Genomic DNA, 109807 nt, shown 5'->3' with positions numbered 1-109807 from the left:
AATATATCCCATTAATCATCTTAATAATTTTTACACTTATTTAGGGTCTCTAGAATTGCAAAAGTATTTTTTTCTTTCTAAAGACAAAATATTTCCAAATATTAAAAAGGTTATAGTTCACACACACACAGCCCATGGCTGGCTGGCCACATCTCCACATTCTCATCACTCAAGGCGAAGGGGCTCTCGGTTCCTATGTGGCAGCTCCAACACGTGAGGTCTTCAGGGACTCTCTCACCAGGACAAGGGGGATATGAGGAAAGTCTGGGCACCTAGTCAGACCCCAAAAAGTAAGTAAAGGGTTCTTATCCTGGTGATTACCCCAAGAACTCTGCCAAAATCACGTTTGCCCTGAATCAACTTGAGCCCTATCTTATAGAATTGCTATTGGAGAAAGCCAGATCTTGAGGTTCACGCAGATAAGAGCAGTTTTACAGCCTTGTGATGGCCGCCCAGAGGGAAGGGCGCCAACACGCAGGCCCGTCCACCAGGTGCCGCCACACAGAGGGCACACTGTGGCTCTAGCAAGGGCCTCTACCTAGGCAAGGACTAGACAGCTGTTTCATAGACCCCACCAGTGTCTTCCCAGCGACCCCCCCCTCCCGGGGCTCCCCACTGCTTGGTGGGACGCCTCTGGCTCTGACTTGCTCGGCTGTTCTTGGAGTTTATTATGGTGCTTTGCTCTTAGGCTTAAGTATCTTGCTGCTTTTAAAAGATGGCCCAGGGTGGTTAGAACACAGTTAAAAAGGCTCTGTCGGACTTCCTCGTGTCTGTCCAGTGCGCTCAGTGCTAATCCTGCGCCTCCCTTGCCTTGGACCACAGGCCATGCCACAGCCCCTTGTGGGAAACATTCTAGCCTTTACATTAGTACCTCTGGGCAGATAAAAGAAAACATCAAAATCTTTTTTTTTTAAAGAGAGAGAGAGAGAGAGAGAGAGAGAGAGAGAGAGATTTTTTTAAATATTTATTGTTCAGTTTTCGGCGGACACAACATCTTTATTTGTATGTGGTGCTGAGGATCGAACCCGGGCCACACGCATGCCAGGCGAGCGCGCTACCGCTTGAGCCACATCCCCAGCCCAACGTCAAAATCTTAAAGATCACATGACCATCTTAAAAACACTGGGGACTGCACCTGGGCAACGTTGTGGGCAGTACTTCACAGCTGGTTCAAACAACGAAGACTGCTGCGCAGCCCTCTGTGCTTGCTGCCTTAGCAATGCCTCTTATTTTTGGCCCATGTAACTTGTTTTTTAGGTACTGGGGGTGTTTTAGCACTGAGACAGATTTCCCAGCCCTTTTTATTTTGAGGCCTCTAATTTGCTTAGGGCCTCAATAAGTTGCTGAGGCTGGCCTCCACACTGTAATCCTCCTGCCACCACACTGGCTTGACTTATGTCTTCTACAACCAATTCAAGAAATGGTGATGGTTACCTAGGAACCCCAACGCATTTCCAGTCAGGCACCTATACCACTGTCCTCTTCACCTTTAGATCGGTGACAGATTTATAACTTCTCAGGGTAGGGCCAGTGTCTATACATCAGCTTGAAGAAATTACAGCAGAGACCTTTGGCACTCACCTCTTAAGAATAAGGGTGAGCCAGGCGCAGTGGCGCACGCCTGTGATCCCAGCAGCTCAGGATACTGAAGCAGGAGAATTGCGAATTTAAAGCCATCCTCAGCAAAAGCAAAGTGCTAAGCAACTCACTGAGACCCTGTCTCTAAAAAATAAAAATATAAAACAGGGCTAGGGATGTGGCTCAGTGGTTGAATGCCTCTAAGGTCAATCTCTAGTACCCCGCCCCCCCAAAAAAGAATAAGGGTGAAAGTTACTCAGGGGGAATGTAAGACAAGATTAAGGGGCAAAATCTCTCAGCAGGAAATGAGACAGCCAACCTAGCTCTGAGTCTGTTAAACAGTGGGCCAGTCTTCAAGGCCATGGGAGTCTTCAAGGAGACGGCAGGTTGGGACATTAGTGCAAGCTTCTGAGATGGTGTGGTCAGCAGATACAGACAAGACACAGTCAGTAAGACCAAACCCTCGTAACTTAGGGGACAGGACAATATTCTGCCCTGTTCTGCAAATATTAGGGACTCTCCCAGATTTGATAAGGAGCCAATTCTAGATGGGAAGGACACAAGTAGGCACAGAATCATCACTGAAGTAACTCGCAGTTACTTTTACGCTATCAGCATAGTAAAAAGCACACCCCAACATGAAGACTTAACCCATTTAGTTCCAAGTTTTAAAAAATATTCTTTATTGTTGATGAAATTTTAAATTTTATTTATTTGTATGCAGTGCTGAGAATCGAACCCAGTGCCTCACACATGCTAGGCAAGTGCTCTGCCACTAAGCCACAACCCCGGCCCAGTTCCAAGTTTTTAATTCTGCAAATATTTCAATGACATGGGTGCATTATAGTACATTGGAAATCATTACCATCACCTGCAGCATATTTGTCGTTTATTATCAGTGAGGAAAAAAAATACCTACAAACAGGACACCGGAACAATACACTATCTTAGAAATATATAAGCCACCCAACGAACAGGACATGGGGCGCACATCCCAGAGTTTACGGAGAAGCGGCTGTGACAACCTGCTCCACAACAGTGAGAAGGAGCCAACCCCCTCAGACACAGGATCACACTGAATTCCTGATGTCTGCTGTCTCCTAGGACTTGTTCTTACATCACTGTTCCCACAGTTTGAAGATAAGATGGCCTCTCATGTCCAGTCTGACACCATTGTGGACAGTAGTAGCCCCAGGAGCATGACCCTTTCTTCCTTCTGGTGATTTAGAGAGCTAGGCAGATGGCTCTTCTGAAATCTAACAGATTTGAGATTTTTGCCTTTGTTCACAAATCTGTAAATAATTCATACGCTTATGATACATGTATCAATTATTCAAGTGAAGAGTCCAATATCATTGTTTACCTCAAACAGAAGTGAAATACCTGGAAACCAACCAATCAGGTCTATTGCACCACACTGAAATTGTTATAAGTACCTACTACCTGTGGTTGGGTACATTGGCTCATAATCTTTTAAAATATCTATTTAATTGTAGATGGACACAATACCTTTATTTTACTTATTTTTATGTGGTGGTGAGGATCAAACCCAGTGCCTCACACGTGCTAGGCAAGTGCTCTACCGCTAAGCCCCAGCCCCAATCTTTTTTTTCCTTTTCTTTTGTACTGGGCATTAAACACAAGGGTGCCTTGCCTCTGGGCTGTATCCCCAGCCCTTTTCATTTTTGGGTCTGGAGCTCAACATGAGGGCACTGGGACTGCGGGATGTGCTATGGTGCCCGCCTTCACCTGCTCTTCACTGCAGTTCTCTACCGTGGACAGCTGCGGAGTACTCCATTGTACTGTAGTTCATTCCAACAAGGACATGTTTATTATCCCACCATTTTACAGCAAGGACTTCATCATGAGCACTGAATCTGTAATCAGGTGACCCTCTTGCTTATTTTATCATCAAGGTCGTTGGTTTCAGAAGATACTTGTTCAGTCTGTTTTTCCTCACAGTGCCTGGTGCTTAGAATCCAACATTTCAAAGGTGTATCAACAAATCATAAGCAGTGAACAGACTGTCGGAAAAAAAAGGTATGATTCAGAGTGTGATTGTGTATTCTTGACTATTTCAAGCATTTATAGAACCACTTTATTCTCAAGGAAGAAAAGAAAAATTGATTTTTTTGGGGGGGAACCAGGGATTGAACTTAGAGGCACTCATCCACTGAGCCACATCCCCAACCCTATTTTGTATTTTATTTAGAGATAGGGTCTCACTGAATTGCTTAGTCCCTTGCTTTTTGCTGAGGCTGGCTTTGAACTTGCGATCCTCCTTCCTCAGCTTCCTGAGCTGTTAGGGTTACAGGCATGTGCCATTGTGCCTGGCTGGAAAATGGATTTTGAGTAGATGACTAGAAATATTCAATTATACATCCAGTGTGCTTTTGGTTTATCTTTATTACAGCATCAGGCATAAAACATTTATTTATATATCTAGCTTGCTATGACTATTAAAGGCAGTACAGTAACCAGGGCCTTAACAGCAAAAGAATGGCACAGAAAAGGGGTGTTTGAAGAGAGTGTAAAAAAATGAACATTTACAAAGATACAGACAGGATTGTGGGAACTGACCAGACATGGTGAAACACCAGGGACTGCAAAAGAGGTGGCAATTATTACCCACCTTATTGTCCGCTGCTAGTAAAACCAGCCAGTGCTGAGGCAGCAGATGCTGTGCTCAGCCTCAGCCAGTCTTATAGGGTTAAAAGATGCACCTGAAAATTAAGACTTAAACAGTGGGCCATCACAACAGTCATGGAGATTGTGACACAACAATCATGGAGAATAACACTCTGACCCTCATCTCCTTTCTGGCTGTGCCTTTAATTGGGCAAGTCAACAGGAAGCCAGAGGGAAAACACAGGCCATATAAGTCAGCCTCTTTGAACTCCAGGCAGAGGCAAAGATGAATTCTGATGTACAAAGAGGATAATGAGGGCAAGTGGATATTGCTTCTGTGGCCCAGAACTTTCAGGCAATCCAATGCCTGTTACTGTGCAGTCCACAGTGTCCCAGTGTTCTATGTGTAGGACAGTTATTTTCCACCATTGAATTTGAAATACAGTGCATTCCTTACTACAACCCAGTTCTAAAAAATACTTCCATGATTTCTTATATTATGTATCAGTTCAGTACATAGTACATAATATTTTGTCATTAAAACTCTAAAAATAGTTACTTCAAAGTTACCATAGTAGCATATTTATTGCTTAGCTTTATAGGTGCTCCACCTCTGGGACAATGGGCAGATGGGTTAAGATGGTAAAGAGACATTGTAAGGATGGCCTTAAGTAACTCCATTTTGAAACAAAACTGCAGTCCCCACCAGGTACACTTAGGGAGACCTCCAATATGGTCATCAAACACAGCCTGATAAAAGCAAGTCACTTCTCAAAATTCTGACAAACTCAAAGAGTGAAGTCTCTGTCACATTGCCCTCGCCCTGATAAAGGCAAGAGGTGAGAAAATCAGGGTGGGAACCACCAGACCAGATGCCTTAAACTCAGGACAAATGATGTCACTGAGAAACCTGGTAACAGCTGATAGGGATTGAAAAAATTTAGTATAAACGATGGGACCAATGAATAGACATTCAGCCAGTGACACTGATACCCTCACTGAGAGCCTGGTGAGGACCTGGACTGACACCCCAACTCTTCTCATCATCTGCCTGATCTCTGCATCTTCCTCACCTCTTTCAAACTCTACAGCCACATCTTAACCCTGGTGAGAACAGCAACTTCCCCTTATGACCCCCTCCTCATGGAGAAACCTGCCTTGGTTCCTCATGTGATCACTGAGGTCTGAGAGAGTGTGCATCTGCTGGACCTAAAGCCCAAGGCTTGAGACTTTAGATCTGGCACTTGAGCTTAGCATGCAGAGGGAATGTCTGTCATGATTAAGTGTGATTGCAGTGCTTGGAATTAACTTAGAATTGTTTGCTGTGGATTGATTATGTCTCTTTCAGTGCCCAGCACTAAGGATCACATTTTCTTGATTAAGAACCTACAGAGTGGGGCTGGGGATGTGGCTCAAGCGGTAGCGCGCTTGCCTCGCATGCGTGTGGCCCGGGTTCGATCCTCAGCACCACATACCAACAAAGATGTTGTGTCCGCCGAGAACTAAAAATAAATATTAAAAATTCAAAAAAAAAAAAAAAAAAAAAAAAAAAAAAAAAGAACCTACAGAGTGGGCTGGGGCTGTAGCTCCGGGGCCGAGTGCCTGCCTCGCACCTGTGAGGCAATGGGTTTAATCCTCAGCACCACATAAAAATAAAACAAAGTTATTGTGTCCATTTACATCTAAAAAAAAATTAAAAAAAGAACCTACAGAGTGAAATTGTATTGCGTGATTTGAGTGAATAAAAATATTGAAAGGGGCAGAAGCGCACGGGCATTCTTTATTTCTCCCCCTCAACTGTATGAGTCGCATCTTTGCCCATTGAGACAGGTATGAATGGCACTCAAGAGACACGATGAAGACCAGGCCCAGCGAACACTGTGCCTCCGCCCTCATGACATGGAGCAGCAGTCCCGTGGATGTCATGAAAGCTGCACACCTCTTTGCCTTTGGGTCAGCCTGGGATGTCCGTCTCCCCCTCCTTTATGCTCAAGCCTAAGAATCAAGTCTTGTTTCTGCTTTGATCTGATTCTTCCGGCAGGGAGTAGTGGAACCCACACTTTTACTTAGCATAGTTTTCAGAGTTCGTCCACGTTACAGCACAGGTCAAACTTCATTCCTTTCCAAGGTGAATAACACCCCATCACATGCACGTGGACATTCTGTTCTGCACACACACTGGCGCTGCTTCCATTTGGCTGTGGTGACGAGGCTGCCGAGTCGCACCGACTGCCCAGTCGGGGCCTTCGGTTCTCCTGGGTGTCCACCGGGTGGGGGCTGGCCACAGTCCTACCTTTACCTTTCTGAGGAACCCCACGGCCGTTTCCGGCGGCTGCACCTTCACGTTCCCAACAGTGCACAAGGGTTTACACGTTTCAACACTTCTTTCCACCCACAAGCCAGGCTTTCATGTCTCCGTAAAAGGCCTCGGGGCGTTTCGATCGTTCTCTTCCGGCCGCAGCTTGGCGTCAGCAGAGCTTCCCGGCCCAAAGCAACTGTTAACCGGTTCATCTCCACCCGGAGCCCCTCGAGGAACTGCAGCTGCCCCGTGCGCAGACACGGCGAGTCGCCGCTGCCGGCGCTCCCTGATGACGTCACCCGCGGCTCTCTCTGCGCGTGCGCAGCCCCGCGTTGCTGAGGCGACGGCGCAAGTCTGCCGCCCGCGGTCTGGGTGCTCCGGCGTTCTGCCGTTCCGACCCCGCCCGCCGGGCGCAGTCGCTCAGCGATGACGTTGCGGGGGCCTGGCCGGGCGTCGCGGACTCGGGAGATGGAGGAAAAGGAGCAGCTGCGGCGGCAGATCCGCCTCCTACAGGGTGGGTCGGCCCCGGCCGGGCCGGGCGTGCGTTCCCTTTTTTCCCCCCTCACCGCTGGCGGGCCTCTCCGGAGTTGTAGACCTCGCCCGCGCTCTCTCGACGCTCGGGACCGCGGCGTCTGTGCGGGATCGGCCTGGGCCGGTTTCCGGCGGGTCCCGGGCCGGGCGTGGGCAGCGGGCCTTCCGGGCAGGGGCGGCCGGTCGCTCCGGGTAGCGCGCTGGCGCCCGGCTGGGCCCCGTCCTTCCCTCTGTACAGACGCAGCCCCTCGGATTCCAGGCCGACTCCCCAGCCCTCAGCTTCCTGCTTAGAACCCAAGTTGGTCTTTCTAGGCTTAAAACCCTTCCAGGTCATCCCCACAGAGGGAGGCCTCAGGAGTGAGAATCCGGCGGGCTGCCTCCGCTGCCGCCGCTGGGCTTCCCTCGCACTCGCCCTGGCGGGCGCCTGGTCTGAGATGGCTTTCTGTTTGTCTGGGCAGGACCGGCCTGGGGGTGTCCGTAACTGGAGGGCTGCCTGTTGGTTTGGCAGCTGAGTGTTGGTGCCTGTGTCCTGCTTCCCTGCGCCAGGCCAGCCACTGGGGACTTCCTTGGAAAGCCTGTGGTGTCAGGCCTCCTGTTTTGGAGGAGACAGTGACACGTCAGGAAGGTCGCCAGCCTGTGTATTGAGTGTTCTTTTATCTGCTGTCAAGTACCAGTGTTGGGGGCGTTGGTTCCATTACCCTCCATGGAGATTATTAAGCATCCTTCCCCTCTGTGGGCAGAGCAGAGGTCCACTCTGGCTGACTTGTATCCTTGTCCAGAGATTGCAGCTTGGGACCTGGCTAGTCTCTGGATATGGAGTGACACTTCCCTTAAAGAATCGTGGATCTAACAAAGCAGCAAATAGAAACTGACCTACCACAGGGCTGCATTTTCAGGATAAACCAGCAGAAGTAATATTGAAATAGAACAGATGGGGAAAAAGTCTTGTGCAAAAGACAGGCCTAGGGTTTTTTTTTTTTTTTTTTTTTTTGTAGTTGGACACAATACCTTTGTTTTATTTATTTATTTTTATGTGGTACTGAGGATCGAACCCAGGGCCTCACACATGCTAGGCAAGTGCTTTACCACTGAGCCACAACCCCAGCCCCAGGCCTAGGGTTTTGAGCTGAATTGTTCCCAGGCATTGGGGGCTGCTCCCTGAATCAGGCAGGGACTCCGGCGGCAGGGTTGGAGAGTATCTTGCCAGCTTATGCCCCTCCCTTATAGTGATTAATGCTGCTGTATTCACACCTCTGGTTGAGTCTGTAATTGTGTCTTCTCAGGTCTAATCGATGACTACAAAAACCTACATGGCAATGCCTCTGCCCCAGGCACCTCATCTGCTTCCCAGTGGCAGCCACCCTCTTACCACAGTGGCAGGGCCTTTGCTGCCCGCTACCCTCGTCCAAGCCGAAGGGGCTTCTCATCACACCATGGACCTGCATGGCGTAAGAAATACTCCCTTGTGAACCGGCCCCTGGGATCCTCAGAACCAGCTGGTGACCATGCTGTGCAAGCACCCCTCAAGGACGAAGGCAGCCAGGACCCTGACCCTCAGCCGTATGTTCTTGAGAGACAGGTCCAGCTCAGTCCAGATCAGAACATGGTCATCAAAATCAAACCACCATCAAAGTCTGGCTCCATAAGTACTTTAGGAGCCCAGCGGAGCTCTTTGGAAGACTATGAGGACATGTCCTGGAGTGACCAAAGACCCCAGGAAGGCGAGGGTGAGCCTCCTGTTGGGAAGCTGCAGCCCTTGAGGCCAGGAAGAGGCAGGGGGAGCTACAGTGCTAAGGATCCCCTTTTGGTTTGCCAGAAGGAGCCTGGCAAGCCACGGGTTGTGAAGTCTGTGGGCAGTGTGAATGATGGCCCTGCGGAGCCCCGGCGGACGGTCAGTGAGAGCGCAGTTGTCGTCCAGGCCTGCTTGCAGTCCTCTACCTTACCCCCACGCACTGGGATGGCCCTGGGTCGGAAGGTGGGCCCTCATTCTGCAGCCAGTTGTGCTGTGCAGCCCCTTAGGGATGAAAGAGTGAATGCTGGCCATCCGGATCAGCCAGCTCCCTTGGGCTCAGTGGTGGCCCCAGCCAGATCAGTCTCAGGGCCCAGGCAGGCCCGGGAAACCTCACTGCTAGTGTCTTGTCGAACCAACAAGTTTCGGAAAAGCAATTACAAATGGGTGGCCTCCTCTGCAAAGAGCCCCCGGGCCACTCGGAGGTCTCTCAGTCCCAGAGCAGCTACAGAGAATGTGAGCAGGGCCTCCTTTGGCACATCTGGAAAGACAGAGAAGCCACAGCCCAGAGCTGACCCAGAGGCCAGGCCCAGAAGGCTGGCCATGAACTCCAAGACCGGACCCTCTCCCAGCAAGTACAAGTGGAAGGCATCCAGCCCCTCTGCTTCCTCTTCTTCCTCCTTCCGTTGGCAGTCAGAGGCTGGCAGCAAGGATCATGCTTCTCAACTTTCCCCAGTTCCATCTAGGTCTCCACCAGGAGACAGGCCAGCAGTGGGACCTGGCAGCTTGAAGCCCCTCTTTGGGGAGACACCACTATCAGCTTACAAAGTAAAGAGCCGCACCAAGATTGTCCGGAGGCGGGGCAGTACCAGGTGTGCATCTCCATTGCCCAGTGTCCCATCTGGGTACGCGGAGGGGGCTGGGACCAGCAAGATCCTTCTGGCCCCTGAGTTGTGGAGTTTGGGGCAAGCCCTTAGCCTCTGCTCCCTCCAAGAGTGTTGGGAGGGAGGGCCTACCTCCAGGGAGGGGCAGCGAGGGTTGGGGCTCATGGTGGGCATGATCAGCACCACTGGCTTGTGGGCCTGACCTAGGGGCTTTGTGTGTGGGATCGTGTCCAGTAGGCTGTAGGTGTTACTGTCCTTTAGAGCCATGTCGCGCTTAAGACTCTTAAAGCTGCATAAGGGGAGGCTCAGGGTGACTAAGGACCTTGCTCTGGATCCAGCCAGGCAGTGGTGGGTTGGGAGCCTGGTCTCATGGCCAGAAGCTTGTGAGGCATGGTTTCCCTTCCACATTTGTAGGTACAGATGGCATGGTACCAGTCTGGCTTCTGGGGAGCAGCCACCATAGATAGTCTGCCCAGAGTGCAGCAGGAGGGGGAGGCTGTGTGGGAGCCTGTGGTTGCCCCCAGTCTGGAGCTGTGGACCATGCATCTGAGCTGGGTGGTGGCCTGGGGCTCTGGGCACTGGCCCTGAGGTGGGGGGGTGCTTGGGCCTTGGGCTCCACGAGGCCTGGCCCTGTTGGGTGTTCTGCCCAGGGCCAGGTAGTCTGCTGCTCCAGTTCAATGCAGTGGGCAGCAGCTGGGTGGGGCTGGTGCACTGCAGCCTCTTGGGATTTCTCAGATTTGAGCTCTGGCCACCCTCAGAAAGTGACTAGGTGGCAGGTGGTCATCCCCAGAGGGAACAAAATGATCTTACATCCCAGTCACTCTCTTGGTGGTGGCCAGGTGACTCGATGGTGCTACCACCTCACAAGCATACAGTCCTTTCTGAGCTCCCCATCCTCATGAGTTGTAGAGAGACTCAAAGATGATGTTGTAGCCCAGAGTCTTGTTCTGGGTTCTGAGACTTCATCAGATGAGCAGCTAACAAACAGAAGCGTGAGGCTGCACCGCTGGGCAGAGTGTCTGCTGTGAAGTGTGCCTTCCCAGCCCTGCAGGAGCTCTTTCTTCTGTCTGACCTTTGTCTTTGGCTCAGGGTAGGCTCCCTTCCTCTGACCCCAGTCCCTGTTCTTCAAATTCTTGGAGAGTGGCTTTGCTGTACCATGCCTGTGCCTCCTCTGTTCTGGGGTGTGTGGAGAGGGAGCCTTGGGGCACCCCTCTCACAGGTGGGCGGGGTTGGCCTGTGGGCCTGGTGGCAGCTCCTCCTCAAGGGCTGCATCTCTTTCTGTTGCTGCTTGGACTGGGCAAGTGGGGCGGAGTGGGCATTCCAGGAGGGGTTGGTCTGAGGCCTCTGCCCTGGTGGGGAGTGTGGCAGCCTGCCCTGGCCCGGGTCTTCTGATTATGGATCTGCCTGCTTGCTCATCCTGGCTGCAGAGGGAAGGGGAGGGGGAGAAGGGAAGTGGACTAGCAGCTGGGTGGGTGCTGCGTCAGACTGGGTAGGGAAGGCAGGGCTTTGGAAGAAGCCACGGAGCTCTGCCTGCTTGTGTCTGGGTCCATGCCCTCCCATGAAGACTTGGGTAAGGAAGGGTGGGTGGACAGAGCCACCAGTGATTCCGCTGGTATCTGCTTGATTTTGTCTCTACAGCCTTCCTGGGGACAAGAAGAATGGCCCCTCACCTGCCACTACCAAGAGCCACCTTAACCTGCGGCGGAGACAGGTCCTTCGGGGGAAGAACAACCCTGTTCTGAAGAGGACTCCCAATAAGGGCCTGGTGCAGGTCACTAGGCATCGGCTGTGCCATCTGCCACCAAGCCGGGCCCACCTCCCCTCCAAGGAAGGTACGCCAGGGGAAGGGGCTCATCATGGGATGGGAATGGCTGCAAGCTGCACCCCTACCTGGGATTGAACCCAGAGGTTCATCTCCAGCCCCTTTTATTTTTTATGTTGAGACAGTGTCTGGTCTTGAACTTGCACTCTTTCTGCCTCAGCCTCCTCGGTTGCTGGAATTACAGTGGTGCACACCACATCTGGCTCTTCCCTGGCCTTTTAGGAACCATGTTTGCTGTCTCCTAAACATGTTGTTGGAGGGCTGTGGACCCAGAGGGCTCTGCCTGGTGGGCAGCGGGAGGTCAGGTGATGAGTGCAGGAGAGGGACTGGGAGTGTTGTGCCTGGGTGGGGGCTAGTGCAGCTAGTCAGGAGTGTGGTAGCCTTTCTGCACAGTCCTCAGTATGTACCCACTGTATCCCTCCTGTGGGAGGTGATGGGTAAGGGCCCTTGTGCCCAGCCTCGCCTCCTCCAAGGGAGGCCCACAGGGCTCTGCTCCCCTGTCCTGGGCCAGCCTGGAAGTCTTCGTTGCATTCTCCCAGAGTCACCTTCTGCTGTGAGCAGCTGGAAGCCTGCGGGAGGTCCTGAGAGCTCCCTGCGGTTGCCTGAGTAGATCCTGGCCTACAGGTTGTAGGTATGACTCCTCTGAGGACAGCCCTGTCCCCCACTGGGAGGAGACATGTCAGGATACACTGACACTGGGGGGCCATCTCCAGGCCAGTGTGTGCTCCGGGATCTGTGGTGAGGGGTCTTGAGTCCTAGGGGTGGCACTCACCTGGTATGGCCCTGGGGAGCTGGGTTTGTCTGGGTACACCTAACCCTGTGGCATCTCCTATCATTCTCCTTGGAGCACCTGGGCAAATGTGGCCAAGTGTGTGTAGAGTCTGGAAAGGGTGGGGTGCTTGGAGACTAGCAAGCATGGACATGGGCAGTCTGAGTGGATACTGGCTCTCATTCAGGAAATATTCTTGGCTGACCGGGAAGGTTCCGGGGAAGGCTCTGGGAGGGTCATTGCTGGGCAGAGCTGAGAGCCTGTGTGGAGAGCTGGATACAGGAGTGTGGGGCCCACAGTCCAGCCAGAGGACTGAAGGGGCTTGTGCAGCTGGGATTGGGACTGCAGGCTCATGAGGCAGCAAAGTTGGAGGGTGCTGGCTGCTTGCTGTTTTGTGTGGCTGACTCCTGTCATGTGCTGGGGCCAGTGTGGATCTTCCCAGGTGACAGGGAGCCAGGGGAACCAAGAGGTACCTGGTGCTGCAGTGCAGTGGCTGGATGGGAGTGTGGAAAAAGACTTGACTGGACAGAGGGCAGGTGCTCATGGTCAAGTAGGGAGGATAGGTGGAGGAGGACTCCAGCTTGGGGTGGAGGGGCCTGCTGGTGTCATGGGAAGGCAGGGTGGGAGGATGGCTGAGTGAGGTCCTCACTGGTGTCCTCTGAGTCAGCTCCACACTCTGTGCCTGCAGCTGGCCTGTTCGCTCTGGCCTGGGGCAGGGTGGGGTAAGGACTGGGGATGGTTCTGCTGGCAGGGGCTGGCACTGCCGTGAGCCCCACAGGTAGGCAGGAAGGAATGTGGATCCCTAGGTTCCCACCTCTCCCTGCTGGACAGTATGTAGCCTTGGGTCAGGCCTTGTTGGGAACTGTGGGGGCTGCTATGGTTACTGCCCTGATAGGACCAGGGGAGTGAGCAACCTCATAATCAAGTGTGGTGACTGTAAGGGAGGGCCTGTGGTGATGGGCCTCTGGGAAGGTCTCCTACCCCCTCCCCTGCCTGTCTACTCGCCAACCACATGTTGGTCACTTCGGGGCCAGGCGGCATGCTGGCTCCTAGGGGATGCTGGAGCCGTGCTCTGGTGGTAAAGACAGGTGGCAATCTGCATCCTTATGGACGGGCTGGAAAGATGCTTTTGGGTGCTCAGTGTGTTCTGAAAATGAGGAAGCAGAAGAGTGTAGCAGTAAGTCTTGGGAAGGCTGGGCAGCATTGACCGGGTGTTTGGGAGGGATTCTCTGAGGAGGGGACCTGAACGAAGAGAGAGCAAGTAACTCTCAGTTCTGCAAGTGGAGGGCGGGGTGGGACTGAGTCTCCTGTGTTCCAGGAACAGAAGGGAGGCTGTGTAGCTGACATGTTGTCCCAGGTGAGGGGACCAGACAATGTGAAAGTTCTTGTAGGTCCCAGTAAGAAAAAGAGGGTTGCTTCTGGTTACATTGGGAAGCCAGTGTGGGACAGAAGAGGGTGAGGGTTAGCTGGGACTTGGGTCGTGTTTTCATGGATAGCAGGTGGTGGTGTTGACCCACAGTACCCTGGAGGCTGGAGCAGGTTATGAGTCATAGGCCTGCACGTGTGGCCTTGTGTACCAGGCTATGTGAGTGTCTTCACCTCCCCCGTGGGCAGGGGCCTATGGAAGATGGACATAAGAGGTGTGAGATGCTGAGGCGCACCAGGTGGTCCCTGAGACTGCCACCCGAAACTTGGACAGCAGAGGCCACGAGCTGGGATTGCTGCAGGAGGACAGGGGCCTGGTTAGGGCATCATGAGAGGGGGTGGGAGTGAGGACAAGCATCTCCCTGGGTTGGGACCTAGGCGGAGCCTGGGTAATCCTGAAGCCAACGTGAGGCTTCCCCAGGGTTCCTCCTGCAAGGCCTGCTGTCTCCCTCCCTCCTGGCTAGGGCTGTCTTGGGTCCCCAAGCTGGGGATCTTGCTCAGATGTAGTTCTGCCTCCAGGAGGGTGTGGAACCCAAGGCTGTGTGGCTCCTAGGTAGCAGTTCCTCCCAGTGGATGGGGTCACTGGTCAGGGGCTGCCCCTTCATCTGGCTGGAATATTCTCTTTTCCCATTTTCCTCCAGAAAATGCTTAGCCCCAGCTCCAGCTCTCCAGGGAAGCAGTGTCTTGATGTCCAGGCAGCGACCTGACCTCCTAATGGGCTTCTGTGCCTGGGAGGGAGGGAGAGGGGCCTTTGGCAGCTGCAGGGCAGCCCTGCCTTGTGGCCTTGATGCCAGCAGAGGGCGCACTTGCCTCTCTTATTCTTAAGTCCACCTTTTTCTAGTAATTGATTGCCTAATTTCCTCTTTATGTGAAAGAAAGCAGATATCAAGTAATTTGCAGCAATAACCTGCTAATGCTGGGCCAGTATCGAAACTCCCCTGTTCATTTCAAGTGGCAGATAAAACACTAATACATAATTATCCTTGCAAATTGGATTGTTTTAAATAACCAAAAGGCTACGGCCAGGAGAAAGCGATCCCATCTCCCTCGAGTTACTCTTGCAGCGTAATTGCCGCGTTCAATCAATTTCCCTGGCATTAGAAATTCCATCACAATCAACATTAAGCTTTATTCATTGTGATGGCTAAGAGCCGGGCCATTTCTCCTCTTTTTCTTAACTGGCAAAATTAATCAGGGAAAAGATTTTAAACATTTACCCGTGCGAAAGAGGTCAGCCCTGCCACTATATTGCTCAGCAGATAAGGGGGCTAATAAAAAGAAAATTGAATTACTAATGATCACCAGGAACAGAGTATATAAAACCTGGCAATCGCCAGTTCAGGAGAAGGGAGAATCAATTTTCTTGGGACAAGGTGCGCTCATTTTTTATTTTGGTGCATATTATCAGCAATTTAATTTGAGAGCACATAAACAGGAGGAAACAGTTAGGGAATAATGAGCCCCGAGGTGTAAAGTGCCGCAGGATATATGCTGTACACAATTTATTTGGCACAACAGATAATCACTTTAATTGAATTCAAAACTGCATTGTTCAGCAGCCGTGTGGCCGCTGAGCCCGAGGACTGAGAGTGTCAGGAAGGTTCCAGCCTGACTCAGGGAGTCCCTTCCTGACCCTGCCTCCTCTGCCTCCAAAGAGTTCTCTGGGCCCCAGAGATTTAGAATCAGAGTTTTACTGGAGTGGGGGGGGGGCTTGGGGTACCCTCTTGACCCTGTGCCCCTTGTCTCTGTCTCTTCCTTCCCTTTCTCCTGGGGTTGAAGGGTTAAGATTCTGCCAGCCCCTATGGGGCTGGAGCGTGTGGTGGGTCTGAGTGGAGATCTGCCTGATTGTCTGCCGTGGATATTGCAGGAGAGTCTGGGGCAAGCGGGGTGAGACCTTTAGGGGTTGCAAAATGGTGCCTGATTTACTGTCCCCGTAATTCTTGCCATCAGTTACCCAGTGTGATAACCATCCATCTAGGCTCTCACTCTGGTATAAGTATGTGGGGCCTGAGGGGCTCAGGGTCAGCTCTGAGGCTCCTTCTCCTCAGGCCCAGCCAGGCCCAGCCAGGCCCAGTGCTGTGTCTGGCTGCCTGAGGAGACTGTGCAGGCTGCTGAGCTGCCCTCAGCGGGGGTGCTGCCTGGGGTGCTGCGCCCCAGGCTAGGGTGCTGCTTGATGCCAACAAGTCAGTGTTTCCTTTTCTCTTGCTGTTCTGGGGCTTGAAGCCAGGGCCTTGGTGTGCTAGGCAAGCCTCTGCCATGGAGCTACGTCCCCAACCCATTTAATTTTGTTTAAAAATAGGGTCCTACTAGGTTGCTGAGGCTGGCCTGAAATTTGTACTCCCTCTGCCTCACCCTAGATACTCTAGATACTCAGCCCAATACCTAGACCCTTCACTACACACCAGTTTGCTGTTCTGCCCTCCCCAGCCCTAGGCTGGCATCACTGTTGTACAGTTGTGTGTCACCGGGCCTGACTTAGTTGGGGATTCCTAACAGCCACTTGGAAATGTCTGCTGCTGTGTGCCAAGGAAAAGAGTTTGTGGAGATCTGCTGGGGTGGGAGTCCCCTCTACTTTTCTGCTCAGGGTTGTGGGTATGTAGTCACAGCCCACCTCTTCTCCTGTTCTCCATGGTGAGCCTGGGGCCCCGCCCAGGAAGCAGCAACTTTGGCAGATGAGTTGCTAGAGTGGAGGGCTTGGATGAGGCCTTGCTGAAGGTGGATGGGGCTGGGGTTCCCACAGGCAGAAAGGGCTGGGTTTCATGGTGTTCTTACATGTGACAGTTTGTGACAGTAGGCTGGCCCAAGACCTGTAGGTTGCACAGGCTTTCACATAAGCCACCCAGGCAGAATCATCTGCCTCTGGCCTAGAGTTCACTGGCATATGACAGGTGATTCCCACCTTGTCCTTAGTCCACAGTGCTGGCTCTCTGGGTATGGAGGAACCACTTTCACCATTTATGGACAAGAAGCAGGATCACCCTCAGTCACTGGCAGAATGGGCAGGAGTGGATCTTGACCCCCCCCTTCTGGCTGGGTGTCACCAGTTCTGGGGCCCACTGCCCATTCTTAGAGTCAAGCGCTTCAAGGAAGTGCTCAGGGAGTCTTCCCTATGTGACCTCTGTTAACCTCCTCTTAGCTCCCTGCTGCCCTGCCCAGTTTCTAGGCCCTTCACCACTCACCAGTTTGCTGTCCTGCCCTCTCCAGCCCTAGGGCTGTCACCTATGGAGAGGCTGGGGACCCCTCGGGCATACAGTGCTTTCTGGGCACTGGTCTGCCCCCCAGCCTCTGTCCACCTGAAGGCAGCCTCCCCAGTCTTTTGGTGGGGGTGTGTCTACAGACTATTTGACACTCTTCTCTCATGCCCTCCTGGCTGTGTGCACAGTGTACTTAGGCTTGAAGGACCTGCCCATCAAGGCCCTTCCTCCCATCCTTAGAGGTCCCTGGGGCTTCAGGAGTGGAAGCCTGGTCAGGGCGGCTTGGGTCCTTGCCCAGTCCCAGCGTGGGCGTTGAGCCTTGGCAATGCTGGTGGCCACTTTTCTTCTATGTCAGGCAAAGGCATGGGTTCTCCCTGTGGGGGAGCAGAGAGCTGCGGTCATGGACCCAAGTCCGCCACCTCTCCCTGCCTGTGGGCAGAGGTGTGTGCTGTTCTGCAGCCCCAGCTGAGCAGACAGATGCCATAGAGGACGTGTGCCAGGGTCCAAGGTGCTGGCTTCGAGAGTGTTCACAGTGGCTTGCTGTGCCTGGCACGGTAGGGCTCAGGGCCAGTGTGCTCAGCAGGGAGGCTGAGCTGGGTGACCGCCTCTGTTGCTGGGTGCTGGGAGCAGGCTGTATTCAGGATGCCAGGTACATCCTGACTTTGAGTGTTCAGGCTTGGTGCTGGCATTCGCCTCGCTGGGGAACTTGGGCCCCTTGTGTTTGTAGTGCGGATATCTGATTCCCTATCTGTAAAGTGGCCAAGGGTTGATTCTCCTGGGATTGGGAGGTTAAGGGGTAGAACTCTGGGGTGCTTTGGACCAGCCCTGCATTCCTGCATGCTGCGTGGCTGCTGGAGATGCTGCCTGGGAGCTGTGCTGGCACCTTGGGGGTCTGCGATCCATCATTGCTCACTGGTGTGCAGCTGGGCTGTTCGATTTTACTATGGCAAACACCGTTAAAGGGCGTGAGAGCAGTTAAATCTGGAGTCCTGCTTTCATAAGGGAAAAAGAAAATGCTGAATTAGGCTCTGGGAAAGGCAGCCGCAGCGATCCTTGGATCTTGCATAAATTATCAGGCGCGCTGGAGGCCTCCAGTTTTACGTTTGTCGTGGCCGTTCTAATGAATTATTCCACAAGAATTGGCATGGGATTGCACATGTGTGCTGCTCATGGTGCCATCATAGCCTTGAAGTCAAGACCTGGGGCTGGCTTCCCTTGGTGTCTTGTGCATAGCACTGGTGGCCCTGCTGTCAGAGGGAAGAGCCCCAGCCCAGCATGCCTTGTCTTCCTGCCACTGTCCCTTATTGTGCCATCCCTGCTCAGGTTGGAGACCCAGTGGCACTGATGTGACTCTTGGTACGCGGTCCTCAAAGGCAGAGGGAGGCTGTGTGGCTGGGTCTCTAGCTGGAAGATGGAAGGACCTGGTGGCAGCAGGCTCAGTTCCTGGGATTGGGGTCAGGGGACATTGTGAGCAGAGTGTGTGGTGAGCGTGAGGAGGCTTGAGTTTGTGCACAAGCGAGGCATCATCCTCTGACCCTGGGAGGGCTGTTCTTGTAGGCCAGCTGCCCCTTTGGCTCTTCTCAGCTCCCACTGTTAAGAATATCTTCCTGCTATAGTGGGAAGATGCCAGATCCCTCCTGCCCCTTCCCCTGTTCAGGCCAAGTATGTCCTGCCCTCCCGAGGGGGGAGCTGCCATGCAGAGGTGGCACCTGGCCTGGTCCTGTCTAGTGTAGGACACTCAGTGGAAAGAGTTTTGGGGTCTCCTCAGAATTGCACTGCAGGCTCTGGGGCAGTACCCCATGGTTGGTCAGGGGACAACTGGGGCCATGGGATCTAAGAGATGCCTGCTAAGACTCTGAGGGACAGTCGCTAAGTGGGGAGTCCCTCTCCCTGCGCTGTGGGCTAAGCTGCCTGAGAGAGTGCCAGTGAGATCCTCTCTCCAAATAAAGATTAAAGGGGCTGGGGATGTAGCTCAGTGGTAAAGTGCCCCTGGTGCAGTCACCAGTGCCAAAAAAAAAAAAAGCATGGTCTTCAGCAGTTGTGTTCAGTGCCAGAAAGTCAGTGTTGGTTGTGCTGTTGAAGTCTTCTGTGTTCTTACGACTCTGGAGGGGAGGGCTGATTCTGGCTTTCCACAGTCTAACACAGGGTTGTGTTAGAATCTTACAGTGTGCTTGTGAATTTCTTCAGTTCCAGGTGTCAATCTGACATTAACTATCTTGAGGATACTTTGCTGGGTGCAGACCAATCTGGAATTTTATTTCCCTAGTGATTGAGGCTTTGAATATTGGGAGGTGCTCTGCTTCTTTTGTAGTGTTCCTCGCCTCAAAGCCTGCTCTACTGACACTGTGTACCTACTTTATTTCATGTTTGCAGCATGTGTGAGCCTACACACATACGTACATGTGTGTGTATGAGAAGTTTGTATATGTACACATTTATTTTCACCTTTTCTCTGTTATGTTTGGACTTTTTATATAGCAAAGTGTTGGGGTTTTTTTGTGTGTGTGTGTGTTTTTTTTTTGGTACTGGGGATTGAACTCGGGGCCACTCAACCACTGAGCCACATCCCCAGCCCTATTTTGTATTTTATTTAGAGAAAGGGTCTCACTGAGTTGCTTAGTGTCTCACCAAGCCTGAGGCTGGCTTTGAACTTGCAATCCTCCTGTTTCAGCCTCCCCTGCCGCTGGGATTATAGGTGTGTGCCACTGCACCTGGCTAAGAGTTGTTTTTTCAAAATTCTTTCAAAAATATTTAGTCTAAGCAGCTCGGGGGGCTGAGGCAGGAGGATTACGAGTTCAAAGTCAGCCTCAACAACTTAGTGAGGCTCTAAGCAACTCTGTGAGACCTTGTCTCTAAATAAAATATAAAAAGGGTTGGGGATGTGACTCAGTGGTTAAGTGTCCTTGGGTTCAATATCCCCAGTACCCCCATCCCCCACAAAATTTAGTATGTACTTTTGATGTGTTAATTAGCATAAATTAAAATCTGCCATTTTATTGTGTACTTTTTCTTTGTTTCACCAGCTCTGTATCTTTTCTTTATTTCTTTTTTTTGGGATATTTGAAAGTTTTCATTTTCTCTTTAATGGCTTGTTACTGTGTGTTCTTTCATTCTGCATCTAGCAGTCCCCTCAGGTGACAGTGTGCATTCATGTCATCACTGGTGCTTGTACACAGCATGGTCCCTAGTTGGATGGTGGCAGCTTAGAATGCGTCCCTTGGCTTCTCGCCTTCCCCGTCACGCACTGGCACTGTTGTGATGATAACTCTCCCTGTGTTCCAGAAGGCATGAGGCAGAACTTGCAGCCAGCGTCTGTGCGGACTTACTCATGTGTTTGTTCTTCCTTTTCTTTCTGTTCCTTTCTCTGCTTATGGTTGAAGAATATCCCTTAATAATGCAGGTCTACTTGGGACCAGTTCCTGCAATATGTGTTTGTTGAAAAATGTCTGTAGGGGTTGGGGCTCAGTGGTAGAGCACTTGCCTACCACGTGCGATGCATTCCATTCCCAGGAACATGCGCGCGCGCGCGCGCGCACACACACACACACACACACACACACCCCAGCCAGATGTGGTGACGCATGCCTGTAATCCCAGCATGCAGAGGCTGAGGCAGGAGGATCTTGAGTTCAAAGCCAGCCTCAGCAACTTAGTGAGGCCCTAAGCAACTTAGCAAGACCCTGTCTCACAAAAAAAAAAAAAAAAAAAAAAAGGCTGGGTAGGTAACTCAGTGGTTAAGTGTGAGTTCAAGCCCTGGTACCAAGAAAGTAAAATAAAAATAAAAATATTGTATCCCACAAATACATAGGATTATTTTATTTTATTTTAGGTACTGAGGATTGAACCCAGGGGGACTTAACCTCTTAGACACATCCAGTCCTTTTTATATTTTCTTTAGAGACAGAGTCTTGCTTAGGGCCTTGCTAAATTGCTGAGGCTGGCTTTGAACTTAGAATCCTCCTGCCTCAGCCTCCTGGGTGGCTGGAATTACAGGAGTGCGCCACTACGTCTGGCCATACACTTATTTAAAACAATTTTACATTTGTCTTAGTTTCTCAATCTTTTTTTCTTTGAGAAGAACTCTTGTGCTTGCTTCAGCAGCACATATACCCAAACTGGAAGGATGTACCAGTGAGCATGGCCCTGCCCAAGGATGGCATGTACGTTCATGACACAGGCCTCGCTCAGTTGCTCAGACTGGGTTTGGAATTGTGATCCTCCTGCCTCAGCCTCCTGGGGAGCTGAGATTACAGGTGTGCACAGCTGCAGCAGAGTGCTTTTGCTGGTTAAAGAATTTTAGGGATGGACTGAGGATATAGATCATTGACGGAGTGCTTGCCTAGCCCATGTGAGGCCTGTGTTTAAGTCCTAGCACTGCAAAAAAAAAAAAAAAAAAAAAACAAATAAAAAAGTAAAGAAGAGATTTTAGGATGGCCACTGTTTGTGTGTGTGTGTGTTCCTTGGTGCTCTGTCTCATGGCCCCTGACGCCGCTGCTGCTGTTGAGGCCAGCTGGCCTGCCTGGGAAAGCGTGACCTCTCTCTTCCCCTTGGTATGATTTTCCTCCACCTTTGGTTTTCAGCACTTTTGCTGAGATGTGCTTAGGTGTGCTAATTTACTTATTTGTAGTAGTTCTAATTTACTTATTTGCCATTTTGCATTGTATGATTTGCCATTAAATCCATTCCTTGAGTTCTCAATTTCAGTTAACTGTTTTTAAGTTCTAAAATTTCTATTTTTCTTTTAAAATAATTTCTAGGTCTCCACCAAAAATTTGCAGTCTTGTCTTTTTAATTCCTTGAACACATAAACTTGTCTGTAAAAGTCAGGGTCTGGCTAAGTTGCTGAGGCTGGCCTCAAACTTGTTCCTTCTGCCTTAGGATCTTGAGAAGTGGAGATTCCAAAGGACACACCCAAATTCATCTAATTATTTTTTAGAGAGAGAATTTTAATATTTATTTTTAGTTTTTGGCGGACACAACATCTTTGTTGGTATGTGGTGTTGAGGATTGAACCAGGGCCACACGCATGCCAGGCGAGCGCGCTACCGCTTGAGCCACACCCCCAGCCCTCTAATTATTTTTTAAAGTTCAAGTGTGTAAAAGAAAAAATTAATCCTACTTTATATGTGTGTGGTGCTGATTGACTCCAGGGTCTCACACATGCTAGGCAAGTGCTGTATCCTAAACATACCCTCAACTCCCTGTCCTTTTAAAGACCACAATTATTGGGATGTCTTTTCCACTGTCTGTTGTTATTTTTCTTTGTATATTTTGGTCATTTTGTGTATGCAAATTTTGGAGATAATTTGAAGCTGGATAATGTCTTCTTCCTCCAGATGGGCAACAGGACCTACAGAGTCAAGGGCAGTGTGGGGTCGTGACCCAGGAGTGAGAACGCCTAGCAGACTGTCTGGTAGTGTCCTGCTGAGAGGGTGAGCTGGCCTGTACACCTGGAGCCCTGGGCAGCCTGTGGGGCCCTTCATGGGCCTGTACCTCCCCCTCAGCAGCATGGCCCTCATTGCTCACTGTGCCTGATGGTGTAGTATGGTGGACAGGGTCCATGTCAGGACCAGGGGCCGTGGTGGGCAGTCAGAGCTCTTGCAGCCCAGCCCTGCAGCTGGTGGTCCACTTTCCCATCTATAGGCAGGTGCATTGGAGCCTCTACCAACTATGGATAGTGGGAGAGGAAGGGCTGCTCTGTGTGTTGGTGACCTGTATTGGAGACCAGGTGGCTCACTGATCTATGGCCTCTTCACTGAAGTGGTGGGAGGGCTGCTTGGTGGATGGGCAGCCTTCCTCCTGCAGCTCCTCACCCTGGAGAGGTTTGTGGAGCGTCCTCGAGTAGCTGGAGTGGGACTTGAGGCATGGAGGCTGGGCTGAGGAGGAGGTGCTGTGGCTGGTGCGCCTTGCCAAGGACATCTGGAGTGTGCATCTGAAAGTCCCTGGGGGCTGCTCAGTGAGGCTGGGTGCTCTCTGATGATGCCCATGCAGGAGGCCCCTCAGGGAACTCCAGGGAGATCCTAGGTTTCAGGGTGGCCCAGGACCCTAGTGCTCATGCTGTGAGGGAGTGGGGAGTGGTCTCCAGTTCTAACTGAGGTCCTTGACAGGAACTGGCGGCCTCAGGTGCCCTGTAGGATGGAGGGGGTTCTGCTGGTTTTAGGTACGGCTCTGGGTGGGGTCCACTTGTAGGGGTTAAGGGTGACCCACAGGGTGAGGCTAGACTGGGTGGGTCTTGTCCAACTCTTGCATCCCACTGTGGCTGGGGCAGCCCTCGGCCAGGTAGCCCGGGGAGAGCAGGGCCAGGGTTGATGGAGGACTTCTTCCTAGGAGACCTGGCCAGGCCCGTTTCTCTGCTCCTCGCAGGAGCCACTGTGCTGACTGTCAGTGTTTGCTGGCTGGCCGGCCATCCTCTTTTGGAGCCCCCAGGCCCCTCAGCCTCCCCACCTCCATGACTGCAGCTCCCTGGCCTGTGTACTCCTGGGAGCATGTCAATGTGGCATTCCCTCTAAGGATGGGTTCCAAGGATGGCCTTGCCTGCTGGACTCTGAGCTGAGAGCTTTCCCTTCTTTGGTTGCTGAACCACTTTGGTGGCTTTGCCTAAGGAGGAATACCAGCTATGTGGGTGCTGCTATTTCAGAAAGGGCCAGGCTGTGTGTGCCTTTTCAGCTGTCAGAGCTTCTAGATGTTAGGAAGATCCTGAGAGAGGAGTCTCTGTACACTGTGACCTTCTGCTCCACACACTCTGTGTGCTTGGAGAGGGTGGTGGCCAACAGTGCCCTCAGTGATTGCCAACCGTGACTCTGTTGCTGACAAGAAACTTACTCCCTGCAGGAGACTAGTGCCTTCGCCAGTCGTGAGCAGAGCCTCCTGGGTGGCAGAGTCGGTGATGCCAAGAGGGACTGAGAAAGAACAGTAGCCACATCTGGGCCCTGTAGAGCCACCTGGGTATCACCTGCAATGTGGCCCAGAGCTTCTGAGGGCCCATGATCTTCCAAATTTAACAGTCTAAGTGCATAGAATTGATGGAATGTGTAAAGGAAATCTATAACTGGGTACAATGACTATAAATCCAGCAGCTTCTGATCATTAAGTGTCCAGTTATTTGTGGATTTGCTTGAAAGTCTTTCTCTCAGACCTGGCAGGAAGGAGCCCTGGCTTTGTAGATAAGCCCTGTGCCTCAGGCTCCCTTTTGGAGCTTCTGACTTAGGGGGTCTGTACAGAGACAAGGGGATGGGCATGGCCCACATACTTGCTTCCACTGCTGGCTAGTCCTTGCAGCCTTGGGGTAAGATGTCCAGCTCAGGGAGGTGGTCAGGTCATCCTGCTATGGGGGGTTTCCTGGCTCGAGGCAGACTGCCACCCTCCCCATTCTCTCTTATCTCCTCCAGGTTGCTGAGTCCCAGAGCCACACAGCCATAGTGCAAGGGAGCATGGCTTGCCCACTTTGCCCCGAGGGCTGCGCAGGTGGAGGTATTGGTTCTGTGCCCGGACCTTGCGGGCCCAGTTTTCTCTCCTGGGGCCAGTGGACAGGCCGTCATGGACCCCTTGAGCCACCTTTGCTCTGTATCTTATCTCGGGCTTTACTTTCCCTTCTGTTGGTGTGAGGGGAGTGGGCTCTGGGGATGGGGCTGTGAGTTCTGAGCCCCTCAGCCAGGTGGATGTGGTAGTGCAGTGGAGCCCAGGCCATGCTGTGCTCCTGCCTGTGTCTAGGCCAGGCCCTTCCCAGGTGGTTCTCTCTGGGGCCATGAAGGTCCCAGCCTGGCTTTGGGGAGTGCATTTGGGTTTGGCAGCTGTTGTGTTCTGGGATCAGCTCTCACCTGTTGCTGCTGTGCTGAGGGGAAGGACTGCAGGAGTGGGGCTCAGGGCCACCTAGGCCTGCTCTGTCTTGGTCACCGTGCTCCAGGGCCCATCTGAAACGTGCTGAGGGGCATCCATGGGGTATGGCACTGTGCGTTGCTGTCTGTGTCCCTAGCACACTTGCTTCTCCCAGCCCATTAACATGTGGGCCTAGAAGGAATCTGGGAGATATGCTGCCCCGAGTGCCCTGCTTGCCTATGTGTGGACAGGAAGACTGCCCCAGGGTCAGGCTGCTGTGTACAAGTTGGGCTGGAATAGACCAGAGTTCTGGCTCCCATCCAGGGCTGTACCCTCCCTCCCTGCATCTATGCAGGTCCTCCAGGCTGCTGTGGGCTCTGTGGCCAGGACCCCCAGCTCCTAGCAGCCTGTCTGTGGGCTCTGCTCCTGTGGGTCAGTACTGGGCTGCTGTTTTCTTCTCATGCATGATGTGTTCTGAACTGCATGGGTCTGCAGCAGCCATGGGACCTGGCAGCTTTCTTCTAATTGCCCTCTCTGCCTCAGCTGCAGAGCAGTTAAGTGGTAGGTGTCCATGGGAGTGAGCAGTAGCCTTGGCTCCTGTGTCAGGGTGAGGCTGCCTGTAGAGAATGGGGCAAAGCATGACTGCAGCTACTTCCTGGAGCCCAGCAACTAGAAGAAAGCTTTGTAAAGACTTGGGGGACCCAGCAGCTGGCAGAGACACTGTGTGTGTGACTCACAGGATGCCCTGGAGTTCTGAATGGCCCTGTGAAGATACCAATGTGGGCCATGAGGTGGCTGCAGATTTACACTGCTGCCTTGCCTCCTACCCATCTGGGAGCCATGATGCTGACCTGGGAGGGCTCGAGGATCTCAGCTGGGCCTACAGAAAAGAAAGGAAGGACTGCACACCTTGTAGGGACTCTAAACTGCTCAGCCCTGCTCTGCCTGGGCTTCTGAGGACTTGGGCAGGAAGTGCTCCCCTGGCTGAGAGTGAGTTCTGGGGTGTCTGGTGAGCCCCTCTGAGCTGTGGCCGTATCACAGATTTCTGTCATTACATGCCTAGAAGGTTGCAATAGGATCAGGGCTCTGTGGGGCATATGAGGTGCAGGTGGTCATTGCGGGGCCCTTCCTTGGGCCCTGGAGGAGGCTACCTAGCCTCTGTGTCTTCCAGGTGAGTGGGGACAGCAGTATTGTCCCCATACCTGAGCTTAGGAGCCCAGTCAAGTTCCTTCTATCAGGTCTAGTGGGTGGGGTTAGGTGGGCCGCCAGATTGTTGGTGCCCATTTAGATGTTGCAGGCTGGCTGCTGTGCCACAACCCCTGTGGCACCTGAAATAATACCATTGCCCAGAGTGGGGAGGGGTTGGGGCCCCTGGTTCTTACGCCAGGCAGATGAGTTAGGGGGGCTGCAGCTGATGAGGCCTGTTTGAGGACCTGTCTCCAGCCTGACACTGCAGCTGTTTGCCCTAACCCTAACCTAATGTGGACTGCCCTGGTGTCCACAGCCTCCTCAGCCTAGCACACCCCTCGCCTCCCCTCTCCCTTACTCCTTCATGCCAAGGCCCTTGCAGGGAGGAAGACCCTTTGCTTCCGTAGGCTTGGGTTGGGCTGTGCTGTGCCAAGCCCCTTTCTCTCCGGGACATTCTGTGCCTGGCCTGGTGTGGCTCCCTTGCTCCCTGCTCTAGCAACCTCTCTGCTCCTAGATATCTCTTCCAAGATATCCCTGAGAGCCAGGAGCAGGCACTGCTGCTGCCGCGACTGGGGGACTCCAGAGAAGAGGATGGCCCTGCTTTCAAGGGCAGTGTTGCCTTGATGGGCTGGCATACCAGCAAAGCTCTATTTCCGGCTGGGGGAGCCCCAGTCTCCCCGTGGTCTTTGTTGGGCTAGGGTAAGAGAAGGTCTTGCCATCTTCTCAAGGGCCCTGGGCTGTGCTGTTAACTCAGTGCCGCAGCTCTGTAGGCAGTTTTTGTTTGTGCATGTGTGCATGCTAAAGCAAAATCAAGTGTATAAATGCCTTTTAGAAGCTGTGACATGAGCTGAGGCAGTCCTAAGGGTGTGGCTTTACCCTGCCATCTCCAGCCACCATGGTGGGTGTGTTCCTGGTGCTGTCCACAGGGCAGGCTGTGTGGCCCACAGATGAATGGGGCCTAGCACACCCATTGCCTGACTCCAGGGGCTCCCCTCGCTGCCCTGTAGCCCTGCTCCTCTGGCCACCAGAATGTCAAGGAGTGGCCCAGAGGGAAACTGAAGAGTGATCAAGAAAGTCTTGGTGGTCTGGGGTTCCGAAGGAACATACAGTTCCCCACTGACTGCAGCTGCTTTGTGTAGATAATGACTCCAGGCTCTCTCAGAAGCATCTTCCCTGGGCTGTGACTGGGAAGCAGAGGAGAGATGCAGGAGAAGGCCAGCTGAGGCACACAGGACGCCCTGTCCTGTGGGAGCTACAAGGTGGGACTGCACGTTGAAGCTGGGGCCACAGGACACCTGGCCATTCAGACTGTTGTCTGTCCTCAACCTCAGAGTCCAGCCTGGCACTGTCCATGTAAGGGTCAGGTGCAGCTCATGGCCAGGGTTGGGGGGAATAGTCTCAGTGCTCCCTGGGGCAAATTGAGGCTGGTTCCTAGCCTGGCTACCCAAGAACCACCTAGCGGCTTCAGTGGTCTGGATTCCTGAGCGGTCTCCTGCACACGGGTCCCAGGGTCCCCCCTCCCCTGTGGCACCTACATCACTGGTGCTCACTCTGAAAGGCCTGAAGCCTGTGGATGGGCCTCCCCTGCAGCAGTTCTGTGATCGAGGGGATGCAGGTCTATGCTGAGGGGCTGCTTCTAAGGTCTGAGGAGGCCCCAGGGGCTCTTCCTGAGTTTCACTTAGGCCTGAGCTGCTGTGCAAGCCCTGGCAGGCCTTGTCCTCTGGGGCTGCCCTGTTACCAACACTCGTCTGGGAGTCTGGTCAGCTCATGAGTACAGGGGGCCCAGGGTCCTGGGGACATAAGCATCCTGTGGAAAAGAGGGGGCGCCCAGCTGTGTGAATTGGGATCATGGTGTATATAGGGATAGAAATGCCAAGCTGAGGAGCAAGTTGCCCTTTCTTCCCACGTGTGCTGCCATAGCTGGGCCTAGACATTTAGAGAGGGAGCAGGAGTCAAGAGCAGACAGGGTGAAGAGGCCACAGTGGTCCAGCCTGGGCTCCCAGCCCCAGGGAAGAAGGGTCCTATCCCAGGTGCTCCTTGGGGTCTGAGATCAGACAGGATGTTGGGGGGAGGCCACGCTCCATCCAGGCAGCCCAGGAGTGTGGGAGCAGTCTGGGTGTGGCCCTGAGCTGGGAGGGGCTGCTGGGAAGGGAGGAAGAGCTGGGGCCGAGAACTTGCCCAGTGAGCTCATGTTGGCCTGGCCCCTTTCTCAGGAGGGCCCGGGGGGAGGTGAGGCAGGGTTCACGCCTGGTTCACACCCTGTCAGGGCCCTGCTCTGGGCCTCACCTGGCCTGTGGTCACCCTCTGAGAATCCCCTCAACTGCCCCTGCACTGTTCACTCCAGTCTGTAGAGGCCAGGAAGACTCATCAGGTGTCGCCTTCCTGGTCTGACAGGCTCTGCTGACCCACCTTGCGATGGAGGACACGCAGCACATGGGAGACCCTGTGCTGTTGGGCAATGCCACCTCCTTTCTCCCCTGCCCTGCTTTTGAGGTCAGGTAGAGCGATGGCTAAAGGCGAGTGAAGACCCACCCTCTGTAATCTATAGTGACTGTCACACAGCAAACTACTCCCATTTCATACAGGCGGGTCAGGTGTCAGCGCGCGATCGATGGCTTGCGCACAATAATTACAGGAACTAGCTGCTTGTGTTGCTCGAGTGACTTTAGGAAGAGTAGGGTCTCAATCTTCCCTCTAATAGGGCTCTGACAGTCCGAGGCAGCAGTGGCGGCTTCAGTGGTGCCGTGTCTCAGGCTGACAGTGTTGTCATTAAACACCAGGTAGCGTGGAACAACAGAGAACACGGATCCCACACAGGGGGACAGGGCAACTGGCAGCAGTTATTTGTCATCACTGAGCTGCCCAAACTCGTCAGACTGCTGTGCGGACAGCTGCTTAGGGTGACTTATGGCCCTGTCTGGGCTGCTGTTGTGATTGGATAACCTGTAAGCGTTTGTCAAAGATGGATCCCCATTTCCATGGTGTTTCGAGGAAGGCTGGTGAGCAGCCAGCTGTGGGCAGGGGTGCAGGGCTTTCCCTTCCTATGGCGGCCGCTTGCCCACATCACCTGGGGGTGCTCCCAAGTGGCTGGAGCTTCTCAGTCCCCAACCAGGCTCCCTGGATGGGCCTGGGTTATGACACTTGATAGACCCACTCCTCCGCTCAGGGCCTGAATCTTTCTGCCATCTCTGTCAGGGTGAGCGCGCGCGCATGCACACGCACATTCATGTCACTATCTTACATAGATTCTGACTGGGAGGCAAGAGGCCTGGCCCTGCAGCCATCTGTGTGACTAGCGTTTCCCTCTGTGCTGGCCAGGTCATGAGGCAAGTTTTCTGCCCATGTGGGATCTTGTAGGGTTGTTCTAGCAGCTGATGAGCCCACTGTCTGCTCTGCCTTGCTAAGTGACCTGCTGGCCCAGGGGGCCTCTGGTGGCCTCAGCATTCAGGATCAGGGTATTTGAGGGTGCTGAGAATGGGATCCGGCTGCCCTGCTTTGGCCATCACTAGGTGTGAGGTACTCAGCCCTCTGCTTATAATAGGCCTGTTCCCGGGTTTGAAGCACTGGAAACATCAAGTGCAAGAAAAGTGGAGTGATTTATTAGGCTCATAAAAATTCATACTTTGTGATTCCAGTTATCCCACATCTGAAGCTTGTTAGACCACAGTCCCTGGCAGCTCCTGCCGCGCCAGGGTGGGGGCGGGGTGCTCACCAGCAGCCCCTGCCTTAGCTGCCATCCTGGCTCATTTAGAGAAATGGACAGGACCCTGGAAGCACATGAATGACCATTCTCAAAGGAGGGTGGGCAGGGGTCTTTGTTAGGTGAATACTGCTGAGTTATCATGGCAAGAACAGGAGGCAGCCATGTCCCCTGGTACCCTCTGCACCTGCAACTTGGACTGGAAGTGGCCTGGAGCTGAGACACTGAGTATGGGTAGGCCCTGGGGTGGGCGTTGCCCCTGTGTGCAAGCAGGTAGGGCTCTGTGGACACCAGTGGAGGTTGTCATGGAGGATGTGGGGTGCCGCCTCAATTGTTTCCAGGCTGGGGACTGTGGGAGTTGAGCCCTTTTATATCCTTGAGAGGCCCCTGCAAAGGCTGTTTGTACAGGTGCCCACTTAGCCTGGCCCGATCTGGACCTGTTTACTGGCATCATGGGCAGGCTGTTCCTCACCTCTAAGGCCTTGCCAGCTTCCCCTAGTATACTGAGAGGCTGGTGTGCCCCTCAGCTCTGCTTTGTGGCTGTCACTGTTGAGTTCTGCGAGGGTGTGGGGGATGGAGGGCTCTCCCTTCTCAGGGCAGGGATGTTCTATCTGAACTGACCAGAACCAGGCAGAAACAACCCTCTGCCACATCCTTCCCTCCAGAACAGTGGAGGGGCCTGGAGGAGGCCTCCTGCTGGGCCCACTTTGCTTCTGCTTTCCCCAGGAGCTGTCTGGCCTCCACAGCCCCCTGGGCCACCAGCAGGGAATGGGTGTCATGCATGATCAGCTCACAGTGCCGTGCTCATCACCACCGATCACTGCTTTCCCTTGCTGCACCCTGAGGGCCCTGCTACTGGCCACCTGCCAAGACGGAGGGCCAGAGGCAAGGTGGGTGGGGCATTCTCCCCTGGGGTCCATGCTCTTTCAGGAGGAGAGCAGCTGCTGCAGATGTCTGGCTGGGTGCTGGGAGGAGGAGGCTGAGGCTGGGATTCTGGATTGGGCAGGGTAAGGCAGGAGCCCATGGGCAGGCCTGGGTCCAGGCTAAGAGTCTGACCTTCACATCACCTGGGTTCATATGGTAGAGTTGGTTACACTGCCTCTCCAAGACCAGAAGCACAGGGCTCTTCCCTGTCCCTTGCTTGCTGCTCTCCGTTTCATTTCTCTCATCTTCTTCACTTCTCTTCTCCTCTGTCTGGGCCTGTCTGCAGCCATTCTTTGCCATCTGTCTTTGGGAGCTGAGGCATGCACCAAGCCCTGAACTGCCCACCCAGCAGGCTCCTTTCCCTTGGACCTGGGATGCTGAGAAACCACCTTGCCTGGTGTCTGTAGGAACCAGGCTGATGGTGCCTCATATGGGCGCCTCACCCCCCAGACACACCCCTAAGCTGTCAGCTCAGGGGCTTCAGGGCTGGGTCCCTGGGACTGTTATTCTCTCTGGCTGGCCCCAGAGCACAGTGCCCTAGTCCTAGTGTGGTGACGTGGCTTAGGTTGGCACAGAACTGAGGCAGCTACAGGAGTGAGAGATTCAGGCAGGGCATGAGTGGCCCTGCTCCTGTCATTTTATAGGAGCTGCTGGTCAGTCTGCCTGGTAAGTGGGTAGCTGAGCCATGGAAGTAGGAAATGACCCCACACAATGTGTCCTTTGTGTGCACTTGTGGTTTGGGCAGGAGCAAGCCTGCTGTGTGGCAAAGCCACAGTCAGATACTGAGGGCTGAGGGTGTGAGGCTCCAGGCTGTGACTCCAGACATGTTTTGTTATGGGTCTGCTGTGGGTGGAGCAGGCTGCAGGCTGGTTCTGCAGGCCTGAGCCAGGAGGGACCACAGTGGCAGCCTGGGATGGGTGGAGTGGTGGGGTCAGATGGCCTAGGTGTCCCACAAGGAGTGTGAGGCCCCACTGTGACATGAGTATTTGAGCTCACGCTATTCGGCTATCTTCTTGGCTTCCTCCCACAAATGTGCACGTCAGATGGCTCCTCTGGAAGCCCTGCCTTTTGAAACATGTCTCAGTGGAGTGGCCCTCACTCTGGGGCGGGGGTGAGACACTGTGATAGGGAATTGGCCGACTTCGTCTTCCACTCCTTGGCTGGATCTTGCTGTGGCTCCAGACCCCGGCAGTCCTCTCCATCCCAGCAGGCCACACATAGGCTATAACGTGCTGAACTGGGCTGCCCTGCCTGGGATACCCCAGGCTTGTGGGTAGGACCTCCCTGCCTGTGCTGGGCAGAGCCTCTCCTACCCCAGGAGAGGTACTTTGCCTATGCCACCCTCAGCGAGGGACAGGAAATCCTGCTGACACTGCCTCCACTCTGGCTGCAGTAATGGGCACTGTGCTCCCGCCAGGCCTGCAGCCTTTGCAGACAGCTCAGATGTACGTCACGGTTTTAAATGCTGGAGCAGAGGCCTCTCAGAAATGTATGCCACACGTTCTGTTTAAGATTTTGTAGCCATTTTTCTAAGAGTGCAATTCAGCAATTGTTGGAGAGGAGGCTGCCTGACAGACCTTGCTGGCACTGCGTGCTGCACTGGCTCTGTAGGCAGGGCCCCAGAGTGCGTGCGGGCTTTGCGTGCCTTTGCCTGTGTGAAGTGTGCGGCCCGTCTGCAGCAGCCTAGGGGAACTTGGGGTTCCTCTTGACTGCAGCAAAGGAGAAAGGGCCTCTATTGCCCTCACCCAGGAAGTGGGACTTGGATGGAGTGAAACTAGAGGCCTGAAGGGATGGGAGCCCCATTGTGCTATCTCGGGGCCCTCTGAGAATCTATCCAGCAGTCACTGCGCTCAGGTTTTTCCTCCCTTCTACTGTTCTCTGCATATTGCACATCCTGGCCCAGATAGGCTGCCGGGCCCCTCTTCCCACTGTTGTCCAGCCTTGCCCTTCAGCACTCTCTTAATCTGAATAAGGAGGGACAGTATAGTCCCTTAGGCTGAGCCTTTGAGCTAGGTGCTTACTGAGTGCTGGGTGAGCACATACCAGCCAAGGTTGCGGGGAGCTTCCCAACTCCTAGCCACCCCCAGCTTCGCTCCCTGCTTCTGCCAGCAGGAGCCAGGGCACTCCTGCCTAGGACTGTCCCTACTTCTTAAGGCCCTGTACTTCTCCAGTAATCCTGGCCTATGCCTGGAAACCCCAGCCTCTCGTGCCCCTTCGAAGCCAGGCTCAGAGTTGCTCTGGAGGTGCACTTCCTGGTGCCACTCATTGGTGTACCCTGCTCTGTGGAACACTGTCTGTTGTAACCACACTGATTGGCAACTAAAGGCTGATCTGGGAGGAGGCTTCTGCCTTAAGTCCTGCAGCTATGAGTGTGGAGGTGTGGCCACCTGAGCTGTGGGTGGCAGAACTGGTGCCTGAGGTAGATGGAGGAAGAGGCCTTACAGGGGAGGTTGGCACAGGAGAGTTGTGGGTGGTGGTGCATGTGCCTGCTAGGGAGCACTTGACCTGGGACCTCTGCCTTCCCTCCAGGTTCTCTGTACCCTACCTGTCTATCAAGCACTCAGCAGCCCTCTGCCACCCAGCTGTGCCAGTGGAGGGATGGGGCCCGTGGCTGTTGCTCACTGCTCGCACCTCAGGCTCAGGTCACCTCTCTCAGGGCATGGGTACCAGGATAGGCCCTAGGCTGGCACACAGCTGGCATTTTGTCAGAAACGACAGTGCTAGTGGGGGAAGGAAAGGCCCTTTGGACTACCGGTGCCAGGAAAAGCAGTTAAGGCCTGTGGAAGCTGCTGTGGCTGGTAATGCTGACTGCTCAGGGCTGCTGTGCCAGAGCTTGGGGTGGGGTTGGCCCCAGGGCCCTCCCTTCAAGGGGACATCAGAGGCCAAGGGAAAGGGTGCTGTCAGCTGAGATGTAAGTGGACTGGGAGGGAGGAAGGTGTATGGAGCAGGAGAGCAGAAATCAATATGGCTTCTAAAGGGCTGAGCCGTGACAGCCTTTGAGGGCTGTCTTCAGCCAGGGAGGGTACATAGACAGTTTGGAGATATTGAAGAAGTGTCAGGGTAGCTGTCGATAAAAAGCAGATTAGGCAATGTACAAAGAAAGTTGAATCATACCAGATTGGGGGCAGAAGCCTGACCGGACGGAAAGCCTGAGCCCAGCAGCTATCCCTGTGGCCTGCCCTCAGCCCAGGAAAGGCCCTCAGCCTGGGCAACACTGCAGAGGCCTGAGAAGCTAGCACCTGATTGCCCCTGCCCTGCCCACTCTGCCTGCATATGGGCCTACTCCCTAGGGCCCCTGTTGTTAGGAACTTGATGTGGTTTCCAGGGTCCCTTTGGGCAGGTCATATTCTCCCTGGAGGCCCTATCTTCCTGGCCCACTGGCATGGGTGACTCGTGGCTGACCCCTGCAAATTCTGTGCTCAGGTGTGAGTCAGGGACCATTTCCTAGTTGTTTTCATCCCCAAGCTGGGACTAGGGGCTTCTAGAACAGGGCAATGGGGACAGCTCCTCCTGTCTTCCTATGGGCCGCCTTAGTACAGAGGCCTCCTGCTCCCCTGCCTGTTTCTGGGGCTCTGGTGTCAGTGGGGTCTAGGGGTTTCTGGACAGGAAGCTGGGTCTGCGGCTTCTTCCTGAGCGCCAACTTGTGTTGTGCTTTCTTGATACAGCTGGTGCTGCTTCCTCGGCTCCTAGGCTGGTTTGTGGAGGAGGAGGGGGCAACCTCTTCTCTCTTGGGTTCACCTCAAATGGTTCTGTGCACAAAGTAGTAGTTCCAGGTTCATCTTATTCATTAACCAGTTGTGAAATTAGCAACTCATTTTCTTTAGCTAGTTATTTCCCTTTGCAGTTCCATAAAAATCTGAACTGTTTCTCAACTCTCATCTGCACTAAAGCAGATTAAGAGTGTGGCCTTCCAGCCTAGATGCCCTTCAGTAGATGAATAGATAAAGAAAATGTGGTGTGTGTGTGTGTATATATATATACACACACACACACACTGGAATATTATTCAGCATTAAAAGAGAATAATGTCCTGGCATTTGCAGGTAAGTGGATGAAGCTGGAGAATATAATGCTAACTGAAGTTAGCCACTCCCAAAAAAACAAATGCTGAATGATTTCTCTGATTTAAGGATGCTGATCTGTAATATGCTGCCTGGGGGGGGGATGGGAGGATTAAATGAACTCTAGATAGGGCAAAGGGGAGAAGGGGAAGGGAGGGGGCATGGGAGTAGGAAAGACGGTGGAATGCGATGGTTATAAGTACATGCATGAAGGCACGAAGGATGTGACTCTACTTTGTATACAACCAGAAATATGAAAAATTGTGTGATATATGTATAATGTGAGTTGTGATGCATTCTGTTGTCATATGTGACAAATTAAAAAAAAAAAAGTGTGACCTTGGTCTGAAGGACTTCGCCATCTGTGGTGGAGCCACCTAAGGAGGGAAAGCCAGGTTAGTGTACCTGCATGCAGACTGTGAGCAGCGGGTGATGGGGTAGAATCTGACTGCTGGGCTCCTGTCACCTCCTGTTACCCAGTGCAGTCCCACCTCTCTGGGCCCAGTGGCCTCCTCCCCGTCTGCTCTCCAAGAATGAAGTACTCCTGTACAACTAGCTTTTGGGGTGCCTTCAGGCTACCCCTGCGGGCCCCCAGCCCTTCCTGGGAGTAGGGGAGAGGAGGAGGATGCAGTCTGCAGTTGGGCAGTGCTGTGGGCAGGAGCTGGAGCCCTCTGATAGATGGGGCTCATATCCCATTCAAATATGATGCCAGCAGTTTTTCTGTAGTTTGTCTTCCATTGCGGTAGTAAAGTTTTTAATTAGGAAAGCTAATGAGATCGATTAGTCATTAGAAGTGACCTCTGGACGGCGGGCGGAGAGGGCTGCGTGTGTGGGCCTGATAACGCGGAGCGGGCATTGGCGGCAATAAAGGCACAAGGGGCTTGATTTGAGTGAAGCGTGCCGTGGGGGATACATCATGCAGAGAAAAAAATCACAGCCCTGGGAGTCTGTAATGAAGGGAATTAAACCAACATCCTATCTAAATAACATGATTATCTACACAAAACCCTCAGCCAGCAAGGGGTGGGCTGCCTGTGTCCTCGAGGAGGAGGGCGAGGCCCTTCCTGTCTGCAAGCTGGGCTGTCCAGCAGCCCTGCAGCTTTGCCTTCTGCCCACGGGGCGGCCCCAGCCTGCTTCCGGAGTCTCTGTGTACCAGGCAAAGTCTTAGGAGTCCTGGCTCCTGCCTGTCTCTGGGTCCTGGCCCAGGTTGACCCCACAGCCCATTTGTTTAGCTTGTGTCCTCTAGGGTCACTAAGTGCATTCACGCTGCCATCTGGGAAGGGCAGGACGAAGTCCCCCGCTGGGCAGGCTGTAGGGGACGTAGCTCCACTGTGGGGCCAGCGAGGGTTGTGTCCTCCCCTCTGTGTCCCACTCTGATGGGAGGCCTGCCCCCCAGAACCACAGGAGAGGTGAGGATTTGTGGCAAGCACACCTCCCAACCCTGACCGGTGACTAGAGGCCACTTTCTAAAAGGGGGTCAGCTTTGTTACTTGCATTTTCTTGGCAGGGTCATTGGGCTCTAGTGAGTCAGTGCAGGAAGTTATTGAAGATGTCTGACCTGATGGTGGGCCCAGCAGGTAGGGCAGGCCAGAGCCTCAGCTCCCTGCTGCCATCCAGGTGCTGCCTGTTCCTGTCTGTTTCATCTGGGGATGAGCTTCTGGAATTCAGAGTGGTGTCTTCTGGGTAGAGGGGGCAAGGGCTTCCTAGAGGAGGTAGTATCTGCCAGACCAGGGGGAGAGAATGGACTTTGACCTCTGAGGTCAGGATAAGGCGAAGATGTGCATTGGGGATTGGGAGCAGAGCCTGGCCAGGTCTGGGGACTCCCTGGCCCAGGCTAAAGGAGGGGAGCGCAGGCCCCAGTGGGCTAGAGCCTGGCTATGTGGTACCAAGGGGTGTGCCTGTGCCTGGCTTTGTGGTCTATCCCAGCAGTAAGGTAGGCAGCCCTTGGAGGCCTGAATGGAATGTAGTCAGAGGTGGCTGCAGAACAGCAGGTGGGTGGCCTGATGCCTCCCTGTACACCTGGGCACCCTGGGGTTGGGGAACAGGCAGGTAGAGCCCTAAGCTGTGTTCTGGTGGGCACCCCCTCCCCGGCAAGATGCCACACAAGAGAGTGGGGGAAAGAGAGAAACAGGCAGGAGCTGGACCAGGCTGCCCTCTTCTTTCAGACAGAAGCAGGGAGCCTGGGGCTGGTCTCATGGGGGCTGAGGTCGGCTTGGGGTTATTGATAACTTAAGGAATCTCATGTTCTTGAGCTCTTAGTTGGAACTAGCTATTATTGATTTTTGTTGGTCTCTCCTTGCTTGTAAGACCTTGAAAATTCAATTCAACAAACATTTATTTATTGACACCCACTATATACCAGGCTGTCCCTGGTGTACCAAGCACGTTTAGCTCAGGGCTAAAGATTCACTGGCTTTGGTCTCTCAGTGAGGACCAGGGGATTCCAAGTTCCTGTTTTTGCCCTGCTACCCCAGAGTCACTGTCATCATAGGCTTGGGGGGTGAGGGGTGCAGGCAGGGAAGGGGAGAGACAGCAAGGGGGACAGACAGAGAGAGGGGAGGTGGAGGGCTTCTGTTGCCGGGCGTGGTGGCAGGCATAAGGAGCTGGCTGCATCCAGTTGTCGCTGTGGCCTCCCCTCAGTGGGCAGCTGCCTCTAGTTTGTGCCTTCAATCCTGGGGACTAGAAGTGGCCCCATATCCACCACTCTCAGGCAACCTGGCCCCACCATCCCCCTGATCCAGGCTGGGCAGGTGCAGCCTACACTCCCTCCCCTTGCGCCCCTGGGGCAGGCTCTCTGGGTGGCTTTGCCCTCTGGGTGGCCTTGCCCTCTGCCTGACCCACCAGCATGTGGGCTAGTGGAGGCCTTGGTAGAGGTTACAACCCCAGTAGAAGTTGGGGGGACCCTGAGGGGCTTTTGCCAACATCTGGACGAGGAGGGGCAATAGCACTTCAGGCTGCATGGGTGAGGGCACACTGGGCACGGGGCTCATCTGCTCCCTGCTCTTCCTGAGGACTACATGGCCATGGTGCCACCTCAGGAGTCTGGGCTGAGGGAGGTTTGCTGGTGCAGAGCTCTGGGCAAGTGGTCAGAGGAACTGTAGCAGCTGCTGCTCTGCATATAGTGCAGGGAGGGGGGCCAGGTGAGGGTCCTCAGGGCAAGGGGAAGCTGGGCACAGACTAGAGGGAAGCCAAGGCCACCCAGGCAGACCAGGCAGGGGCTCCTGCTTGGGGCCATGTGCCCAGGGCTGGAGGGACAGCCATGAGAGGTGGCCGTGTAAGCTTTAATTATCTGGGCAGTTAGAGCTGTACATTATGAAAGTCGGGCAATTAGACTCGTTCCTTGAAGCTATGGAGAAATTGCCGGCTATCAAGTGGAAAGGAACTCAGGCAAAACAGATCCTTGCTAATTGCCTGAAACATTCAGCAAGAAAAAAAGCTGTTGTGGATATCGCCCTGCAGAATGTTATGAAAACAGTGATTAAGTACATAAATCTGCCTGGGCTGGTGGTGGCAAGGTGCCTGGAGAGCAGGTGAGCTCTCTGGGACCCCTCCCACGTGTTGGGCCACAATGCGGGAGCACCATCTGCCCCAGCCTCCTGTACCAGCCCTGGAGTTTGGAGCCTGGGGGAGCAATGGGGGTTCCCCGTATGGATGATCACCTGGGATGCCCCCCTGTGGGCTGTTACCTGGCTTGCTGGGCTTCTCTGCTTTCCCCTAGGCTAGGCAGTCGGTCACACAGCATTCTCACCCTGCCTGTCAGGTGACTGTGATTATGAGGATATGTGGAGTCTGTGCCCCACTCTCCTGGAGGCCACACCGAACCCTTGGCTGCCAGGCTCTCTGGGACCATGGGGCCATGTAGGACCAGGTTGGAGCCAGCGGGTGATGTGATGGCCAGCTCAAGGGCAGCCTTGGGCCCCAGGACCCCTGCTGACCTCCTCTAAGCTGACCTGTGCGCTGACTTTTCTCTGTAGTGGCCGGCATGCACACCTTGCGGACTTCACCCGCCAGCAAGGTGATCAAGACTCGCTACCGCATCGTCAAGAAGACGCCAGCTTCTTCTCTCAGTGCCCCACCCTTCACCCTGTCTTCACCCTCCTGGAGAGCCAGGCGGCTCTCGCTGTCCAGGTAGGAGAATCTGGCCCAGACTCCTGGGCTGTTTGGGCATTGGGAGCTGCAGGTGGGGTCCCAGGGGTGCAGGAACAGAGTGCGCCCAGGGAGCTACATGGTGTATAGCATGTTGGCTATACACCATGGCAAACAGCCTGTTTTTTCTGTTTGTTTGGCAATTTGTGCACCAGATATATGGCCAGCTTGTGTGTACTGCACGCACACAAAGACACTTACGCTTGTGCGTGTGCACGTGTGCACACACCCTCCCCTGTTGTTGGCAAGCCTGTTAGCTGGTGGGGCCTCCTGTGCAGTGCTATGGAAGCAGCCACTGCCCAGACAGTTGGGGACCCCATGATGGTCTTCCCTTGGTCATCTCTCAGAGAGAAACTTCTGTTGAGAGGCCAGGCCCTGAGTAGCCTGTCTGGAAGCTGCCAGTGTGTCGACTGTCGAGGGCAGTGCTGTGTAGCTCCTCCTTGCCCCGCCCCGGCTGGAGCACATGCTGACCTGCTGCGGCTGCTGTGTCCAAAAGCTGTGGGGGGGTGGGGGCATGGGCGGGCAGCCCCCAAAGAGGAGCCTGTGCTGCCTTCTTGGGGCCTCCCTCTGGTTGAGGTCTTGCCATCCACTAATAGAGGTGGCCCAACTTCTGGGCCCCCAGAAGCCAGGCCCTGGAAGACACAAGAGTCCCTTCCTTTTGTTGCAGTGGGAGCATCCCACCTCCAGCCTGGGGAGGAGTGGTGGGGAGATGGGAAGCAGGCAGTGGCCAAGTCCAGCTCTGGGGGATGGAGGGGCCAGAGGCTGTGGGGCAGGCCCACTGGGCCAAGTGATGCATGCAGGGTCCTGCCACCCTCTATATGGTGGCTGCTTGGCCATTTCCCCTGCTGCTCCCCAAAGGATTCTAGGCCTGAGGCCAATCCCAGGGGATACACCAGGCTGTGTGGACAGAGCCCTGTCTGGGTCTGGGGCCTGTGGCAGGCCAGCCCACCCAGTTTTCTGTCTGAGGCCTACTGGCCTCCCTTACTTCTGGCAACACTAGGTTTGGCCCTGATGCTTTTCTGGAGGCAATAGCTGGAAGTATATTTTAAATTAATTTTACTGCACTTTTTGTAATATTTTTGTTTTAAATAGATTTATATGCATCTTGGGGGCTATTTCTACAAATTTATGAAGATAATTTTTACTCTCTCGATAAGGTTAAATTTACACCTGCTATTTCCATATTAATTCACATTGCTAAGTGGATCTAATTTTCTTCCGTTTCTCTATCTGGTGAGCATGGCCTTTCCTAATGCAATTTCCCCCTCACTAAATCACTGTGATCGGGAGTCATGATCGAGCTAAATTAACTTAAATTAATTTACTTAATAAGAGCTCCAGATCATCGTGAATGAGGTTCAGATTTATGGGTTTTCAGCTCCTGAGAACCTCCTCTCCTGTGATTGGCATTTGGCCTGATGCCCCTCTTCTCCCAGGGGCATGCATGGTCAGGGGCCTGAGGTGACCTTCCTCAGGCACCTGAGGCCAGGCCCTAGTGGGTGAGCAGGTCCTGCAGGAAGGTGGCTGGTGTGGCCCAAGGGTTGCATGTGCACCTGCACCATGCATGTCAGCTGTGAGTTGCAAGACCTTCTGCGGAACTGAGCTCATAAGGTAGAGAGTAGGCAGTGGCTCAGCTGTGAGTGTGGCTGGGCAGGAGGCAGGGAGGACAGTGCCCTTGAATGGCTCAAGTCCCTCAGTCCTTGTCCAGTAGCCTGACTGTGGGCTCCTGGCCTCAGTGCCCTTCCTGCACATGGAAGCAGGGTGGAGCTTCCCCTGGGAGGGTGTGTGAAGAGGCCCTTTCTCTCTTTCCTGACTGCCTTACCCTGGTTCTGTCCAACACCTTGTTAGACATCCAGGACCCTTGAGGTTATGATCCCTGGGCCTGGGGTGGGTTGGGGAAGGGAGCTGAGCTGAAGGATGAATGCAGGTCTCTGGAGGCCTAGCTAGAGGGGTTGCCAGTGGGCTGGGCCTTCTTTCCCCAAGGTCATCATGCCCTGATGTGGCTGCCTGCTCAGCAGTGTGGCTGCCAACCAGCTGCCTGGCCTGCTATTGGCTGCATGTGCCTGGGCCTGGCTTGTTGAGGTAGCAGAAAGAGCCTGACTCTGGGTCCAGTGGCTGAGCTGGTGCCTGACTTCCTACTGCCTGCACTCCATCAGAGCCAGGGCCACCTGCATGTGGTTGGCAGGTTCACCTCACTGTGGCCTTGACCCTGCAGTTACTCTGCCCCTCCCTGAGCAGTGGGAGGGATTAGGCCAGTGATGGGACTCAAGCTACCACAGACTAAAGGCTACTGCAGTGGTAAGAAAGCAGGGCTGGCTACCTGAACTCTACTTACCTGTGCTCGGTCCCCCACCCTGGGAGGCAGGCTGTAGACACAGGTGGGAAATGAGGCAGGGTGGCCCAGTGGCCAGGTGCTAGCTCAAGTGTGGGGTGGCCCCTGTTCACCCCTGGCAGACACTCACTGTGTTACAGATTTGGTCACTCGAGAGGGAAGGGGAATCTGCCATCCCACGATGGGCTGAGTTACCATGGGCAAGCCTCTTTCCATTTGGAGCCTCAGTTTCTTATTCTGCCCTTGTGAGGGGATGGCAGGTGGTTAAGTGCAGTGGCCATGGGCACCTGTGTGGAGTCAGATGGGGCCTCAGAGTCCTTGGGGCTGCTGCCTGGTGAGCAGCCTGTTGGCCACGTGCTGAGCAGGCCTCCTCGGCTCCACACAACTCCTGCTCCTCGGCTTTGGCATGTCCCTGTCCTCCTTGGAGAGGTTTTCCAGGCTTGAGTCTGGTGGAAAGCACAGGACAAGGACTGCACCTTGAGGGCCTGGAATTTTGTTGATGGAGGAGGGGACAGGGAAATGGCAGCACCGTTTATGGGGAAGCTTGGGCAGGTCCCCCAGAACTCCTCTCTTGCTGCCTATGGCAGCTCTTGCCAGTCCTCTCCTGGGGCCTTTCTGTGCCCCTCCCTTCCTTCTGTTCCCTACTGAGTGCCAAGGCTTTTACAACTTGGAGAGGGGTCTGGGAGAGGCCCTGGGTCTGCTGGACCAGCCAGAGCCCTCAGGACTCCTCTTCAGGCCTCACTGTTGTGCTGGGAAGGGGAGCTCTTTGTGCCCTGGGCTCCTCTTGTTCTGGGGAGAGGACACAGGGTGATCATCTGTACTGCTTTGGGGAAGTTGCAGAAGCTCTTCTTCCCCTCGCTGTGGCAGCTCCAAGGCCTGAGATGGGTGGTGGTGTAGCTGCCCACTGCGGCTGTTGCCCCCACTCTTTTGCCCTGTGAGGCATTTGCTCTCTGCACCTTAGAAAGGTGGCAGGCATTGTGAGCCTTGTTGACAGCCATGCTTACAGGAAGGGATGGGCAGCTCCCTCCTACCACTAGCGCTCTCTGCACTGGACATGGAGCAACAGGGGCACAGAAGGTCATCTGGGAGTCAGCTGGTGGCCTTAGATTGTCTCAGCTAGTCAGTGTTTGTCCCTGTCCAGACAGGAGGCCAGAGGCTGCTGAGCAGAGCCCTTAGGTCTTCTGGGTGCTGCCAGCCAGCACCTCTGAGGATCCATGTGCCCACTGAGGCCATTTGCCCTGGCCGGACAAGCATGTATAAGCCAGGGACAGAGAGAGAGAGGGCAAAAAGGACTCTGCCTTTGAGAGGCAGTGTCGGTGGTTTAACGTCCATCCTGTCCTGCAGACGTCTGGCATTGGGGCTGCTTGGGTGTAGGGACAGGAGATGATGGGAGCAGTGCAGGCCGTGTGCCACCCAGCCCTAGGAGGCTGCTGTGTAGGATCAGGTTGCTCTGTGGAATGAGGTGCCCGTCTCCTGCCTGGGGAACTAGACTGGACAGGTTCAACAGGACAGAGCTGTTGCTCAGGTCCAGTCCCTGGGAACCCACAGCACAGGCTGCCCTGCACTCCCCCATCTTCCTGTGGCAGTCCTGAGGGCTGAATCACCACTGCCGCCTGGGCACAGGGCCTGTCCCTGGGGAGCCAGACCCAGAACCAGCCCAGGGGCTCCGAGCGTGTCTGAGCAGGCCTGGGATCTGAGGTGCACAGGCAGGAGGCCAGCAGAGGGTCCCTCCCGAGCCCTCCCAGGACTGGGGCTCACATCCACGAGTCAGTTTTTTGTTGTTCTGAGATTTGTGGATTTGCTGTGTCGTTGCCAGCTCCCAGCAAGTTCATTAATCTGAACTGAAGCTGAAATGTGACTTATATCCCTAAACTGCCTGTCACTTTTTTTCTCTCTCTAAATTCGTTTGACATGAAAGTGCGAAATAAACAGAAGCTGCTGTGCTTAAGCAGATGAATCGGAGGCTTTTCCGTCCGACTACAAATGGTCCTGTCACAGGCTCTTGCTGGCTGGGCTGCCTTATTTTATTTTATTTTATTTTGTGTCTGAGCAGTAAATCTTAAGTAATCTCTGTGCAGTTTGACGAGGTTTAGGCCAAGATTTTGAAAGGCTCTGAAACACTTCTCCGAAGTGACGTCTCATTAAAGAGGATTCAGGCTGGCGACGGGAGGCGTCCCTGCTGCGGTAGTCCTGGCTCCCTTGTGCTCCCCTCTGTGTGTCTCCTTAATGAGGGGTTTGCCCACACAGCCCAGCCACCAGCCACTGCACTGCTCTGCCTCCTGCCTGCTCCATGGTACATGGCGGCCCTGACAGCATCACCAGCTGCCCACTTAACAGCAGGCATTCACCTCTCGAGGCTCAGGAAGTTGGCAGTCTGAGATCAGGGTGCCCACAGATTCAGTATCTGGTGGGGGCCTATTCTGGTTTACTGGGGGACTTCTGTCATTGTCACAGGCAAGGAGAGAAAGGGAAAGGAAGAGGAAGGAGAGGAGGGAGAAGCTGTGAGGCATGCTCTCTGGGGCTAGGGCTTCAACATAGGGACTTTAAGGGGTACAGACATTCAGTCCATGCCAAGGTGTGCCCTGCCAAGACCAACTGGAGCTGAGATTCCACAGCCTCCTGACGGGCCCAAAGGGTGTGTTTGTGCGAGGAGCCTGGGGTGACCCTCACAAGACGGGTGCTCCCTCCTCCAGGACTGCTTCCCTCTCAGTCCTCCCTGGGTCTGCACTGCCTTGGCAGGCCTGCCTCGTGCCTTCATCCTCTGGTTCCTGACAGTGTTTAGAGCCCTGCTTGGCTCAGCCCAGGCTGGGACCCTGTGACAGGCTAGCTGGGAATGGCCCCAGACACTAAGGGTGGCAGAAATGTAGGTTTAGTGGCTTGCAGGGATCTGCAGGGACCTAGACAGCAGGTCCTGGGGGGAAGGCAGTCAGGAAGCAGGTGGTCTCAGGAACGGCCTCTGCTGGAGAGACCCTGAGACCTGTCCAAGATGGGTGGATTTGGGGTGGCAGGCTCACAGAAGGTTCCTCTGGAGGCAGGCCCACATGGATGGGCCAAGGCAGCACAGTCTATGCCAGCAGGGCCTTCCTGTAGGCGTGGCGAAGGCCCAGAATGTTTGCTGACATCTGGTGATGAGACGTGGAGGGGTTGGGTTTACATGAAAGGCAGCCCCACGGGCTGGCCAGGGGGGTATTAGGGTAGGTGAGAAGCAGCTGCCAAGATAGTAGCATTGCTCTGGACACACCTCAGAGCCACCTGTGGACATCTCCAGGGTTTGCTCCTAGGGGTGAGTTGCCTGTTCCCCCAACTTTTCCCTGGTCATGGAGCCCAGGGTGCTTTGGACCTTCGCCCAACCCTAACCCCTGGAGGTAGGGGGTGTTGAAGGGCTGCTGTCAGCCATGCCTGGTTCAGTCCAGTTCCCGAGCACCTGGGTAGTGGCCCAGGGCCCCACAGTGGCTGTGCTTGTGAGCAGTTCATACAAACAGTCTAAAGGACCCTGGGGCTGAAGACAGTGCCGCATGCCTGTGAAATGCTTAGAATAATGGGATTGACATTTCTGGTTTGGGTTAATGGAGTAGCAGAGTTTTGAATTGGTTCTATTAAAAATGAAAGTGTCTCTGTCTCAGGGAAGGAGCCCTTTCCACTGCTTTTGTGTTGAGTGCCAGCACCGGTACTGGTCCAGAAGGCCTGCTTCAGGGCCAGCCTACAAGGGCCAAGGGCAGCTGTGACCCAGAAAGCTCTGCCAGACCTGCAGCCAGGGCTGTCCTGGTTTTGTGTTGTGAGAAGGGGTGGCCTGGCCTGGACCCTCCGCCTTGCCAAGAGTGCTTCCTCGGCTGGGCAGGGCTTTCCTGCTGGTCTCAGCAGAGGGGCTATATAGGATCATGGTGCCTCGTGTAGCTGCCTGGCTCCATGCCTAACTCCTCAGGAAGGAGCCCCTGGGCTGGGCTGCTCCATGCCTGCTTTCCAGGGTCCTCAGGGAAGCTGCTGCTGGGTGGTGTCTGTTGTGTGAGCACAGTGCCAGGGAAAGCCCCCTGTGGAGTGTCACAGGAAGGTCTTCCCCGGGTCCTCCCCTTGTAGGCTTTGAGTGCTGGGAGCCAGCTTAGCCAAACGCTTCCTAGGAGGTAGACTGCATGGACTGCTGCCTTCATCCTGTCTTCTGTCTACCCCAGTCTCCGTTTTCCCTTTCCAAACACTGAGCTTTGGGGTGCACCACAGGCTGTGAGTGGTGGAGGAAAGGGTGGCACTGCCATGGCAGAGCTGGGCCTGGACAGGCTACTCTCCCAGCTGAAGTCTTGTTGAAGGCTGAAGTCCCTCAGTGCCATAGACTATCAGGCCTGTTTGTCCCTCGTCCTGGAACCCAGGACACCCAGTTTTCCTGAGGCTTCCCCTGAGGCCTGGAGCTTCTCTTCCAAGTCCCTCAGCATTCACAGCAACTTTGGGCTTAGTGGGGGCCCTGACCGGTAGGGTCCCCAAGAAGGCAGACCTGCATGGTGTGAGCAGGTCAAGGGGCTTCTCACGAGAGTCTCTGGGACTTGCGTATAAACCATGGCTCTGCCCTTCAGCCTTCTTTCTCTATCCCCTGGTCCCAGGAAGCCCTGTTCCAGATCCTCCACTGTGCCTGTCACTCTTACAGGGTTGTCCTAGCCTAGCTCCATTTCCCAGTCCCCTTGAACTATGGGGTATCAATAGGCCTGGGTAGCGATGGCAGGACAACAGGGGACCCCCATCCAGGAGTATGGTGCCACATGTGGCGAGAACATGGTTAGGAGCATTGCTGTCCATTTTGGGTGCCTGGTACTCCTCGAGACCTAGGAGCCACCACAACCTCCCTGACCCCCTTTCCTCACCTCAGTATCAGCATTAAAGACACAAGTCAAGACACCCACAGCATTGCCCTAGGCCAGGAGGTCTGGATGCAAGCAATCTGAAGTACTTCTTCAAGGCCAAGAGGAAAGGGTGCAGTGTCTGGTACTGCAGATTCTGGGAGAGCCAGGCCTCCAAATGGTCAGCATAGAGGGTCTCTTGTGGGGGCTGAGGTTTTTAACTAGGTCACCCTTGTATTTCACTTGCCTGGAGACATCAGAGAGGCCCAATGGAGGAACATTCTGCACCATATCTGGCCTCCACTCTAGGCACGTGAGCATGGCAAGACCAGGCAAGGCCTTGGCATCCCCTTCTGCCTAAAGGTTGATGCTCAGCCACAGAGACATGCCCTCAAGTGCCAATTTGAGGGGCACAGAGGTTCCAGTCAGAGCCTTTGCAGCTTGGGTCAGAACCTGGCAGTAAGCAGGGCCTGGCTTCTTGGGAGACGATGCCTCGCTGCCCAGGGCCTCGGTCAGAGGCACTGTTTCGCCTGGCCAGGGTCCAGGGCTCCTGCTTTGTTCCTTTGCTCATCCAGTAGTTCTTTCACTCACCAGTGCTGTTTGAGGCCTGCTCCTGACTCAGGGCCCTGCCTGACTAGACGCTGTAACACAGCAGAGCACCATCCCCTGGGCTGAGAGGTACAGCAGGGCCTGGAGACTGCTCTCAGGGCCTCTTGGTAGCTGTGGCCCCTGTCAGTGAGTGAGCAGCCATGTGCATAGTTGGGGCTCCCTGGCGTAGGAAGTGGCATGCCCCGTGCTGGGAGACGCCAAGGAGCCCACACAGGAGGCCAGGCAAGTGCCTACACAGAGGCTCCGCGGGACCTCGAGCAGAGGGAGCTGGCCTTGGAGGGCAAGTGTGAGGTTCTAGAGTGACTGAGTGGCCCTGGACATGGTAGGCCAGCTTCCCTGTTCCGGCTCCCCTTGTGGGATGGTCAGCTGGCAGGCATAACATCCGAGTCCAGGCTTGGTCTGGCCACTGAGTGCCCAGAGCCCTGCTGACTACAGCACAGTGTCTGCCCTGCCCACCCTAGGCCTGTTAAGACCTCAGCCTGTAGACAACTGCTTGTGACAGGTCTGAAAGGCCGTGGCACTATGTCTGGGCAGGTGGAAGATGCTGGCCCAGGGCTTCCACATGCCTGAAGCTGACCTGCTCTTTGGCTTCTGGCCCAAGGGAACCACAGGCTGCCTCTCTCCTCACTTTGTGTTAGTAGGAGAGAGGAGTGTCGCCCTGTGGTTCCTGGGTTCATTCTCCTTCCCTCTCCTAACTAGTCTTGCGTTTAATATCTTTAGATTACTTGGTATTTTGATATACTTCTACACTTGCATAAAAGTTGCAAAAATATTTCATATAATCTCCACACATACTTTACCTGAATTTACCAGTTGTTGGCATTTGTCCCAATCTCTTTGTTGTACCGTTTGGAGCCTGTGTGCCCCTTGTGCTCGCATGTGAGGGCATGTCTCTGGCTGACATCAGCCTCCAAGCAGGAGGGGCCTCTGAGGCCGTGTGTAGTCTTGCTACACGCACATGTTCAGAGTAGAGACCAGGTGTGCGGAATGTCCCTCCACTGGACTCATCTGATGCCTGCAGAATGAGGTATTTTGACAGGGAAACTATGGCCAGTGGTGTGTGTCCCTGGGCTGCCCTGCATGGACACTAGGGCCAGAGCTGCTGGCTGGCTTCTGAAGTGCAGAGTGCTCTGAGCAGCGTGGGGAGAACAGAGCACTCCCGCATCCTGCGGTTTTTTACATCTTTTTGTGGCTTTCTCGCCCCCACCTTCCTTCTGTGCTACTTGGTGGCACTGACAAAGCAGTGACCCCTTGCTTTGTCCTACATGCGTCTTATTTATAACAGCTTAGGGCCCACGTTGCTACAATCTGTTGTTGTCATCATTTATTTTGGTCTGTGCTTGGCCTGGGAAGCATTTCCCGGCCACCCTGGGACCTTGGACGTGGCTGTTTTTCCCTGGGTGCTACCTCACTCTCTGCCTGACAGGGTGCTTCAGAGTCACCCTGGACTTCCTTTCCATGGCCCTGGATGTGCAGTATCGTGGCTCCCTGCCATGCTGTGACGTCCAGCTGGTTCTCTATGATGCACAGGACAGCCCCGATGGCCAAGTACCAGTAGTGCTGAGACCCAGGCTTGGGCGAGCATGTCCTGCTGTGCGTCATTGCTCCTGGCCCTTGGGTCTCGCCCTCACACACGCACAGGTGCCTGCTTGTAGTGTCAGTCACACTCTAACCCTACTGCCTGGGGTGGGCGACCCTCCTCCACCAGCCTCAATTCGTGGCCATGTGCTTATTCACTCAAGCCTGAAGTGCAGGTTTTAGAACTGCAGTTACCACCAAGAAAAGAAGCATACCAACCAGAGTTCCCATTGGTTCTTGGTTCTTTCTTCAGGTAAAATTTGCATACTGTTAGACGTGGAAGTCCAGGTGTCCAAGTTTGTGAGTATACAAGTGTCCGTGCGTGCAGTGTGTGCCTCTGTGGAGGTGCACTCCTGTCTCCCTGCCAGTGTGCCTCTAGCCCTGGCAGTGCCCCGTTCAGATTCTGCACAGTGGGCTGGCTCGCCTGTTCTGGAGTGACACGTGTGTGACCGTCCCCTGACTCTGTGGTTGCTGGTTACTGTCAAGGTGTGTCCCTCACCTTGTGCTACATGGTGCATGGACCCTCTTTGGGTGGGCTCTAGAGCTGGTATTGGTTCGGGAAGCATGAGTGAGGGCTGCTGGCGCCTGTTGCCCTTCAGTGTGGCATCCAGATGAGCACTTCCCTGCCAGCCCAGCTCTTGATAGGAGCTGCTGGGGCCTGGGCAAAGTGCCCGTCAAGATTGTATGAAGTAGGCCAGCCTCGTCCCAAAGCAGTGAACCCTTTCTGTTCCCGCCAGGCTTGCGGTCTTGGTCGCCTTGGCTTGCACACTGTGGCCTGTGGCACCGTCTCTGGTTCCCCTGGTGACTGATGATGCTCATGGGCTACCTCGAAGCTCTGTCTTCCTCTGTGAGAGAGGTGTCCATGTTGAGTGTGTGTTTTGTTTTGTCTTCCATCCCTAAGCCAGAGGAGCGCATGCCTCCCCTTGCTGGGTCAGCCTAACTGGGGCTTAGTTTTAGGCGCAAGAGTCCCATGGTGGGCACAGGTATGGGGGCTTGTGGCCTCGGGGGCTCATATTTCTCTGACTGCCATTCCCTGCTTGTCTGCTAGGGCTCCACTCAAGGCCTGCGCCCTCCTTCAGCCTCTGTTCAGTGTCAAGTGAGAATGCAGAACACCCAGATGAGCACTTCCCTGCCAGCCCAGCTCTTGATAGGTGCTGCTGCCCACCAGTATCGCTGAATTCCAGGCCCTGGTTGTGCTGACTCTGCTAGGACCCACTTGGGGTCTACAGGCTCCTTCCCATTTTGTGTGGAGCAGGGTCCCGTGCTCACATCTCAGGGACATTGTTGACCCTCTGTTCCCTGCCTACTCACATGTGTCCCTCTTAAACCTGGCCAGACACTGGGCTGACTGAGCACATCTGTCCCTACTGCCAGGGTTGCTCATTCATGTTCTAGCTGACATTCTGGAATTTGAGAATCAGGTAAAGAAACCAAAGCACGATGTTTGCCGCAGGAGGCAGGAGTCTGCAGAGGCGGCCCCCGTCCCCTGTGAAGGAGGAGTCTGGTGGGCCCCAGGTGTGGTCAGCCTGTGAGCAAGGGTCTCAAGCCCACACTGGCCCAGTGGAGGGCACATGGGGATGACTCCCAGAGCCCCTTCCCTTGCCCCATGTTTCCTGGGCTTCCCCACATGGTGCTGAAGCAGGTCTCCTTTGGCAGGTTTTTTAGAATTTTATTTTATGAGAACAGGCGGTTACGGCTCCCCAAGTGCTGTAAAAGTTAATGTGATGGCCTCCCTGCGCCTGTGCTCATTTTTATAATTTTTTATTTTATGAAACAGGACAGGGAGCTTAGTGACTTATTACTATTCATTTCGTTTCAATGCAGTAAATATTGATTCAGTTGGGGGTTTTCAATTTAAACCACTCGGCGATTATATAAAATATTACTGGCCTCTGAAATTATGCTTACCGATCCCTTCGGCTGCTCATTAAGGAAGGAGTGCAATTTTTAGACCCCTTTGCCTTCATCATTCTAATAAATGGGCCGAGATACGTTTTTGCACGGAAGGTACCACAGACGCTGCTGGCAGGGGCTTGACAGCACCGTGCAGCTCTTAATTTGGAAGTCGTTCTGAAGCGCGCCGTGGTTATTTATTTATTTCTGTCTGTTGGAGGCAGACCGGCTGGCCTTGTAGCTCAGGCCCTCAGTGGAACTGGGGCTGTAGGGCTGAGCTGGCAGCCTTCCTAGCTGGATGCCTGCTGCCCCCGCTGGCTATGGGCAGCCCAGGACCCCATGTCCTCCTTTGGCCTTTGGGGGAGGGATGGAGAGGAGAGCCAGCCTTCCTGGGGCATGAGCTGGCCCTGAGCAGCACCCCAAGGCTGGGACATCCCTGAAGGTCAGCTGAATCCTTGGGACCTCATCCAGAGAAAGGGAGGGGACTTTTTCTAAGAGATCTTAGAACCCAACGCTGCTGACAGGTGGGCCAGAGTCAGGCCTGAGACAGGAGCCCCTGGATGCCGGGCCCTGCTGGTGCCCAAGACAGCTCTTCCTGCTCCTTTGCCATCTGATAGTGCGTGCACACCACACAGTGCCCACACAGATGTGGGCAGCAAGTTGCAGTGCTCCCCAGGCCACCCTGGCATCAGAGCAGGAGGCCAGTTGGCACTTCTGGGTCCACTTCTGTTCTTAGCCTGTCTGTCTCCACCTGGATGGGCAGCTTCTGGTGGGGAGCTCTTGGTTGGCCCTGCGGCCAGGGTAAGTGTGCTCTGGACTGAGAGTGCCCCGGTAGGCTGCAGGGACCCCTGCTCCCAGGCAGAGGCAGGGCCTGAGCCATATCCCAGCTGCCTCCCAAGATAGCACAGGTGCCTGGAATGGGGCAGGGCAGGGCTGAGGCCCGTGGACTCTTCTGCCACTCCATGGCAGCCCCCTGCAACTTGGCAGTCAGTTTGTACCTCTACTTCCTCAGTGGGCTGTGAGGCAAGCCTGTGGCTGGAGGGGTGTGACACCAGCTGAGGGGAAGGGGGAGGGTTGGTCCAGGGGTGAGGAGGAGCTCAACAGTTGGGGTCATGAACTTGGGCCCTGGAATTGGCTTATGGGAGGGAGGGCAGGACAGGTACAGCCCCCTTCTGCTCCCATCTCAGGTGGAGACCTGCTCTCCAACCCAGTGGGCCTCCTGTGGTCTCAGTGGCCCTCTAGTGCAGCAATAGGTTGGTGGAGTGGGTGGTGAGGAGGGCACCTGGAGGGCACTGGAGGTGCTGGGAGCAACAGTCCCACAAAGACTCATGCCCATACTTCTTCCCTGCCCTGAACTCTGCCCTGAGGCCTTCTGCATGGCCTCTGTCTTCTGCTGGCTCCTTTCCTGTCTGTCTTCCAGGCCCTCTCTTGGCTCAGTTTCTGTGCTGTGTGTTTGGCGTCTGCCTGTCTGTCCTTTCTGCTCATTTCTCTGGCCCTGCTCCTGCTCCACCATGTCACTTTCCTCTGTGGCAGTCCTCTGTGCCCTCATTTTCTCTTTTCTCTCTGCATCCAGCCATACTCTGGTGCTGTGGCCCCAGCAGGGGCCGCGGGCCGCTCCCAGTGTTCCTGGGGAGTGTGCTTTGGGCGGGGGAGGTGGGGCTCCCCAGCAGAGGGGCACTCCTGCTGCAGCGCTCCTGAGTGCAGGCCTGAGGGACAGCCTAGGCTCCACGCTCCGCTCCTCCCAGGCCCACCCACCCTGTCCTCTCTGGCTGGAACCTTGCAGTCCCATGTATTCCTTGATTCCCACCCCGACAGTCCACCCAATCCCTGCTGAGCTAGGTTGGTAGCGAGGGACTGGAGCATCCATCAAGGGTGAGGAGATTCTCATTGTACCCCCTGGGGCTGCCCTCGAAGGGGCTGACTGTGGCACCCGCTCCTGAGCCCTGTGTACAACACATGGACTCTGATCCATGGGATGGGAGAGTGACGTCTTGGCCCTTCTCATTGGCTTGTGGGCAGCTGTGATCCTGCTGCAGGCCTCTAGGCTGGCCTCCAGGAGGAGCATCGCAAAGTCAGGCAGGTGTGACTTCTGGGTCTGGCTGTGGATGGGCATCCCTGTCCCTGTTGTGCGTGAGCCCTGAGTGGCAAGACTAAGGAAGGCCCTGTGAGACACTGCCACAGCAAAGCCACAGGCAACATGTGGCCTTCCTGTGGTTTGCAGTAACCCACAGGGATGGGCCCTGGGAAACGCAGTGCCAGAGCTGGCAGGTGTGCGCTTTCATCTGGCCCAAGGTGGTTGACAAGGAGTGCCCAGAAGTGCCCGTTAGGTCTCTCCTGTGGGATTTGTGGGGAGCCGCCCACAGCCTGAGGGGAGTCCACCGACTGCCTCCCCAACCCCACTGATCCAGTAGGAGGGTCCTTTGAGACATGGAGTAGAGGAGAGTGGAGGCACCAACCTGACAGCAGGAGACAAATTGCCCTCGTCACAGCGCCACCTGGCTGCTCTACTCCATTAAATACCATTTTAAGTGGCACTTTTACCCTGGTTTTAGAGGTGGTAGTAAAGTATTGTTCAAATAATCAATATCATACCTAACTCCTCACATATATCAACCCTTCAGCTGATCACCTCATTGCTTCACCTCTCAGGCCTGGGACCAGGGTCTGACTGGCAGGCAGGTATGGCCATGCCCAGGGCCTGGGGGAGCACGGCACCTCAGGGGACAGACTCATGTGCTGCCTGCCATACTGCAGGGCTCAGGTGGGCTGCCAGGGTCCTGCTGTGCACTGTTGATAGGAGGGTGCCAGGGTCATGACATAGTGGGATGGAGGAGGGAACGAGGCTCCCGCAGGGCACGGGGCCCCTGGGAGATGGGGTGAGGTCCTTCCCTTGGGCTGTCCTTACCCATCTCTCTACCTTGCCTCTCCTCTCCCTCCTCATATTGCTGTGTCCTCAGAGATGGTACTTCAGTGACACCTATCTCCACTCCCCTCCCACAGTATAGGGGCCCTTGGTGAGGGGTCTCTCCTTGTGCCCATGAGGGAGGTGGGCTTCCTGCCCCTGGCTCCTGAGGCTTCTTCCTTCCATGCCACCCTCCCCCAGCCCCGAGGCTGTTGTGCCACCTGGGGCAGTTTTAAGGAGTCAGGTTAGGGGTGTTTCCTGAGGTGCAGGCGGACTGGGGTCCAGCCAGGCCTGTTGTTTTGCTGCTTTCCCCAAGTCAGCAGGGTGCCTGTGGCTGCCCGTCCACTCCCCAGAGCTGGCAGCCCCCAGTGTAATTTGCGGTGGGATGTCTGTTAAGATTGCGTCCACTTCCCAAGTCAGCACTTAATTGGCAAGGCGCTTGATTTAACAGCGTGGGAGCCTCCACCGGAAAAATGGCTTGAATAAATCACTGCCCGACGCCAGAAAATAGATATAATCTCAGCATTAACTACATTAATAGTAGCAGGAGCCGAATTAAGAAAGCCATAAAGCACAGGCGGGGAGCATAAATTATGGCCTGCTCCTCCCCTCGGGTCTGAGAGGGTGGGCCTGGGCGGGGCAGGGGCTCCAAGGCACAGGCCCATCTGTGGTCAGCCTGGGATAGAAGGGAGATGCAGGCCTGTGGCCTTGGCCCTCCCCACTGTTCCCCCACTCCACGGGGCTACAGGCATGTGACCAAGTGCTGGGCCTGGGGGGACGGGGGGGCTCCTGGGAGGTTGGCTGGTGGCTCAGCCCTTCCATCCTGGCTCCCGCTTGCTCAGGGGCTGGCGTAGCAGCCACTGCCCGCAGTGCCAGCAGGTGCCAGGATGGCCCTTGTGTGCATGCCTGTGGAGCAGAGTGCAGAACAGGGCTGGGGTCTCACTGAGAAGCCCCCATAAATTATGTGCCCCCTGTCTGGATGCAGAGGTGGCACAGCTGGGCCACCTGCTGCCATCCACCTGGGGCCTGGTCTTCCTTATTCTTATGGGGGCCTAGGTGGCCTCTCCACTGACTGGGCCACTGCATGGGCCTGGTGGCCTGGGCATTCACTGGTTTAGGGACGGCCAGGCCAGGCATGCCTTTCAGACAGATCAGTGCTTGGACAGCGAGCAGAGGAGAGTATGTCCCGGGCTTCATTTTAGGTTGGCCCATAGCCTTTCTCAGGTTCGTTGTTGTTTCTGGCCTGCCTCCTCCCTGCGGATCTGAAGTGCCCTTTCGGTGCTGAGGATGTCCCTGGATCCTGTTCCTCAGTGGTCCTTTTGTCTTTCGGTGTGTGAGGATTCACGCTGGAAGCTCTTTGCCTTTTCCCTGCACTGAGTCGGCTTGCTCAGAGACTGATGTGTTTGGTGCTCAGAGCAGCTTCCTCCTGCCGGCTGGGTGCTGCAGCAGCCCCAGTGCCTCTGGCCTCTGGGGCCCCAGAGTGTACAGTTGTGGAAGCATAGAGTGGGAGCAAAATGGCTGTTCCCGTTGCCCAACACTGCTGTGCACTGGATTGTGCTTCACCAGAGCCCCTAAGTGCTGAAGCCTAGACCCTGGTTTGACTGTCTCTGAGATGAGGTCTTCAGGAGGCATAAAGGTAAGGATCAGTCAGGTGTGTGTGGTTGTCGTTGGGCTGAGTGGCTGCTTGTGAGGAGAGGAAGGATGATGCCCACAAGGAGGGGCAGCCCCGTGAGAGCAGTGGGAGGGAAGGCGCTGCCTGCAGCTAGGAGAACCTCACCGGAAAGCCAGGGGGCAGCCTGTGCCCGCCCCCCAACCTGGGTCTCCAGGCTCTGGGTGTGCAGTGTGGCACCGACCTTCCCTGCCAGCTGGGTTGTGCCCCGCTGTGCAGATGGGCCATTCTGTGTCTGTGTTGCTGTTGATGGGTGCAGGGTGCCTTCAGCTGTGCTGGGCATGTCTCTGGGTGGCGGGGAGCTGTGTTCCTGTGGAGCTGCTGCCTCCGGGAGGGATGCTGAGCCCGCTGGTCTCCCTTGGTGATGCCTCAGCCTTGGTCACTCCAGCGCAACTGTTCAGGGGTCCAGGGCCCTGGCCAGCTCCTCTAGGTCGTCTTTTCTGGTGCAGTCATGCTGGTGATGTGTGGTGGCATTGCACAGAGGTCTTACTTGGTGTCTCCTGATGAGCAAGAGATGCTGAGCATGTTTTCGTACGCTCAGTGCTCCACGGCTGTGCTCTTTGGGGGAGCGCCTCTCGGATCCTTTGTTTCTCTTCACATTCGCCTTATTGATCTGTTGGAGTTCGTTGTGTATCATGGACACAGTTCGTTGTGTATCATGGACACAGTCCTCTCTCACAGGAACTCTACTGCCAAGCCACACCCCGTTGCTAAGACTTGCTTTTTAATGATGTCTGGTTTATTGATCATTTCTTTTACAAATAGTGCTTTTGTATTCTGCGTATGAAATATTTGCCTACACAAGGTTATTGGAACATGCACATTTAAACCTGTGATCCTTTTGGAGTGTTTTTTTGTTGGGTTGTTTTTTTTGTTTTGTTTTGTTTTGTTTTTGTTTTGGTGCCCAAGATTGAACTCAGGGGCACTTAACCACTGAGCCACATCCCCAACCATTTTTTATATTTTTATTTAGAGATAGGGTCTCACTGCGTTGCTTAGGGCCTCACTAAGTTGCTGAGGCTGGCTTTGAATTTGAGGATCTTGCCTCAGCCTCCCAAGCCTCTGGGATTATAGGCGCCCAGCTTGAGTTAATTTTTGCTTGTGACCAGAAGTAGGTGTGGTTCAAGGTTCTTTTGTTTCCTCACGGAGATACTCTGTTGAAATGAGCCTGACTTGTCCAAGTGCAGGGGTATCAGCTCTCACCCAGGTACAGGATGTTAGGATGTTAGGGCTGTCTCTGGCCTTCCCATCCTTACCATAGACTCATTGATCTATGTTCTTCGTGATTCCTGGATGTTTATTCTTCCAGGTGAAGTTCAGGAATGTTGGGTCCTGACCTCAGCCTTCCCCAGCAACCATCCTCCAAACCAGCAGCATGTGCTCTATATTCTTGCCATCTCACCCACTTGGGCAAGGTCCTAGGAGCCCGAGCCTCACTGCATGTGCCTCCTGTTCTCAGTACCTCAGGAGCAGCCTTGTGCTGGGCTTCTTTCTGTGAGCCTCTCACCCCCGCTGTGGAGATCTCCCTGCGTGTTCCACCCGGGTCTTGCTGATGCCAGGAGGCTGTGGGTCTCCACGTGTCTTTACTTTTCGATCAGCCACCTATTCACCCTCTGAATCTACTGCACTCTGTGCCTCATAGACCTTCCCTGCATGTGTGGTGGCAAGGCTTCCTGGCTGCACTAGGGCCTACTGGCGTCATCACCTCGTCCGGGCAGCCAGCTGGATTTCTGTCTGATCCTAGGAGATCTGTGTCACAGGTCAGGAGAGTGTCGCTGTGAACCCGCTTGGACACCAGGCCCAGCCCTTCCCCTCATGAGCTGCACACGTCAAGTGGGTTCTGGGTCAGCAGCCAGGAAACCTGGGTGACACTAAGTACAGACGATTGAGGGCACTGTCCAGGGCCCATGCCAGCCATGCCCGCAGAGGGCGAGTGCACCAGCCACAGGGCCCCAGCTTTCTGCCCATGGAGCTGAACTCTGCTTTCTGGAGTAGGGCCATTAAGGTCCAGCAGTACCTGTTTTTTGCAGTTGACGTACAAAGCACCAATAGCTTCAGCTGAAATGGATTTTTAAAAGTGTCATTTTATGGAGAATTTTACTTTCCATCTTGTTGTTTATTAGGCTCTTAAAGGGAAAGCTTGTAATGCATCCATTGATCGAAATACCAATTGAATAGATGTGAGCACATAAAACACATAGAATAGTCCCGGTCCCTCATGATGGAGCAGCAGCGTTTGTAATGGAGGCAGTGCAATTAGTATCGCCCACCACCACGCCAGCTGGGATGGGGGGGCCCTGAATCGTTGTTATTCACGACGGGTGAGCGATGGTGGGGCTGGGTCCCTCCCTCCCACCTGAAGGAGGCCCGAGGTGCTGCAGTAGAGCCCTGCCAAGGAGCCCAGTGGCCTGCCCTCTGCCCTGGCTCAGTCTGTGTCCTCACACACACCTGCCTGCAGCCTTTCCACCGGCCAACCTGCCAGCGCCCAGGCCGTGGCCTCCTTTCCCTGCTTAGCACTGGGCCTGGGTCGCCCCTTGCCTGCCACTGTGAGCCTGGTATCATATCATCCCATTGTAGGGATGACGCCTGGAGGCTTGGAGGCCTCAGGGCCTCTGGTCCAGCCTAAGGCCCTTTTCCTCAATGTGGCCCCAGGACTCCAGCACGGTCTCAACTCCCACATAGGCCTGTGGCCCTGTTGCCCACCTGCTAGAGGCTTGTCTCGGGTAGCTGAGGTGCTGGACAGCCTCCACACGCATGCCATGGGTGGACCTGAGGCCGCCCAGTGCAGCCTGAGCAGTCCTCAGTCAGGTCCTGTAGCCTTGGAACAGGAGCTGCCGTGTCCTCATGGGTTGGCCATGGGCTTTGGGGCATGGTGGGCTGGGCACAAGTGGCGGCAGTTAAGTGGCAGATGGAGTAAGGTTTTTTGAGGTCAGGAGGCCATAGCCATCATGAATTCATGCCCGTGTGTCCTCTGAGTTTCAGCTCGGTAATGCAGAGGCAGGCCTGGTCCATGGGCACATAGTCAATGGGTCCCCAGAGCACCGAGCCTGCTTAGTCACCCTAGCCTCATGCCTCTGCCCTCCCAGGCTCTCCCCTGAAGGACCGTCCTCATCCAGGGACCTAGGGTACTGGACTGCCCCAGGTCGCGTGGGCTTGACCTGCTGAGGTGAGTCCTCTAGTTGGGGCATGTGAGGCCTAGGCTGGGGGGCCGTGCTGTGCAGCAAGAGGGAGGCAGCGAGCTGGTCCACCCCACTACTCACGCACACACCTGCACGTGCACACACACATCACACCTACTCAGCGTGCACACACTCACCCATGCTCGCCCTCCCTGGCTGAGCAGTATGGTGGGCCGTCGTCGTTTCCGGTGGAAAGCCCCGCTAAGCAGTTTAGTGCCTGTCACAGCGGCTTCGCCTGACCTACTTGGGGATTCGCCGTGCGAGCTGCCTCTTCTGCTGACTGCGCACTCCCGCTAGCTCAGCTTCGAGCTTCAAAAACCGTGCTCCATTTCCTGAAAAATGCTTCCCTGGTCGTTTTCTCTGCTCCCCCGCTGGCCTGCCCATCTCTTGCATTGTCACCAGTGGCCAGAGTGCCCTGGCTTAGGGGACAACTGGCTCTGCAGCCCATGCACTATACCCCTCCCCAACCGACCACATTGGGGTCAGAACCCTACTTGGAGGGCTTTAGTTCCTGGCCCTGTGCACCCTCTAACCCCTCTCCTTCTCTCCATCCCCCCACTCCCTGTGTGCTCAGCCTGTGCTGCCAGGCTGTGTCCCTCACTGGCTCATCATTGCTGGCTTCTGCCAAGCAAGCCTGCCTAATTCCTGTCTCCCTTTGCCCTGCCTGTAACAGACCCCTCCCCTGCCGAACACCTCTCCCCAGAGGTTATGGCAGCCCTAGGGGTGGTATCCACAGCCGTCCCCAGGCCCTGCCCCACAACCAGCATTTGTCCCCTTGGCACAGATTATAGAGCTGTCTGCAAGCCTCATAGCACAGGCAGGCACCCAGCAGACATGGCCAGGCCTCAGGGAGTCCTGGCAACAGGCTGTGGCTGCTGGGCAGCCCCCCAGGCTTGAGAGTCCCATGCTCATCGTGGATCAAGGAAGGCTTCCCGCAGGCCGTGGCTCCTGAGCTTGGGCTCAGACCTGCTCAGAACACCAGGCAGGCGCACCGTGTGTGCAGCCGGCCAGTGCCAGGAGGGAGCACAGTACTTTGTAGGATGTGGAATTTTCCAGGGGGCTGGCATTCTGGACTGGTGGGAGGGGATAGAAGCAGTGGCCAGGGAAGACCCAAGGTCCAAGCCCACAGGGCCTTGTGACAATGAGGGGACCCACTGCAGGGTTTGAGGGGACTTGATCAAACATGTAGTTTCATACCAATGGTCAGAGCAAGTTCTGAGCTGGGGAACCCCCCCCACCACCACCAGGAGCTGTGCAGCAGAGCAGGGACCCCAGCCTGCCCAGGAGAGGCCAGGCTGGCTCTGCAGTGTCGGCCGAGGTTGCTTGGCAGCCGTGCAGTTGGGCAGAAGCCTGGACTGATGAGGGCTTTGCATGGTCGGCCCCCAGGCAGAGCCAGGCTGAGATTCTGGGGGTTGGGGGTGAGTTTGTGAGGGAGGGGAGTGATCCAGGGTGAGAGTTGGGCAGGGGAGGGGGACCAGCAAGGCATTTCTATCTTCTTAACAGGTAAGACTCGAGGGTGATGGATGACAGCAGGATCCAGAGTAGGGCTGGGAGAAGCCAAGTCCTGGGTGGGGGCTCCTCACTGAGGGGGCTGACAGGATGCCTGTCTCAGTTTTCTTCCCAGCGTCCAGTTTTCCTTTGCCCACGGCACTACATGTGGCCTTGTGTGCAGGAAGGAAATCCAGCCCCTGTCCCTGTGGTGCCACAGGTCTCTCCCATCCACTCCCCTCCCTGGCCTGGCCCCAGTGCTGAATGACCCTGGTTCCTACATCTGGGCCTTGGGGCCAGATGAGGGGTTGGTTCTTGAGAGGCCCACTTTCTAGGGCCCAGCCCTATTCTTGGAGGATCTGTGCCCACCTGATCTCCAGTGTTTGTTTAAAGTGCTATTGAATCTGGTCAGCGTGGGACACAGCATCCAAGTTTGAAAGTTGCCTGGCTGTGGCCTGTGCCTCCCGGGTCCACCTTATTGTACCTGCCTGCAGTCTCCTAGAGGCCCTCTTGGCCCCTTTACCACCTGTACCTGAATCAGCCACTGACCCCCCACCCCATCCTAGTAGGCTGGTCTCTAGGAGAGGGGTCTGTTCTTTCTCTCGTCAGTCCCGAGGCTGGATCGCATGCACAGAGAAGGCACGGGGCCGAGAGGCTGTTGCGTAGGCTCTTGAGATGCAGAGGGGCCAGACTCCCTGGAGGGCTGACTTTTGCAGGGGGGCAGGTGGAAGCCTTCAGGAGGAGCTGCTGTTCATCAAGTGAGTGTCCACCAAGCCTCAGGCTGCTGCTGCTAGTGTGCGGGAGCCACCCCTGGGGTGCATGTGTGCATGCATGGGCGTATACTGCTGGAGCGTGTGGAGGCTGTTTGCTCGTCTGGTGGGCACTCCCATGCCCTGCCCAAGAGGCCGCCAGTCTGGTCTCAGGCCAGCATGCTTGCATGTCAGTGTCCAAGAGGTGCGAGTCTTAGGTAAGTCCCTGCCTCAGCCACACAGGGAGCCCTGGCATCTTGTGTTGGAGGCTATGCTGACCCTCCCCAGTGGCGCCCTCAGGGAGGGCAGAGCATGGTGTCCAGTGTTGGCCCTTAAACCCAAGTGTGGGTTGGAGCGTGTGAGAGCCCAGCAAGTGGGCACTCCGGGGCCTGCGCTCAGGGACCCAGCAGATACATCGGGGATGCACTGAGATGACTTCTGGGCTAAGTAGAACTTAATGGCCTCAAGGACAGCCTCCCTCTGTCCTGCCCAGACCCCTCAGAAGTAAGAGCCAGGCTCAGCTGCCCCTCTGTCCTGAACAGCCTCTTTCCTGGAAGTTGCCAGTGCTTCTGAGGAGTGGACGCAGTCTTTCTGCAGACCTAGCTTTGTGGCGTGCGTGCCTGTGTGTCTTTCTCCCCCCACCACCACTTTTCATCTGAAATGTTATCTCCCCCCACCCTGTCCGTCCTTTGTGCCCCCCCAGGGGGAGAGGGGAGGCCCGGCCTCACCCCGGTGTAGTCAAGGTTATGGTGATAAATCCTGGGGCATTGTCACTTCTATTCGGAGTAAATTGGCTGGCCGCTTTCGGGCTGAAGGAAAGATAATTTGCTGTAGTATTTCAAATGGATTAGAAATGGATTTGAAGGGAAAGTTCATGCCTCCCATTACAAAGGCGAGGAAGAAGACTATCTTAAGGCACTGTTCCCTCCCTGGCCTTCATTATCCACGCTTAATACCTTTCCTATTTTCCAGCGTTAATGAAATTTCCTGGCGGCATGGGCCTGCCGGACGGATGGGAGAAGCCTTTAGATCTGCGGCTCCGTTGCAGAAAAGGAATTACAGAGCGGTGCCGTGAGGGCAGGCACTCGCTGGGTCCTTGGCCCCGCTATTATCTCATTAATTCTATCCCCTCTTCTCTGTACAGTTCGTTTCTAAAGGCTGTCCTCTCCATTAGGGTGACAATTTACTGGAGTGCTGTGACACCCATGGCAGTGAAAAGCTACAAGGCCCCACCCTGCACCCTGCCTTGCAGATTCAAAAGCCAGTAGGGTTGATGGAGAGGTGTGCGAAGGGGCGGAGGGCGAGCCCATGCAGCCCTTCCTGACCTCAGGCCTCCCCAGGGGCTGCCCACATCAGCTTCCTAAGTGCGAGTGCTCCATGCAAGGCTCCTGGGCTTCTGGGAGAGCTGAGCAGTGGGCAGCCCTGTCCCCATCCCCTGGAGGCCTGAGCTCCACTGCTGCTCCCAGACCTGGGTCCACAGGCATGTTGATCCTCGGCTGGGGATTGCCACCCCTCTGGTCTGCCCACATGGGTCCACGGATGTCCTGTAGCTACATTCAAAATCCAGGGAGTGGATTTTAGGAGGGAACAGAGGGGGACAGATGGGTTGCTCATGATTGTCTTTAAGAATAAAGCATATGGAATGACCAAGAACTTGGCTCTGGACAGAAGGTGGAAAGCTGTCCTCTACAAAGCTGATCCTCCACCTACCACCACCTGGCCCAGGCCCCTCGCTGGCTCCCAGCTTCCTCAAGGTGGGCCCTCTGTAGGCCTCATGGGCAGAGACTCATGTTACCAGGGAAACCCCTCCCTGTCCTGCTGGCGAGGCAGGGACCCTGTGGCTTCGTCACATTGCTTTTAGTGCCGGGCTCTGCCTATGCAGCTGCCCTTAGGGAGGGGCAGGTGGAGAACAGGTCCAGCACCTGCCCCAGGACACCTCTGGAGAGAGGCCTGGCGGGGACCTCAGTTGGGACACATTTCTACAGGTGAATTCTCACAGGGCTGGGCCTTGGATAGCGGTTGGGCACAGGGCTGGCTGCCTCCTGTCCCTCATGTTTTCTGGTGGCCAGGGACAAACAGCCATGCTTGGGAGAAGGCGGTGATTGGAAGGGTTGTTGTGAGGGCAGGACCTGCCTGGATCCCAGGTCAGGGCCCAAGAGGCAGAGATGTGGCTGGCCTGGTGGGGAGGGGAAAAAATGGTATACCTAGGGACTCTGGGCAGTGAGACAGTTAGGGATTCTGGGTAGTGAGGGCCAGGGCAGTCCTAGGGGCCTGCCAGACCCCTGAGCTCAGTTTTGGACTCAGGATTTGGGATCAACATAGACATCACTCATGTGGCACCCACCTTTGAGCCTCCAGAACCAGCAGGGCTCTGGTATGGGAGAAGACCTCTCGTGTTGTAGCCGCCACTCCTCGTGCCTCAGCCCCTCGTGCAAGCCCAGGGTATAGGGCCGGTGCCCATGGGGTTCCGAAGTCTGATGGGAACCTGGAGCTTGGGGTCTGGCCCACTTTACCCTGTCCTGGAAGGGCACAGGGGTCCAGCAGGTGCTTCTCTCCTGCCCAGACAGAACCCTGGGGGAACCACAGGAGCATGTGATGGGTGCCCTTTGGCTGGACTCTTTCCCTCTAAGACCAGTGTTCGTAAACTTGAATTTTAATTAAGGGAAACTGGGTCAAGTGCCTTCCGCGGCCTGCCTGCCTGTTTGTACTTACACTGCAGCTTTGGCCCCCAGAGTGCTCGCTCACTTCGCTCACATTATCTCACTAATGGGGCCACAGAGGCCACCAGCTAGTGAGAGTTACCCCAGCTTGCAGATTGAGAGACCAAGGTCCATAGAGACAGTGGTGCTGAGCTCAGGGGACAGCAGTAGTCTGAGAACAGGGCTGCTGCACCCCTCAGCACCCACATTTCTGAGTGGCTTCCCATGGGTGGCAGGGTGAGCTGTGTGCGAGTGCTGTGACCAGGCCATCTACAACTCACCTGTCCAGCCAAGCAAGTGAGCCCCACCTGCTGTTCCTCAGCAGCCCCAGTCTGAGATCACTCCTCCTTGGCCTGGATGACTGGGGAAGGGTCTCCTACAACTGCAGAGCCAGGCACTCCCCACGGGGAGCATTTTTCATAGCTTGCTTCCCTCAGGAACTGGGCTGTGGGCTGCAGGACAGTGAGGGCCGGTGGGAAGGGCATAGCCCTGCACATTCCTGGGTTGACTGACCTTCCCTCCCACTTGAGCTGTCCCCTTGACTGCTCCCTGAGCTGATGTGAAGGCTGCCTTGGACTCTGTTGATAGATAGCTGTGCCCGTGGTTGGGTGCGGTGGCCCACACAGGAGGATAGAAAGTTTGAGGCCAGCCTTAGCAACTTAGCGAGGCCCTCAGCAACTTAGAATATGTCTCAAAAAAGGGGGGTCTGGGGATGTAGCTCAGTGGTTAAAAAAAAAAAAATACAACTGTGCCCATGGCCCAGGCTTGCCACAGGGTGCCACATAACCAGTCGATGGTCATGTTGTGTCCCAAGCAGAGCCTGAGCACATATAGAATCTGGGCTTGATTTGTGGAAACACCTCACTTTTGAAATGCTTCCTGAGTCAACTGGTCTCTGTGCCAGGCCCCTGGGCTCACCTGGCTGCTGGGCACTGAGTCTTCTCCTCGGGGAGAGCCTGCTCCTGTCACAGCTGGGCAGAGGCTGCTGGGCTGATGGGCAGCTGCAGAAGCCTTCTCTCAGAGTGGCGTCATCACAGCCTTTCCCTCTCTGGGTCTGCGCTCTGGTTTCCCTTGGGGAATGCGGGGCGTCTGGCAGGATGGGGCTAGGAAGGGAGTAGGGCGGCCACTGGGACTGGAGGTCCTTCTAGCCCACATCTCTCCTCCTGGCCTGCGCTCCGCTCATCCTGTGGCTGCTCCGGGACTCTTGAGCCCGTGGCCTCCAGGGAACTCTTTCCCCAGATGGCTGACCTGATTGGGTCTGCCAGCTGCCCCACAGGCCCTAGTGCAGGGCTCTCTCAGGGAGAGGGACAAGGAAGGGAAGGACAAGTGGCACTCCTACTGACCCTGTGACCTCTGGGGCAGGTCTGAGAAAGGGGGCCACCAGCCTTGGCAGAGACTTCAGTAATGCCTTCTACAGGTGACAAGTGACCAGGCCAGTCCCTGCATCCCATCAAGATGTAGGTACCGCCGGGCGAGGTGGCGCACTCCTGTAATCCCAGTGGCTTGGGAGACTGAGGCAGGAGGATCGCGAGTTCAAAGCCAGCCTCAGCAAAAATGAGGTGCTAAGCAACTCAGCGAGACCCAGTCTCTAAATAAAATACAACATAGGGCTGGGGATGAGGCTCAGTGGTCGAGTGCCCCTGGGTTCAATCCCTGGTACAAAAAAAAAAAAAGATGATGTCGGTACCCTGGCAACTGTCCTCCCTGAAGTTTGAGGGCCAGCCCAGGCTAACTGTATCCAAGGGAAGGGCCTTCCCCATCGCCCCGAGGGGACCCCCAGGTTCCCAGCCAGGTTGGGCAACACCACCTTCTGTTACTTCTTGTCAGAATTCCCTGCTGCCACAAAAGCACCCCTGCAAAGGGGCAGGGGACAGAGGCCTGGTGGCTGGACTCCTGGCCCAGGACTGCCCTGACTGCAGGGTGTCCCAGGCAGCAAGTGCTCTAGGCTGGCCTGGCTTCCCTGACCTTGGCATTAACCACCAAAGCTCCAAGCCTTCCTGGGTCCCATCTGATGGGCATTTTGCTGTCTCTGCAGGTCCCTGGTGCTGAACCGCCTGCGTCCTACTGTGACCGGGGGCGGGAAAGCCCCACCTGGGTCCCCTCGGTGGGGCAAAGGCTACCGCTGCATTGGAGGAGTGATGTACAAGGTGTCTGCCAACAAGCTGTCTAAGACCTCCAGCCGGCCAGGTGATGGGGGCAGCAGGGCCCTCTTGGGCACTGGGGAGCATGTGATGGGGTACTGCAGGCCAGCTTGTCTGTGAAGGCCTCGCCCGGCTCCAGCCGCCTCCCTCAGGCCTGGAGCTCATGGTGCTTCCCAGGGGAGCACAGCCCAGCTGGACGAGCTCTCCTCTTGTATGTGTGCCAGCCTTGGTAGGCCAATGGGACAGCATGGCAGGGAGGGCGCCGGGAGGCTGCAGCCATGCCGTCCCCTGGGAAGGCCAGCGCCTGCCTCTCGCTTGGCCGAGCAGCCTCTGGTTTTCCATGAGCTTTGCTCATGGACAGAAGATAAGCCAGGTGTAGGGAGCATGCCTGGGCGGGCGAGCACCTGGGGCCTCATGCTTCTTTGCCAACTGTCACAGGTCCAAACCTCCCTGCCCAGGAGACGGGCACGAAAAAGGAAGTGCTCTGGACATGATCATTGCATAAATTAGCTAGAGGAATGTTTGGGTTTCAGTTTTACCTCCTCGTCCATCAAAAAAAGGATTATAGGCCAGCCTTGGGACCCAACAGCCCCACCTACCCACCAGAGGGGCTGGGGGAAGAAGAGGCTTGTCCCAGGAGGAAGTGGGGTGCCCAAGGCAGCGTCTGCAGCGGGCAAGGCAGATATAAGGGAGCCTTCCTCCCAGAAGCTGGCCCCTCTGGCTGCTCCCACCCGACTGTGTTCCCAGGGCCTGTCTCCAGGGCCCAGTGGCTTCCAAGCTGCCGGTTTTCTAGCCAGGATGTACTGGGGAGGTGGTTCCTGACAGTGGCATTTGGGCTGGGAAGAGCCAGGTAAATTCTCCAGAGGGCTTGGCTCTGCTCTGCCCCTGGGCCTATTCTCTTCTCTCCGCGCCTGTGGTCTCACCTCTGCCTCACTCTTCCAGTGTTCAGTGACCAGGTCTTCTGACCACCAAGGGGATGCTGCCTTGGGTTGGGGTACAGGTCCTCTCATCACCCTGAGTGCCCACTCTGGTCACTTCTGACCCCAGAGCCATGCCTGCTGAAGGAGTGACCACTGCCTACTGGCAGCAGCATTTCTGGCCCTGCTGCAGTCTCTGTGCCCGGACCCTGCCATGTAGCCATTGCCAGACCAGAACATTCACACCAGGGCTCAGTGGTTCCTCTGGACTCTCCTCAGGGTCCTGACCTCAGGCCCTTGCACCATCCTGTGGCTGGGTCCTGCTGCCCACATGTGCTGCACTGGGTATGACTGTGGGGTGGGGCTGTACCCACTGTCCTGACTCCTCACCTTCCCTCATGGCCACAGAAGATGGCTGGGAGAGATCTGAAGGCCAGCAGGGGAGTGGTAGGTTTGGACCTGGTCTCTTTATAGATGCGGTGTCCTTTACTGAAGCCAGGCTGCTGCCCTGAGGCTGGTGGAGCTTGGGGAGGGAGGGCTGGGCTGTCACTGCTCACTGGGAAGCTGCCTCCTGCTCCCGGGACCCCCGGGCCAAATGCTGAGCTCGCAGAATCCACCTTCCCACTTGCACATGTGGTAGAGCCCTGGTGGCCACAGAGCTGCTGACATCACCAGGCTGTGGACAGTCTGTCCCGGGCACCCTTGCCCACTGGCCTCCGCTCTGGCTTGGCACTCTTCTGTCCTGGCAGCCGCCCAGAGCCTGCCACTGTGGAGCCCAGCTGTATGAGGGAGCATCAGGAGAGAGCAGGGCAGGTCCCAGGGCCTCCTCCCTGCAGGCTGCAGGTGGTGGGGTTGGGGGGTCATGGCCTACCACCAAGCAGGGCTGTAATTGTTCATGTCCTGCAGACCAGCCTTGGCAGCCACTGGGGGCAGTCCTGGGCTTGGCCTTCCCTCCTGGGGAAGGGGTGTGGGGCAAACGGGCAGAGGCGGCCTGACAAAGCTACACCCTTCCAAGGAGGTAGTAGACAGGGAAGTAGCGGGCGAACGGGGCAGCTCCAGCTGCTTGGACCCCTGCATGGCCACCACTTCACTGTGAGGAGGAAGGTGGATGGTCCCCAGCTGTGGGCTGCTGCTGACTGGCCCACTTAGATGAGTTATAATTAAAGAAATAAATTTCCTCCCCTGGTGTCAGCGAAACTTTGACTTCAACAAGAAAATGTAGCCCTCCTTGGAGGGAGAGGGATTCCTTCTCCCCTCTCAGCTGCCCTTTTGGGTCCACAAGAATAGTCAGCATCTGCTCCTGGTTGCCCTGGGTTGCTTTAGCTAATCCCCTCCCTCCCAGGCCCACCTTCCACCCAAAGGGCACAACCTTTAGACCCCTTCCCACATACTTTGGCCTGGAACCTGTATCCTCAGCTGACTGGTTTATACTGGGGCCACCAAGAGCCTGGCCGTCTCTGCAGTGGGGTACAAATGCCAAGTCTGTCGGTAGAGCTGCTGGGCTCAGGCTCGGCTCACGCTGGATGCAGGGCTGGCTCTGGGATTGTTCTGAGCTCCCAGACCTGTGGGTCAAGTGAGGCAGAAGCGGGTTGTGGTCCCCATCTGGTTGCTGACTACCTATCGCATGTTCTGGGCAAGTGGGCTTTCTGTGGCTCCTCATCTGTGCCCTTCTCACTCCTCCTAGGTGCCACGAGGTCATAGAAGGGCACATGAGGGAGGCCCTGCCAACTGCTGCCCCCAGAGTCAGAGCTGCTGGGTCACTGAGGCCCTGCCCCCTTGCTGCCTGTCCCTGGGGCGCCCTCTGCTGTTTTGGTCTTCTTCCCAGGCCTGCCAGGTGCTCTCAGCTGAGCAGGCCCCGGCTTGGGTAGCTCCTCCTCTGACTTCCTGGGAATGGACAGGCCAGCCTGGCAGTGGGCCTGGGGATGGCATGTGAGCTCGTCCCTGTGCTCCCCAGGCTGTGCAGGGCTAGTGAGAGCCAGGGGTACTGAGGACCTGGTGCCCAGTGGTTCCCTTGGAGGGCCCATGGGCAGGAGGCAGGAAGCAGATGGGGGCACCAGGCATGGGTGGTGCTGGAGGGAGCCAGTGTCTATTTGGGGAAGCACCAGGAAAGTGAAGTTCTCTAGAATGTGCAGCAGAGGCAGCACCTCGCGCTCCCGAGGTCGGGGCTCGCCTGAGTTTTCTGCACCTCCAGTTGCCTGTTTTAAGCTACTTCTGCTTTATGTGCATTTTTAACACTGCAGCATTTGGAAAGGTGCCTCCCGTTCTTGTCAAAACTCCCACCATGAGCCCCACACTGGCGTGCTTTTAAGAGCAGAAAGTGGAAAGGGGAAAAAAAACTGCCCCCCTCAGGTCCTGACAGGCAGCACGTGACACCACTGTGTCCCTGACTGGGAGCAGATGGCGCCAGTGTCACCAGCAGCCTGGGTGACAGCCCAGGAAACAAGAGCTCATTGACAGGCTATCAAATTGCACATCATTCACTGTGAAGGTTGGCAGGTGCAAGGGTGCGTCTGTGCCACCTGGACAGGCATCCACTGCCACCCTATGGACAGGTGTCCCCAGCTGGGAACATAGGCCATCCTGGGCATCCCCACCCCACCCCACCCCTGCACCCCTTTGTCTTTGTTGATTCCCGCCCCCCATCCCCTCATCCCTCCTTGTGCCCTCATCCCCCTACCCCCAGGCATCATTTCCAGCCCCGACTCGCCCAGCCGTCGGGCTTGGGCCACCCTGCAGCAGAACTCCTCCTTCCCACTGGGGATCTTGCCGCTTAACCCTGGAGATGCCCTTTCTGAACTTAGGGATGCCGAGGCTGAGGGTAGGAGATCCACTGGTCTGAGGGGCCCACAGAGTTCCAGCAGTGCAGTGCCAGGTCTTCCCTCAGGGTCTCCTGCAACTCAGAGCAGCAGGCAGCCTTCGCCTGGTGGGCACAGTCTGTGCTTGACCTGCTCCCGTCGTCTCTGGAGGGCCAGAGTGTGACAGCACCACCCAACATGGCCCAGGGAACTCCAAGGGCTGAGCAACTAACTCCTGGATGCCAAGGAAGGAGGGTCTGAGGTCCCAGCCAGTGGGGTGTGAAGGAGTTGAGGTTTGGAGAGGCCATGGGTCATGCCAGAACCTGGAGAGAGGGGCCACACTGGAGATGGGCTCACAGATGCCCTGGGGGAGGGGAGCTCTGAAGCATCGTCCCGAGACCTGCACTGGCAGTCTGCCGTGAGAGCAGGGACTAGCTGAGTGAGTCTAGGCACCCTGGAACATCCCTTTTAAAAACCCCAGATGGTTTTGTCATCACCTCAGGCCCTCAGAATTTCTGCATGATGTCACTTCTGCCTCTTAGCACCGTATTCATTTCAGCAGCTGCCCTGTAGGAAACGGGATCTGGTCTGGGAAGGGTCATGTGCGTATTTGAGGAACCCAGGAAAACAGTCTGAGTAGGCCCTGCCCTGCCTGGGCCTCCCCGCAATCCTGGGACTGGCCTGTGCCTTTAAAAGGCAGGCCCCTCCTTTTGCAGGCCCCCTTCCTCACTGACCGCTGTCCCCCATGTTGGTCCCTTTAATTCTAAGGGGACCCCAATTCATGTCACTGCTATCCTCACACCATATTAATGATCTCAGAAAAGCTCAGCCCATCTGATCTTCAGTCTCATCTTCATGCTTGGGATTTTAGGGACTATCTGGAAAGGTACCTCCAAAATTGCAAGTGATAAGCCACACTTGCACCTGGGCCAGACCCCTGAGGTGAGGCTCCCACCAAACCATCTACATTTCCAAAGACAGGCCACATGTGGTCCACATTCACTGCCTTGTCTAAGCAAACCCCTCCCGGTCCTACTCTGGGGCTCTGGCAGGAGGAGGTGCCCCCACCAGTGTCAAAGCCTTGAAAGAGCCTCAGCCTGAGGACCTGCCCCATGAGATGCCTGGCTGCCAGGGTGGGCTTGTAGGTGGGCGGAAGCCAGCTGGTGGGATAGCCCATCCAGCCTCAGATGTGGCTTGGGAAACCCAGCTGGCTGCAGGCTACTCACTTATCCCTGAGCAGTCCAGTCCCCTGTAGGGGGCTGCCTGGCATGCCAGCTCTGAGGGCGCCAACAGGAGCCCTGCCTGGCCCCAACCATGATGCTGTGTCCCTAGAGGGCGGGGCTGTGGGCAGCCTTCTGCAGGAGGCAGCAGTGCCGGAGCTCAGGGCTGAGGACCCTGAGGGGGTATTGGCCAGGTGGATCAGTGGAAAGAGGGTGGGCTGGGCTGCGGCCTGATAGGACCCTCTCCTCTCCCTGCTACAGGCCGAATGGATCCTACCAGCAGCTGTAGCCGCTCCCATGCCAGGTGCGTCCCTCGGGGGCTGGGCAGGTGGGGCTCACTGCTCATCCTTGGGCTCATGAATCTCTCGCTGTCCACAGCCGAGCGATCCAGCGCAGCTTGGCCATCATCCGCCAGGCGAGGCAGAAGAGAGAGAAGAGGAAGGAGTACTGCATGTACTACAACCGTTTTGGCAGGTGCAACCATGGCGAGCGCTGCCCCTACATCCATGACCCTGAGAAGGTGGCCGTGTGCACCAGGTGCCCACCTGGCTTCGCCCCGGGCGAGGGAGTCTGTGTGGGGTCTTGCCTCCATCCCTGCCAGCCTTCTCCAACTCCCCTGTCCTATGCTACCACAGGTTTGTCCGGGGAACATGCAAGAAGACAGATGGGACCTGTCCCTTTTCCCACCATGTGTCCAAAGAGAAGGTAAGTGCTATTGCTTGTCCCCTGAGCTTTGGCCAGCAGCCCTGCCCCTGTGGGCCCTTCATCCCCATGTGTGGGCGGTGCCATGGCTGCCTTTTAGCTGAAGTAGCTAACTGGGGACTTTGGGGGGGGTCCCACGCACCACACATAGGGGTCAGTCTTCCCTGTCCCTCCAGCACCCAGCCTTGCCAGATGTGTAGGCCCCCCAGTGATGCCAGGCTCCTTTCCATCACCGCCTCATGCACAGGAGAAGGCGGCCCTGTGCGTGCCCCTGGAGTACAGGACCAAGACCTCACCTGCCTCCTCAGGCCTGGATTTGGCTAGTAGTGGGCATTTTGAGAGTTCTTCTGGAGGCTGCAGGTTCCCCTAGGCAGAGGTGGGGACAGGAGAGCTGCCACAGGGAACTGGGAAGGGACCACCTATAGGGCGGCCACGTCTGGAAGGGTTCGGGTGTTCTGGCCTGCATGACTCCATAGACTTATTCAAGCCAGGGAGGGTCCCCTACCTGGGGGATTGAGAGTGCTGAGGTCTGTGATTCATGTTGGCTAAAGCTCCCAGAGCCTCGGGCAGGAGGCCAGGAGGCCTTGCCCCATGACGAGGCCTGACCACAGGCCCTGGGAACCCAGCCTGGCCATGAGCGTAGGGAAGGGCTGGGTGTGGGGCTGCAGCTGAAGGAGGCGTGTGGGCAAGGCCCACTGCTGCTCCGACAGCTTTTCCCCTTGAGGAGCTTGGAGAGAATCAGCATTTTTCTCCCTAATCGCGCTTCGAAACTCTGTCGTGAGCAATTTGGAAATTCACGTCGAGTTTCGGGTTCATTAAGCGCCAGCTCCAAAGCCGGTGCACACTCCACGCTGTCTAATGTGTGGGCCCGCACCAGCGCCCTGAATTAATGTTATTGTTATTTGTGTGGACGTGGTAGGGTGCAAACAAGGTTAATTGAAATGAGAACGCAGTTTCCTCTTGGTAACGGCCCCACTCTGACAGCCAGGAGGAGCTCCGTTTGGTGTAAGAGTTGGCTTTATTATCCCTTTTTATTAGAGCTAATTTGGGCTCTATATCAAAAACCACATTAAGGGAATTGTCTGTAGCCGCACCACCACCAGCCCCAAACAGGGCCCCCAGCCCCTCTCCCCTCTGCGGCTGCAGTTAAAAGACAATTAAAAACAAACTCTTGCTCAGTAAATCACCCTTTGTTTCTTTGATTTCTCCCTCCTTCCCCCTTAGCTCCAGGGCTGCTGCCTGGGCCTTTTCTTCCCTTCTTGGCCCTCAGACAGGTTCCTGCCCCTACCTTATATTTCACCCTAGAAAAGTGACATTTTACAGCTTCTGGGTGCCCCAGAACCATGGAGGGCTCCCCAAGCCCACTGCCGGCCTCAGTGCTGAGCAACGTGGGCAAGCCAGGACTCTCAGTGTGGGCAAGGAGGTGACTCCCTGGGGGTGAGAGTGGGGGTCTGACCCAGGGCCTCAGGAGGGGGTCCCAGGGAAGTCCTGCTGAGGCCTTCGGGTAGGCTCCATACTGGACCAGGCCAAGTGACACCACTGCACTCCCCCAGATGTCCCAGGAAGGAGCTGGTGTCCGGCCCACAAGGGGAACAGGGAGTCTCCTGGAAGTTTTAGAAACATCCCCTGCTTCCTTCCCTGGGTGACCCCACCCAGCTCCTGTTCACGAAGGCCTCAGTTTTCCCCCTGGGAGAGGGGTGGACTGCACTTCTTACCTCTCCCAACCCAGATGGTGATAACAAGCAGCAGCCCTGGCCAGAGGTCAGGGGGAGCCTGCGGCTCTGTGCTGGGGAAGGAAGAGGGAAAGTCAGGCTGGGCTCATAAACCTCTATGCAGCCTGCCAGGGCCATCCATGCTGCCTATACTGGGCCCTCAGATCTCCCCTGAGCCCCTCCTGCTGCCAGGCTTCAGTGCCACCCTGTGGTCAGGGCCAGACCAAGCCTGCTCCAAGACACGTGTCAGGTGGCTAGAGAATCTCCAGCTTGATGCCTGGCCCCAAGGCTCTCCTGTGTGAACACTGGCCCCGTGGCCTGTGACTCCCGGGCATCCAGGCCACGGTTAGTGGCTGGAAGTCCAGACTGCCGTCTTGCCCTGGACATTGAGGGATTTGGGGGATAGTATACCTGCCCCAAGACCCCTCAGGCTGACAGAGTGAGGGTAGATGTGCTTCTGGGTCACCTAGGAAGGGGGGTCTGACTGTGAGCAAGCAGCTCCCTTGCCCAGCAGGATGCATCCACTTCACCCCTGTGGGGGCCACAGTGGGACCCTGGACAGGGCCTCTGCGTCCTTGTGCTGCTGCCTGTAGAGCGGCTGTGGTTGCTAGGACGTGGGTCGCTGGCCCTCACCGTCTGCCCTCCCTCCCGCAGATGCCTGTGTGCTCCTACTTTCTGAAGGGGATCTGCAGCAACAGTGACTGCCCCTACAGCCACGTGTACGTGTCTCGGAAGGCCGAGGTCTGCAGCGACTTCCTCAAAGGTTACTGCCCGCTGGGTGCCAAGGTGAGGCCCGCAGGCAGGCATGGGCAGCCTCCCACAGCCCTGACCTTACGTCTCCCTCACAGGAGACTCTGGCCCAGTGACTCGCCAGGGGCTTGTGCAGTGTGAGCTGAGGGAAAGCGAGGCCAGATTACCCAGGTCCCCCAGGGCAGCAGGGTGTACAGTGGGTTCACCCCACTGCATGGTGGGCCAGGGATGCAATGGCTGGGGAGGCAAAACCCCTGAGAGACTGCTGTGGGGTGAAGGGGACATTGAAGGTCAGGGTTGGAAGAGCTGTGGGTAGGTATGGAGCCGTGGCCATCTTAGGGTGGCAGGTATTGGCAGCCCACACCCTAAGAGGGCTGGGCAGAGCCGAGGGGTTGTCCAGAGGGGCAGGTGAGCCTAGGGTGAGCTGAGGCTGGACCTACTGGAAGTAGGTGGGCAGTGCCAGGTGGGCAGTTAGTGAACTGCTCTCAGGGGACTGGCTTGTCTTGTCCCAGCCCCTCACAATTGCCTGTCTGGCTGCCAGGGCAGCTCAGTCTCGCCTGTGGCCGAGCACCTGTGGGGAACTTCCTTGGCCGAGCAAGTGGGGCCTTCCCCTCATTCACTAGGATCCTTCCTGATTCAGGGGGCTGGCCAGAGGTCCCTGCAGGCCTGACCCAGTGGGACCCTTTTCCCCAGCCTCCCACAAGACCTGGGCCAGGGGCCATAGAGAGAACTCTTCAGTCCCTGGCACCCTGAGAGCATCTGTGTTGCACAACCCAGGGGCCTTATGGCAAGGCCCACTGCTGTCCCTTCTAGCTACAAAGCCTGGGAACATGGTCCTGTGGTGGGCCTGCAGATTGGAGGGAGGACCCCCAATGACGGTGAGGTCACCAGGCACCAGGGTTGTGTGGGTGCTGGGCCACGCCCCCCCAAGAGCTGGAAAGGCCCAGGTGGCACGCACAGGAGCACCTCCCTCACTGGCTGCACTTGAGAGGACCCACATAGGAGCTCACCAACACCTGCCCGGCCTCCCTAGAGGTCTGACATCCGCTTCCAGGGAGGACCTGAGACAGTGGGTCCCTGGAGCCAGCCCCGACTCCTGCTGCTGCACTGCCTGCTCACAATATGAGCCCTAACGTGGAGCTGGGGGTCACCTTGGTGGGCACCTGGGCACTGGGCAGGGAAACCCTCCAGGCCCTAGTCCAGGTAGGGGGGCAGGACCCATGGAGGCAACAGACAATTATTGTAAAATATTCCAATTTAAATGAAAGTATCAAAGCGATATTTAAGTTCTGCTTCTATTAGTGGAAGTGCTTACTGTGTACGTTTCTGCGCGTCAGGCTGCGTCCTGCCACATGATGGATAGCAGCTTGTGATTACATAGGGGAAAGCGCTGAGCAGGCCAGATCCAGCAGCAGGGAGGCAGCAGCCTGGACCTGGAAGGGTTAATTTTATTCTCTAAATAATAGGAAAAATGCTGAGTCGTCACCTTGCGCCTGGAGTGCGAGTCCTCAGTGGGCCCCAGAGAGCTTGCGATATTCCACTGAATCAAGTGGAATTGTTAACCTTGCTTCATGAAGCCATGCTTGTTAAAGAGGTGCACTTCCTTCTCTCCTGAATAATTCAGGCTGGGAGTAAATCTATGCTCCTTCCCTTTTCCCAGGCCCAGAAGTCAGCTTCCTCCAGACAGACAGTCCCAGGCCAGCTGTCCCCACCCTCCTGGGCTTTAGGACAGATTGGTGAGCCAGTTGTCTTGCATGCCTCTCACCCTGGGGGTCTGACATGACCTCTGCCTAGAGCAGGGAGTGGCAGGTGTGGGCTGTGTTCCCTTTGCCTCCTGGCAGTAGTCACAGGGGCTAGCCTTGACCGCTGGATAGATATGAGGCCAGCGAGGCTCTCTGCCTATCTCCTCCTGGTTTTGCACATTATGTGGGAATCTTGAAGCCCTTGATGTTTCCTTTCCTCCCACCACCGTGAGCGGGTGCCCTGCATGGAAGAGCACCCTCGTCTGCCTCTCCGTTATTCTGTGCGTCTGCATGCACTTTTAACTTACCGCTCCCTTGCTCCCGCTTGGCTGCCCGAGGCCTTTGCTGCTGTCTCCTGTTCCACGTGCAGCCCCGGAGTGTCTAGAGCTCTTCCCTCATTTCTGGTCTCACAGAAAGCTCCAGCTCTGGAATGGCCACTTGCCCAAGAGTCCTGGTTCCTTTGGGGCTTGTTTAAAATGGGTGTTCAGGTGTTGGATGTGGCAGAGCGCCCTGTCGCCAGCCCCGTACGCAGAGCTGGGGATGCAGGTGTGCGTGTGGGCAGCTGTCCTTCTCGGGGTGTGTGTGTGTGTTCTGCTCAGCCTGCTTCGCCATGGCCTGGCAAGTGCTGGGCTTCAGCTCCCGTAGTCTGCCCACTCTGGTGCTCCTGGAACCCCGCCCTTACCCTTCTGCTCTAAGCAGAGGTCACATCAGCTCCTCCAAGGGCCACTCAGAGTACCTGCTGTTCTGATGCAGTGGTCCCATCGCCACACATCACCCTCGCCTGGTGTCCTCTGTTCAGTCAAAAATCCTTATTTTTTCTGTGGGGCGTAGACCTGGCGTGGTGTCGACCTGGCGTGGTGTTCTTGGCTTGCAGGCTGTGGGTCTGTGCAGGGCCTGCCCCACCCACGCTCTCCGAGAGCCTCTGCCTCTGCTTCTGCTGGCTTCACTGGCCATGGCAAGCAAGGCAGTGTGGCGACAGGGCCTGCCGCCCTCCAGGGCTGTTTCCTTTTTGTAAATTAGAAGGCCATTGTGGTAAGGGGCCACACCCCTGCATGCTCACTGGGGTTAGTTAGTTGTTAATTGGCAAGTCAGCGGGGATCATGCTCAGTGCTCCTCTTCCCCCCAAACTACTTCTCCACCTGTTTGTGATTTCCCCTCTGATTGTGGTGACCCTAAAAGAATATAATAAAGTACTTTTTTTTTTCGAGATGGAATTTACATACCATGTAATTCACACATTTAAGTGTAGAAACCCAGGGCCCCCAGAGCCAGGAGGAGGCAGGAGCTGCTCTGGGGGGCGCCAGGTGTGGGAGGCAGCCCTGGTGGCCAGCTGAGTGAGGCCATCAGTGCTGGGCTGGCCAGCTGGCACAGGAGAGCAGGTGGGGCAGGCAGCCCATGCCTGCAGAAGGTCTCTGCACAGTGTGGTGCAGCCATCACTGCTATCAGATGTTTCCAGAACTTTCTCATCACTCCACGCAGCAACACTGTGAAATGTTAAGAAGTAACTCTCCTTTCCTCTTCACCCACAACCCCTGGCACCCTGTCCAAGGCATTTCCCATGAATGGCATCGCACCGTGTTTGTGACTTCTTCCACTGGCATCGTCTCTTCAAGGTCCATCCGCATGGTGGTGGGTGTCAGCTTCACTCCGTCTCAGGGCTCAAGGGCATTCTATCCCGTGTGTGCACAGGTTCTGCTCATCTGTGCACACACGGTGGTTCTACCTTTGGGCTTCCGTGATAATGCCACAGTGATATAGGCACACATCCATCTGCCTTCACGAGCCTTGGTGTGTACCCAGGAGTGGAGTTGCTGGACCATGTGGGGATCCTGTTTAGCTTATTGAGAAACCACCCAGTTACATTCTGTGTGGCTGAACCCTTTCCCATCCCATACCAGCAGTGCATGAGGGTTTACTTTCTCCATGTCCGCCTGCGTCTTGTTGAATTGGTAACAATTTTCCTGAAATTTTTAGAGGGTGTATATACGTATGTATACACACACACACACACACACACCACACGTATGTATGATCATGTCATCTGCAGTCAGAGGTGATTTTGTATTCTCTGTTTCATTCAAAAGCCTTTTCTTACTTTTCCCTGCCTAATTGCTCTGGCTAGGACTTCCAGTACTGTGTCAGGTGGAAGTGGTGACAGTGGGCACCCTTGTCCTGTTCTTCATCTTGGAAGAGTGTTCATGTTTCGCCATTGAGTATGATGGTAGCACTGGGCTTTCCATGTATGGCATTTATCATGCTGAGGACTTTCCCTTCTACCACTAGTTTGTTGGGTGTTTTTTATTACCGAAGGGTGTGGAATTTTGTCAATCCTTATTTTCTACATCAGTTGAGATGATCTTGAGGGGGGGCTTTTTCTTCATTCTATTAAGTCCGTCAGTTAATGACATTGACCACATTGAATCATAATCAGTCACAATCAACATATCGATGTTTGTATGTCAAACCATCCTTGCATTCTGAAACCAGATCCCATGCAGTCATGACATACAATCCTTTTAACATATTGGAGAATTTGGTTTACAATTATTTTGTTCAGGATTTTCTCATTAATATTCATGAATGGATATTGGTCTGTGGTTTTCTTTTTCTCTTTTTCTTTTTCTTTTTCTTTTTTTCTTTTTTTTTTTTTTACTATTTTGCACCATTTTTTTAATTGATTTTTTAAAATAAATAACAGCGGAATGCATTACAACTCATATTACACACATAGAGGACAATTTTTCATACCTCTGGTTGTATATGAAGTATGTTCATACCAATTCATGTCCTCATACGTGTACTTTGGATAATGATGTCCATCACATTCCACTATCACTACTAACCCCCTGCCCTCTCTGCACTCTACCTTCTCCCCCCATCTCCCCCCATCCTTCTCCCCTATCTAGCCCGTGATATTCTTATACTGTCTTTCTCTGGCTTTGATATGAGGATAATGCTGGCCTTGCAGAATGAGTTAGTAAATATTCCCTCCTCTTAAATTTTTGGGAAGAATTTGAGGAGAATTGGTGCTCATTCACCAGTGAGGCCTTCTGCTCTCAGGTTTTCATTCTTGGGAGGTTCTTGATTACTGATTGAATCTCTTTAACTATATAAAGGTTAATTCAGACTTATTTGAGTCAGTTTTGGTATAGATTGTGTATTTCTATAAATTTGTCCATTTCATCTAAATTATCAAATTTTTAAATTATTTCCCAGTTATTGTTTTGATGTCTTTCAGGTCTGTAGTGATCACAGTTTCAGGGCTGGGTATATAGCTCAGTTGGTAAAGTGCTTGCCTTTACCAACTAAAGTTCAATCCCCAGCATCACCGAAAAAAAAAAAAAATTCTTTCCTGGTACTGGAAAGAGGTGACTTTAATGTTTTCATTAAAGTTTTTTTGCAAGAGATTTCAAGAGACTTGTCAACTTCATTGATCTTTTCAAAGAACCAGCTCTTCATTTCACTGATTTTTTTCCATTTGTTTTTTCTTTTGATTTCATTGCTTTCTGCTCTTACTGTGTTTCTGACTGCTTTGGGTCTGTTTTGCTCTTTTTCCCTTGTAGCTTTCTTGAGATGGGATCTTGATAATTAATTTGAAGTTGTTCCCTTTTTTTTTAAGTTTTCTTTCTTTTTAAATTTTTTTTTTAAGCTGTAGATGGACACAGTATCTTTATTTATTTATTTGTTTGTTTTATGTGCTGCTGAGGATCAAACCCAGGGTCTCACACCTGCGAGGCAAGTGCTCTGCCACTGAGTGCAGCCCCAGCACCAGCCCTGGGGTTTTCTTTCCCAGATACTAATACAACCACTCCTGATTTCTTTGGAAAAAGTCTGTGTGATACATCTTTTTTCCATCTTTTTATTTTCACTTTACCAATGTATTATGTTTGAAGTAACCATTCTTTTTTTAATTTTTTTTTATTTTAACTAGTTATACATGACAGCAGGATGCATTCATGCACTTTGATATATCATACATAGATGGGATATAATTTCTCATTTTTCTGAGTGTACATGTTGCAAAATCATATTGGTCAAGCAGTCACATATACACATACAGTAATCATGTCTGTTTCATTCTCTCTCTCCTGTCCCCACTTCCCCTCCCATGCCCCCCATCTCTTCCCTCTACCTAATCTAAGGTAACGCTGTTCTTCCCTAGTGCCTGCCCCTGCCCGCCTTACTGTGAGTTAGCATCTGCACATTAGAGAAAACACTTGGCCTTTGGTTTTGTGGGATTGGCTTATTTCGCTTAGCTTGATATTCTCCAACTCCAACTATTTACTGGCAAATGCCATCCAATCATTTTTATAGACAGCAAATAGTTGTCACATTATTAAATCCACTATGCACTTGTTATCTTTTAATTAGTGTATTTATGCGATTTACACTTAGTGTAGTTTTGATCTATCAAGGCTTAAGTCTGTCGTTGGTTTGGTTGTTGTTTTGTTCTTTCTGGTTTTTGGTTTCTTGGTTTTGTCTTGTTCCTGCCTTCTGTGGATTACTTTTTAGAATTGTATTTTCATTTATCTATAATATTTTTAGTATATGTCTTTATATAGTTTTCTTAATGGTTTTCCTAGGTGTTTTATATTCATAACTAATCAAAGCCTACTGGTATTGGCATTTTATCAGTTTGAATCAAGTGTGGGAAGCGTTATGTCCCTTTAGCCTTCTCCATGTGTAGTTGTCCTAAGTGTTTTCTCCACGTACATTTAGAACCACATTAGACACGATTATAATTCTCACTTCCACCACAAACATGATTTAGAAAACTTGAGAAAGAAAATCCACTGTGTCTGTCCATATTTTTGTTTATCCTCTTCTTTATTCCTTCCTGCTGTTCAAGGGCTTTTTTTCACTATTATCTTTCTGTTTAGAGGACTTCTATATTCATTTTTTTCCTTTTTTTTTTTAACTGGAGATGGAGTCTTGCTGAGTTGTCTAGGTCAGCCTCTAATTGGTGGGCTCCAGTGATCTTCCCGCTTCAGCCTCTGAAGTAGATGGAATTAGAGGTGTTACCACCACCTGTACCTGACCCTTACTTTTCATGGTAGATCAACTGATGACCAATTATTTAACTTTTCTTTCATCTGAGAATGTTTTGATTTCCCCTTTCTTCCTCGGGGTGGGGGCATATCTCCAAATGTAAGATTCTTGGTTGACAGTTCTTTCAGTTTGAAAAATGTCATGCTTCCTACTTCTGTCCTCCGTGATGTCTGATAACCTCACTACTGTTTGAACATTTTTCCACTCCGGCTTCCTGCCGTCAGCTCTCAGGCTCCTGTATGTGTCCCCTTTCCTATGGACAGGCCTGGATCTTTGTCCCCTCCCTGAGGCCCTCTTTCCCTGCTCTGCTTATGGCCAGATGTCTCTGCACACTGGCCGTGGTCTCGCCTGCATGGCTATCTTGGCCTGCGGGATGCCTTGGCACAGACCAGGAACACTGCACACCCTGGTCCTCGATGCTGCTAACCTCCCAGTCTCCTCTGTCCACCACACCCTGGGGCCACACCTGGCTCTGCCCCTCTCAGAGCTCTGGCCTCCCACCTCTGCCTCCTGTTCCCCCCACTGGCAGATCTCGCACCTCTTCTGCCCTCCTCGTAAGCCCTCCCCAGACCTCTCACCACACACAGCTGCCCTCCAGCGTGCTCTGTCCCAGCTGACCTGCCCACTCCAGCTCATGCTGCTCCCCAGTGAGCACCCCTCCCACAGCCTCAGCCCCTGTGCTCCTCCCTCCGGGGCCTCTCAGCCCTGTCCTGAAGTGGGCGGTTCCCTCCCCATGCTCGCTCATTTGGGGCTACTGATGGCTTCTAGACCAGGTCCCTCCTGTAGCCCTACTTCCTCCTCATCCTCTGCTGTCCCCATCTGCTGCGCCCATCCTTGGGCAGAGACCCGTTGCTGTGGAGCTTCTTCCTCCCGTGGCCTCAGTGCCTTAGGATGAATACAGGGCCCACCCAACGACACCAGGCCTCACCTTCCGCCCACTCTGGCCTCACTGGGTACCTCTGGTGACTTGTACTGCCCCACTTCAGCACAAAGCTCATGGTCACTTATTGTGTTTAATGAACATTTACTTTGGAATCATTTTAGATTTACCAAAAACATGCAGAGCCTCCAGGGAGCTCCCGCCTCCCATCCTGATGACACCCTCCGTGACCACAGCTAGCATCCAGACTCCGGAGCCCGCAGGGGCACAGCCCTGCCAGCCTCTGCCAGCCTCCCTCAAGGCTGCACGGACAGGGTTTCCTTGCTCCCTGATGCCCATTTCTGTCCCAGGGTGCAGCACGGTGTGTAGTCACCCGCGTCAGGGTGAACCAGGGAGCAGATGAGGGAGGCCTTGACTTGGCCAGGCCAGCAAGAGTGGGGTGAGGGTCTGGAACATCTTCTTTGGACAGTGGGAAGGAGGCTGGTGTGTCCACTGTGAACAGGGTCCACCAACAGTTCATCTGTGGAGATGGTGCTGGCCATGGCTTAGGGCCTGTGTCAAGCACTGGGTGATGTGGAGGGGCAGTGGCCCTGGACTTCTCTGGTGTGGGGGTTGCTGTGGACAGGCCATTGGACACAGTCACCCAGAGATAAGTATGCCGAGCAGACCCACCTGGTCCCTGCAGGCCATCTGCCAGCACAGCCACCCCCCATGGCTGCCCTGGCCTAGAGTGGCAGCCAGTGAGGAAGGGCCCCTCTGCCCGCCATGTGCAAGGCCTCACTGTCGGATATGTGCTCCGTGGGGTGGAACACAGCCTGACACCACTGTGGGATTTCCTTGAAGGCCCCTGATGACCTTCCTCAGTATCCTGAGGTGGGTGAAGAAGCCGGGTGACTAGTGAATTGCTTGAACGTGGCTTTGGCTTCGCAGGCCTCTGACCTGACGCTCAGGTACCACGCCTGGGGCTGTACCAGGCCTGCACCCAGGGGCCAGCCACAGCCCCTCAGCACAGCAGGACCTGCCTCCAGCCGCCCTCGGGGTGGCCCAGCCTCCTTCCCTCGTGGCCACTGAGAGCACTGGCCAGTGTTGTGCCTGTCGGTCTGCATTTCTGACCTGAGGTGAGGCCGGCCCTCTTCCCGGGAGCCCTCATACCTCTCTTGGGGGCTTTCTGGTGAGGGGTGGGCATCTTCAGGAGGGTTGCGAGTGTAAGATATGGATGTCACTGAAGTATAAACGGGTACTCGGTTTCTGTAGCCACACCATGGCGTGCATCTTCTTCCAGTGTGTGGTGTGGTTTTTTGTCTCTTTGTGGTATGATTTAAAGAACAAAAGTTCCTAACTTTAATGGATGTAGCTTTATCAGTCTTTTCCTTTGCAGTTTGTACCCTTAGTATCTTGTACAAGAAAACCTTCTGTACGCCAACGCATGCTAAATTGCCTCTGTCTTTAGGACTAGGATCTTATTTTTTGAGATACTGGGAATTGAACCCAGGGCCTCTCTACACTAGGCAAGCTTATGTCCCGCGCCACACCCCAGGGCAGGGCTGGGACTTGGAATCCTCTGGAACTGGGTTTGGCCGGGATGCAAGGCAGAACCCAGCCGCACTTGGCACAGCGCCCTGCTGCAGGCAGTTGTGCTCCCAGCAGTCCCCGTGCCAGCCTGCCAGTCCAGCCCTTGCCTGAGTGCAGGGTGCCTCCAGCTCCCTTCTCCTCACGGCTGGCTGTGCCTGAGCCAGTACCACACTTAAGTTATCCGAGCTTCGTGACTCAGTGGTGGAGTGCTTGACTAGCATGTGCAAGGCCCTGGGTTCTATCCCCAGGAATGCAAAAAATCAAAAATAATTCATAATAAAGCAAGTTCCTTCACCTCACTGATTTCCTTTAGGGAGGTTTTCATGGTTTTTACCTTTTATTCTTCCAAACATGTATTTTAACCTCTTTTTTTTTTTTTTTTTTTTTTTTTTTTTGCGGTGCTAGAGATTGAGCCCAGGGTCTCACACATGCTAGGCAAAAGAATGTTTTAGATCCGCTTTATTAAGTTTAAAAAAAAATACTTTGGCCAAGTGTGTAGCACACGCCTATAATCCCAGTGACTCGGAAGGCTGAGGCAGGAGGATCTCAAATTCAAGGCCAGCCTGGGCAACTTTGAGACCCTGTCTCAAACTAAAAATAACAAGTCTGGTGCAGTTCCCCGGGGTTCAAAAATGAAACACAGAAAGGCCCCTTTGGGGTTCTAACAGGCGTCGTTTGGACCCTGTGGTGGAGATGGTGATAGCTGCTGCTGCCTATGCCACAGTGAGCCTTGTGGACAGGAGGGTGGCACCCGTCCTCCCTGTGCAGGCCTCTCTTGGATGTCTAGAGTTCTTGTTTTCTGATAGGTGTACCTCTGGCATGTTGTTTTGTGGGGGGGGTTGGTACTCTGGGGGTTGAATAGGGCTTCACAGATGCTAAGTGAGTGCTCTGTCACTGAGCTCAATCCCTTTTTATTTTATTTTGAGACAAGTTCTCACTAAGTTGCGGAGGCTGACCCTGAACATGGGATCCTCCTGCCTCAGCCTCCTTAGTAACTGGGATGACAAGCTGGGCTGCAATGCCCAGCTTCTTATTTCTTTTTCTTTTTTTTAATATTTATTTTTCAGTTGTAGTTGTACACAGTACCTTTATTTTTATTTATTTATTTCTATGTGGTGCTGAGGATCGAACCCAGGACCTCACACATGCTGGGCGAGTGCTCTACCACTGAGCCACAGCCACAGCCCGTATTCTTTTGAGTCCAAATGCATTTTCTTGCCTGGTGCACTGGCTCGGATCCAGGACATGTGGATTGGTGGCCATGGGGTTTCTGGCCTTTCCCATTGACAGTGATGCTTTATGGAAGGCTGTCTAGAGTATGCTAAGGAGTCCCCTTCCACCACTAATTAGCTAAGTGTTCCTTTTTTCAACTTTGAATCAAGGCTGAATTTTATTAAGTACTGTTTTCCTATTTACTGAGGTGTTCATATGACTCTGCCCTTTGAGCCTGTAACGTACTATTAATCTCTGTTTTTTGATTTTTCTTTTTCTTTTTGTCACTCTGTTTTGGTGCACTGACTTTCTGGTGTCAAACCAGCCTTGCATTCCACCTGATCCCGGGAGATCAGTGTCTCCGTATGTTACAGACCATCTCTGGCTTGGGGAGGCGGGGTGCTCTGGCACCCTTTTTGTAAGACTGCCCCAAGTGGACTTTTATCATATGGTCCTGGTCAGGTTTTGGTTTCAAGACTTTTCTGGCCTCATAAGCAAACAGTTTTTTTTCTGTTTTCCCATTCTATGAGTCAGTTTATGAAAGATCACAATTATGTGCCTCATAAATATGTTACAACTCTGGGATATAGCTTCCTTTGCTTCTCAACTACTGATGGAGATTCTGCTATGGTTGTAAGAAGACGCAGGTTTGAGTGTTCTTCCTATTGGTCTGTCTGGAGCTGGATGTGCCCGTCTGTCCCCCGAGGTGCTGGCCTGCGGTCTGTCCTCCTGCTCCCCGCTTCTCGTCTCACCTGACATGCCCCTGGCCATCAGGGTTTCCCAGGAGCAGCCTGGTGCAGCCTGGGTCTGATTTCTGCCCAGGTCTGCTGCCTCCCTGTAACGTCACACCTGTGTGTGAGGCTCTGGTTACCCCGCTGGGTGCCGAGTGTCATCAGCCCCGCACCCCTAGTTGGATTAATCATTCAATGATAGTTTCCCTACTGCAGGTCTTGCAAGCTGGGGGGGTGGGGCGGTGGTCAGCTGGCTGTGCTTGCCCTTGCCCTTGTGCTCCTAGGGACTCTTCCTCCTTGTACCTTCTCCTCCTGGCTCTGGTGGCCTGGGGAATGTCTTTACCCTCCACCTTAGAGTTCTGGTTGTCTTCAGAGCAGCACTGTCCGGTGGCAACTCGTGAGCCCCATGGGTAGTTTGAGCTGGAGGGTGCAGCTCCATGGCAGGGGCTTGCCCAGCATGAGCAAGGCCCCGGGTTCATCCCTAGCAACAAATAAATAAGTGAAAAAAGGAAAATAATAGGTGAGATATACTTTATTAAGCACGGTATATCACAACGTGTAACTAAGGAAAAAATTGCAAATTTGGTATTTTACCTTCGTGTTTTTCTGTTGAGTCTAAACTCCGAAGTCTGGCCTCCACACAGGCTGGGTCTCAGGCCCAGAGCCACCTTGTGGAGCTGGACCCACTCTGTCCAGCACCCCGTCCACTCCTGCGCCTCTGTCATCTGCTGTGGAGCCCTGGTGAGTCCCTAAGGCACTTGCTGGCCAGCACGAGCAAGCACCTCTGCTCACAGGGCCTGGGCTCATGTGCGTCCTGCCTCTTCCTGCCTGCCTGGGCTCTGGCTGTGCTGTCCCCTTCTCCTCTGCCTGCCACACTGCACTGAGTTTCAGGGCCCTGTGTCACCGGCCAGGCCCAGCACAGAGGGGACTCTGTGGGGAAGAGTGAGTGAATTGGGAGCTCTTGCCCAAGCCTGCCCTCTCTGTGGCGGGTGGGTGGCCACGGGGCAAGATGGGCATGGGGCAGGGGCAAGGCGTCTGCCTGGCCAGCCCGCTCACTGCAGCCGGCCCCTCATGCTCCACACGCTGTCCCCCATTAGGCCCTCAATTCTGGGCGCTGGAAGCAGGGCCAGGCTGGTTCTGTGGGGCCTGAGATGAAAAGCCTCAAGGTGGGATCTGCGCTGGGGCCCTGGCCTGGTGTTGAGTTGGACTCGGTGGGCTCTGTAGGTTCTGTAGGTTCTGTGGGATCTAAGTTCAAGGTGGAGCGGCCTGTCACCAATCTAGGGGAGACACAGTAGGGGTGCTGCAGGCCAGGTGGACTGTGGCTCCCTCCTCCAAGTTGTGCCTATCTGAGCCAGCTGCAGCAGGGTGGGGGGACACAGTGGGGAGACCTTGTCCCTAATAAAACCTTGGACTCAGGTGGGAGGTAGGAGTAAGGGGCCAGGAAGGAAGGCCCTGAGTGCCCATCCCCATCCTGGGGCCGCTCAGTAGGGTGCAGCCAAGGCTTCTCGCCTCCCTGTGGCCTGGTGATAGAGCCGAGGCCCAGTGGCTGCCTGGAGCACCTGCCTGCTGGCGCCCCTTCTCCTCTGGGTATAATTAGCCCCACGACAGGTGCTGTGGATCGAGTGCCCAACCCAGCCCTGACCCAGTGCTGCCCGGCCTTAGCCGACCTGCCACACCCCATGGCCCGGGCTCCAGCCTGAACCCTGCCTGGCAAGGTCCCCTGAGGCCTCAAGCCCCACCTGCCTTCCTCTGGGCTTTCACCACACCCACCAGGATGGACAGGCTGTCAAGTGGGGGTGGTAAACAGGCAGAGCCCTGGACAGTGGCCTGGCCTCAGGCTCTGGGAGTCCTCAGGATGGCCGGTCCCTCAGGCCATGCCCAGGGGCCCAGGCGAGCCACTTGGCCTGGTGACCTCATCCTTCCAGTGAGACACCTCCAGCCCGAGACCCAGGGGGCACCCTGCAGCTGCAGGGACGCCTCCCAGTGCCATGCACAGCATCCGTGCAGCACACCCAGCTGTGTCCCTTCTCCCCCAGTGCAAGAAGAAGCACACACTGCTGTGCCCGGACTTTGCCCGTAGGGGTGCATGTCCCCGGGGCACCCAGTGCCAGCTGCTCCATCGCAACCAGAAGCGCCACGGCCGGCGGGCAGCTACGCCCCCCACCCCAGGGCCCAGCGAAACAACTCTCAGGAGCAGAATGTCAGCTGGCCACGGACCCAGGTGATGGGGTGGTGGGTGCTGCATTGTTTGTGACAGAGGTGGCCCAACCCTCCCCTGGGGACATTGACCCTCTGGGGTGAGTCCCCACCCAGTAACTTCTTGTAACTGCAGATCCAAAAACAAATGTCAGTCTGAGGCAGGAAATGGAGTGGAGGTCCCTGAGCTTCAGACCCAAGGGTGTCCCAGCCAATGGAGGGAGGTGGGGGCTTTCAGAAACCCACTCCCCAGAAGAGGGGATGAAGCTGGGCTCCCAGGAGGGGCTTGTGGAATGGGGAGCCCCCTGTAGATGAGGAAACTGGCTGCAGATAGGGACAAAACTCAGCACGGAGCAGTTTCCCACTAGCTAGCCGACCCCGGCTGCCTCAGCCAGAGGCCCTGAGACCAACCTGTCCTTGGGGCCAAGGGTCAAGCTGGGATCTGGATGGAGACACCTGTGGCTGCTGTGACAGGAATGGGGGCCAGGGGCCAGGAAACCTGTCACTGGGATGGTTCCACACAGGAGATTGCTAGTGCCTTCAGAGCCCCTGACTGCCAGGCAGCTGCCCACCCTTACTGCTGCTCCCTTCCTTTCCTACAGGAAGCCCTCGGCTACCCAGCGTCCCACCAGACAGAGGCCCAGCTCCCCCACCTCCAGGGCTGCAGTCCCACCCTCCCCCTCCCTCTCCCCCTCCCCCTCCCCCTCCCCACAGGCTTTGGCTTCAGCCTTGCCATTGTCATCAAAGGCTTCCTCCCCCTCCGCCCCCTCCTCTCCCCCCCCTACTTTGGACCAGGAGGAGCCATCTCTCGGAGAGAGAGCCACCTCATCCAGGACAGGCTCAGGTAGCCTCTGCAAGCTGCCGTCCTTCATCTCCCTGCAGTCCTCGCCAAGCCCAGGAGGCCATCCCGGGGTCCGGGCTCCAAGAGGCCCCCTCACCAAGGACTCAGGTAGGCAGCCTGGCTGTTCTTGAACCCGGCTGGTGCCACCAGGGGTCATTTTAAATATGCACTTCGACCCCACCAAGGGGGTCTCCAGGTGGGGGCTGGTGAGTCAGTGGGTGCCCTGTATGCCGCTGCTGGCAAGGGGCAGGGCCAGTGCAGGACAAGTGCATCAGTGGCCACCATGCAGACCACCCCAGCCAAGGGCTGATTTAATTAGAAAGCACCCATTTTCTGTTAATTTGTTCTGGAAGATCTCCGCACACTCCTGGAGAGAACAGATGTTCCCTCTCCCCAATGAGCATTTGGGGCTTGGTAAATGGCTCCACTCAGCCTTGTTTAGGAGAGAAAAGAGGATTTTATGGCTGCAAACGACCCTTTCTGTAAACATTTTACAGCTCTCTGCGCGTTTGAGTGACGATAAACCCCACGCAGCTCGGCGGGCTGCAAATTTGCGACCATACGGCTATCATTTTATTGTCATATTTCACGGTCGTAACGTTAATGGAAGATGCTTGCTGCAGGCTTCTCTAACAGCCCCGCTGAGCACACTCGAGCCCTGCGTGGAGGGGCTGCCTCCTGGCCCTGTCCTCCTGGTGGAGCGCAGAGACACAGCCGGGCCTCCTCCCAGCCCGACCCAGGACACCAGCTCCTCCCATCTGGGTAGCCCCTCAGCAGGGAGCAGCTGGGGACCCTGAGGCAGCCATCTCTTTATGTTTTTTTTTTAAAGGTCAGGAACCCAACAGCCTGTCCCAGGACCAGAGGAGGCATGGGGTGCTGGAGGCCCTGCATGTAGCCTGGGTGGTCAGGAGAAAGACTTCAAGGCCATGCAGGATTTGGCCAAGAGGGCAGCGTGAGGGGCAGGTGTAGTCAGGTCTGGGGCAGTCTAGCAGGAAGCCCCCGTGGAGGGGCAGGCCAGTGGCATCTAGGCCTGCTGCTGCTGCTGGCCTGGCACCCAGCTCTGGTGCAGCTGAGTAGGAATGTCAGAAGGAACCTTGCAGGGGCACGTGGGTGTCATGCCTGTGGGCAGCAGTACCAGTCCACAGGCTGCTGTTACCCCTGAGAGGGTCCCCGACAGACCTGGAACATTTATGGGAGGGAGGAGAGGCTGATGCCCAGTGAGCATATACCTGCCTGTGATGTGCCCCTCCCTCCTGAGGCCCCTGCCCTGGAACCGTGTCCTTCCCACACATCCTGTTAGGGCCTTGCCCAACTCACCCTGTGGATTCTCGGCTCAGCCCCTGCCCATGCCCAGCCCCTGCTGGCACCAACCCAGCTCTTCACGGGGAAGGCATTGTGTGCCTACGTGTGTGTGTGTGCACGTCTGGCAGCCTTCTTCCCAGGTGTGAGCAGTGTGTGCCCTTGCATCTCTGTGCACCTGGTATTTATAGCTCAGCCTGCAGAGTATTGTGGCTCCCACCTGTGAGCTAGCCACTGTGGAGGGACTGCCCAAGCCCAGGAAGGCCCCTGGACCTGCAGAGACCCAAAGACTCCTTCCCATCTTGATCCCTCAGGCAGAGGCTTGCCAGGGCTCTGCAGCAGCAGGCAGGCAGTGGGCAGGGACTGGGAGGCGGTGGCCTGGTCTTTAAAACCCCATTGGGCAGTCCTGGGCTTATGAGGCCTCCCCTCTGCTGAGCCCTAACCAGAAATTTGGGGGATGGATGTGGTGGTCCCTCCTGGCCGGGGTTACCTAGCACCTGACCTTTGCCCTCTCTATGCAGGGAAGCCACTACACATCAAACCGCGTCTGTGAGGACCCCAGGGACCAGCCCACACCTACCTCAGACCTTCACCCCTGGAGAGGATAGAGGCTCTGTCCATCACTCTGCCCCCGCAGAGGAGCCACCTGCCACCAAGTCCCCCAGGGACCGCAGGGGTGCCACTCTGCCTGCCTGGCTCTCTGCCTTCTGTAGCCTGTGCACCCAGGGCCTTGTCTTCCTCCTTGGGGCCAGCCCTGTGCAGCAGGCAACCTGCCCTACCCTCCCTGCCCCTGGGCCTCAGTCCCGCACCCAGGACTTGCACCCCACCCCCTGCCCTATGGGGTGCTGTGTGGGCTTTACCCCCAGGCCTGTACCTCCCTGTGGGTAGGGCAGCAGCCCTGCGATGTATGTCCCTTGCCCTTCCCACCCGGGACCCCTGCCAGGGGAAGAGGCCATTGGTCAGGCCCCCCAGCAGGCATTTTATGTTCAGCAATAAAGGTTCTGTCCTGTGTCGTTGGCCCATCCTGACTACCCCATGCCCACAGGGCCCTGGCTCGGAGGGAGATGGGCAGCTAGAAAGCAGAGACCCCAGGTGGCCGAGAGGGTTGGAGGCAATCTCTCTGGATGCCCAGGTCAGCACAGCTTGGGGTCAGGAGGGGCACTCTGGGGCATGGGTGGGAAAGGCTAGAGTCAAGGCAGGAGCAGAGGAGGCCCAACCACCCAGAGAGGACTCAGTACAGGGTGAGGCTGGAGGGCACAGGGCTATTGGGGTATCTACCCTGCAGACTCTCCCAGAGCCACACCCCCCCCCCCAGGGAGGCAGCTCAACTGTCCCGGGGTGATCATCCAGGACCTCAGACTGCTGTATAGGCCCCTCAACCTCTGACCACACCATGTCCACCAGACCTCTGCCCATGAAGTGGGCCTCATGACACCAGCCTCAAAGGGGGCCAGGACCAAGGCTGATTGGTCCCCGTCCCCACCTCATGGGCCCTCTGCAGCTGTATCTGACAGGATAGCAGATGCTGGAACCTGGACTTGGCAGGAAGGACAGCCCCAGCCCCAGCCCCAGCCCCGCCCCAGCCGTGGCTGAAGAGAGCCCTTGCTGCTGACCTCTGGAGCCTGAGCCCAGTGGCCTCCAGATACACCTGGGGGCAATTGTTTGCAAGGCCCGTGTCCATGCCTGACCACACACCACCCCTGGCCACCTTGCTAGGGTCCTTTCATGCCCACATGGCCTCATGGGGTGAGCAGATTGTTAGGTGGCTGCCTTTGAGCTTGCCTGCCTTGGCGGGCAGGGTCCAGGCTGGGGGCTAGCAAGGGACTGCAGGGCTGGGGCCTGCACAGCAGCAGCAGGCTCTGGCAACCAGGGCCAGACGGCCAGAGCGTAGAGCTGCTTCCCGGGACAGTCTGGACGGACCCAGGAGATGGCAGAGGCGAGGGCACCCTCAGGCCACTCAGAAGTGCTACCCATAACAGCACTGGTGGCTGTGGTCCCAGGTGGCCAGCCTGCAGGGCTGCCTCACCTGCTCCCACAGGCTCCCCACGGAGAGCAGGCCTTTGACAGCTTGTAGTCATCCCTGTCTCCCTGGGCCGAGGGGACACAGGTCTGGCCAGCCAGCCAGAGAGCTATAGTGGTTTACGCACACCACCAGCAAAGTAGACTCAGGCTGGCGTTGCAGGTCAGGCTCCCTGGAAACTTCTGGCTTCACGGGTGGTCACAGGTAGACATGTGGGCACATTCTCAATCCTTGTGGTCATGCCCCCAGTGGGTCTCCACTGCAATTGGGTCCTAGCAACCCAGGAGACAGCCATACGGGCAACCATCACCCATTTGCCTGCCAGGAACCACAGGGAGACCCACCCCGCAGGTCTGCTGTTGTAGCCCCAGTTCCACAAGCGCTGGACAGCCACACGGCCCACACAGGACCTGGGCATCACAAGGAGGTGGTGAGGTATGGTGCTGGTTGAGGCCCAGGAAGATGTGGCACTGTCTGCATTGAGTCCTGGTTCTCCACTGCTCTGGGATGCCATTGGGGGTCAGTGTAGCCGCGGGCCCTGCATGATTACAGCCCCTGCGCTTCTTCCAAGCCCAGTGTACCCATTGGTCACCCTGGGCACATGTCAATCATCAGGTGATAGAGATTGACCAAAGGACCCTGGAGGCCACTTGCCCCTGGCTCCATGGTGACCATGACCTTCATACTGCTTGGGGCCAGCAGAGACCTGGAGGCAGGTGGGGTCACCCAAGCACCCATCCAGACTGGGGGTAGTAAAAATGACATTTAGGAGGGACCTGGGACCAACTCTCCTAAGTCTCCCTTGGGTCTCTAGAGCAGGTCCCCATTCCGAGCCTCCTAGGACAGCTGAGGGCTGAGGGCTCCTGAGGCTGAGGCAGGGATACCTGCTGGTAGTACCAAAGCCGAGATGCGGGGGACATGGGACATAGGCTGCCTTATGTCGGGTGGGCAGCCAGCCTGTGGCCAATCTTCACACAGGCTTCCCTTCCAGTGCCAAGGAGGAACACAGGCAGACCCAGGTCCACACAAGCAGTAGCAGGTTGGTGGCCTGGGGACCAGCTGGATAGGGACCCTGCAGCAGAAACATGTGGGACCCCAAGGCTGTAAGTGACCTGGGCAGTCCTCAGACTGCTGGCAGGGCGGGACAAGGCTCCATGCAGGGCTCCACTGTCCAGCCCCCAGCCAAGTGTCTTCCCACCACAGCTGACAGGAGGCCCTGGCTGTGGCATCCTCTCCAGGGAACTTCAGGGACGCCTCGAGGTGGTGGGGCAGAGTCAACTGGCAGAGGGAAGTGGGCCTGGGGGTATAGGCAAAATGTGACCCCCAGGTGTGCCTCTGCCGCCCCCCTGTGCCTGGAAGAGGTGGACTCACCTGGGGCTGGGAGGAGCCAGGAAGGATGTCCCCCTGGCTAGTTGGAGCCCCTTTCTGTTTGCACTGTCCTGGTTGGTCTTGCTGCTCCCTACCCAGTGTTCCCCAGGGCAGAGGGCACTTATGTCACTTGGTGCAGCACTCTGTCCCCAGGAGGGGGGAAGCATGGATCTGTTCATGCCTGGGTGCATACCCCAGGAAGGTTCCTGGCATCCCCGTAAGTGCTGGGGCAGGACAAGGAGGCTGCCAGGTGGGGAGCAGCTGAGGCCACTTCCAGGAAGCCGGTCTGTGTGAGCTGGCTCTCTCCGCCCTGCCCTGAGGCCCAACAGCCCCAGCCCCAGCGTTGCTCCTCGCTGCCCTGGCTTGGGGTAACCAGGCACTCACCACCTGTCCAAGAGCTGCGTTCCCATGACAGGAATGGAACAGGACCTGGGCAGCCTCTGTGCACCGTGGGCCTGTCCAGAGCACTTCCTGAGGGCACCGCAGTGGCTTTGACAAGCTCCACCTGCCCTGCCTGGAATCAAGCAGACCAGTCCTGCACACGACCCCCTTCCCTCTGCCAGGCCAGCCTACTACCCACCCAGAGCCTCCGTGGTCCACCAGTCCTCATGCCTGCTGCCACAGCTCCAGCTTCTTTTGTTATTTGATTTAGATGTGTTGGTTCTTGTTGTGACACTAGGGATTGAGCCCAGGGGCACTTTACCACTGAGCCACATCCCAGTCCTTTTTGTTTTTTATTTTGAGATGGCCTCACCTAATTGTCCAGGCTGACCTTGAACTTGTGATCCTCCAGCCTCAGCTTCCAGAGTAACTGGGATTATAGGTGTGGCCACTGCACCTGACTCAGTAGCTGCCACCTTCCAGATCCCATTCCAGCTGGCCCCTCACAGAAACAAGCTCCCTCCCCTCCCTGAAGGGCTGGCCACCCCTTCATCTGCTCCCGTCTAGGAGGGGACTCTCAGTACTCCGTACCTTCTCACTCTGAAGCCAACCTTCACCTTATGGGGGAGACTGGCCTTAAGGTGGCCCCATGCCCCTGCCTGCTGGGGTTCACACCTGTCGTGCTATTTTAGTCAACTGTGACCAAAAAAAAAAAAAAACCTGATAAGAACAATTAGAGGAGAAAAAGTTTATTTTGGGGCTCACAGTTTCGGAGGTCTCAGTCCATAGACAGTGGACTCCATTCTTTGGGGCCTGAGGTGAGGCAGAATATCATGGTGGAAGAGTGTGGCACAGGGACTAGCTGGGGACACAGCACTCGGAAACAGAGACTAAACTCAAGTCACAAAATACAAACCACAAAGGCACACCCACCTGCCGCACTGAGCAGGCTGAGGCGCTCACAACCCAGCAGCTTTCTCCTCCAGACCATCACAGGTGCCCTTTCCTGGGGGCAGCACCTGTGGCCTGCTATTCACCAATAGTCCATGCCAAGGCGGAGGGAGGGCTGGGTTGGGTTTGTCGCTGTCAGTCACCACTGGACCTAAGACCAGTGGCCCAGCCCCTGCTGGCCTGGGGAAGCTGGAGACCGACCGTGGTGGGAGCCCCATGTGGCAAGGAGCCCAGGCAGCCTCCAGCCGCCAGCCAGCCAGGAATGGTGTTTTCTGCAGCCAGACTGTGCCGGGGAGGACCCTTGGTCTTAGTCAGCTTTTTTGCTGCTGTGACTAAAGGACCCAACCAGAACAACTTCAGAGGAGGAAAGTTTACTTGAGGGCTCAGTTTCAGGACGTAGTCCATAGGAGGCCGTAGTCCATAGGAGGCGGCTGCATTCCTTGGGGCTCGAGGCAAGGCAGAACATGATGGCCGGAGAGTGTGGCAGAGCAAAGCAGCTCACAGCATGATCAGGAAGCAGAGAGAGGCTCCACTCTCAAGATGAAAAAATACAGGGCTGGGGACACAGCTCAGTTGGTAGAGTGCTTACCTCACATGCACAAGGCCCTGGGTTCAATCCCCAGCACCACCAAAAAAGAAAAAAAAAAAAAAAATATATATATATATATATATAAAATATATGTCCCATAGCCACACCCCGATGCTCACATCCTCCACCCACACTCACTCTGTCACTTCACTGACCACTCCGTAGATCCCTATCAGGGGTTAAGACTCTTACCACCCACTCGTTTCTCCTCTGAACATCTTGCGTTGGCTCACATGTGAGCTTTTAGGGGGGGCACCTCATGTCCAAACCATAGTACCCTCCCCTGACCCAGAAAGCGTGTGGTGAGCCGTGCCCGAGCAGTGGGAAACTATTGACTAGTTACCTGTGAGCTCATTTCTGTCCTCTGAAGCCTGCCCTGGCAGCTGCATTTTCCAAGTGTGTCCCCGTAAGGTTTGGGGGTGTCTTCAGATGCACAGCCTTGCTCTCTGGGATGCTTCTGAGGGGAGCCAGCCAACATGCTGAGTGGAAGGCCCCAGGCACAGGCTCACAGTGTGGGGACACCCTTCCAGCCCCACCCGCCAGGCCCCTGTGGGAAGACACTGCCCAGGCCTGCATCACTCCAAAGTCCCGTCACCCCAGCCTCCCAGTCCTCTCAGCTGTCGGGATCAGGGACAGCTGTCCCCACACTCCCAGGACAGATGTCCTGACAGACCCCGTGGACACAGTGAGAGGCCACATTGAGATGCTAAGCTCCAGGGGCTTGCTCTTCAACAGGAATCCCTGACATACAGTAGGTGCTCAGTGAAGATTTATGGGATACCTTTGACACCAAGCCCCCCAGGGAGCCGCTGAGGACGGGAAGGTGGGCGTGATGGGAAGCAGCCCCAAGGCCCAGGGTGCTGCCTTTCTTTCTACCTTCTCTGCAGTCCCCCAGGGCCTGGCAGGAGTGTTCACTGGTCTACCAGGGGCAGGCAGGAACTTCTGACCCTAGAGCTCACTCTGCAGGGTGTCTGCCGGGTCCAGCTGGACTGGGAGTCCTCTGAAGCCTCACCCATGGGGACCACCCAGCCTGACAGATCAACAAACAAGAAGGGTGCTGTGCCCTCAGACCAAGCACCAAGGGCTAACAAGCTGCAGGGAGGCGGGGAGGACACACAGGTGACAGGCAGGACAAGAGCCCGGCTCCCACATGGAGGCCAAGAGCTCAGGTGGCTCTGTGGGCTCAAAGAACTTCTAAAAAGCCAGTCCGACCTGCTGGCCTCCAGAGGCCAAGTCCGGGGCTATGAAGAAGCTTGGTCCAGGAAGTAGGGGCTGGGGCTCTGCCCCAGGAGGCCCCACCACCCCAGGCGGCTTCAGAGGAGGACAGAACCCTGCCGTCTCCCTGCACCTCCCACCCGCTAGCTCTGAAGTCCTTGCTCACCACCACTGGTGGCACCCTGGTCACTTCATCTCACTGTTGGTCACCAGGGTGGTCCTGGGAGAGCTGACCAGACCTCCCTCTACCCACCACAGTGCCCTCCCTTGTTTCCTGCACCAGCTGCTTCCTCTGCCCCGCCGGGAGGGCTCTTGTTCCTGCAACCCCCAATCCCTGCCTGGGGTGAGAAAATGAATGAGTGACCTGTGCTTGGTGCAGGGACAGGCAGGGGTGGGGGATGGAGAGGTGAGGGTGACTGGCTCAGGTTTCTACAACCAGAGTCCAGGGCAGGTTGTCCTGCCTAGAGGAAGAGTTGGAGTGGGTTGGGGTGGACAGGGGTCAGGGCCAATCAGCAAAGCTGTCCCAGCCTTATCCAGCTTCCTGCACCTCATGGCAAGATGAGGCTCCGGGTGGGTTTGGGGTGTTGCTGACCATAGCACAGGGATCCCTGGGCCTGAGGCTGGGAGCTGTGGCCCCGGGAGAGCTCCTACCTGCCTGGGGGCAGGCTCCTCCACCATTCTCTCCCTGGCACCCTCCTGGGATTGTGACTGAATCCCCTCACCTTGTCCACAGGACTTGGAGCCACACCTGAGGCAGGCCCCGGGTGGACAGCCTGCCCCCAATGCCAGCATCCCCCCTTCCTCTGCTCCCTTTCCAGCGTGCCTAAGCGTCACACAGGACGCAGTACCCAGCAGGCCACTGGGCCGCTGCAGGAGGCACCTGCTCCCACTCCTACAGTGGGCTGCTCCAGCTGATCCACAGCCTCCTCTGAACACAGGTGGACAAATGGATCCACTCCCTGGCCTCAATGTCCGACCAACCCAGTGGTCAGTCTCAGCACCTGGCAGGGGCTGTGGGTCTGCACCTGCCACAGGTCATCTTTGGCAAGGCCGGTTACTTTTCAGGGCCCCTTTTCCCCATCACCTGGAGGGAGCTGTGAAGCCACAGGTACAGCATGTGTTCCACCAAGGCAGCCTCCTTCAGGGGCGGAGGTGGCCGTGGGAGCTCAGGCTGCCCGGGGCCCTTTTCAGAGAGGAAGGCCTGGACTTCCAAATCCTCAGCCCCAGCCCCACCCTGAGGAATGGCGGTGAGGAGGGTCAAAGAGCACCCTTGGAATGTCACTTCAGACCCCTGGCATTCTCTGCAGATGTGGGCATGGAACCCAGAGTCTCCATAGGCAAGTGCTCTGCCACTGAGCCACACCCCCAGCCCCTGCGTGGCATTTTTATAAAAGACACTTGTAGAGGGAGCACAGCAAAGCCCTGGTGACAACCTGCTGGCATGCCTGCCAGCCCTGTGACTTCCTGTGTACACCCTTCCAGTCTTTTTTTCTGTGCATAGGTGATTACTTTTTTTTTTTTTTTAGGTACTTGGAATTGAACCTGGGGAGCTCTGCCACTGAGCTCCATCCCCAGCCCTTTCTATTTTTGAGATAGGCTCTCCCTAAATTGCCCACCCTCCTGCCTCAGCCTCCTGAGTTGCTGGGATTACAGGTATGCACCATCCTCCCTGCAGATAGTCACATTTAAAATCTAGTTTTTGTTCTGTTTTTGGTGTTTTCTTTTTTGTGGTGCTGGTGCTAGTGAACCCAGTGTGCTCTACCCCCTATAGGGATGAGCTGCATCTCCAGTCCTTTCTATTTTACTTTGTGACAGGTTTTCACTAAGTTGCCAAGGAAGGCCTAGAATGTGCCATCCTCCTGCCTCAGCCTTCCCAGTTTCTGGGATCACAATAAAATTTAGTTTTTTAATTGTCAGTTATAAAAAAGTACACCCTCCCATCATGCTTCCCTGGGGCCCCCAGGGTCCCCATCCTTGTCCCCTTGTTCTCTGGCTCCGTGTGGCCCCGCACGCTGCGGGTTTCTCCTTGCGCTAGGCTGCCTCCCGCAGGTGTCAGGCCCCGCGGCGCTGGGAAGCAGCGGTCACTGGGCTTCCCGACACCATGGGTCCATCCGCTCCTACGCAGCAAGGCGTAGGCAGCACCTCGGAGGACGCCCGGCCCTCTGTCCCCCACGCTCCAGGGACCTTCGCGCCCCTTGCACCCGGGCCTCGGCACCGCGGTGGCCCCACGCATTCCTCTCCACCCGAGCCGCGAGCTCAGCGCCCAGCGAGTCCCACGTGCAGGGCGTCCCGCCGCCCGGGGTGCCAGCAACTTTGTTGACTGAATTCCTGAACCCGCCCGAACCGCGGGTCTAAAAATAGCCGGCGCGCCGAGCTCGAGGACAGAGCAGTCATTCCGTGTCAGGATGCCCGGAGATCCCCGCGTGCGGACGCCGCCAGCGGAGCGGGACGTGGCTCCAGGCCCGCGGAGCCCTAGGGGACCGCGGAGGCTCGGCCGGACGGGTGGCCTAAGGGACCCTGAGGCGCCCAAGGGTCTCCTGAACACTGTCTTCTGTGCTCCCGGAACTCTCCCGTCCCAGGGTTGCGGACGCGAGGCTGCGGGAGGTCGCAGGCCGCCTAGCAGCCAGGCACCACCGCGCCCCCAGGCTCTCCGCGATTGCAGTCCTCCGCCACGGCCGCCAGGGGGCCCTGCCCGCTTCTCTTGCCGGCGGCCTATCCCCACCCCTTCCCACAGCTGTTTCCCGCAGGAGACTGACAGCTGGGCTCCGGGTTGCCATGGGGATAAGCAAATGAGAGCGGCAGGGCTGGGGCTCCGATTGGCCCGGGGGCGCGTGCCCCCTCCCGGGGAGGCGGGCCTGGGCGCTCGGCTCTATAAAGGCACGCGAGGCTCCGCGCCCGGCCGTGGGAGGCGGGGCCGGACAGCAGCGCAGGCGGGGCGTGGGGCGGGGCAGCAGGGCCCGAGGCGTGGCCGCACAGCCACCAGCCGGGCAGGGACAGCAGAGGACGAGGACAAGGAGGAGGAGCAGGTGTCGGGCGGTGCGCCCGCCGCCCGCCGGGAGCGGGCCCCGGGCCGCCCTAGAAGCCCGGCTGGCGACCGTTCCCGGCGCACCACTCCTGAGTTGGCTGTACGAAACTTTTCCCTGCGCCATTAGGTGCCCCAACCCGGAGCCCGCGCCCCGCCCACGCTCGCCCCCGCCGGGACCACAGCCCTTGGGGAGCTCCGCAGGCGAAAGGCCCGCCGCTACTACCCCCGCCGCCCGTCGGGGCGCGGCCGGGTGCGGCGGCGGGGCTGGGGCCCCGGGCGATGGCCGCGGAGCTGGCGATGGGCGCTGAGCTGCCAAGCAGCCCACTGGCCATCGAGTACGTCAACGACTTCGACCTGATGAAGTTCGAGGTGAAGAAGGAGCCGCCTGAGGCCGAGCGCTTCTGCCACCGCTTGCCACCCGGCTCGCTCTCCTCGACGCCGCTCAGCACGCCCTGCTCCTCCGTTCCCTCCTCGCCCAGCTTCTGTGCGCCCAGCCCCGGCACCAGCGGCGGCGGCGGAGCGGGGGGCGGCGGCGGCGCAGCACAGGCCGGCGGTGCCCCGGGGCCTCCGAGCGGAGGCCCAGGCGCCGTCGGGGGCGCCTCTGGAAAGCCGGCGCTGGAGGATCTGTACTGGATGAGTGGCTACCAGCACCACCTCAACCCGGAGGCGCTCAACTTGACGCCCGAGGACGCGGTGGAGGCACTCATTGGCAGTGGTCACCACGCCGGGCACCATGGGGCACATCACCCGGCCGCCGCGGCCTACGAGGCCTTCCGGGGCCAGGGCTTCGCGGGCAGCGGCGGCGCGGACGACATGGGCACAGGCCACCACCACGGCGCACACCACACTGCCCACCACCACCACGCCGCCCACCACCATCACCACCACCACCACCACCACAACAGCACAGGCCACCACGGCGGCGCGGGCCATGGCGGCGGCGGCGGCTCGAGCCACCACGTGCGCCTGGAGGAGCGCTTCTCCGACGACCAGCTGGTGTCTATGTCGGTACGTGAGCTGAACCGGCAGCTCCGCGGCTTCAGCAAGGAGGAGGTCATCCGGCTGAAGCAGAAGCGGCGCACACTAAAGAACCGCGGCTACGCACAGTCGTGCCGCTTCAAGCGGGTGCAGCAGCGGCACATTCTGGAGAGCGAGAAGTGCCAGCTCCAGAGCCAGGTGGAGCAGCTGAAGCTGGAGGTGGGGCGCCTGGCCAAGGAGCGGGACCTGTACAAGGAGAAATACGAGAAGCTGGCGGGCCGGGGCGGCCCCGGGGGCGCGGGCGGGGCCGGTTTCCCGCGAGAGCCCTCGCCGGCGCAGCCCGGCCCCGGCGGGGCCAAGGGTGCACCGCCCGACTTCTTCCTGTGAGCGCCGGACCCCGGGCCCGCACCGCCACCGGGGACAAGTTCGCGCAGGCAGCCGACGCCTCGGCTCTGACTCAATGGCTCGGGGCGCGCGCAAGGGGCCAGTGCAGCCGCATACGCGGTGGTCAGCCTGCGCTGGGACCGGCGCGCCTCTCCGCGAAGCCCGCGGTGCCGGGTGGAGGCCCTCCTCACCGCCTGCGCCCTCCTGCTCCGCGCGGTCTTGGGGTCGTAGTCCTGACGTTGCCGCGATCCAGCCGCACGCGGAGGACGGCGATGTCCAGGGAAGCCCGGGCCAGGTCTAACTTCCTCGCAAGCGTCCACTTGTACATATGTCGAGCGCGGCTCTCCGTTTCGACCTTCGGCCGTCCGCCCGCTGGGGGGCCGCGCGGCGGTGTCCTCTCGGGCAGCCTCTTCTTGCCCCGCGCGCCGCCTCTGATTTCTGCCTCCCCTTTCCTTGCCCTTTTTTACTCTTCCTCCTTTTTAAACCGGTCTTGTTTTCGAAGCATTTATTTATTTTGCTTGGTGATTGGAAAAGAAAACCCAGAAGAAGCCCCCTCCTTTCCCAGCCGGTGTTCCCTCGCGGTCCGCGAGTCCCCGCATGCGTCGCTCGCTCGCTCGGGGGCCGGTTCCCTGCCTGCCCGGCTGCCCGCTTGTCCCCTACCCCGCCGGAGTTCCCTGGAGACCGAAGCCGAGGGACGCCGGCGCCGCGTTCGGTCCTGCTGCCCTGCTGTACTCGACGGGGGGGGGGGTGGGGGGGGGTGGGGGTCCTGTGCTCAGCCGGGTGGGGGCTGGCCCGGACTCCCGCGCTGCTATATCTCTATGCACCAGATCGTATTTATGATTCCTGGGGAAATATATCTTATTTTAACTCTCTAGAGAAGTGAAAGAAAATAAAGTAATGCACAGTATTTCTAAAAGAAAGAATTTAAAGAGGAGGGTTAGGCCTGAGCCTCCTGGCATGGTCGGGTAGAGAAAGTGTTTTAATTTAAATTGTGTTTCGTTGTTTGTGGAATCTTTTTAAAAAGCTTGTCCGCTTTTTGGACTGTCCCGGAGAGAGAACGGGAGGCGGCAGCTCTAAGCTGGTGGAAGCTCCCGCGGTCAGGTCAGGGGACCTGGTTCTCCCAGGCCCACGGTGGGGACTCCAGCGACACTGCACCCTCCACGGCTCCTGCTGGGCCTTCGGGCAGTAGCCACTCGTCAAAAGTTTTGTTGTGTTGATGCTTTTTGGTTTTGTTTTGTTTTCATTTGCTACGAAACTGAGGAAAGAACACACACAAACAATAAATCCGTTTAGATCCAAAGTCTCAGGAGCCTGGCTGTTTTGTTTGTGGCTTTCATTTTTGCCATGCTTCTTCCTGAAAAGTAAGAAAAGAGATTCCTGGATTGGGCTTTGCTTTATTTCCGGGTGACCCCAAACTAACGTGGTGGAAACTGGCTGTGCGGAATGAGGAGGCTGACCTGGCTCGCCGGACAAGCCCCTGAAGGTTCTGGCCCTGTGCTCCCACCAACACCTACCAGGTTCAGGGTGGGTGTAGGACGGTTACGTCCTGGTGGCAGGAACCCTCCCAGCTCCCCTAAACCTGCTGGTTTCCTCTGGAGTGGCCACTGGCCTCTGTCCACTGAAGGGCTGACTGTTCTCCCCTTCGCCGTGGCCAGGGTTCTTGGGGTTCCTGCTTTCAGATTTGGAGGGACTGCTCACCTCTCCTTGAAGGTTCCAGGACACGCCTCTCCCCAGAGGGTGGCTTTTGCCTAGGGAAGCAGAGGTTCCCTTGCCCCCGGGGCACTTCGGTGGCTCAATTCCAGGTCCCAGAAAAGGCAGGTCCGACCTGCTCTTGGTGGGGATTGAGCAAAATCCCAGGTTGGGGGAGCCTGGGTCTCCGCTGGAGGAAATGCCGAGGGAAGAGAAGGAATTCAGGCCCTCGGGCGGGCGGGGGCTTTGTTGAAGGGAGTGTTTCAGAAGCTACTGTGTGAGAGTGTGACAGGGGAGTGCAGGCTCCACCAGGCTGTTCAGGAAAGTCTCCTCAGGCCAGAGTATCTACCCACTCTCCCAAGAGGGCAGTGAGTGGTGGGTGTGCAGCCGGGGACCGCTGGTCTAGTTTTGGTAGTTGGAAGTCCTAGTGGAGCACAGAGGATATGGGACACCGCAGTCACCATTCTGAGGAGTCTTTACACAGCGCCTTCATCCTAGAAGAGAAAGTGCAAGTATAGGGCCGAGGCTGGAAGGGCCGAGGCTGGACACTGGGCAGCGTGTGCAGGGGCTGTCCGGTGCAGGGGCAGTCTTTTTCTGGTGGGGGGAGGGGTGGGCAGCACCAGCGGCACTCACCTTCCCTTCCCCGCCTTGGTCTTCCAGAGCGCAACACCTGGCCTCTGGACCTCTAAGGGTGCCTGGAAGCAGGGTGCCTGGGGGCTTGGCTGCAAGGCTGCTGGGGGCAGGATGCAGCAGCCTGGCAGCAACCTCAGCAGCCACCAGCTTTTCTCTGCAGCCAGGGCCCGGGTCTGCAGCAGCGGGTTTGACTTCTCTTTCCTCTTCCTCCCTCTCTCCCTCTTTTTTTATTTATTTATTTTAGTAGTAGTTGGATAGTTGGACACGACACGATACCTTTATTGTATTTGTTTATTTTTATGTGGTGCCTATGTGGTGCCGGGAATTGAACCCAGTGCCTCATGCATGTTAGGCGAACGCTCTACCACTGAGCCACGGGCCACAACCCGGCCCCCTCTCCCTCTTTTCTCTGGTTTCCAGCCAGGACGAGGTGGAGCTGACAAAGGAACTGGACAGCAGGGCTGCGTGGGGTGAGCGGAGTGCTTGCTTTAGGTTGGCAGACCTTTTCTAGAAGCCATTTGGGGGCCCCAGGGCCCCAGCCCCAGCCCCAGCCCCTGTGGGACGCACCTGACTGCAGCCGTGGCCTGCAGTGGAGGGAAGCGCCTGGCCTGTGTATGGTGCCACAGCACATGCTTCGGGCTCCTCTGCACAGGCCTCCCATGGGCCAGCTGGGAACCAGGGGTGGGGAAAGGGGAGGCTCAGACAACTCTAGTTGTTTTGGTCAGAGAGGTTTGGGTGGGCTGGCTGGGGCCAGGAAAGTTGGCGGGTTTAGAGCCCACCTTGCAGGGCCTCTGGGCATCAAGAGCAGGAAGTTTCCTGAAGAGCCGCTGCAGAGCAAGCCTGCATACAAGTGCGAGGAGTGTGTGTGTCTGCACGGCAGGGTGTGTGCGGGCCTGTGCAGGTGTGTGGGGGCAGTGGCAGCACAGGGGCTCTGGGCCAGAGCCACTTGGGCCCTTGGTCTGAGAGGGTGCTAGAGGGAACTGGGCCTGAAGCCAGGGTGACCACTGTGCAGGGCAGCAGGACAAGCGTCCACTTGGCTCTTGGTTCCCCCAGCCCCTCTCCAGCCCTGCTGACACCTGGATGTTCCAAGAGGAGGGCCTATGTGTCCCAGTATCTCTAGCCGTGACATCAGGAGCCCGAACCTGCTGGGCCTCCCTCACACCTGGCTGACAAGGCTGCCCAGGGCCCACCAGGCCACCTCCTCACCCCTTCCTGCCTCTTGAAGTCCCAGTAGGATCTACAATAATGACAGTAAAACCAGCCAAGTAAACCCGGAGGCGGCCTCTGTGCTCTGGTGGGTAAAAGGAGGAAGCTGGGCTGGGGGTTGGGTGACCCTCCCAGTAGATGTGGAGGCTGAGGCAGCAAGAGGACCTTCTGTTCCAGGGCTGCCCTACTTCCCACTGGCCGCCATGGGAGAGAGAGGCTGCAGGGGGTGAAGCGTGTGGTCCATGCACTGGGTGGGCCTGGGGAAGGAGAGGGCCCCTGCTCCCACAGGACCACCAGGTTCCCATGCCCAGCGCTCCTTCCCCTGGAATCCCCAGGTGCTGGGCCCAGGGTAGCCCCTGCACCAGCCACCCCTGCTTCCAGCCCCAGCTGAAACAAGCCCACCCTAGGAAGCCCAGCCCCCTACTCTCTACTCTACCCTTCCCTGGACCCTGGCCTAACACCCAGCTGGGCTTCGGCTAGGGTCCCCCAACAACACACACAGTTCTTGGCCAGACCCCTGACCCTCCAGTGGGTCAAGATCTTCACAAAGCCTCTGAAGACCTGGACCCAGACACCAGTGCTGCAGGTAGGCCCATCCTAGCCCTGGCCTCGGGTCCCTGAAGCTGGCCGGTCGCAGCCTGTTTCTGAGGCCCAGGCTGCTGCACTGGGGCACCCACGACCCTCCAGCCTCTGTGCTGCCTCCTCCTGCCTCCCTGTGCTTCCCCTTGGCCGCAGGCAGGCCCCTCTGCCTCCTGTGTACAGCTGGCTCTAAGGCTGGGCAGGGCAAGGCCTAGGTATCCTCCCTATCCCCAGAGGAGAGGCCCCTGCAGCACAGGTGCACCCCTGGGCCTGCCCAGCACACACGGCCACATGCACGCTCAGACTCAGCCACAGCTGAGCACTGGCACAGACCCACAGGCACGTGCCAGCAGACGCAGTCGCACACACAGACCCCTCACACCACATCCTGTTCCCGTGGCCACTGGAGGCTCTGATGCGGGCCGCCTACCCAGTCATGGTTCTGCCCTTAGCCAGTCTGCAGTCAGCCTGTCTACCTGCCCTGGCCTCTGCCACCTCTCTCCCAGCCTGTCCTTGAGGCCACCAGGGAGTTCTAATATCTCTTCCAGATGGAGGCCTTGCTCCCTGCTGCTCACCATTGAAGCTAATTTGGCCCTCCTAGGGTCCTGCTCCATTCCAGGGACAAAGGAGGGGTACAAAGACCAGCCCCCCACTTGGGCCATCTCCAACCAGCCCAACAACTGTGTCTGTGCCTGATCTGGGGGCTCTTTATTGGCAGCCCAACTGCTCATTGGGGACCTGGTCAGCCTGGGCAGGAAGCTGTGAAGTGTCCACCAGCAGGTCTCACAGTCACACCAAGGGGTTCCTCCAGAAAGGGTCATGAGTAGGGCCAGGAGCCTGGGACCCCACACTGCTACCCCAGCCCCCAGGAAAGGCGAAGCATCTCCCATCCTGGCACAGGGCTCCTGACCCAGGGCCAGGGATCTGGTCAGGAAGTGTCAGGAGGAAGCTGGTTTCACCCCCTCACCTGCCAGCTGCTCTGGGAAGCAGGGCCGTGGGTGCTTTGAAGCTGGGTGTGGGGGTGACAAGCTGACTGCTGGACAGGGGAGGGCCATCAGTCCTGCAGGGTCCACTGCTCTTCTCCTGCCCATCCTCCACCCCTGCCTGCCACTTGGACTGCAGGACCAGCCCTGCCTCTCCTGTCCCTTGCCCAGCTGCCTGGTCAGCAGTTCCTGAGGCCACGGAGCTGGGCCAGGGCCCAGGGAGGCCCTGCCAGGGTGTAGGAACAGGGCTCTCACAGAAGCAAGCCCAGCCCAGTTCCTGGTCCCCACAGAGGCCCACCTCCCCAATCCTGCTGCCCCTGAATCCAGGGAGGGGTGAACTGGGAAAAACTCTTGATAGGCTCTGGTGGGGAGGATTCTGTTCCTGGAACATTGATTAAGCATCTTCCATGTATGGCGGGAGGGCTCTTCTAGGGGTGAGGACATGAACTCAGAGCCTGCCACCTGGAGGTAAAGGTATCATTTTGGTGGGAGGCATCCAGCAAGATGGCAGGTGCAGGTCGGCTCCGGGGGGGGGAGGGATCCCAGTCAGTGCTCAGGGCAGGGCCTGGGGGGAGATAGAACCCCGATGGGGCAGCCTGGGGAGGTAGAGGGAGCTGAGGGGCGAGTAAGGGAGAAGGGGTGCAAAGTTTGGGGACCTCAGAGGACAGGAAGGTGGGCCCACTGTCATGGAGTGGTGCCCTGGCAGCGGCCCGGCAGCTGGACTGTGCAGGGCAGCAGCAGGGGAGTTTAGACAGCTGTGCGTGAGCAGGGACAGCCTGAGGCTGTGGCCAAGGCTGGAAGGAAGGAGGGCTGGCTGGGGTGCTGGGGGTGGGCAGGGTGGGGCCTGGCTGAGCCCAGCTCTTGGCAAGCTCAAGGTGGAGGGTGTGTGGCTCTTGCAGGAACCCAGCAGGGACCCTGGGGGCCACGGAGATGAGAGTTCCTGCCAGAGCTCAGTCCCTGATGGAGGGAGAGGGCAGCAGGGGTGGGAGAGGACCCACTGGCCCAAGAGGGCAGGTGTAAGAGATGGGGCTGGGTAGGGAGGGCAAGTCAGGGCCAAGGAAGGGGGCCCTCATGTGGGGTAAGGGGAGCAGGCCGAGGTCTGCAGGCAGGTATGGAGGGAGCCCACCCAGGGTCAAATCAGGAGGCAGGAGGCAGCGCTCCCCGCCCCTGCACAGGCACCCCACGCCTGCCCGCACGCGCACCCCACACCTGCCGCACACGCACCGCACCTCCAGAGCTCAGGTTTGCAGTGCGCACGCTCAGCAGTCTGTAGGGTGCAGTGACAGGGTAATTTGTGTCTGGAGGGCTCAGCGCCTACTTAATTCACAGTGACACCACTCAGCTGCTGAGGGCTCAGGCTGTCACAGCCAATTAGCCTGCAGCCAGGAGGGGCACTGGGCAGGTTGTGGGAGTGTGGGCAGCGGGGTGGGTCCTGGGAGCTGCTGAAGTGGGGGACCTGCTCAAGCCCCCAGAAAGGGGGAAGGAGGTGCCAGCCCCAAGAGCAGCCCCGTGCCCTACCTCAGGGCAGCCCACCTGCTGTCACTCTCAGCCTGGTGCTCCCCCACCCTTGCCCCCACCCCCAGGCTGGCCTCTGTGACTCCAGTGCCCTTGCCAGGTGATACTGGGTCGGGTGACCTGAGGCCATTTGGAGTCAGCCTCGAGTGATCTCTCCTCATCCTCAGCCTCCACCTTCCCAGCGAAGCAACTGGGCTGCCCTCGGCCACCCATCTGTCCTACACCCTTTCTGTTGCAGGCAGGCAGGCCCCAAGGGGAGTAGCAGAAGGGTCACCCACCCAAACCCCACCCCAACTTCTCTCTGATGTCCCTGGTCTCCTCTCTTTAACCCCAGGACCCTCAAGCCTGCTCTCCAGAAGGATCAGGCCCTCACCTAAGGCTCCCTGTACCCTGTTTCTTCCTCTAGGTGTGTTCTTCCTTATCCCAATCCCCCGAGTCTCTGCTCTTTTCTGGGGCTCAGGTCAGTGGACAGCTTGTGTGTTCCTAGAGTGTCCAGCGCCCAGCCTGGGGGGCCATCCTACACTCTGTGCTGCTGGCCAGGCCAGGCATTAAACCCTCACTGGGGGCAGAGGGAGGAGGTCAGGCAGAGAAGGAAGGGCAGGCTGAGAGGGTGAGGCCATCTCTGCGGTGGCCAGCAGCAGATGGAGAAGGGCTGGGGTCTCTTGCCCCTCTGCTGCAGCTGGGGAGAGCTGTGCTTTGCCTGGGTATGGGGCACAGGGTGTGGACAGGTGGCACTTCAGGCACTTGGTCTCAGTGAGGGTCAGGTGTGTGAGGCTGCCCCAGGAAGCTTGGAGCACAGGGGGAGGGGGGAGGGAGATGGGGGGCTGGACAGTGAAGAGGAAGGGCAGGGCTGGGAGGGGGAAGGAGCAGGGGGAAGGGCAGGGGAAGGAGGGGGTGGGGGAAGGTAAGGGGGAGGGCCAATGGTGGGGAGTGGGGAGGAAGGGGGCGCAGGGAGGAGTGGACCCTGTGAGCCCGGAAAGGCCTGCAGGTGCCCTTTCTCTGGAGTGCCTGGAAGAGGGTGGTCTTGGCCTTGGAGGGGGGTTGAGACAGGTGGGTGGGCAGAGGCTGGGCCCAGGGTCTCGGTCCTGCTTGGATGGTGCAGGTAGTGTGGGCACCTCCCCTGCTCCAGCCCCAGTCCCCACCAGACTGGAGGCGCCCCCCCCCCCCCTCCGGCGAGGCTGAGCCCACTCCCGGGTCTGGGCTTTGCTGAGGAAGCTTAACCTCCCTGGGTTCCTCCTCTCATCTGTAAAGAGAAATTAAGCCTTTCCACCCACCTCCATCTGCGTAGGGCCCTGTGTGGTCCCAACAAGGGGGTCTTGGCAAGCCTTTTGCCCACTGGGAGGCTTCCTGGAGGAGCAGGCGTGGAGCAGGTGTGTGGGACGGCTCCTGGTCCACAGCAGAGACGCCTGGACCATGTCTGTAGAGAGGTTGGGGGAACTTGGCTCCTGGCAAGAGGCCCCGGAGCCGCCTGTCCTGTGGGGCCTGACCTGTGGGCCTCTGCCCAGGTCCTGCAGCCTCCCCTCCCCTCACACAGTGGCCACTGCTGCGCTCCTTCACTCCTGTTAAGCCTATTTTCTCTGGGCACCTTGTGGCAGGCACCAGCCACTCCTGGACGGCACTCATGCAGCTGCCAGGCCTCCTTCCTGCCTCACCCCGCGGCCACCCCTCTCCTGGGGGGCTCTCCCGCCTGCTTCCTGAGGACAGGACCCAGGCAGGTCTGAGGTGGCCAGGCGGCGGAGGTGCTGGGGTGGGACTGCTGTCAGGAGCCGGTCCCTCCAGGGCCGCGTCCTTGGCTCCTGAGTTTGTTCTTGCTGCTGATCTTTGGACCATTTTTTCTCTCTGGAGACTTTTTTGGGACACCCCTTGGCATAGGTGGCCTGAAGCTCCAGGATGTCCTGCTGGGTCTCCCGTAGCCCCCTGCCGCGTCCGGCTCTCCTGCCCCAGTCCACCCCCCTTTCCTTCCCTCTTTTACTCAATCCTCTCCGAAGCTGTCCCTGGTCACCTGAGGTTTTCTGACTCTTCTCTCCTGTTTCGGTTACCTCTTCTGTCTTCTGGCTGGCTGGCTGGCACATTTCCTCACCGAGCGTCTCTGGTTCTCTGATTGGGTTCTCTCCCTCTCTGGTTGTCTCTGTCTCCGCCTCTCCCTCTTTCTGTCTCTGTCTCTGTCTCTCATCTCTGTCTCTCCTCTGGCGTCTCTCCCATCTCTGTCCCTGTCTCTCCTTCTCTCTGTCTCTTTCTGTATCTTGCTTGTTTCATTTTTGCCACTGAGATCCGTGTGCCCTCTGGGCCAGCCAGCATGTCCCAAACCCTGGCCAGTCAGTCCTTGATGACTCTGGTTGGGGGGTCCTGTGGCCTCGCTGCAACTCAGCTCTTGTGACAGTGGCCCTCACCTCTTGGACGTGTCCTGAGGATTCAATCAGCTGGCTCTGTCCCGATGTCCACAGTGTCCACAGTGCTGGCCCCAGAGGGCTGGCTGTGGTGCTGTCCTCCTCTGCTCTCCTCATGGTGGGCCCTTCGTCGCCTCCTGCTGGTGCTCAGCTTCCTGTGCGGGTCCCAGGTGGGGCCTGTGGCCTTCTTGGGGCCAGCTTCCTCACAGGGCCCAGGGCAGCAGTCAGGGGCCCAGTCCTCCCCTGTGGCCGGGAGGTCTTTCAGGGAGGCTCCTCACCCTCCTGCCTGCTGGGTGCCTTTTCACAGGAGGAGGGCTGTGCTGTTTGGGACTGTCACCTGATCCTCCAGGTGAGCCTGGCCCAGGTTGTTTCTCCAGGTCCCCTGTGGCTGGGAGAGGCCACAGGAGGAATCTGGTAGTGGTACCACAGGTCACCAGCCAGGCCCCCAGCTGAGCCTTGGGGCTCTTCCCCTGGCCCTGGGGACACTGACCCTGGGCCCCACGACTTTCCCCACTGAGCGCAGCGGCTCCCAGTCCCCACAGAGACCGCACCTCCATGACATTTCTGTCGGTTTTGTTGGGAGACTCTGGCTGGTGCTCAGTGGCAGGCTCCCAGGTTCCTGGGACCTGCAGGCCCTCTGGGGGGTCCTCTGGGAGCCCAGGCCAGGGCTACCCCAGGGCCAAGAGGCTGGGGAGGGGCAAGAAAGGGATGGGGGACTTCCTGGGGCCGCTGGAGAGGGGGCTGAGGCAGGACCAGCTACCTGCCCCCCTGCTGCTGGACCTCTCCTGGCTCCAGGCAGTGGCAGAGGGTTAGGTCAACCAACAGGAGCTGCCCCTGCCTCCCATCCCTTGTCCCCATTAAGGGGACAATGGGAGAATAAGCACTTTTCTTTCTTCATTTCCCCCGCTGCTGCTAATATCATACTGATGATAATTCCTCTTTAATGGGCTATTTGCAGTAATTATGATACACTGAGTGAGTAATTGCATCTGACTCTGAGCATCCACCATGGGCGAGGAGGGACACAGCCCTCTGCCCTCCAGGCCTAGGTAGCTGTGCCCTCTGACTGCCACCAGTCCCCAGCTCAGGGCCTCTTGACTTTGCAGGGGCTGCAGGCCACCAGTTTCCCTGACCTAATGGACCTCCCTCCAGAGCCAGGGAGGGGCTGTACAGCCTGGAACAGGACAAGACCTTTCTCCCTGGGGGCCACTCTCGGATCCCATCTGAGTCCAGCTTGCTCACCAAAAGTCCCCAGAGGGCGCTGAGGCCCCATTGTGGGTGGCTCCGAGGTCCTATGGGCTCTGCCATGCAGGCCCTGGTTGGCCTGGTTTGCTAAGGCATGTCCCTGCTTGGGCCTGGCTGTGGCCCCTGCAGACCTGTTCAATGAACAGGGAATGAATGCAGAGACTTCCGGCCCAGCAGGGTTGTGCAGGGTGGACGACGGAGGGACCTTCTCCTTGGGCCTCCTTTGTGGGCAGTTGCTCCACATCCACGCTGCCCCTCTTCCTACCCAGACTGGTCCCTGCGGCTGCCA

General features: G+C 56.3%; 2 protein-coding genes across 3 annotated transcripts; both read left to right on the top strand.

The window, feature by feature from the left end:
* The first annotated feature begins 6793 nt into the window (after window positions 1-6793).
* ZC3H3 (zinc finger CCCH-type containing 3) lies at window positions 6794-89381 on the top strand. 2 transcript variants are annotated; one of them, XM_081266889.1, is made up of 12 exons: window positions 6794-7019; window positions 8320-9637; window positions 11288-11481; window positions 38522-38675; window positions 64647-64798; window positions 69946-69988; window positions 70063-70158; window positions 70320-70389; window positions 72753-72884; window positions 86071-86255; window positions 86833-87179; window positions 88892-89381. In XM_081266889.1, exons 1-12 carry the CDS (start codon window positions 6932-6934, stop codon window positions 88921-88923), a joined length of 2811 nt encoding a protein of 936 aa, XP_081123015.1. In that variant the 5' UTR covers window positions 6794-6931; the 3' UTR covers window positions 88924-89381. The 2 variants fall into 2 exon arrangements, with proteins under 2 accessions (XP_081123015.1, XP_081123014.1); XM_081266888.1 differs by having other exon boundaries at window positions 70063-70221.
* An 8395-nt stretch (window positions 89382-97776) lies between these two features.
* Window positions 97777-100591, top strand: MAFA (MAF bZIP transcription factor A). Its single transcript, XM_081265827.1, has one exon. It carries the CDS (start codon window positions 98199-98201, stop codon window positions 99282-99284), a length of 1086 nt encoding a protein of 361 aa, XP_081121953.1. The 5' UTR covers window positions 97777-98198; the 3' UTR covers window positions 99285-100591.
* The last annotated feature ends 9216 nt before the right edge of the window (window positions 100592-109807 follow it).

This window comes from Spermophilus citellus (genome assembly GCF_964194105.1).
Source record: "Spermophilus citellus genome assembly, chromosome: 14".
Lineage (NCBI taxonomy): Eukaryota > Metazoa > Chordata > Mammalia > Rodentia > Sciuridae > Spermophilus > Spermophilus citellus.
Note: the sequence above shows the minus strand (reverse complement) of the source record. Positions and strands in the feature narration are given on the sequence as shown.

Coding starts and splice junctions, on each gene's coding strand:
- ZC3H3 (XM_081266888.1), top strand. CDS start 6,932: ATGACGTTGCGGGGGCCTGGCCGGGCGTCGCGGACTCGGGAGATGGAG. Junction 11,482..38,521: donor CCACCTCCCCTCCAAGGAAG/GTACGCCAGGGG, acceptor TTTTCTCTGTAG/TGGCCGGCATGCACACCTTG. Junction 38,676..64,646: donor AGGCGGCTCTCGCTGTCCAG/GTAGGAGAATCT, acceptor CTGTCTCTGCAG/GTCCCTGGTGCTGAACCGCC.
- MAFA (XM_081265827.1), top strand. CDS start 98,199: ATGGCCGCGGAGCTGGCGATGGGCGCTGAGCTGCCAAGCAGCCCACTG.